Source organism: Lepisma saccharinum, chromosome 1 (genome assembly GCF_977018435.1).
Source record: "Lepisma saccharinum chromosome 1, izLepSacc3.1, whole genome shotgun sequence".
Taxonomy (NCBI): domain Eukaryota; kingdom Metazoa; phylum Arthropoda; class Insecta; order Zygentoma; family Lepismatidae; genus Lepisma; species Lepisma saccharinum.
In genome coordinates this window covers 190,367,127-190,511,305 of record NC_139229.1, presented here as the reverse complement: position 1 = coordinate 190,511,305, position 144,179 = coordinate 190,367,127, and the positions used below count along the sequence as shown (strand labels likewise).

Below are 144,179 nucleotides of genomic sequence, written 5' to 3'. Positions count from 1 at the left end.
TGAATTCAAATCATAGAGAATAGAGAAATTAAGTCAATTTCATAGAAGATAATATTGGTACTTAACAAAACCATACGTGGATCTGTGTGAGTTTATTATTTCTATTTGCAAAAAGATCGATTTAGTTAACTTTGTAATTGTCAGGGGAAAATGTAAATTTTGTCCTGGAAAACCTGGAAAAGTCAGGGAATTTCATTTCTGCTTGTTTGTAGCCACCCTGGTTTGACTAAACCTGAAATTTTGATAAAAATTGTCTCCTCAGAGAAGTACCACTTAAATCATGTAGTAAGAGGTGCATTGATTAGTATGAAATTTTGCATTTAAAAATTCATTAAGAATTCATTTTTTTAAAACTGAAAAGTGTAATTTTTCAAGTACTTTCTAACGTGCTCTATAGAAATATGAATTATTTATTGAGAATATTTTGTGTCCTACATTTTGACTTAATGTCCTACATTTTAGGAAAGCATGTCCTACATTTCCCTTACAGCGATCTGGTACCCCAAGCTAAATACCAATAGCAACTTATTATTGTAGATTTCTACATGACCAAGTTCAAAACATGACCCCATTTCCTAGAAGATTTAATGAACAGTTTCTACTGTAACTACTGACAATAATGATATATCAAGCTGATGTAGTTGGTACACAATGGACTTAAAATTATTTTTATTATTGCTTGCTTGATTGTTCAAAAACTTACATTTTCTGCACTACTGCAAAAACATTGATTCTTTTTCAGAATAAGAGTATCTTTCCATGACTTTAAAAAAAAAAAATGCATATTCGCTAACTTTTCCAGGTTTTCCAGACTGTTAGACACCATGACACTAATGTGGTCTGTCTCTAAATGAGGCAACTAATAATTCTAACTGAAGTATTTAATTGGGAATAATTCAAGCATGTAAGGATATTCACAAATCAACAAAGGAAATATGTTAAGTATGGAAAAAAGAAACGTTACAAAAAAATATTTTACTCACCTCTTAAAATGAAGAATTTACCAGGGCCAGCATGGTTCATCACAATAGCGTATCCACGCATCAAGCATGCCTTCATTAACCTGCATGAGTGCAGTGTATGCAGTCAACTGGAAAATATAATTTCAATGCATAATTATAGCATTATACACTCCTCACAAAAAGTTTGGAATATTGTTAAATTAGGCACAACAAGTTTGGAATATTATTATATTAGTCAATAGGTGATAGGCAAGGTGGCATATGTCGGCGAAAAGTCGAGAACGTCCACCAGACAGATACCATGTGTTGTTGCATTCCAAGGACGTGTCTATCACCTATTGTCTAACGTAACAATATTTCAAACATTTTGTGAGGAGTGTATTATACAGGGTAAGATAAACGTAACTTACCAAAGAAAAAAATAACAAAGAACAACAATTTCCTTATCCTTTATAGTACATTTCTTCATAAAGTTTGCTTGAAATGGAGACCATGATTCTCGATACACAAGGGCATCAATTCTCAGTTAGCAGAACCTCCAGTGTTATTGTGTGTCCCTGAGGACTGGTAGAAACATCTTGCATTTTGTGTGGCACAGAATGGGCAAACATATAGCACACCTTGTAGGATGCCAAATGTGAACTACAACTGTCAAAATATCCTCACCAAATAAAGTTGAAAATCTGGATGTAATTCCAAAATGGCGGCTTGCAAGATGGCTGCCATGATGCACACTGGTCTCATTTGGTGTGCTCCCACCCCCATTACCCACATCCAAAGTTTCATCGTCCTCCGTCAAGCCGTTTTTAAATTAAAAGAGTGGTGCTGTACTTTTGCCTCACCCTGTAGTTGTTCACAGGGAAAAAAAGCAAGACTTGATGAACTCCAATCTTGCCACAGAAGTTTCCAGGTTCAAGCCTTCGTCTTCACATTGGTATTTGTGAATGTCTCTTCAACAATTTAATTTAACCTTCATTCATCCTCATCACCAGAGAGTCAGAAAAGCATGTAAAATAAGGAATATACAAATACAAAATTACAGCTTATTTTTAATTTTACAAGACTCAAGGGAAGGGTGATCTGTTAATTTTAGACATCAAGTGGTGGAGACTGTTGAGTTTTGACATGAAAGAGGAAGAAAAATCAGCATTTACGAAATCATTAGTTCTAATATCTTGCAGAGGGCACGCCAGCACACCTCCAGCCTTCTCTTAACCTTTAGCGGTTGGACCTCTTGTGCACATGTAATCCATTTGAAGTCAGTGCAATTTCAAGTGAATTTCAAGTGCACGCTTTTTAAACTTGCCGAGAATTACAAAAAAAAATCATAACTTGAGAACTACTTGTCATAGACAGATGAAATTGTTTTTTTTTCTTTCTTTCTTAAAGACAGGGCTTTTAGCAGAGTAAAATTTATACATTGTACCTGCCAGTAATTAGTGTTATAGCTTTGTGCTATATAGCATACAATTGTTTGAGAGATCTTCCCTTTCATATGCCAATATGGTCATGCTTCCAAAGCAATTTTACACCTGCTTTGTGAAACCACTTATTGTGTTTATATTATGATCCACATGAATAAATGACTCCAATGAGTATTTACATGTCCAACCCAAATTATTTCATAGGCTGAATTAACATTTGTTCAATTTCCAATCTGAACAAGCGTCATTGCACAACAACAAATTCACTTGTCTGTGCTAGGTTGCAAAATTAAAATACATCAAAATCTGCATTGCGTGAACATTCAGTTGCACAGAAGCTACCTTTTATTCCACATGTTAATTATTTGTTCTCTAAAATAATCCATATATATCTTAAAAAACTTGTTTTGCGCAACAAGCACTTTCATAACACTCGGGAAGTATCGTTATTTTGATCAGAACATCGGAAATTCACTTTATTTTAAAGATAACAGCATCGCCCATTTTGTTCTTTCCCAAGCCCTTTCTGCAGCTTTACGTCTGCTGGCAACAACGAAAATTGCTCAAAATTCACTCAAGTTCCGTAACAAGTAGCTGTACTGAAATTGTAACTTACCGCTTTAGTCCAAGGTGCATTCAGGCAACCTTATCCCAGACAGAAAACTCTTACCTCCTAGGTAAGTTAATATGCGTGGCAACCAGAATCCCAGGTTCACCTTTTTCACTCTAGAACTCAGCAGTGAAGTCCTGCTTCCTTGATTCTCTGTAACCGATACCTCTCACTCGAAGTATCAGTCAGGTTGAATAATTATTTTTCACCGGACAAAGCAAAAGTTCCCGTAAGGGTGCAAAACTTGCATCTGCACTTCCCATCTCAAATCAGGCGTCCATTCACCTACTTCCGACTGATCTCGTTCTTTGTTCAAAGATCCATCCGCTGTCCTGCTCCTGAGACATCTAGCATTGTTTACGCGAAACTTTCACCCCTTACAGATAGCAGTCTGTATGCTAAGGACATCTACCGATGAGCACGCAAACTACCTGGACATGAAAGCTCGTGAAAGGTTTGTACAACCAAATGAACATAATACATACAATTTATGTTAACATCGTTATTTGATTTCACAAAAGGTATTATGGCGAAATATTGTCATAATATGCCGAATTTTCATTGCTAGAGAAGTTTCTTGGTATCCGCACCTGTGTGGGTCTGTTTACTGGCCTAGTGTTGAGTCGCTCACACCCTGTAGGCTTTCTATACTGAGTAAAGTTGATAAGGATGATCTCAGGTGGATATTTAAGAAGTTACAGTGTTTAAATCCGCAATTACCTGGTTTCTCCGTCTCGCGCTCCTATCTATCCCGATGTACACAAATTGACTTACCCTAATAAAACAAGATAAAACCTATATTCAGTGGTTCGAGTCGATCTTTCTGCTCACCTGAGATGGTTCCAATGCGGACCTTCGGAGTTCCCATGAAGCTGACTACAGGAGCTGAGGGAAATTAACTTTGTTTCTGCAACTGCGTCTGTCTGTTTACAGACACAGTGTCGAGCCACTCACACCCCACAATTGTGGGAACAGAAGAATAAGGAAATGCTCGATTGGTGTAAAAAGTATGACTAACGTCAAAAAGAAGATTGTGGGAACGTAACAGATCTTTCTAAGCTGTGTCGAAATGGGCAAATAAAACCTTGATTCAATAGATTCAGATAATGATGGTTAGGTACTGAGTGCAGCAGCGTTCAAATATAAGATCCAAGATAAGGATTTGAATATTGGATCCAGGATTCGAACACCCATCCAAAGTTATGTCATCTCGGTTTGTTTGCATGTGTAGTGATTTTTTTTCTTTCTTTTCTTTTCAGACTGGAGAGTGGAATTGGCTACTGGGTGTTCGCAGTGAAATGCATGTTGCCACTTTTGTGTGAAAACTCCCATAGCTTTCTAACAACATTTAGCATATCCAAAATAAGAAACTCACCTTGTTGAGAACAGGCCTGGTAGATAGAACATTGTACAAAGTTTCCAAAGGGTGTTCCCTTTTTAGTTGATTTAAGCAGTGTGTAGCTGGCATTCTACGATCATCATAAAATGGTGGAGACATCCAGTGGTCATAGTTTGTTTGCACTAAATACCAGGAACTCTTATTTGTATGCAACGAATCCTCAAGTCTCCATATATCAAAACCTTTCCTGTATCTCGTAATTATACTTGCCTAAAATGTAAAAGTACACACGTTTGTCAATGAAAGTTAATAACTGTTTAATATGAAAGTAACAATTTAACTCTATATTTCTTGAGACTCAAATAAATTTACAAGAATAACAGAATATCAATTTAAAAGCAGAACAAGAAATTCCTATGGATGACAATCTCCACATGCAACTAGAGTGGAGGCTCAATTTGAGATGTTTCAGGGGACCAAGCTGAAAAAACTCAAAATACAGGAAAATGCAAAATTCTGGAGAATTTTTTACAACATTTTGCTACGTTACGATCATCAAGATTGAATGTATAATGCAGGAAAATGAAAACCCCGAAATGTAAAATCGGGGTTCCACTGTATACCACTTCTGGACAGGCGCACATGTTTCATCAGTCAATGGGCAGCCATGATGTCTGGTACACCTCTCCTCTTTCTCTCGATTCTTTTGTACCTTGTCTCCTTACTTTTTAAGGAATAGGTTGTTGGCCTATTTTTTTGTGGAACAAAGCTTTCAGGTACATGTCTGTTATATTAAAAGTTTTTTTTTTTTATTATGTCAGTTTATACATGAGAGCACTAACAAGAGGTGGTAATGCTTTGTAATCAAGGGGTTATGGGTTTGATTTGCCTGGAAGTACATTGTACAGTAGTTGATATCACACTTTAAACTGCATGTTTGGTCCCAATTAGCCAATCTGAGCGTAAAGTGGACTTCAAGCAACTAGCACTAACAAAAGCTAGTATTCCAGAATGTAAATGTATCAGAGTTAAGAAATTCAAAATTAATGACAATGCCCTGGCTTCTGCACAAATTTATATTCAGTAGAAAAGAAAAGCAAAACAAAGATACACATATTCAGTGTTTCAATAAAATTACAAATTTATAAAATATTTTTGACTTTATCCAGTGGAAAGTGAACTTATAATTACAATAAAACACCAGTAGTAATTTAATTGAAACCATTTACATTTCATACACAATGGCCTTTTTTTGTGAATCTCCTTATGTATAATTTCCATGATATTTAGGTTGTGAGTGTCACAGAGCATTTTGTGACCTTGCAAGATACTTGGAATTTCAGGAATGCATTGGCTGATATTGGTAACTGAATTCAAGATACTTCTCAATTACCTTATTTGATGTTTTCTGAAGCAGACAGTACTTTTACTAATAACGTATTTGTTCAACTTTACAATAAAATAATGACATTTGAAGTTAATGCTTACCTGCCTTGATTTGTTTCCTCCCAAAATAAAATAAACAGGTGCAACTAAGGGTCTTTTGGCCAGCAACTTTTGGGCAGTGATGTAACCTGTAGTGTTCTCAAAAACTTCCCTTGTCAAAAATCCCAACCAATTCTGATGCCGGAGTCCAGCAATCCATTCCAAGATTCCTACATAACCTCCATTCGCCAGAAATCTCTCGTTTACTGTCAGTGTGAAATGGTGCTGCAATAAGAACATACTGTTAAGTGTGTGTTGTTTCACAGAAATACATTTATCATTTAAAATATTACTACAAGAGATATTAACACTGTATTTTTGCATTATAAAGCATGTTGATTTATTAACTTTATGTTAGGCATTTAAGATAGTTGTACCTGGCACTTACTGCTGATAAACCTCCTACCAAAATCATCTTGCAAGACTTTTTTATAAATCTGAAAAAGTACCACTAACACAGCAACTAACTACATGGCAGTTAGAAAACTTTTACAGTAATAATATAATAATATATCATAAATAAACATCATAATATCCATCTTTTTATCATTTTGACCATTGATTGGTAAAGGGGTGTAAAGGATGAGAGAGAGAGGAGATTGTTCGAGCTTCTCCACTATTAATTGCTGGCATAAGATGATGTTCATTTCAAAACTTAATTTATAGCTTTTTGCATATTATTTCTGCTCACCATGCAAAAGTGTGTCATTTTTTTCTTATTTGCACCACTGATATATACCACCAATATAATATTTTTTTACCACCCTTCTAAGTTTTTATTTACCATAAATTTGTGTCGCTAGTAATTATAAATATATATCATGGGTCAAAGATTTATAATGAAAAATATAAAAATTCTTGTTTCTTTTTTTTTTGTTTTATTAATCAAATTTAGGACTGTGTATTTTCCAACAGTTTAAATCCTATCAATAGTATACATATTGTAAACTTGCTGTAATTAGCAGCTGAGCATCAAATACATTAGCTGAATATAAATTAATGGAAAAAGATGCTGTGCACTCACTTTACGTTACCTTGGTTTTATATTGCATTCCATTTATTAGCATATTTGCTCAGATTTGTACACACAATTCTTAGCAACTTCACCTGTTTCCTGGTAAAATTACAGTTTGGATGTCATGAAATATAAAGGAAAGTAGAAAATGTGTTGCATCCTTTCCAGACAAGTGGTATTCATGTTAACATCATGATTACATTATGGTGTACACCCTGATAACAATTAACTTGAGCGAGACTCCCCTCACCCCAAGATTAATGTAGTCCCAATTTTTTTTTATGCATTTTCTTCCTGTAGTCAGATATACTCTGTCCAGCCATGGTTCGTAGTCCACCTATTGCGTCACTGTACTGTTAACTAATTCCTGTCAGCAGATTACAGTGTCTTACAATTTGAAAATAATCTGTCAGATTTTTAGAAATACATTTACAGTATATACATATTGTGCTCACCTGCTTTACCCCAGTAAGAATTCCAACATAACCTGCAAAATTTATTGACTGAAAAATGGTCTTGTTGTTCCTCACAAAATCAAGTTTTACAACCAATGGCTTGAGATTTTCAGTGGTTAGCCAAGTTTGATTTTTAGTGTCCCACCTAGTAGAAAAAGGTATATTTTTCATTAAACTGTAGTGTTGCTTATCTTTATAAATGCACGTAATAGGTACATGTACTTTGTTGTTAAATCCAAGGGAAAGAAAGGAAAATTATCACTTTCAGTAATACTTCCGAGGGGAAATGACAACTGATCTGTGAATACCAGCCTCCTACTGGTATTGGGAACAAGTTATTCCTTCTTAGACCATGGCATCGAACAAATAAGCAGAAGAATTAAAATTAAGTTATCTAGGATTCTGAAATGCCTGTTCTATAGCCAAACAAATAGATGTTGGCCAGAAAACCATTTCCAAATGCATTCATATTGAATTGTGTTGTTGTGCCTCTTGCTTATTTAACATTCCTTCTCAATCATTTACCAACCTCCATGGTGGAGTGGTTAGCACATCATGCTATGAAGCCAGAGAGGTTCCAGGTTCGAATCCCAGCTTGGTCATGGGTGTTCTTTGTGAGTGTTCGTTTGTCAATTTCATCATATATCACTCATTCTCATCATTGTATTTAGCCAAAAGTGGCAGAAAAGTGAAGTATAATAAACCAGATCAATCAACTTCTCTATCTTCTAGGTTAATTGCATTGATCCGATTCGATGAGTCTCTTTCGAGGACTTTGTATGGCACCGAAATATTTACCCAAACCAAATTTATTTTACTATGCAACTTTAAACATACCAAGCAGATATCTACCTGTAGAAAAAACTCAGAAAAACTGCGAAATCAACACAGCCTCCAACCTGACCATCTCCGATTCACATGAAATTTGGGGAGTTGAAACTATGCATGGAACTTAGTAACTATGAAAATTTTTAGTCTCGTGCGTCTTGTAATTGTTAAATTATTCAATGTCAAAGTTAGCAGAAATTGCCCTTTTTGAGCTTGCTTAGCTATACTAAATGTGCTGTAACTCCGCCACTATTTCACCTAGAAAGCTCAAATAAAGCTTATTGTACAGGGAATTGAACAAGCTTTCAAGTGATATATAACAAGCCCACCTTTCGATAAAAATATAATTTTGTCACGTGACCTTGACTTTTGACCTTGAATATCTCAAAACATGTCATCACCAAAAATTGTGAAAAAAATATATTTCGTCCCTCATGCCATACTCTAAAACATATCAAAAAATCATTCTGGGACTGCAATGGGATTAGAAGATACAAAATAATATGTTTAACTATGTGACTGATAAAAGCCTCATTACATGAACTATGACGAGTCAAATGTCCTTTAACACCCCCTACAAAATGTAAAGGGAGTTAGCCTGGTCATGAAAGAAATAGGTTAGGCACAGGGAGATCTCCAGCTGTGTGTGTCAAGCGCAGGTCCGGCATATTGTTGACCGCCATATTGAATTCAATGTAAACATTTCAAAGGAAAGTGGGTGATGTGAAATATCAAATCAGGCTAGAATTTCACGAGAAATGAAGGACCAAAGGTTTTTCCAACTTATTTTTAGGCAGCAAAACGTTATATGCATATCGTTCACTTACGATATATGCACATAATAGTGTTGTCAATATTCCTGTGAGCACACTCGTTGACGTCTCTCACACTCACATAGAACATTTGGCAATGTAGCATGTGCAACATCGCAAGCAGCAACTATGCCTTCTCTCAGATGGTCAATATCAGGGACTTTTAGTGCATGCACCATTCTCTTCAAATGTTTCTGAAGGTAAAAGTCCTCCTAAGATGTTAGATCTGGAGAATGTGCAAGCCTTTTAATAGATCCCCATCTGCCCATCAATCTACCTAGAAATTTACCATGAAGAATGTTCACATGGTGTGGTCACACACTGTCCTGTTTCAAAACTCTGGAAAAGTGCCATACCCCGTAAGCAAGGATGAAAAACATGTTCACTTAACATAACACATCCAAGAAGCCCTCACCATTTAAGGTTCCGTTGTTGAATATGGACCAACCCTTCCCGTTCTCCATACACTATACCACATCATTAGCTTACCAGCAACAACCATTCGGCTGGGATCTGTCTACTGTAGATTATCAAATCACAGGTATTGCGTATCATTTTTATTAACTTTACTGGGAACATAAAAATTAGCATCGTCACTGAAGAATTTTTCATTCCAAAGGAAGTGCCACGCAATTGTTTGAGATACTTTTCCCAATATTCATCAACTATTCAAGTATTTGGTGAATGTTGCTGATTAAAATCATATGCAATGGTGCGTATACTTCTTTCTGTCTCAAGATGTCAGCGTGATCTCGACGAGTTCCTAACACGTTAGGAGCATTCTTAATTCTTTGTTTCTAACACCTCATAAAGGAGAAAATTATTACAAGCATGCAGTAATAACGTTTTGCTGCCTAAAAATAAGTTGGAAAAACCTTTGGTCCTTCATTTCTCGTGAAATTCTAGCCTGATTTGATATTTCACATCACCCACTTTCCTTTGAAATGTTTACGTTGAATTCAATATGGCGGTCAACAATATGCCAGACCTGCGCTTGACACACACAGCTAGAGATCTCCCTGTGCCTAACCTATTTCTTTCATGACCAGGATAACTCCTTTACATTTTGTAGGGGGTGTTAAAGGACATTTGACTCGTCATAGTTCATGTAATGAGGCTTTTATCAGTCACATAGTTAAACATATTATTTTGTATCTTCTAATCCCAATGCAGTCCCAGAATGATTTTTTGATATGTTTTAGAGTATGGCATGAGGGACGAAATATATTTTTTTCACAATTTTTGGTGATGACATGTTTTGAGATATTCAAGGTCAAAAGTCAAGGTCACGTGACAAAATTATATTTTTATCGAAAGGTGGGCTTGTTATATATCACTGGAAAGCTTGTTCAATTCCCTGTACAATAAGCTTTATTTGAGCTTTCTAGGTGAAATAGTGGCGGAGTTACAGCACATTTAGTATAGCTAAGCAGGCTCAAAAAGGGCAATTTCTGCTAACTTTGACCTTGAATAATTTAACAATTACAAGACGCACGAGACTAAAAATTTTCATAGTTACTAAGTTCCATGCATAGTTTCAACTCCCCAAATTTCATGAAAATCGGAGATGGTCAGTATCTGTGTTGATTTGGCATATACTATTTTGTTTATAATAATTGCAAAGACAATCAATCCATTATGACACTTGTGAATCCTTGTTGCTTGATTCCATACATCATTTATGACAACTGTGAGAGCGATAGCTTCAGAATGATGACTGAACCTATCAGTGTTAAGATGGTTGAAGCTGAGCGTGAGCAAGTCATGAGCTCAACCATCATTGCATGTTGCGTTGTGAGGCAGCAGAACTGGATGTTCTCTTCACAGCTCTAACAGAATTAGTTCTGCTTCTTTCTGCATCATATATCCCAATGACCCTGTCATTTGCAGTAGCTGCTGATTGCATTCCTTGCTAGACGTAAACCATGTGGATGATTCTTGGTGCAGTTACCACACTGAAAGTGAGAACATTGTCTGGCATCGGTTGAGTTCTGAAGTTGATAGTCGCTGCTCTGTCTCGTTTGGCCCAAGTGTGAACTTGTCGAAGGGCCTGTGTGACGTTCTGGATTCTTCCATATCAAATTTGAGTTGGTAGCGAATTGTACGTATTCGAAAATAATTTCACTTCTAGCTCTAATAGCTCACAATGCGATGCAATTTCTTGACATTTAGCAAATGAAAGATCACTTTCAGACAATAATCTTTTTCGAATAGAATCTGAACATGTGCCAACGATGAATTGTTCAACAAGTGCCTCATCTAAATATTGGTCATACTTACATTTGACTGCTTGTAGTTAGATTCTTACCACGGATTGAGTTTGTTTGGGTCTGAAGTGCTGAAACATTTTATCGTGAATGATAACATATGATAGATTATAGGGCATTTCAGGAGCCGTAATATTGTGAAGTACTTGGAAAGTTTTAGGACCAATGACTGCTAATAGAACTGCGGCTTTTCTTTCACTTGCAACATTCTGGGTGAGACCAAGTTGATCAAAATGCATGAAATAATTCTTGATATCTTCATTTTCTTCAACAAATTCACTGAATGTTATGTTGAGAGTTATTCTGTTGAAACTTCAGATTACATTAACTGAAAGAAATCACTTGAATGTGTGAAAGTTACAATGTGTAACTGGAACTTGCTTTTGCAAGAAAATGAACAAACTTAATCGTTACTTGTAAGACACTCTCTTGTTGATTTGCTACATGAAATATTTTTTGACACTATTCTGTGCCAATAAGGTCATGTTGATGATATGATGAGAATCCTTCCAACCTGCTGTCTGCAGTGCCAAAATGATAGGTTCGAGTGAGGGACATGGTAATACAGGATACTATTAGCAGAATAAGATGATGATGATGATGATGATGATGATAACAGTCAATGAACAAACAAAATATTTAATTGAAAGCTGGATGAATGTCTGAAACATTCATGTACAATGAAGCACAGTACAGAAAGATATACACAGATTATATCTGTTTATGGTTGCTCTTCTTCTAGCCGTGAAGGCCAAACCTAGTAGCCATGTACTGGTCTGCATCAGAGAGTTTGTGTGGTGACACACCGTGGATATTGTTTATAATATGTTGATGGGGACAGATGGTAATTAGATCAAATACATACAAGAATGGATACAAAGGCCAGGACTTCAATCCGGGCCCTTGGAAGACAGATCCTACATCGAAGGAAAAAAACAAAACAAAAAACAACGTGCTTGGCCAGCAAGATACCAAAAAAGTCTGTTATAAGGCCATTCTATCAGTTAAGCTAATCACTACTGGACCTGTCTCCATTTACAGTTGAATCTGAACCACATGTGAGCCCTTGATTACTATGCAAGAGAGCCACTACACTATTGAGGACACTCCTTCCACATGTCAAGTGCAGTGCTCTTGTCTGTCTCCTTATATGTCCATGAGATTTCTTCCAAGCTCTCTTGCATGCACACATGCACTCTCTTTTAATTATGACAAGGATAAAGTAATATAAACGAGAATACAAACATGTATTCAGAACTTAAAACTCATTACATGATACCTTACCCTATGTTTCTAGTTACACCATATTCTCACCCTCTCCAGGTTAACTGACACAATGATAATGAAACATGAAGTGTGGAAATACGAAACACTCAATATGCTGACCAAGGCAGAAATTTATTTTATTATAAAACATAAACTAAACGTAACATTTCAACCTTCTAGCAAGGTCTTCATCAGACTCTGCACCAAGTACAAATGTAACAAGGTACAAAACAGGATGATATGTATACACAAACATTACTCCCCTCCAGACTATTAGAAATTTGTTCTGGAAAATTCTAGCAGGTGGCTTTCCCTTGTCAACTGTACTTTCACCTAAAAGAAAAAGGAAGTGAAATGTAAAGAATGTCAGAGTGTGTGTACATAGGAGAAACGAAAAAGAGGCTGAAAGACAGGTTGAAACAACATAGGGATGATGTATGACTTAAGAGAGAGAGAAATGCGATATTTAAACATACGAGAAAAACAGGACATGACATAGAGTGGGATGAGGCTAAGCAGATAGCAAGGGAAAAGAGAATACTAGTGAGAAAATGGAAGGAGGCCAAGGAAATAGAGAAGAAAGGTGAAGAAGACACAATGAACTGGAATGGGGGACTGAAGATAAACAAAGAATGGAAGAAGGTGTTAGAAAGAGTGGAAAGGACAAGAGAGAAAGATGAGAGAAGAATGAAGGATGGAAGAAAATATGTTTAGCCTTTTAGGTGAAAGTACAGTTGACAAGGGAAAGCCACTTGCTAGAATTTTCCAGAACAACTTTCTAATAGTCTGGAGGGGAGTAATGTTTGTGTATATATATCGTCCTGTTTTGTACCTTGATACATTTTTACTTGGTGCAGAGTCTGATGAAGACCTTGCTAGAAGGTTGAAATGTTACGTTTAGTTTATGTTTTATAATAAAATAAATTTCTGCCTTGGTCAGCATATTGAGTTTTTCATATCATGGAAACAAGGTTTAATGGTGTTATAAGTGGAAATACGCAGTAACAAACACACATCCATGCCTTAACCCATTTTTGAGCTTAAAATGCATGGTCTCGAATACGTTATGCCACAGAAGCCAACTAAGAGAGCATAGTATGAATACTGCCATGGAGAGTGTGAACACGAGATGTCAGTGGAATTAAGATGGTCGGAAAGCTGCTATTTAAACATAACAATGAATGGACTCTTGGAAATCAAGGTTACAATGTACTACTTCAGTGGAATATGGGATGACCTAATAAGTAATTTTGTCCACTCAAAGTAGGTTAGAGTTGGGTTTTTTTAAAGTTCACTTTATGCACAGTAAGGCTAATCGGGACTGGACCTACAGTTTAAAGTGGGATCCGAACTACTATTTGCCTCCACCAGGTATCGAACCTGGGATCCCTTGATTACAAGGTGACAATGCAACGACTGCAACATCCGAGAGGCCCTAAAAGTAGGTTAGAGATTAGTACATGAGAAGTATATCATAATTACACCCTGCGTGTTCTTACATACTAATTTTCCAAATACTCGCCCCATGAGACTCTAACATTACAATAATGACTGGCTTCCATATTGTATTCTTACTGGAGAAAACAACATATAACCACTTTGCTACTTACCCTAAGAAGAGACCAAAATCAAGATTTCTCCCATGATACAATCTGCCATCGGTTCCTTCAACAACTATAGATGTGCACAGACTAAAGAACTCATAGAAAACATTGAAAAGCAGCACTTCTCCTAGAGTAATATTTGTGGTATCTGAAATTCCCTTCATTTCATCAGCAAATGGATATGGTAGTGTTTTGGATAGATAGGGAAGAAATCTATCTATCAGTTTAAATACCACATCACCAAATAATCCGGCTGTGTACTCCTTAATGTTCACAAGTAATCTATTTATCTGAGAAAAAATAAAATAATAATTTAATTAACTTAGGTGTTAAGCTTCACAAATGGCAAACCAAATTATTGCACTTTAATAACTTTTTAACTGTGCACATAAATCTATATTACATGAAAAGTAAATTTTCATATCCAAATTTGGAATGGAATAAAATAGTATTTTTGTAAATTTGTAGGGATGGACTGATAAGAAATTGTAGCCAATACTGATAAAGTGCCGATATAAAATTTACTGATACTGATATTCTACCGATCCAATATAAGATTCCAAATGGCCCTTGAAGACCTGAATGATTCATTGACCTCCTTAATAAGTGTGTTTTGAGATGACTGCAATGCAAAAGAAGTTACATATTGACACATTTACTTCTTTAAAAAAGCAGGGCATGGAGATTATCCATAAAACTTATAACAAAATGGCAAAATTTTGCACTTAATTATAAGATATTTATAGATATATCGGATCGGTAAAATAATTCATAATTCTACCGACAAACCAATACACCGATATGCCTACAGCGGCCAATACCGATTAGTCTGCCCCGTCTCTATAAGTTTGTAATACAGACTAAATAATTTTAAAATGTGACAAATTTATGAACAATTCAGACATAAAAATGCTGAAGTTTAGTAGATGTGGGACATCATGAGGAGCAGTTCTGCTGTGCTTTACACTGTGCCATGAAGACACACAAAGGATTCACAGGTAGGGTTCCATACATTCTCGACCACTACCATAGAGGGATCACACTCTGACCACCTTCGTCACCTCCCTCCACTCAACACCTACCAATGAGAGCCTGGGTGTGTGCTATACCTTTTTGTGTAGATGTAAGACATTCATGTTCATATATTTACTTTCACGCGCAAAAAAAAAAAAATTGGTAACAAATATGATTTACTCACATCATCCTTCTTGTCCTGAACTACTTCATGCCATCTTATATTTGGAGGCAAATCGAGATTTATCTTGTATGTAGGAATCCTGTCCCTGTAAAAACAATAAGAAATATATTGTTTCCACACAGATTAGAATTGCCACAAATATTTCTTTCACATACAACACATAAATAGAACTTTTAAAAGTACTCTACTCTAACTGTAAGGAAAGTTGACGTAAATTTGCTCAAAACTTACATTGGATACCATACCCATACTCATAAACAGCCACGTACATATATTTCAGGGGGGGAGCACTCAAACCAAGTATATCAGGAATTATAATAATGTTTAAATTAAAATGATTATATTAAATTATAATATAATGCTCATTAAAATACATAAATCAATTAATATGGTATTATTAATACATGGACAGTTTAAAACACTGTGTAAGGATAGATATAATAGCACGAATTCATTATCTAGCTTACCTGTAGTTAATTTGCATAAAAACAAGTGCCCTGGCAAAGAAATTAATGTCAAATAGATGCAGAATTGATTATTTATTGAATAACAAAAAAGGATGTTAGATCCAGTCCACAAAAAGTAAAGTTTCCGATTAATATTTTATGCACATTACCATATTGTGCTAGCATAAATTGTTGGTACTGTCCTTCAAAGTTGTATGATCCCAATATAATCCTTGCCTCCCAATAAGTTCAGAAGAAATTAATAACCATCATTTTAGTACCTGGTAAGTCTTTCAGGGTGGGTGAAGTCTGGGCCTCCTGGACCCCCCCCCCCCTTCCCTAAATACATCCTTGCTCATAAATGAATGCAAATACTTCTACCTTCACATGACCTTCAAAAAACTCCAGCATTGAATGGTGGATCGAAACCTAGACTGTTGAGGTCAACCTTAGTTGGGAAAACCTTGTCTTTATATTCTTACGAAATTTGGACCCCCAAATAACATTTAAAAATACATTGTGTCCTGCCAATATCAGTACATATGAGAAAAATCTTACCTCAGGGGCCATTTTAAGGAACAAAGTCTGTCAATTTTTCCTCCCTGAATATAAGTAGCATGCCAGGAAAATTATAAAGCTGGGTGCCTATTAGCAGTCAGGTCATTATTTGGAAAATCTCAATGCATTTTACTTAAATTAAGAAGATAAGGTGGAATCAACTCCATCCTAAGCTTACTTTTAATTTTACATAGCATGTCATCTAATGTAGTGGTCCTTTAAAAGTATACATATATATGAATACACACCTTTTTTCTGGAGGGTAGGCATGCATTTCACATTCTCGAAACTGAAATTAGAAAAAAAAATAGAATAAATATATTTCTGACTGTATATACAAGATCTACAAGGAATATTAATATCAAAAGATGCAATTATGATAGTACATACATGCACCTAAGCTGCATTATTAATTTTGGATTTTTTTAATCTTTTTTTAAAATTTCTGTCTGCTATTTAAAGCACCATTACCTAGTACTACAGGTATTACTTAATATCACAATTATACAATAGGGTCATTCCAAGTGAAATCACCCAGAGCAGGTTGCATCGTAGTCATGGATTTGCTTCATTTTTTTTTTTTTAATAATAGATACTTGGTCCAAAATGACAAATATGTATTATTAGACTTGTCCAACAAATACGTCGAAAGTTACGAATTTTTGAAAAATTGAAGATTGTCAGAAATTGGGTGGATGAACGAACGCACCATGTGGCATAAAACATGTCTGAAACTATGTGGAGTATTGTGATGATTTAGGTATTGTTGGAGAGGAGGAGGACAGTCCTAACAGAAAATGACTATATTACCACTCTTACCTACTCAGAAATTAGAAAAATCTTTAAAGAAAGTAATTTGTTGTGATAAAAAAAAGACACTCAATTCAGGTAATGTTTGATAGGGAGTCCCAGGTTTTGCCACAATGAAAATTGTTACACAGCACAATCAATACATGTCCAACATAATATTAAAAAATCAGAGAGGTAACACTTTTCATAGTAAAAATATCACAGGTTTCAGTATAGAATGTATGATCCAATTTTCCACTGGCATACATTATTTTTTTTTTACAAATGGCCCTAAAACACTCACAAATTACCACTAATGTGAGTACACATAATATTGTTAGAAATGTTGAATAAGTCCCATACAGCACACAAAGTTTCAGACATATTTCAGAAATATTACAATATTTCATTAATGTTTCTAACATTCTGGTTTCGCGTTGACATTACAGAAAGCATGACATGAAGTCCCAGTTTTGTTTCTGAAACATTGGAATGTTATAATTTCATTGTCTAGTTTCTGCAACGTCTCATTTTTCTTACATCTCTGAGAAATGTTTCAGAGACATTTCCGCAACGTTGGATTCGGTCATCATGCATGCGTGGCGGCCATCAGGGACATTTTCTGCGGCGGCCATGTTGTTACCTTCAACGCTGACCGGGAGTCGTGCACATCTTATGAAGAATAATGTTGTTTATTGCGTGGTAAGTTGAATATTATTAATGCCAAAGTGTGTTTAATTGTGTTATACTTATGCACGCTATATATTTAATCCGTGTTGTATAACGTGTGTGAAAAAGTGAGTGGAAACAAGGCAGTTCAAGCCAGTGTTTAAATAAGTATTTTGTTTTGTTTGTTTAATTAAAATATGTGGACGTAAAGAAGCACTGAACTTCTCCACTTCATGAAACTATAATCGCGAGAAATAAGTTGTCTACGTTGTGTGTAGTGAAAAAGTGAATGGTCGAGACGCAAAGTATTTCCCTGCATGTTTTTACTGTTAAAAATAGCTATATAGTTCTCGTTTACGGTATATGACCCCACCCCCCGTAAATTTTGCACAAAGTTTGTCCTCTTTTTTTAAAAAAATGTTGTTTCTCACTTCCCTGTGCGTAGAATACCACGTAAGTTGTTACGTTCAGAGCCTCTATCTAATACAAATTACGAATCAACTGATTTGTTCTGTGACATCGTTACGTAATGTAAGTCTACGGCAGCACCACAGGCACGGTCATACTTGTTAGATCAGCTCTCGATTGGTTGCACAAGCTATCAAGAATAAAATTATCCTCTGAAAAAACCTTTAATAATACCTCAAATGAACATAGCAGTCATAATCAAAATTCTGTTTACAATGAAGTGCAATTATAAACAAAACAAACATGATGCTGGCTTAAAAAAAAAAACACAGCCCTCTGAAAGTGACAGTATGCCATGACTACTAGTAGTGTCACAGTGCCATGACTAGACAGTGTATATTATAAAAGAATGACAAGCTATGCCAGGCTATCAAGCTAGTGTTTATATAAGTATTTTGACCTGTCTCATTATCCACTATAATGTGAGAAATTCTTGTGATGAAATACATGTAAAATCAGAAGAGATTTTATTGTATACTTTCATCTTTTCATGCTCCTTATCAGGTCAGGTAGATAATATGCAAAGCTAGCTTTTCCTATATTTCCAGCCATCAATCACCACATGGGTAATTTTTGTGTGACAAAACTAAATTCCTAATTATATTTCTCTCTTAATCACTTGTTAGGTTACTCACTTATGTTAATAATCTCTCTCTTTCTCTCTCATGTAGTCTTGTATAGTTTTGTTTCTCATGAGGCTTGTCATGCCCTCCATATACTATATTCATAATTAGGTAGGTAGAATTATAGATTATTGACAAGAATAAAATAAAAGGTTAAAATGTAATTATGATGCTGCACGATTGCACAAGTTGCAGATGTTGTGTTTAACTTGACATGCTAAAAGAAAGATGAAACATGAATTTTTTTGTACGGAATGCCCAGGAATTTTTAAAAAAGTAGATGGAAACACTGATTTTCACTAATATTAACGATTTGGATGTTACATGACATATTGAGCATTCACTAAAACCTTTATGCTAGTTCTGAGCAAATAATATGAAGTAAAAGCAATTTTTCATGCCAAAATTCAATCTGTTTTACGGCATTCTCCGAGGTTACATTTATAAAAAAACTGATTGGTGCTGACATGAAGAATGTAAATTCTTGATGTTGCTTTGCAATTTTCTTCAAGGCTATGATGTTTATGACTCCCACAGTTAGTTTTTATGCAGATTTAGCAGTAATTGAGTATTTTATGGCTGATTTAAGATTAGTTTCTTTCGCAAGAATGATCATTTTTTGACAAAATTTGGATTTCAAGTTACAGTAATTCAAAACTATGAAACAATACAAGTTTAATATACTAGATTTGGGTCATTTGTGGCTCAATTGTTATTATTAAGTTTGAATAGGTAAAAAATTGGTAATATTTAGTTGTTTTTGTGCTAAAAATCTATTCAATCATCATTTCTTTGTAATTAGGTAGGTAGAATTATGGATTATTGACAGAAATGAAATAAAAGGTTAAAATCAAATTATGATACTGCACGATTGCACAAGTTGCAGATGTTGTATTTAACTTGGCATGTTAAAAGAAAGATGAAGCATGAAATTTTTTCTGCGGAATGCCGAGGAGTTTTCTAAAAAAGTAGATGGAAACACTGATTTTCACTCATATTAACGATTTGGATGTTACATGACATATTGAGCATTCACTAAAACCTTTATGCTAGTTCTGAGCAAATAATATGAAGTAAAAGCAATTTTTCATGCCAAAATTCAATCTGTTTTACGGCATTCTCCGAGGTTACATTTATAAAAAAACTGATTGGTGCTGACATGAAGAATGTAAATTCTTGATGTTGCTTTGCAATTTTCTTCAAGGCTATGATGTTTATGACTCCCACAGTTAGTTTTTATGCAGATTTAGCAGTAATTGAGTATTTTATGGCTGATTTAAGATTAGTTTCTTTCGCAAGAATGATCATTTTTTGACAAAATTTGGATTTCAAGTTACAGTAATTCAAAACTATGAAACAATACAAGTTTAATATACTAGATTTGGGTCATTTGTAGCTCAATTGTTATTATTAAGTTTGAATAGGTAAAAAATTGGTAATATTTAGTTGTTTTTATGCTAAAAATCCATTCAATCATCATTTCTTTGTAATTAGGTAGGTAGAATTATGGATTATTGACAGAAATAAAATAAAAGGTTAAAATCAAATTGTGATACTGCACGATTGCACAAGTTGCAGATGTTGTATTTAACTTGACATGTTAAAAGAAAGATGAAACATGATTTTTTTTCTGCGGAATACCGAGGAATTTTTAAAAAAGTAGATGGAAACACTGATTTTCACTAATATTAACGATTTGGATGTTACATGACATATTGAGCATTCACTAAAACCTTTATGCTAGTTCTGAGCAAATAATATGAAGTAAAAGCAATTTTTCATGCCAAAATTCAATCTGTTTTACGGCATTCTCCGAGGTTACATTTATAAAAAAACTGATTGGTGCTGACATGAAGAATGTAAATTCTTGATGTTGCTTTGCAATTTTCTTCAAGGCTATGATGTTTATGACTCCCACAGTTAGTTTTTATGCAGATTTAGCAGTAATTGAGTATTTTATGGCTGATTTAAGATTAGTTTCTTTCGCAAGAATGATCATTTTTTGACAAAATTTGGATTTCAAGTTACAGTAATTCAAAACTATGAAACAAAACAAGTTTAATATACTAGATTTGGGTCATTTGAGGTTCAATTGTTATTATTAAGTTTGAATAGGTAAAAAATTGGTAATATTTAGTTGTTTTTGTGCTAAAAATCCATTCAATCATCATTTCTTTGTAATTAGGTAGGTAGAATTATGGATTATTAACAGAAATAAAATAAAAGGTTAAAATCAAGTTATGATACTGCACGATTGCACAAGTTGCAGATGTTGTATTTAACTTGGCATGTTAAAAGAAAGATGAAGCATGAAATTTTTTCTGCGGAATGCCGAGGAGTTTTCTAAAAAAGTAGATGGAAACACTGATTTTCACTCATATTAACGATTTGGATGTTACATGACATATTGAGCATTCACTAAAAACCTTTATGCTAGTTCTGAGCAAATAATATGAAGTAAAAGCAATTTTTCTTGCCAAAATTCAATCTGTTTTACGGCATTCTCCGAGGTTACATTTATAAAAAAACTGATTGGTGCTGACATGAAGAATGTAAATTCTTGATGTTGCTTTGCAGTTTCCTTCAAGGCTAAGATGTGTATTTTACTTGTGCAAAATATTGTTTTTTGAAATGAAAATTCTGACCAGAATTGATATTATGACATTATTTCCTTTCAGGAAAAAATGAATGTTACTGCACTCCAACAAGAGGTTATAGCGGAGAACCTGCAATGAAATACTTCTTAACAGAACAGAAGCAATTGTATTTTGACAAATTTAGACAAATAAAGAATATATTTTATGAAAAAAAAAATATTTTTACGTATAATAATGTTTCTTTGATGTGATGCATGTCCAATTTTTAGAGTTCAATGGTGACATGGATAGTGTCTGATCACTCGCTGGTGTAAAAAAATGTATCAAAGAATGCTTATTTATATTTATTTGTTCTTTGAATTGATGCTTTAAGTCCACTTTATGCATAAATAGGGTAATCGGGACTGGACCTACAATTCAAAATGGGATCCGTATCACTGCAATGTGCCTCTACCAGAGTTTCGAACCAGAAATCCCTTCATTACAAGGAGCTTAATTCAATTTCTCAGTGTATTCTGAAACTGACCAACCCATCCTAACCACTATAACAACGTTGAAAGTCAAACATGGGTGAAATATAAATTATTAAAAAATAATAGAAATGAGAACGTATTATTATATCTTTGAAGTAATAATTCAATGGAAATTGCTCACAAGTAACATTAAGAGAATTAATTTCTCTAACTAGTAACCACAACCTCTGATAGACGCTGCACATTTAATATTATAGAGAATGTCAAAACTTTTCATTGATTTATAAATTTTTAGTTATTATTCAATTATATTATTCGTATTGTTACTGCTTAAAAATTGCTAAAGTTTAGCTTGTCTCCATTTTACACCTGTGAATTGATATTTATTTCCCAGTTGTGGTTACTGGTTCATTTACTGAATTTATTTTGTGGTCAAAGTGTATCTACATTTCTCCAATTATGTAAGTATATAGGATATTATTACATTCATTTTGAATTTTTATTTGAGATACGTAAAAGGTGAGAATGTCACATAGTAAATTTTAGTATCCGAAAGTTATATTTGAAGACATGTGCTCAATTTGTGATGTTTGAAATTAATTTGGAATATTGCTGTGTAATTCTGAAAGTTCGAACACCATATAGGTTGAAAACCATACATGTGGAGCATGTATTCTGTCCAGGAAAAATGTTTTTATTCATACAGACACATTAGAGTAGAATTTTCAGATGACCGTGACTCATAGAATCATGAATGGATTTCATACAACACTAAAATGCTTCCAGCTTCTCATCTATTAGTAGAGGGGACGGGAGCATTATGCTGATCACAGCACTCAAATCCCACCTTCTTTGTTGGTTGGTGCTTTTAAGTCTACTTTATGCACAGTAAGGCTAATCGGGACTGGACCTACAGTTTAAAGTGGGATCCGAACCACTTGTGCCTCCACCGGGTATCGAACCCGGGACCCCTTGATTACAAGGCAATGACGCTACCACTGCGCCATGGGAGAGGCCCGACCTTCTTTGTGACATGGTGCAACAAACCACGGAGAGCTTTTTATTACATGTAAAACTTTACACACATTTGAAGGTAGTTTAGGATTTGGTGGCGAATACGAGTATTTTTCTTTTCTTTTTTAGTTGTAACTGTTGTCTGGTTAGAATGAATGTGTATTTCGTAATTTTATGCACTTTTTCCCCCCTCGAGAATAATTGTAGCAATTGAGATACGTGGTCATTTGAGGAGAGGTAAAATAAATATAATTAAATATCATTCCTAATTAGGTATCAAACATTGTGAATTTTATTTTCAGGAAATGATTTACAAATAAATATTGAAATAAAGGGGCTTAACCCCAATAGGCCCCCTTAAATATTTCACTCGTGAATACAGTACTGATTCGATTCAATATAACCGTAATGTAAAATTATATCACTGTAATGTAGCTGAAATATCACAAAACCTTACGGAAATGTATTTGTAATGTTACACTGACATGTTTCTGCAATGTTACATTGACACGTTTCTGTAATGTTGCACTGATATGTTTCTGTAACATTACGAATGTTATGTTAGATTCGCGGACATTTTTACATTGCTGAAACATCACAGTAATGTTTCGCAATGTTGCTGCAATGTTACAATGTTTCACGAGTTACGTATCCGTAACATATCTGAAACCATGTTGTGCTGTATGGGGTGGGAGAAGCATTATTATGATGTTCATCTACTTTTAGTTCACAGAAATTGTACTAAGACCAGAGTTCTTGTCCAGAATGCATATGGGTCAGTCCATACCGAATGTTCAAAAACTGGTTGCTTGACCACTTTTAAAATTTTCAATATTTTTGTTGTTCTAACACCTCGCAGTCCTTATTTTTCTAAAACTTGACTTTCTATGTTTAAAAATGGTGGCCATTTTTTGTTTCATTTTTGGTCTTTGCAGACAGTTGTGAAAATTACGAACGAGGGTGGGCTGAAAAGTAATGCCTGCTATTTTTTTGTGACTGTGTAAATACATTTTGGATTTTGAGCAACCATGCATTGTACTCTTCAGACTTTCCCCCTTCTCCATTCCAAGTTTCAAACTTCTATCACGCTGAACTAGAGTGAGGAAAATGGCAGCATGTAACCATATTATGTCGGTCAACCTGAAACTGGGTGTGGTGACAGAGTTTCTAACTGCAGAAAGTGTGTCCCCCCCAAAATAGCAGGCATTACTTTTCAGCCCACCCTCGTATGATAATTTGGCTAAGAAAAATCATAGAAAGCTGTGTTAAACAACATAGTTTTCAGTACATTTCAAGCTTTATTTTATGTTCTGTGCCATTTTTCAAAATCTCTAATGTAAATGGCTGGAATTTAAGGTCAACATTGATATTCAATTTTGAACAAAAGTCAAAGTTTAAAATTTTCTTAAGTAGGGAGGTAGCATAATATCAGAGCTATATATTTTTAGATAAAACATATACATCCCAAGTTTTGGCAGAAAATATTTGCACTCTCCTACTGGATTCTTCTTCTAGTTAAAGCTCCTTGAAAATGCTAATTTTCATTTTTTTTTAAAAAATTTCAGACCCCTATATCTCTCATGGGGAAGTGTCTTTTTCATCACAACAAGTTACTTTCTTTGAAGATTTCTCTACTTTCTGAGTAAGTAAGAGTGGTAATATAGTCATTTTCTGTTAGGACTGTCCTCCTCTTCACCAATTCCTGAATCATCGCAATACACCATATAGTTTCAGAGATATAACACATTTTGTGTCACATGGTACATTCATTCGTTAACCAATTTCTGAAAATCTTCAAATTTTCAAAAATTTGTAACTTTCAAAATATTTGTTGGACAAGTCTAATATTACATATTTGTCATATTGTACCAAGTATCTATCAGTAAAAAAAATTGAAGCAAATCCATGACTATGAAGCAACTTTTTCTTTCAATTGGGTTATTTCACGTGGAATGACCCAATACGAATGTAACTACAGCATCTCTGTGGTCTATTTTGTAGCTTGCAAACCATAAATTGTCTATTTGTCTGCTTACCTGGAGATGAAATTTACTAATGTCCAATGAAAATGTATATAAATAGTATTTATAAAGTACAATTATTTTACTTTTATTAAAGAGTGAAAAAAAACCTAACTAACATAAAAATATCCATCAGCAGAATTTAATAGAAGTGTTTTGTTGATGCCCTACGCTCCACAAGGGACATAGGAATTCAGTCAATCAAGTTACAGAAAAAATTGACATTGAAAAATTGAATTTTCTCTACTTATAAAGATTACAAAGAATCAAAATTATACTAACTGGTGGGTATTCTGGAACAGATACAATCTTCTTAAGAAATTCTGTTTCCTTTGCTTGGGATGGTAGAAGGCAAAAAACTACCACGAGCAGAGATATGAGGACCTGTGTGGAAACAGTCATCACTCTTCTGTAAAAAAGATATAGGCATGATCAAAACAAAAGTAAATATTCAAAGATAAAGTCACAATATTTATCAGTGGTGTGGCACAGATTTCATACAAGTGTTACCGGTCAACGATATCAAAACTTGTCATTATTATCATCATAACAGCTTGTAGTATAGATGAATACAACACAGTACAGTTCAACCAATAATTGAGAACACTGGGACAATTTAATTTATTTATGTTATGACTCAATGGCTACTGTAATTTAAGGAAATGCCAGTTCCCATTTCAGAAGTGGGATTATAGTGTGTCAGCAATTTCTAATACGTCAACTCATAACTGAAACTTATTTAGATTAAAACTGTAATATTCAAAAATAGGAATTGTAGCTTTCCTGGCGACTTGATTCCAACATGTGTTCTCTGGTTACAAGCCAGGTTAAGTCGATGTTGGCTTACAACATTTCGAGAGGATACATTGCTCTCATCATCAGGGAATATTTCAAAATATGCGCTCGAAACGTTGGATGTAACATTCAATTCTCAAAGTAAAAGCATTCCACCCCTATGATAAAAATGTGTATGTAACCTCTCACATTCATCAATGTGAACAATTTCAATCACACAAACATCCTCCACCAAGAAATTTCCACTTCAAGTCCTAAAAGTCTGGTCTCAATGGAAAAGTCAGAACAATTGAAGTAATAATAATTTCTTGCAGGTAAACGAATATAGATGAAATGGATGCCAGGGATGGAACATACACTATGCAAGAGAAAGCCTGCATGCCTCAGGTCTCTCCCAACGGCAAACATACAATGAATTTCACCATTATCACCCAAACAAACTGAAACCTGGACAACTATCCATGGGAGCACCTAAAATCTGTTGTGTACAACACACGTCCAAGTTCAATTCATGATCTCAAAGAAAACATTCATGCTGCATGACATGCTATCACACCAACAATGTCACGGAATGTACAAAGAGCTTTCCATTCTCGTACCCATACCTGCAGGGCTCAAGAGGAGCATCAATTTGAACATTGGTTGCTGCCAGGGTGCGAAATCCGGGGGGGGATTTCCCCCACCAACAATCTTGGCCTCAAAAATCCCCCCACCACATATTACTGGGGGGGAGAGTTTTTGTTCCAACAAAGAAAAGATAAGCAATTATTTTTAATTTCAAGTATACTTTACTAAGAATAATATTGAAAACACACAAAGTAGTGTAGTTGCGAGTGTTCAATGCCATTTCTCTCTTAAGAGATCATTAACATATCTACATCAATACGCACAATAAAAGTAAAACAAGAATGGAAAACAATAATAACTGTGAAAACTAATTGATTTATATTAGCATAAAGCAAAAGGTAAATAAGAACTTAACATAATAAAACCACTTCAACTAGTATTTCACAATTTAGTAACATCTTTAACCAGTTACTAAGGGAATTAGTTTGCTACGTTATATCTGATATATGTCAAAGTAACAAATTATTTTCTTTGTGTAATTAATAATAATAATACTAATGTATTTTACATTTAGTAATTAATTTTTACTTTTAGTAACATTATAAATATGTATATCCTCTAATTTATATGTATGTTTGTGGGGAGGGGGTTTGTAGATTAAGATCTTTCTCCCCCCACTAGTCTTAAATGATTTCGCACCTTGGTTGCCATAATGATTTTCCTACCTGAAACAAAGACTATATTGGAATTGTACCTTTCCTGGTAACGTAATTCCAACAGGTGTTCTCGGGATTGGAGTTAGCTTCCAACGTTTTGAACACATACGTTGCTCTCATCATCAGGGAATATAGAAATGGTGACCAGTGTGGGGTTAAATATATGATAATTATGGTGCAGAATTTGGGTTCTGTCTTCTTATTGGCTCGCTCTGGATCCTGTTGTTCTTATGGGCTGCAGCATTGTTTTTACAAAGGAGCGAATTCCAGGCGTGACTGAGCTGGAGTCCCATCTCCCTGTTGAGATTGGTGCTTTCCCGTGATATGGCTATGGCTTCTTTTACTCATCCGGCCCAGTAGCCGGCACATTTGGCTATTATTTTTATGTCAGAAAATAAAACCCTGTGTCCCTCTGTGATGCTGTGTCCTGCAAGTCCTGACTTTTCAGGTTGGAATAATCTGATGTTACGCTGATGTTCATTGCGCCGTTGTTCAATGGTGCATCCTGTTTGGCCTATGTATGGTGTCCCACACTCGCAAGGAATACGGTATACTCCTGGAATCCGTAGCTCCAGGTTATCCTTGACCGAGCGGAGAAGAGCCTTGGTCTTGAGTGGTGGTCTATGGATGGTTCTCACTCCGTGTCTTGCGAGAATTCTACTTAATTTCCCAGAGGTGTGCCCAATAAATGGTAAAACTGTTGTAGTGGGACATTCTCCTGTGTTGCTGCTAGCAGGGGGGCTGTGTGGTGAAGGGACCACACCCTCATGCTTGGCTGGTCCGGGTGGTGAAGAATCGGCCCTTTTTAGGACCACACTGTTGTCCAAGGTTGGTTTCCGCTGAGATGTCACTGCCTTGTTGATGTCCCTGATGTTGTATCCATTCTGTTGTAGCGTGGTTCTAAGATGATTGAGTTCTGATTCTCTGTGGGCTAGTGTGTTGAGAACTGCAAGACGTTGAGCCTTGTGGTGGAAACTATGGGTATTAAGGTAGAGGTCGGTGTGCGTGGGGTTTCTGTATTAAACCATGCCCGAGTGTCCCATCTGGCTTGCGGCACATTAGGATGTCCAGGAAAGGGGGGCAGCCATTTTCTTTTATCTCCATAGTAAACTTGATGTTTGAATGGCGGTTGTTAAGGAATTCAAGGAAACTATGTAATGTCAGTCGTCCATGTGGCCAAACGACGAATGTGTCATCCACATATCTGTAGAAGCAGGATGGCGGATGCGGTGCGTCCTTCAGGGCTTCATGTTCAAAATGCTGCATGTAGAAATTCGCTATGGCCAGTGAAAGTGGTGAACCCATGGCCATTCCGTCGGTTTGTTCATAATATTTCCCGTTGTAAAGGAAATAAGTCGAAGTGAGCGTGTGGCGAAAGAGGTTTACTATGGGTGGTGGAAAGTGGCTTCCCAGAAGTTCTAATGTGTCTTTCACCGGAACTCTTGTGAACAAGGAAACAACATCGAAGCTGACGAGGATGTCATTTTCGGAAACCTTGACTTTCTTCAGTTCCTGGATGAATTCAGTTGAATTCTTGGCATGATGTCCACATTGTCATCCCAGATTACAGATAAATGAATGGCTACTTGCACACAAAGAATCATATAGGAGTATACGGAATGGAAAAATCGTTCTCCAGAAAACGTGCAGTCAGTAATCACTAAGACTATGAAGTATGTGTTAACAGACATAAATAGACATAAAAAAACATTGTGTGCCATCATTAGTTCAGTATTAAGTATTCATTGTCATCCAAGATGACAGATAAATGAATGGCTACTTGCAAACAAAGCATCATATAGGAGTATACGGAATGGAAAAATCGTTCTCCAGAAAACGTGCAGTCAGTAATCACTAAGACTATGAAGTATGTGTTAACAGACATAAATAGACATAAAAAAACATGTGTGTACCATGATTAGTTCAGTATTAAATAATTGTAATTTGGGCCACCTGAAGTTTGGAATGAATTTTTTGCACAATTGCTGCTTCCCGCAACTAAAAAACAAAATTTACACATTCTTCAAACTTCAAGCATTAATTCACACTCATTTCAAAACTTTAACAGGTAAGGATGTCGAATCGACCCTTCTTAATAGAAATATGTATGATACATCGTTGGAAAGGGAATGAATCAAGGATTCCAGAAATGTAAAATTTAAGGTGAGGAAACAATTCGAAGTGGGAAAAAGTAGTATTAATTGCCAGCCCCCCCCCCCCCTGATTCCAGGCTCTGCCCCTGGGGTAATTGACCTACCGCCCCCTACCACTACCGCTGCCCCGTCTCTGCTCCGCTATGCTCTGGCTACCTGCCTTTTTCTATAGAGTCTCTTTGAATGAAAACATGAAAAAATGATTTTAAGAAAGTTGAATCCTAGTGGAAATTCACATATATATTCACGTTGAAAACCAAAGTTCGACCTGGCAGTACTGTGTGTTTACAATATGGATTAGGTTCAAGGAAACCAGCTATGGCAAGTAATGTAGTAGTAATTTTTTTATTATTTCATAGAAATGTAACTTCAAATTGAGAAATGCACAGTGGCAATTCAAAAACGCACCATTAGCACACATTTTTTTTTACTTTCCAACGGTAAAAACAAGGGTCGATTGTGCAGTCTAGCCATTTAAAATTTATCTATGACAGTAACTAGTTTATTTTCTAAGGGTCATGAGACCCTCACCTGTTCATTACCAAGTACAGATCCATGGGTAATTGTTGAAGTGGATCCCAACTCCCAGGTTTTTGGATATATTATTATGCCTAATATTTTTGAAGACTCCAATTTTCTGTCTTTTATCACCAAGTTTAATAGGTTCGAGAAAATATTATTTATCGTTTGATTTAAGCCCACAATGGGAACTGGATTAACAGTTGAACCACCTGAACCACTGGGCAGGGGATTGTTCTAGAGGGCCCTTACGATTGACTGATTGAGTTAAAACTTTGGAGTGCTTTGCCATGTATGGCCATTTTGCACCCTTCTAAGTAGAGAAGGAAAAATCGGTAAATTTCTCGTATCGGAGAAATTACTTACCGAATGCAGTTTCTTTATAGTTGTGGAAGTTCGGGGAAGTGTTTTCTTGCATCGTTCATTGAATTTTGCTGGTTAATAATCTTTTTTTCGATATAAATGTGTGACTGTTGCACGAGAGCTCGTCCATCGATTTACTTCCAGGTGGATGTAGCCTGTGTGTGATGATGTAATCCGGGCCAGTGTTTTCAAACACACGTTTATGTAACTGGTCACACGTTTAAATACAGGTAGCCCCAAAAACCATTGACATTAGTCCAAAAATTCATGATAGCCCCACGGACCATCACGGGGACGAGGTATGCCTACTAGGTTAGGTTAGGCCTGTTAGGTTAGGTTCCATTAGCACTCCCAAACATCAACAACACTACAGAAAATGATTTGTGTAAGTACTTTCTCCTGTAAATTTGAAGAAATCAGTCTCCGGTAAATTTCCGACATTCCTCCTCACCGGTAAATAATGAGCAATTGTGCCGATCGCAGATCACTCAATTTCGCTTATCTTGCACTTTATACATGTGGTGGGGTGGAAACATTGCATATGGACTACGGTGGTGAAACTGTGATGGCCATTTCGCATGTTACGGAAGGGAAGAAACAACCAAGAAAACTTACTCGATATGTCACAAATATAGCTATTTTCGGTGAAATAAGCGAAGTGCCACCTTCAGCAATGTTTCTCAATGCAAAATACGTAAGTACGAATATTGAAATCAAAAGAAGTAGGACATTTCAGCTGTCTGTCCGATACGAGAAATTTACTGGAAAAATCCCCTTATCTATCTTATATAAAAAAGGGATGTAAGAACCCCTTGAGAAAGGTTAAAAGTGTAAGTTCATTAAAAGCTAGTCTAAACACTTCCTCGGAAACAGTGCAAAAGGCCCACTCTTCTCAAAAAGCTAAAAACATGTCATCATTATTTCCCACCATGGATGATACATCATTAATAATAATAACAGTAACACTTTACTATACCTGAGACAGATTTCTTCAAATTTACAGGAGAAAGTACTTACGCAAATCATTTTCTGTAGCGTTGTTGATGTTCGGGAATGTAATTTTGATTCATTTTAATGCGAATGCATGTGGTTTTGTACGAAAATCTATTTCCGACGCGCTATTGCTGCTGCCGCCATTTGCTTCCTGCATGAGAGCACAATACGCTCTCGTATTGTCCGTATATGATAAATTGAACGAAAGGAATGCTAATGGAACCAAACCTAACAGGCCTAACCTAACCTAGTAGGCATACCTCGTCCCTGTGATGGTTTGTGGGGCTATCGTGAATTTTTGGGCTAACGTCAATGGTTTTTCTGGCTCAAGGAACGATCAACGGTAAGCTATCGCCATGTTGTGTGTGGAAATAAACAAGAACAGTAAGTACTCGTAAATGTAAGAAATATACATTACTTTCCTAACAAATTCAATTATTTCACCTAAATAAGTGTTCCGGAATGCAGAATAGTACGTTAGCAATGTAAAATAGTGCGAAAGAAATGATTCCCAGGTGTCTCAGGTATAGTAAAGTAGTACCATAATAACCTGTGGTGTAATAATAGCCCATTGAGGACCCGGGCCTACTTACAGACTGCTGGCCTCACACCCTCCTGATTCTACTCTCACTCACCCGAGGTGAAAGATCATCCAACCAGTTACGGTGTGACGTGTGGTCAGCACGACGAACCCCCAGTCCTTGTTGTAGGTTTTCATGACCAGGTTACACTACACAGGCGGAAAATTTCAGGAGAAAAGTTGTTACGCTTCCCCCTGAAGACTCGAAGCTTAGTGCATCCCGTAACCATAGTCCAAAGCCTTTAGATGCAAGATATGATACATCATTGGGAAGGTTAAAACTCTGTTTACCTCTAGAACATGGAAGTCAGCTTGGTTAATTTTTACAGTATGATAAATGGAATATTGTTTATACAAAACAGTGCAAATGTACGTTCGAAATGATTCTCGGTGAGGTGAGGCACCCGACAGAAATTCAACCCTCCCAACTGTAACTTGTGGATCCGCCAATGTTAGTTATGCACATCAATCTACAATAGGGTAAGAGTCTATCGATTGTTTTCAATCTGGGAGGTGAAAGGACAATTTTAGGTGGTCCTAATAATCAGGATGTTATATGAAGGCAGGTGAGGGGAATTTCTCCCTCTGGTTTCAAATTTTTGGCCGCTGGATAGAAGGATAACATATAATATCCTCATGGTTCGAAGTTTGTGCAATAACCCCTTTCCACTGGAGCTTTTTTTATCCGTCACACCGGTATTAAAAAAATTAACAGCAAAATGGCCATAAATCAAGTCTGTTAAAAAATTAGGGTCTCACTGCAGAACATGGGCTGCTTTTTCCCTCTAAATAGACGAACGAAATTTATATCCCCTGAAAGTACGTACCTTCTACTTCCATTTTCTGGTGTTCCTTTTACGATTACTATTATATTATTACTTTATTATATTTATTATTATATTATTTTACTAAAAGCAATGCATTTCTCCATTTGTTCGCATCCATATTGTTTACGCACTCAAGTGTTGTGCGATAAGTGAGACCCTTTATTTCGCGGAATTCGAGTTGATTTGTCGCTCCGGATTCCACCCACAGACGCACAGTTTCTTTCATTATTTCAGACGAGGAATGCTTACAAGGTTAGGTTACGCCTGTTAGGTTGGGTTCCAATAGCATAAATACAATGAAAAATGTTTTTCCTGCTACTAAAAGCAATGCATTTCTCCATTCGTTCGTGTCCATATTGTTCACGCACAGTTCCTTTCATTATTTCTTCGAGGAATGCCTACAAGGTTAGGTTAGGCCTGTTAGGTTAGATTTCATTAGCATAAATACAATGACTAATTATTATTTAGGCTAAGTGAACTAAACCTAGCTACCTAACAACACAGGCATTTTTTCCTTTCACTAGATTTGTGCAGGAATATGCCTTTTCCTTCGCTGCTACGATTTCAATACCGCCCAACCTGGACACGTTTTTTTCTGTTGTTTTTTTTTAAAGAAAAAAAATTCCGCACTTTAAAACTTACTTTTCCCAATTACTAACTACAAAACGTTACCAAAAAATTATGAACCGCGTTCCTCCTAAGCAGCCCCTATTCTGCAGTCTTACCAAAATTAGGGATGGTTGTGATAATTTAATTCTGAGGGGATAAATTACTGATACAAGGTTATGATCCTAACGAGAAATATAACACTGCTGTTCGTTCAAGTTGACACTACGAAATTACTACAGCATACAGACATTCACGATTTTCTTTATAGAGTATGAGGTTAATATAACAAGAAGTTTACCGAATCACAGTTGCAAACGATTACCAGTACATAAGTTAAATTACGAAAATCAATTACATTTTTTTTCTCGTTAAAGATCACAATTTAAAACACTAGTATTGCTTCTTCCGTTTTGTTCTGTCACATCTAGCATTGTCTCTCTGGCATTGTGTTGTGTAAAGCACAGATCATATATGTGTAAACAGCTGACGGCAAATGTAATAATACGCGAATTGTCCATGATCATTTCTGTTTTTAATCCACTCTGTTTTCACCAATAGGAGGGGCATGAATTGAAATAAAAATTCCAACAAGAAGAGGAAAACATATTCAGCATAATCAGAATTTCATTCCTTAAAACAACACAGAATGTGGAGTTAAAAACTGAACAAAGATAACGACGTACAATTTGAGCCGTCGATTATACTACAGCGCTGTAATTATACCTTGTATTTTTCACGACACTGTGAAACTAATATATACATTACGATTTTCCACAGTAGGAAAGATAGCATTATAGTTCTTGTGCGACGTGTTGACTGTAGGAAAGGTAATTTGTTCTCTCCAGTTTTTAACCTTCCTTGTGTGACTAATAATTGGTACGTACAGAGAATATAAAAGTTATTGGTTTTGAGAAAATATATTTTTAACAATATCGGTTGATACACCACTTTATATAATTCGGCTGAACTTCCAAATACTGGATGTTTCCGTCAGTATGAGAGGCTTTTTGATGTTTTTAGTATGTGTACGTTTCGAACAGGTTATTTAAACTTGTGTCGATTTGTGGATTTAGGAATTTTGGATTATCTTTTGGGTACTTGTCTGATAAGGGCCGAACACCTCTCACTCGTTTATTTCCTTAATTTTACCATTGATACTTACATATTCTGCATTGCGGAAGATCCTTTAAGGTGAAGTTATGCCTTTTTCCATAAAATAGTGCCAACTTTTCATATTACAAGTCATTATTTGTCTTCCTTGTTATGCTTGGGTAACAGACAATATGGCGTGCAGTCGTGCTTGTGTTTTGTCGATTTGAAGTGGGTATGCAGTGTTTCAACCTTCTTAACCGAAAAATACCTACTTTCGTGTTTATTATGTCATCATAAACCATTGACGGATAGCCCCAAAAACCATCCATGATAGCCCCACGAACCATTGACAGATAGCCCCAAAAACCATTCACGATAGCCCCACGGACCATTTCCGGCAAGGTTAGGTTAGGTTTGGTTAGGTTAGGTAAGCATAGTTAAAAAAAATTCTCGTAAAAAAAAGGCACGTTTGGAAACACTGCAGAGATCGCGTGACTTTCGACGCTCGCACCATCTGCACGTACATAATGGAAACAACGGCCTAATGTTACAGAAGATGCAAGTTCCTTACATAACAACTGATTATTTATTGTTCTGCAGCATTCTATGGTGAAGTTTTTAGTTTCCGCGAAAGAAAATACCTCGAAGAACCTCGACAATGATACAGAAAGTGATTTCAGTAAGTAGTTTCTCCTGTAAATTTGAAGAAATCCGTTCGGGCGATATCAGACAGTTGCCATTTTTTGTAATTGTAAAGACTTTTCTTAACTTCCATTGTATTGTCTGCATCATTTTAAAAACAATTCAATTAGTTGCCACAAATGTAGTAATTTATAATTTATGCCAAGTTTGTAGGTGTTTAATTATGGGTAACTGTTACCTAATTATGTGCACGTAATTTATTTTTCCTGTCAATTAGCATAGCCATTGTTTAAATAAATCTGCAAATAGTGTTCTCTTCGTGTTCAAAATTTCGATTGGTTTATTAATGTGACTTTTTGAAACCTGAGCATTACAATGATTATAATTCATTAAATATTAAGTATCCCCGAAACGTCTGAAATTCCTTTATTTTCTTCTTTTTCACATTGGTACTTTCGTATTCTGCATTCCTAAGGATTGTTGAAGGTGCCATTTCATTTTTTTCACACAAATAATCTCAATTTTCGACATATCGAGTAATTCTTGTTTGTTCATTTTTGCTTGCGTTCACGCAATATGGCGGAGAGATCTTGACTAGCGTTGTCGATGATCAGTGGTTATAAAGTGTTGCAACCTTCATCCTCAAAAAATACCTACTTTCGTGTTACTGATTTGTATTTTTTTCCAGGTTCGAAAACCCCACGAACCATGCACAGATAGCTCCACAAACCATTCATAAATAGCCCCATGAACCATGCACGGCAAGGTTTGGTTAGGTTAGGCAAACATAGTTAAAATTGTCATCTTCAAAATTGTCATGTTCTTGGAGAACAACTGTGTGGTTGGAAACACCGACCGGGGGTTACATCATCGAGCACACGCAACATTTGATTCACGTAGTGGAAGGCCATAAGAGGCAAGAGCTTTTGTGCATTGGAGAGACCTTTATCTTAAAAAATACATGATTTACCGGCGAAATAAATTAAGCGATGGGAAAAAAGATTTCCACGACCTTTCAAAAGTGTACGGAAAGTTAGTTCGGTAAGTTCTTTCAGAACGAGTTTACAATGCCGGACGGACCACTCTCCAATTTCTATGAAATTTCACCTACTCACTAATTGTGAACTCCTAATCACGAATCTGCATGTATTAATTGGCGGTCGAGTATGGAAATCGAGAAAAAAACTAAATAAACTATGTTTTCTTAACGTAACTTAACCCTACCATAAGAACAGTAGCTCCACGGAACATGCCATTTTCCCCGAATCGGTGTCACTTATCACACAACACTTTAGCAACATAGTATTCTGACATCACAGAAGAGCGCTTTTTCATGTTAGGCAAGACAAAGTATAGTTCTCTTAGCCAAAATATTAATTTTTCTTTGTATTTATGCTAATGGAATCTAACCTAACCTCGTAGGCATTCCTCGTCTGACGTCAATATTCAAGATAGCAAGATTGTTGTGCGTAAAGGAAGACCATTAACGAATTGCGAAAGAAAGATGGTTCCGAATGGACAACGACCGTTGTAAATCGCAAGGTTATTTTACAAGTTCTTACGTAAATGTACAATTTTAACAAGTGACCGCCATATATGAACTACAGATACGTCATCAGGACACCGAAATTAGTAAGTAGGCGAAATTTTATAGAAATTGGAGAGTGGTCTGATTGATTGATATGTTGTTTTAAGTCCACTTTATGCACAGTAAGGCTAATTGGGACTGGACCTACAGTTTAAAGTGGGATCCGAACCACTTGTGCCTCCACCGGGTATCGAACCCGGGACCCCTTGATTACAAGACGACGACGCTGCCACTGCGCCATCGGGGAGGCCCGGAGAGTGGTCTGGTATTGTAAACTCATGCCGTTCTGTCTCCTGTAAAATTGAAGAATTATGTTTCGGGGATACTTTAATTTTACCCTGAAATTGCATGAACTCAATCATATACCCCAAGTCCTCTAAGTATCACCAGTTCGGCATCTTTGACAGAACCCCAGAGGAAGCAGACAGGAACCGTATCTGGTTTCGAGCCACCACCTGTTTTTCGGCAAAGCGCTGTTGTCGCTTTTGCGTGCAGTGTTTAGACATCCATTCATTCACTGCGACGTTTTACTCCCATGTTCTTTATATTGTATTAAAAATATTGCACAGTACAATAACACATCCTAGCAAAGATAAAGAATCGCAACCTCGTGTTCAAAAATCTCTAAAGAAACTGAATTAGCAACATCTCATTTAGTCCACGTGGAGTTGACGAGAGCTGTCATTTCTTGGACGGATGCTATTGGTGGAAAAGGTTTCAGGGGAGGATTTACTGGACTCCATGTGGACCTGATATATGGTTGTAAGGGGGAAAACTGATCTTTCGGAACTTTCTTTGAAGTAAAGTGAGGTTTCTTTGGGGACGAGCACTATAATCAATTGATTCTGTTGCATGAAATTTGTCTTTACAGGAAGGCTAGTAGACGTTTTGCAAATTAATCACACAGCGACCCAAGATATGATTGTTTAATTCTGATTTTTATCTTGGTGCACAGGCATTTTTTACACAGTTCGATTTCTGATTATGTCTGTTAACACAGTGATTTCTTACTGCATTTTCTCTTGAGAAACTCCTGTATGATTCTTTGCAATCAGCCATTCATTTACGGACTGTTGTATGTAATTAACATGCAGGGTGCGAAGGGGCAATTTGTCACTAAATGCTTTCGTTTTTAGGTTAGGCTGGTCAGGTTTAGGGCTGTTAACATTAAAATGGCACCGCTAAATGCGTTAAACACCTGATCAAGTAATATCTGGTCTGGGATGACCCATTCCCCTTCAAGTCTCGCATCATAAATATCCACGAAAACTCCTGTCGACCTGAAACCAAGGATGCCTGCTCGCATAAGCTATCGGTACTATCGGTACTATCAAATCATCATTTCTCCTGTAACTGATACTTAGTGAAACTCTGCTAATAAGTTTCTTCAAGCTTTGGAACTTACTCCAACAACTGTGTCCAGTATTCTAAAGCATTTCCTAGTACTGCTATAAAATTTGCTGAAAAACATTAAACATTCGGAAGTGATACCCACATAGCTTTTGTGAAATTGTGTGCACAAATTACTAACACTTTTTTGAAGACTTTCCCACCCCCTTTGCAGTGAGTCTATAGTACAAAACCTTAAATTGTGCATAAGTGCTGAAATTATGATGCACAATAGTTGTTACTACTTTGAATAAAATTCTTGCTTACAGGAAGTTAGATCTGGCTACTTTTATGCATTTATAATGGCATGCTTCAGTAGCGGCAATTAGGTGCAAAACTGGGGAGGCAAGCGGAGTGTACTTTCTCAGTAGACAAGGCTTAGCATTAAGATGCTCTAGTCCAGATGCTCTAGAACAAAAAAGGGGGGTTGCAACTGACTCCCATGCCCCTCCCTCCCAATCTCCACCACTGGCATGTGTTTTATATGAGTTTATGTGCAACTGATCACCCACTTATTTACTTCTTGTATTTGCACACTAAATTTTATGATAAATATTGTGGTGAGACCTGCATACATGGTATGCAAGTAAATTTTACCAAACCATGAATTCTTTCTGCAGATTTGTCTCAACAAATTTAGAATCATAAGGAGTTAAGGAGAGAGAGCACAAGGTGTAGCTAAAAGGAGGGGAGTAAATTATCCCCCAAAGCACTGCTTTAGTTTGAACAACAGTCTGTACCAATTTTACATGTAATTATCAGTCCCTTATAATAATTAAAACAGTTACAGTGACTGAAATAAAATTATATAGAATGTATAATTTTGGCTGGACATTCATTTTCCAAGGTTGCATGCCCTCCTCCTCTGAATGCCCATGTATGTGTTGTAACATCATGTCTTGGAAGAACTGCTGGAGATTATATGAACCAAAATGTATGCATCTGCCTGCAAACAGTGGCCAAGAAATACAATGTGAATCTCCACAGCAAGGATACACATTCAACAAGCAAGAAATACAGAGCAATCCATCGGTGTTTGCACTGTCGGCAAGTGGGTGTCTAAAAAGATGTATCAAAACCGTGTGTGCATCAAATGCAACTAGTTCGAACACCTCCTTTTATAAATCTGGTAAGTAAATTCCTTTTTAAAATAATTACGGAAACTGTTGTGCGCTTGCTTCATCGACACACTACGATGCCGACAGACAGCCACAAGTGCCTGGCTTGCTGATAGTGCAAGCAGTAGTGCAGCAATCTACACTTCAATGGATCACATTGTATAAACACAGGTGAAAAAAATATTCTGTGCTTTCCATTTCCAGTCCAAATGGGCTAAAAGGCTAAGAGGAAAATACAAAGACCTAATCTTGTATTATAGTTTGTGAAATCTTAAAAACAGAATAAGAACCTTTGAACATGTTTAATGAATCCTTTATCATCATATCCTGATGAGAGGGTTCAGCGTGGCCCATATGAGTCTTTGTGCTTACTGCAGGAGAAGAGAGGAAAAATTTCTGAAGTGATGTAAAGGTGCTTCACACCAGACATACCAAGACTTTATTAAAAGTATTTATATTATTTGGCATCACTTTTGGCTAATTATGATGATAATCAGATGAAAGAAATGAAGGTGTGTTTACAAAGTTGCCAGTCAGTGAATCCAACCCAGAATCTCCAGTGAGTCAACCACTCAGTATGCTTGGTCACCAAGATGACAAGTCGGGAAAAGTGTAGTGTTTGACACTTCGTTCATTACCTGTGATTTCTGTAATTCAGTCTCGGTGAGGGGGGGGGGCTTTCATTTTAAATATATATAAATATAAGATAAATGCCACATTTGGCCTCTCTACATATAAATCAAACTTTGTGAAATTTCACGTTTTTCAGATACTGATTTCTTCTGGCTCAGCAAATGATATCTGATGGCCACTAAAGCTGGAGATGATGTGGATCCTGTGCGTGATGAACGAGCAGGGAAAGTAAGAGAAGTTGGATCACAGGCTATATGGAGTCTGTCATCTTGTAAACCAGGTAATGATGTGTAAAATACTATTAATGCCATTTTCTTTAATTCATCCCCAAGAATCTTTTTAATTACCAAACCTGACTAGACATCTGACAGTACCTCTTGCTTCGTCACAAATCTTTGTAACACACTACTTATTGCATTATACTAAGGAAAACATTATGACGATTCTTTTTGGTCATGCAGAGATTGTGCGTAGGACGGAAGGGTGTTTGATTATGATAAACAGAAGTTAGGCGTAGGATGGAAGGGTGTTTGGTTTCAAAGAGTGTATCTGCATATTTAGTTTCGAGTGTTGAGCAATGCTCCTAGGAATAATGAAACCAAAACAACCAGAAGAATGGGTTTGGCATTCCATCGTGTCAAACCAGGAGTTGTTGCTAGGCTGTTGCCATTGGTGGACATACAGTGGTGTGATTTTTTAACTCCAATTACAGTCTTCTGGGTGCAATGGTGTTAGTAATGGAAAAGTACGTGGACAGTCCAGCTCCAGAGGCAGAAGCGTTACACTCGTATGATTTTCCTTGGTTGGCTATAGTTCGATCCGCCATCTCGACACAAAACGACAGTCAAAAGATGTGATACGGGGAAAAAAGACACATTACGAGCCAGTAAGACCATAGATATAAAACGCAAGTGGATGGGTAAGTACAAAGAACTTTACTCAACTTGGTTATTGGATGTGATTTCTGCCAACAAGGAATGTTGCGAAGGCCAGGGGGAAGGGATTAGCTTCATTTAAAGGCAATTTAATTTTGCATATTTCATACGATATTGCCTATATTATTTCATAAATTCCAGATATTGCCTATTTTAGGCATTTTCTTTAAAATTGGGACATGGCTGAACTCTGTGCATACAATTTCCTGTTCCCAGGATTAGTTTCCGATGCTTCCAAGAAATTAAAAAATGACAGTATACAGTAGAAAGCTGAATGGCCTGCTCAAGGTCAAGCTCCACCCTGATTCATTGGAAGAATGTCGCCAAGGGGGTGATTGGCCTCTCACCCTCCCACTTCCCTGGGCTGGCTATCTGAGTTGCATTCCACAGGTGCACATAGTCTGGAGAAAGCTCTTCAAAGGATTATTTTAGTTTTCTCTCCCGTGGTTTGTGGTGGAAATTTTGTGTGTATTTTTGACGACTCTCCTATATTACTTCTCTTTGATTCATAATGGTAATACCTGGTGGCCATTGCCTTGATTTTGTCTTCTTAAATAAATGACTTTTTAACAGACCGCTTTTCTAATTTTGTTTCACAATAACATCGGAGAGATTTCCAAAGTTAATTATATGATGAACTTAACTGTGTGTTCAATTCCCTTTTAATATTTAAATGTGATGCACAAAATAAATATTCTTCTTTTTCCTTTATTACAATTATTTGACATCTTTGCACTACATGTAAACATTTAGGCTTTCCAAGAAGAAAAAAATACATGGTGCAAACAGGTATTGTTAGTGTTACATAGATTTGTGTTCAATGTTAACAGTAATGTAGTTTTAATCTATTAAAAGATAGAATAACAAATGTCCTCTTGCAGGGTTTGGTGTGGATCAGTTGAGAGATGATTGTGTTGATACATATTGGCAGTCAGATGGACAGTTACCACACTTAGTAAATATACAATTCAGACGTAAAACCACTGTCCAGGACATATGCATTTACACAGACTACAAACAGGATGAAAGCTATACTCCTAGCAGGTATTTTCAATATCAACATTTTAATTAAATTCGCTGTGATGCTCTTCCAATTTTATTTTTGGTGGCCCAGGGTGTCTACCAGTCTGAAAATGTCAGGGAAATTTACTCTTTTCTAGAAAAAACTGAGTTTTTGTAGTAGTGCAGTAAAAATAAGTTTCTGAACAACAAAAATTGGACAAGCAAGAAGTTTTGAATTTGCTGTGGGATGACTACGCTAGATTGATGCACTGAATATTATCTGTAGTTGCAGTGGAAATTGTATATTATATATGTGTCTTGATGTTTGGTAGATTACTTAAAGTAATATGTTACTAAATTTGTACTATAATTACAAATTCTTTGTTAATCATTTAGTGCACTTCAAGTATCACAAAGAAGTCCACTCCTTATACTTCCTTCCCTCCTCCGTCATCTGCCAGTCAGTCAATTACTGTTCAGTTTCTCTTGACATTATTACCTTTACATGTAAAATTAATATTCTGAAACTTGGTTAAGTGCGATTCTAAGTGTAAGTGTTAAGCTTCTTCTAGACTGTTCGTGTGCACTAATTGCCCTAACGATTTGGTCTGGAAAATTCAGAGAATTTTGTTGTTATGAAACTGTAAACACCTGACAAACTTTCACAGCATATCAAGAGACAAACAAACATCGAGACCTTGTTTCTACATTATGATCCTTCAAAAAACTGGAATTTCCATCCTACATGTATCCTTCACTGCAGTAGAAATTCACAGTTGCCACTTTCAGTTTTCATGATAAAATAGTATACTAAGGACAGGCTGTATAACCAATCAGTGCAAGGGCCACCTTCCAGAGTGTGAATACCTCTCGACAAAACTTACAAAGCAACAACATGAAATAGATGTAAGTTCACCCTATTGGCATCTGCTGATGTAACACTGCCAGAACTTAGTCGCTTTTATTGTGTCTTCCATCAGAAAAAATAAATTGATGATGGCAACTGCAAGTCTGTGAAGCATGGCTACATACATAAAGGATAACATATGCCAATTTTCATGATCTCGCTTTGCCAAAATGAAATCTTGTCAAGCAAAATGTTGCAAGAAAAGTAATTTGTCTTGATGTCCTCTACATGCTGTAAAATCCTATTGGTGTTGTACATTGGCACTCTGTGTACAAACTGGATACCATCTGATGATATGTTCTGAGAAGGAGCAGTAAAAAAAATTGTTACCTCTAAAAGTATTGAGAGGCTACATAAAAACAAAACAAGAACAATGCACATAAACAGATATAAAGAATGCATTGTGCAGGCATGTCAGCAAATTTCTGTGACTGTGATCCATACAATGTTGCAGGAGGGGAGATTTCGTCTTCAAATGTGTATGTGATACAGTGTTCAAAGTGTTTGCTATTGTATTTCTACAGGTTTTCTCCTATGGGTCCAGATTTATGTATCATATTGATTTTGTACTCTTGCCTTACTTAGTAATATGGAAGTTTGTTTCTGTACGTATTGTACTTGCAAGAGATGCAATTTTCTATCCTTAAATTTACAAAACTAATGCTCTTGACTTCTAGTTGAGGTGTTTCAATCCCTGGAGGAGGTGCATTAAACTTGACAGTGTATTATTCTGTATAAATGACACCATGCTATTAAATGCATTGGCACTGTGCAGTCAGGCCCAAATCATGCACCGCCATGTTCAATTAATTTCTTTTGTGCAATATTTCATGCAAGAAGTGAAACAAAATCATCAACAGAATTGAGGGTATATTTTGCAAAAGTATCCTGTGCAACCATATAAATCAAAAAAACTGAAGCCCAATTTGCACCAATCTATCTTTGAACTTGACTGTACATGTAAATCAAAATTATTATCGATATATTGCTTTAACATGATACTAAGTTAATTGAACTTTATTCTGTGAAACATTTCTTTCAGGATATCCGTACGAGCAGGTACCAATTTTAATGACCTACAAGAGGTTGAAGTAGTGGATCTGAATGAACCCACAGGCTGGGTGCTTATTCCTATAAAGGACATTCATGAGAAACCCATTCGTACATTTATGATTCAGATTGCTGTGATAAGTAATCACCAAAATGGACGTGACACTCATATGCGACAGATAAAGATTCATTCCCCAATGGAGGACAGAGCTATAGCAATTGAGAATTTTGGTAATTTTGTTACTGTAGAGTGCAAAGAGTATAGTTGTATTAGATAAAGTTACAGGAGACAAGTACAAAAATTCCAGATAAAAAAATGTAAGATAATTTTTTGTGTGTGTGTGGATTGAAACAGTGTAAATTAATAATGTCCATATTCTGAAGTAATTTTGCACATTTTTAATAAAGTTTTTTTTTTTTTCCAAGAAAAAGTCTGATTATTATAGAATTATAGTTTTGATCATAAAGTCATTTGCACTTGATTTGAAAGCTGCACCACATTAACTTATATCCTTAATTACCTAACAATGGATTTATTTTGCAAAGATGTACTATGTAATATCAACCAAGTGAAATTTTCTCTAGAATACTAAAAATGGAGATTTTTTTTTATTGCTCCCAATTCTCTCCAAGTCATTGGTTTAAGATGCAAATGGAAAGTTTCCTCTTGCTACTATGTTGTTGCTATTATTTTGATGATCATGAATTGTTGTTTGAAATTAGCAATCACTAAATGTAAATTTCTGTATGGCACCTTACTGGAACTACTATCAGGTTTCTATGTCTGGAGACTATGGAATTGTGAGTCTTATTTTGTGACAGAAAATGTGTTTGCTATCTTGAATCTTTTTAATGAAAGGAACATGGTTTAATTGAAATTTACTTTTTAGGAAATTTAGCCATTGTCCAATATTAAGTCTTTGTCCAAATAATTTTGTACTTTGCTAGCTTCATAGCGGTGGCGTAGCACAATGTGGGGTGCTATGTTTTCTCTCTCTCTCTCTCTCTCCCTCCCTCCCTCCCCCTCCTCTGCTCCTGAAATTTTGTATAATCCCAGAAATTCAGCAGAAAGTGTCGCTTATTTAAAAAATGGATTTAAGAAACAGAAATTTGCTTCCCAGTAACATATCATATGACAACGTCTGCGATAATAAGCAGTGACATATTGTCTCAACCAGAAAGGCCCAGGCAACTTGACATCATGGGTCTCACCTTTGTAGCCATGTAGTTTTCATAAACTTAGTGTAGTACAGTTGTGTGAATCGGGTAGAAAGTTTCAGTTGTTCAACCGGTCGAGGCCTTATTGTTACACAATACCTAAATAAACAAACTTAATTCATGACCTTTTTTTTACCATTACCATTTAGTAATATTACATATTTAAAATGTAACTTCCCAAGAGGCCCCAAAGCCTCAGTATGAGATTGAGATAAGATACGAGATAAATTTCCCACATTGTTCACACCTGTTAAGATTTAACTTCAAAGGGGCCCAAAAACTCAGGTGGTGGAGCCCAGGGGCAATTATCCCTTTGCCCTAGGTCCAGTAGCCCCAACTTCACCACGCAGGGTATACAACGTATACAGTGCTCAAAGTACTCCAATCGGCATTTCATTGAGTGACAAATTTTCAGTGAATAAAGGTCAGTTGCTTAATTTTCTGTCTCTCAAGACTTGAGTCCACTGCTATATCTTCGAAGCAGATTACAATTGACCTTTTGATGTTAGGTCACCATCGACAATCTAAATGTCCAGTTCAACCCCCATTACTGAATTTATAAGTTTGCTTGAGTATATAACTCACCATTAGTATTAGAAGCGTAATGTGAGTAGCTCTTACGTTGAATCATGGCCTGGCATAGCCAGAGGATGGTATTTTTGGGCTGAAGGTGCATCCACCTCTAAGTCCAAAAAAGGAGTGTTTACTATCCTTTAAACAATTTTACCAAAAAGTATTTTTTTAAATACGAGGCTTGTCAGGAAAGTAAAGATACAAACGAAGAAAAAGATATACAAGAAATGTATTGCATGCAACTCAAGCTACACTGGTACAGAGGTTATTTCTCCACATAACTGCCAACATTGACCAAACATTTGTTCAAACGCGGAACAAGGTTTTGTATCCCCAAATCGTAAAAATCCGCCACCTGCATCTGGAACCCTGACCTCATCATTGTTGTCAAAGTGTTTTCCACCAAGATATTTCGTTAGGTACAGGAACAGATCGTAATCACTGGGTGCAAGGTCAGGGCTGTATGGTGGATGTTCAAGGACGTCCCACTGAAAATGTGCAAGCAGATCCTAGGTGACATTCACTGAATGGGGCCGGGCATTGCCATGAATAAAGCAGATTCCACGTAACGTGCCCCTCCATTTGTTTTGAATTGCACGTCGAAGATGTTTCAAAGTCAGTAGGATGCCGTAGCAATCCCAGAAAACGGTTGCCATCAGCTTGCGAGTTGAAAGTGAGGTTTTGAATTTTTTGGCTTTTGGAGAATGGGTATGGCACCACTGCAGTGACTGCTGCTTGGATTCAGGCGTATGGAGGAACACCCATGTCACACACCTGTCACTATGGAGCCAAGGAATGCATCTCCATCTTCTGCGTAGTGCATAATAAAGTCCAGTGTGTATCCCACTCGTTTGGTTTTGTGTTTATCAGTTAACTTTTTTGGGACCCAGCGTGCACACAACTTTCTGTATCCTAACCCACTCACAACTTCATGAATAGTAAGTAACCCACTCACAACTTCATGAATAGTGTTTCTTGAATGTCAGGAAACATCATACACAATTCTCTAATTGTCACCCACCTGTTCGCATGAACCTCTGCTTCAATGTGATTGTGAATGTCGTCAGTGATCACGGACGGCATCCCGCTCCTCTCTTCATCATGAATCACACAGAGCTTCTGCAAAGACACGGCATCACTTCGCCACATTTTGCCGATTCATTACGTTCCCATACATAGTCACTATTTCTCGATGGATCTCCGATGGATACTTTCCTTGTGCCTGCAAAAACCTGATGATGGCATGCACTTCACACCTGGCAGGATTCGGTACTGCCACTGCCATTTGCAACGCGTGTTTCTCACACAAGACTCAGCGCAGCAATGACGACTCACTCCCAATCCTCGTCGCATGGATCAGGGATGTGTTGCCAACTTTGGTACACATTTTTCCCCTAACGTGCAAATGTGTTTGTATCTTTACTTTCCTGAAAAGCCTCGTATATGTGTATTATGTGTAACCTACATCTTTAAAAAAAAGTTTCGAACAAAAAAATACAAAGGATCATGAACAAAATAGTTTGCTGTGTGAAGCCTCCACCCTCCTTAAAAAAATAATCCTGGCTGTGCCACCAGGTTGAAGTAAGAGAAAATATTTCTAATTTCTTCATCCAGTTATTTATCAGAGATTCAGACCACCCTATCACCTTATTCCTTGTTCTTTTGTGTAAATTGGCATAGGCATGAAGTAATTCTGATTGCCAAAAAGTGTACCTGAGGAAGAGACTAGTTGTGTCTCAAAACGTTGTGTTTTCTATAAAACATATACTCACGAACTGTAAGAAATCATTTTTATAGTACTTTTTTTAAGTACATATATTGTACTTAAATTTGCAATCTAATGGACAGTCGATATAATATATTGTATGTTTTATAAAAATAATTTGATTTAAAAATTGACTCATCATATTTAATGACATTATCTATGTATGTGTATGTATGTATATATATATATATATATATATCTGTGTGTGTGTGTAAGTAAAAAGTTGGTTTGCCGGCAGTAAATTAGGTAACTAACATGGGAGAATACCCCACTGATGTGAGTGGAAATTAATTATTAGGGGAAGTGTTTGTTCCAGCATTGAGATTAGGTGAATGGATTGTTTTAGGTATCTTTTCCTAGCTAGGGGAGATGGTGTTCTTCCACTTCATGCACTCGGTGCAGGCCAGTAAAAGCCAATGGAATTTACAGATTTAAGCCATTAAACATTATTCTTCTTCAATACAGTTTATGGACATAGTATTCGCATCTTGTTCAATCTAATACAGCACTAAAGTCATATTTCAAATCACAGGAAACATTCAATATGTTAAGATAGCAGGCTTTGATTTATTCTAAATGAAAGTGTATTTGATGATATACAGGGTGTCTCAAAAGTAATAGCACAAACTGACAGAAGTGAAAGTACATAAACTGCTCGCCATTAAAAATGCAACACCAAGAAGGAGTAATCGGAATCGGACGAAATGTGCACAGTGTGTAGAGGAGAGGTGCAGAAGGAAATTATTAGTTGTTCAAGGCCGTCATGTGTGCCTGCCACGCCCTCTGGTAAGTGGTACCTGTAGCAGGTCAGATAGGTGCAGACGAGCAGTGAAAGTGCATGGTCGTGAGTGTAGTGTGTTAAAATCGGTCCACAATGCCACGTCGTCAAATACAGCAGCGATTCCAGCAGGTTTCCCAGTTTGATCGCGGCCGAATTGTTGCATACCGTGAATGCGGATTATCCTACCGTGAGATCGGTGCCCGTGTAGGACGGAATGCATCCACAGTGATCCGTGTATGGAACCAGTGGGTCCAGGAAGGCACTGTAGAGCGACGTAGAGGTTCACAACGTCCGCGTCGGATGACTGAACGAGCGTACAGACGCCTGATACGCATGGCCCTTACAGACAGAACGGCCACGTCAACGAGGATTGCGCATGAAGTACGGGATGTTTTACAACGTCCAGTGTCCCCACGAACCGTGCTTCGTCGTTTGGCGAACCGGGGAATTTTTTCCCGGCGCCCACTGTTGTGGATTCCTCTGACACTAGAGCATAGGCGTTTGCGTCTCAGATGGTGCCAAGACCGTCGTGCATGGATGGCGGAGTGGAATGCTGTAGTGTTCTCTGATGAATCCCGCTTCTGTATACAACATCATGATGGACGTACATGTGTGTGGCGGCACTAGGCTTCATGACGCCTGCATCATGCATCATCACACAGGGCCTTCATTGGGTATCATGGTATGGGGTGCCATCGCCATAGATGTTCATTCGCGTCTCGTACGCATTCAAGGGACATTGAACAGCCAACGGTACATCACACAGGTTTCACCCCTGTTGCTGTCCCATTAATCCATGCACTGGATAATGCCACTTTTCAACAGGATAACGTGCGCCCCCATGTTGCAAAGAATGTCCTCGCATTTATGGAAGCTAACCACGTTCGCCGGATATGTTGCCAATTGAACATGTCTGGTCCATGGTGGGTCGCCAGCTGGCCCAACTCAGGTTTCCGGCACGTAATGTTGAAGACCTCTGGCACCGTGTGGAAGCCGCTTGGGACGCCATACCGCAAGCAGACATCGATAGACTCATTCTGTCCATGCCTCACCGTGTTGCAGCAGTTATTGCCACCCGTGGAGGCTGTACACGCTACTAGCTCCTTGGGGTTATGCAACCATGTTCTACGTGTCACATGTCACCACCGAGCTCTAACTGTAATCATTTTCTTATCTTATTATGAACTACATATTTGCCAAGTTTCGTGTTTCTATTTCATTTCCTTCTGGGTGTTGCAATTTTAATGGCGAGCAGTGTATAATAATAGAAGCAAAAAAGTCTCAGTAAACATGGGTTTGCATAAAGTAGAGATAATCGTGAATGTGTGATTACAAGATGCCACTGACTTCATTGTTTGTAAATGTCGCCCTACTTGGTAAAATGCTAATAATGTGTGTGAATGTGTGGGTACAAGCCATCACTGACTTCAGTGTTTGTAAACGTCATCCTAGTTGGTAAAATACCAATAATACAGTATGAAAAATCAGGAGATCTCATTGCTTTTATTGAATATTCTACTTACTTTAACAAGGAATACAGCACTACTTTACTAGTACGTATGTTCTACGTGACAATTACTGTACACTTGTACCTGTTAAAGGAGGTGTTCAAAGTGTCGTCCTTCCATCTGGATGCAATACTGTACATGATTTCACATTGAGTTTCGAATTCTTTCAAACACCCCCGGGTCATTTCGGAATTGGTCACAAGCATGTACGATTCTCTGTTCCAGTTCTTCAACCGTGTCAACGGGAGTGTTGTACACTATGCTTTTGAGCTGACCCCAGACACAAAAATCCAAAGGATTTAGATCCGGTGACCTTGGAGGCCATGGTACAGGCCCACCTCGACCTATCCATCTTTGATGATATCTGTGTGTTAAATGTAGTCTCACAGCAGCAGCAAAATGTGCCGGTGCTCCATCATGCATGTACCACATACTCTGACGTGTATCAAGGGGAACATCCTCGAGCAATCCTGGAAGATCATTTCGCAAAAACCGAAGGTACCTCGGTCCATTGAGTCATCTTGGAAGAATGTTGTGGTCCAATCAGACGATCACGACCTAGTACCCCTAAGGACACATTCAATGAGAAACGTTGCTGATGTGGTGCCTCATGAACAGCATGTGGGTTTCTTACACTCCAAGCATGAGAATTATGAAAATTAAAAATACCATCGCGTGTGAACCCCACTTCATCTGTAAATAAAATGTTACTTCCAAATGAGGGTTGAGTACAACCTGTTGTTGCATCCACTGACAAAACGTCACTCTAGGAACACAATCCGTATCACTGAGACACTGAACTAGTTGGAAGTGGTAAGGGTAGAGAATTGCGATGTAAAATTCTCCATACACTACTGCGGCTTACTGGCACTTGTGCAGCAATTCTCCTCGTCGAGGTTCCTGGAGTGTTTACTGCTTCCAACACCATATCCTCAACTTCAGGTGTAATGTATGCAGGTCTACCTGCTCTCCTACCATGTTTGAAGATCCCATGTTCTTTGAGGCGCTGATGTACCCTAGTAAATGTGTGACTCTCGGAGTGCGTTCAAGCAGGGTATTTTTCTTGGTACAAACGTGCAGCCTCCCTTGCATTGCCGTTAGCCAAACCATACAAAATGCATATCCGCATACTCTTTGTTGCTGTAAGGTTCCATTTTCACTATGCAGTCCAGCACAACTGACGTGACTCCCACAGTACGATTAGACTGTGTACTGATTGTATCCATACGTCACCTCTCGGAAATGTTCTGTTTGATTGCAACGACACCTCTCGGAAATGTTCTGTTTGATTACAACGACACCTCTCGGAAATGTTCTGTTTGATTACAACACCACCTCTCAAAAATGTTCGGTTTGATTACAATTCCACCTCTCAGAAATGTTCTGTTTTGTAAACAAACAGCAAGGAGTAAAGCACTCGGTGTTTTCAAAATGCAATCAATGACGGCTTGTAACCACACATTCGCATACATTATTAGCATTTTACCAACTAGGACGACGTTTACAAACAATGAAGTCAGTTGCGGCTTGTAATCAAACATTCGCGATTATCTCAAATGGCTCATTTGCAGACCCATGTTTACTGAGACTTTTGTGCTTCTATTATCGTGTACCTTCACCTATGTCAGTTTGCACTCTTATGAGACACCCTGTATTTATATAAAAGATACAAATAAGAAATACATTAGTATAAGTGCGTCCTTTCCCTAAAGGTTTAGGGTTAGGGTGACCATAATATTTGACCCAAAAATGGGACATTCCAAGGTCAGTTTTCAACCCTCCCCCATTTCCTGAAAAATCGATTAGGCTTAATTATAAAATTAAGCTAACTTAAACAGTAAACTGTTGGGTGCTCGAATGTTCTCGCCGATAATGGAACATTTTGATTGTTATGTAGAGTAAAACACAGTCCAAATTACATCAACATTTTTTTTTAGCATGAAATGTCTCTCAAATTTGGACTTGGTTTTCAAGATAAATCCCAGCTAGATTGGATTGGATTGATTTGTTGTTTTAAGTCCACTTTATGCACAGTAAGGCTAATCGGGACTGGACCTACAGTTTAAAGTGGGATCAGAACCACTATGTGCCTCCACTGGGAATCGAACCCGGGACCCCTTGATTACAAGGCAACGACGCTACCACTGTGCCATCAAGGAGGCCAAATCCTAGCTAGACTTTTATAAAATGGGACAAATAGTGAGTTTTTAATAATATCGACGGGATGACCGGTACATGCCTCTGAAACGGGACTGTCCCAGTCAAACAGGATGTATGGTCACCCTACTTAGGGTTGCTATGGTGACATAAAGATAATTATATTAAATTAATCATCATAAAATTCTCTTATGATCATGCATTCTTGTATATGTATTTGTTTTTCTCATCTATAGAAAAAAATTTCCAGTATGGCATACCATTGTGTACTGCCAGAAAAAAAGCACTTGCTATAATCAAGAACTTATTGCTACAAGAAAAATAGAAGAAAGTCAATCTGATGCAGCATACTCGCGTGCTTTTGATATAACCTTTTGCCACGTCTTGTGTGCTCACTCAATGCTCCTAATGTCTTTCAAAATATTAGCATTTATTGTTGGAGGAAGGGGAACGAATAAGTAGGTTCACTTAAATTTGAAAAGTTTAGAATGTAACATTGTGTGTGTAGACTCAAATATTGAAAATGTTAGTTTATTTTCTTAATAATAAACTGGGCAAATAGTTAGATGTTTTATATTAACTACTTCAATAGGGACACCAAATTGGAAAAGCAACATTCACTTCTTTTGTATTTTTTACATTTTTAAACATAATTTAAAAATAATTGTTTTCCTTCATTTCTTGCAAATTCCTACCTTGCCTCTGTAACAAATTATGATGTGCATATTTGGAAATATATGAATATTCAAGTATAACTCACTGTAGTTTTTGGGGTGATAGTCAATGAGCATGTTACAGAAAATGTTATCACTTATTGAATTTTTTTATTATTGTCTTTGAGGTAGAAATGTTACTAAGGACACTTTACAGTAAATCTTAGATATATTACACTGCTACACATCAAAAAAGTTCATACAAAAGTAGAACTACTTCCATAAAATATAACTACCACATACATAATATGTATAAAATTAAAAAAATATCTAAAGATTATTACACAAGATTTTCAAATAACAATGACATGAGTTCATGTAACTTTTGGTACTGTACTAACTTAAATTAAGAATTTATTATTAGTATATCAAGCCAATTTCATTTTGATGATGGGATTCTTTTAAGCATTTAACTAGAATCCAAGTATTTTTTTTTTCTGGGATGTCCAGTAGTTGAGATATTAATACAGTAACACATGGATAAGGGGAGAAATCAGAATCAATCATGTTGGTAGTCACAAAAATCTGACTTACCTGTAAAGTTAAGGTCATTATGGTAGCATGATCCTACTTTCCTTTAGTATTTTAACATTCTAAATTCATGGAAGGCTGAACCAAAAAATATTCCAACATGTTGGAAGATCTGGAATTCAACCACTTCTAAGTACATTTTTTTTTTCTTGGACATGTTTTATTTTGTTTGCATATCTTTACACACAGTTCTGAAAATGCTAGTCCTTACAATATATCAACTGGCCCCACCATAATTGCACACTGCATTCTTAATATGGACAGAGACGGAATATTTGTCACGAAAATACTTGCCACACATTCCACACTTAAAAGAACGTATCTTTTCATGTCTTCTAATATGCTTGGTAAGTTCTTGCTTCCTGAAGAACAATCTTCCACAAATATCGCACTTGAATTGACGTCCTGACACATGTGAATTCAAATGTTTCTGAAGGTCATATTTTTCACTGTAAGATCTTTCACAAAATTCACAATAGAAGCGTTCTCCAGTATGTGTCTTGATATGGTCCCTCAATCTCTTTGCTCCATTAAAAGGCTCTCCACAATATTCGCAAATATGTTTTTGAGTTACAAGGCCTGGAACTGCTTCACAATAATTTTCCTTGTGAACTCTCATGTGGCTGGTAAGGCCACTTCTCGAGGTGAACGAACTAATGCAAATACTGCAAGTGAATTGTCTGTCATTAGTGTGTAGCCTCATGTGTGCAATGAGTGACCCCTTGCGAGGAAATAATTTCCCACAGATGTCGCACGGTCTGTGCCGTTCTCTGGTGTGTAAAGCCAGATGTCTTTTCAGATTGCCTTGCATTGTGAAGAATTTTCCACAATGTTCGCAACTGAATGGGTATCCACTTTTGAGAATGCCACTATCCTTAGCTGGAATTCGAGACGATGACTTCTGGTTGGTTCTCTCATGTTGACGGCATGTTTTAATGTGTGTTGATAGGGTATTTTTTCTAAAGTATATTTTCCCACAAAATGTGCAAGAACCTTGGAACTTAGTGTTGTGTGTTCTCAAGTGTCTACCTAGATCGGATTTTCTGAGGAAGGACTGTCCACAATAATCACAACAAAATTCACTCTTTGTAATGATTTTTCTTCCACATAGTGATGCATTATCTGTTTGGAGTCTTGAAAGTTCATGGTGTTGGAGAGAGTCTCTATCAGGAATTACATTGTTTACTCTGCAAGGAAAGAAATTTGAATTATATATATTAAAAAAAAAGTATTATTGATTACAACATAAATTCAATCAGTCCGAAATTTTTGTATTTTTCCAGTTACATGGATTGGATATCTCAAAATACAGTGTAGTGAAAACTGCAGTAACAAGTGCAATTCAAAGAAAAAAGCAAAGTACGCATTATCTACTTAGTTACTGGCAAAAATAACCAAACTCTGGATACACCCTTGCATAATGATATAACTAATAATGAAACACAACTGCAAAAAAAAATATCAACACTATGTTACGAAGTTTGAATGCAACAATAGCACCAACTAATTTGCTGCACTTTTTGACTCTCTCTGCCCTCGCGTGTCTAGTTGGTTGCATAGTGCAAACAGGCCCGTAACCAGGAATTCTTTGTAGGGGGGCGAAGTCAATCCTAGAGGTGGCAAATTTTTAATATATTGTGTCGCATTGACAGAGATAGCAGGGTACACAGAGGCACTTTTTGCTCTTCCCAAAAAGATATAAGTGTCAGAAAAGGGACGATATCTTGAAACTGCAACGAACAAAAAAAACCTTCCAGCAACATCAAATAGCAATAATTCGATGATGACCTTTCCAGATTGCTAAACAATATAGAGTTTAACATAAATAGGCTAATAGGGACTGTATCTACTTGATATTTACAGGTCGATAATGTTAATAGGCGAATTAATATGTACTACCAACAGCTTTGGGCCTCTCTGCAACTGATTAAGGGAGCCCTTTATAAATCGTGCTTCATAATGTTTCCCTCTAGTTTCCAGTATGCAAGATTTTTATGCACAAAGGAATCGAACGAGAATCCAACAACACCATTGTGTTGTGTTACGTAACAAAAATCAAATTAATTAAATAATAATGGGTACATATTATCTACACTTTCATGAATTGTGTAAAAATTTGTAGTACTTTTTTTGTACTTGCTAAAACATTAAAACATGGGTCCTTAGTCCACCACGGACTCCATTTCCTTCAAAGGAGAGACTCTTGCATCACTACAGACAATGTTTGCCTACTGGTTATGTTAACCATTTTGCAAAATAGTGTGTAAATTGTATTATACTATAGTTGAAATACATGTTTTGACACCTGACAAACAAATAGGAATCCTTTGATTGATCAATGACTTCTTGGATTACAGTGTCATCATTAATATTTCATATTAAGTTTCATAGAAATAAATTGTTTTAATAGGGCACAATAATTTACGGAGCACCGTGGTATTCTGTTTAACATTTTTTTTCATATAGATCGTTTGGCTCCCAGGGCCGACTCCTGCCGCCCCATATCTTTGGCTCTGAACTTGGACTATAAGAATAGCAGACATTGCGAGCGAAACGAGGAAGAAAATTTTACGAAATGTATTTTTATTTGTATAAATTTTGAAATCGATAGGGGGCAATTGACCCTCTGTGCCCCTTGCAAGTGCCCTTGACCATCTGGAAGAAAAATGCAAGGAACACGTAAAAACTAATTCCATCATGGATATCCAGTTGTCCTGCTATTCTTAGATTCTCCTAGTCTTGTTTTTTTTTTTACTTCAATGTTTGCTTCCCCTAGAATGAACTTCCGTCCAAGGTCGCAAGGGGGGGGGGGGACAATGCCATCTGCACACCTGTGGTTGCGGCACTGTTTATGAATGTTTCTTTATCAATTTCACGTCATTACTCATTGTTGCAATTAGCTAGAAGTGGCAGAAAAGCAACGCTAAGTAACAGAAATCAAATATCCACTCCCTCTCTCTCTACCACATGAATCACCAAAAGATAGACTTGGGAAACAAAACTTTAAGCAGTTCCAAGTTCATAGCAACACATCGAAGAAAAACATCCGAACACATTAGGCACCTTTAATACAAAAATACTCAAAATGCCACAACTGTTCTAGATACTGAAAATTGCAAAATCATTTACCGAAGTCTGATTCTGGAAGGGAATCCCCCCCCAGATAAGACATTATACGAAATCCCATACACCCTAATAAATCCCAAAATCTTTGTTATGTTGCTAGAGTAACACATAATATAATTGTAAAGATTAGTGAGAATTCCAGGTAGGAATGTGTTCTGTATTTTTCACAGGGGGGACAGTTGCCCCCCCCCCCCTCTAGCTACGGGCCAGGGTTCAACACAGATTCGTCTACTTCGTTGATTTGGTGTCTGCACTACATTCTGGAGCAGTGTAGTATGTGGTGTATGGTCATATGGTGAGTGCTAACGAAGCAGCAGACAAGCATTTGATGAATCTTCTGAATTTGAACACTGCTATGCTATCCATCTACTTGGTTGAATTTCATTTCCTTGCATCAGCCTGACACCAGGATACACCTTTACTACGTCTAGTGCCAAAAAGTGCAGCAAACTATACTGATCGCAGACTCAACTGGCAGCTGACCTACTTTTTGCCTCGATGAGTGTCAACAAACTCATTTGCAAAGTAAAAGCTGTTGGGGCAACATCGCTCTCCCATTACACTGTTGCCAAGTGTATGTCTGTTTTTGTCAGTTGTTTTTATTGGTTTATTGTACAGTGTTTTGTGTACTAATTTGCCATGCTCTATGCACTATTGTACAACATTCATCCAGGAACGGGGCTGAGCAAAACAAACAAACAAACAAAGAAACACACACCGACACACACTCACTCACTCACTCACTCTCACTCTCACTCTCTCTCTGATATATATATGTATATGTTTTACAGTACATTTGGCAACTTCTGTGTCCCGCTAGCAGCATTTGGTACATTGTGACACAAAAATGCCCGATGTCAGTAGAACAGAATTCAACTGATCGCTGATTCGTTGTTTCCCAGCCAGAATTGCGAGCGGTATAGATTGGGCTAATACTACAACTACATACTTGAAAATATAATTTACACTGAAATGACTGCAGACTTAAATAAGAGTTAAATTCATGTAAGCTATTATAAGATTAAATCTGTGTTCAAGATGTATAATGACCGGAGAGACAATATGAAATATGACAATTAATAAAAATGGATGGACTCTGGAGAACTGAGTGTTTAGAAAGGTCTCTATTTGAGCAATCATCATCATAACAAAAACTAAAAGGGAAATAATCATAATAGTACATATAAACTTTGTTTAATAATCTTCACTGCTTAACCAGGTGCAATGGAAAAATAACCTCTTAAATATTAATATTATCTGAAAATAAAATCCTTCCCATGGTATAGTTGTAATGTCACCTTGTAATCAAGGGGTCGGGTTCATTACCCAGTGGTTTAGATCCTACCTTAAATTGTAGGTCCAATTCTGATCAAGACAAAATTCTACATACACTTATCTTTCATTTTATGTTAAGTATTATTCTGGCATACAAGATTAAAAACTTCTTGCAATGAACATACCTTTCACTTGATGCATCCAGTTCATCTACATCATATTTCATTTGTGTGTGGGCACATTCCTCAATTACAAAGTCATTTAAAATAGTGTTGTACAACTGAACATTAGCCTCCTCAGAGCTGGACAATTCATTTAACCCTAATTTTATTTCACTCACAATATTGCAGTGAGATTTATCTTCAAATTTTTCATCACTTGATTTCTCAACAAGTGGTTCTACAGAATCTACATCCTTTAACATTCCTGTATTCTCTGCATCCCATCTCAAATTTTTAAAGTTTTCATGATAATTCATATTTTTGAAAGCATCCTCATCCATTTTAGAAACTACATCTTTGATAATGTTATAATTCTCTGATTTACACATAGGATTTATAGTTGGTAAATTATCATGGTTGACTATTCTAATATTCTCTTCTTTCTTAATTGGAATTTCATCATGCTCTTCCTCAGTTAAATTGAGTATCGGGTGAAATTCTTGCTTCACATCCATTTTTTTAAAATTTCAGAAAATACTCTTGCCTATCTGATCCTCATTATGAATAATTTATATTAGTAAATTATGAATAGAGCTTTATTTTCAAACACTTTATTTTTGTTATTCAATGTTTATAATGTTCTCTTAGCAAACCATGTTGATATGTATATTGGTGAATGTCTGAAATAAATGTTAAAAACTCAATGAGATATTTCATGCAAAATGATAGCAAGCAATTTCAAAACAGAAAAAATAAAAATGTATAATTTACTGATACAAGAAAATAACTAATTAGAACACTTAATTTTTGCTGTTAAAAAAAGTTTTAATTATAATAACAATAAGTCACTCCTTCAAATAACAAAACAAAAAATAATACTTAATTTGTTAAAAAAATAATAGAACTAAATAATAACTAACCTACACGTGGTATAGTGTCAAACTATTAACAGCCATTTCTATAGTCATATTCCAACATTCGAACAAATACTGTAGTAAACTCTGTCTTTATATTGCTTAATGACTATCTTCATATTAAAATGAGAATTAATTCAAATAGGTCAACAGACTGTACCAAGATGTTTATGTGCACTGATTAATATGACACTATTTATTATTCACTAATAAATGTGTACATCCAGTACTCGAAAAATTTTCTTCAAAGCTAGGCGCCAGCTCTGAAAATCAGGCGCCAGGAAACTACCTACTAGCAATTGTGCATACTACAGTGTGTTTAAAAAGTTGCACAATCCAAACTTTGAAAATGTATATCATGAAAATCGTAAGACGTATTTACACCAGGTTTTCTGCACTAAACTAATCATGTAGGCTATCACTGAGTAAATAAATTTATGTTAGCATGTATCCAAATAAAAACAATTACATAATTTTAAAAAATATTGTTAATTTGCTGAACACATCTGGGAATTGATTTTCAACAATATATACCAACGCAGAAATTTTCAATGAAATATTCAGGCTCGACCAGGACTACAACACAGGTCTGTGATATACCGTGCCATTGCTCTAACCACTGAGCTACTGAGCCGGCCTAGCCTCGCCTGTTCATTATTGAAGATTAGGCACACACAGGAAATGTAGCTACTACGTAGAAATTTTCACCAAAAAATGCATTAACATCTCTACGCTGGAAGGAACCAGGCAATGTCAAAGTCTACTGTGTTTCAAAGTCAAGAGATCCCGTTGAGGTAGCACTGGCAGAGACGATTCCACACAGGTAAAACAGCGACAGCGAGAAATCAGGTGAGGCCAGGTTGGCTCAGTAGCTGAGTGGTTAGAGAAATCGCATGGTATGCCAGAGACCCAGGTTCGAGTCCTACATAGTACATCTCCTGTGTGCGCCTAATCTTCAATAATAATACCAACTTAACAATTTGTGAGATAATTTGTTGGTGTTTGACTAGTTGTAAAACAGTTGCTTTGTGAGGTACAGCAGCAGCAGGGGATTTTCTTGGAAAACCTCTTGCACATGAGAGTAAGAATGAGTAGTAAAATACTCTTCAGCAATGCACATGTACTGCTCCAAAGAATATGTCATGCTGAATCAATTAAAAGAACAGGCATAGTAGCGTTGAAAGTGAGCAAAGAGAATTCAGTGTAACCAGGGGCAGACTAGGATTCTCTCAAGAGTCCAATTTCGGCACAAAATCTTGGTTCATGATTTTTCACGTAAATGTATAGCCAATACTTAGGCACATGTGTCGTGCGTCTGTTGACTATATTTCGACCTGCTAGCATTGCCACATATGTCCCAAAAATGGCCCTTCACTCAACCCATAAAATCGCCAATAATAAATTCATCAAATGTTGCACATGACCAATATTGGTCGTAAATGACAGATTCCCGACATGACCCATATTGGTAGCAAATGGCAGATTGACGACATGACCAATATTGGTCGCAAATGACAGATTGACGTGACATCAGACATCTAATTATGACCCTTCAATAATTTCTTACATATTTTTCTCATTCAAAAGTGCATTTCTGGAAAAAAATTTATGCTGCCTTCCGCCAGTTATTAATCTATCTAAATTTTCTGTATGGAGAAAACTGATAATTTTAAGCATTGAAAAATATCTCAATTGATGAGGCTTTATAATGCAGAAAACCCGGTGTAAATATCTCTTACGGTTTTCATGATATACATTTTCAAAGTTTGGGTTGTGCAACTTTTGAAACACACTGTATGAGAAGCTGAGCATCACAATATTCAAAACATCGCTAAATCATTCTAGAAAACAGGAAATGGGGTGTTGGGGGGACAAAGAGTAAGACATTATTACTGACTCTCTGGAATGTTCACACAACGTTGAAAAAAAAATCATTTGCTAACTTACGCTGTACTGCAATTTGAACTTAGAATCATCAAAATTTCGTACATATTACAGCATAAGATCACAGTCGCCAGGCTGAAATTTTTATTTGCCATGGCGACCTGGCGACCGGGATTTTTCGAGCCCTGTGTACATCAGAGACCTTCCTAAATAAAATCCACAAACTAAAACATTAACCCATATAGAAGAAATATCCCAGGAATATCCACAATGTCCAGATCAGATCCATGGATATCCCATCCTGAATATGCAGAGGATATCCAATTCTGTATATTCATGGGATGTACGGTATTGTGTCCACGTGTTATTTAAAAATTGACATACGAGTAAGTGTTCTATTTTCTGTGAAAAGATTCATTGATAGTGTGTAGTCTAAAGTTAGTTATGTTAGGACCCAAACTCTGTGATCCAGTATTAATTCATAACTCACAAACACCACACGAAGTTGTCTCCCTCACCAGCAAGGTAGTATTGAGGAGGTACCAGGTAACCAAGAAAGTTCATGCGGTTTTAGTGCAAAGAGGAAAAGGTCCAAAACAAATGTGTTTACCTTATATTTATTCTTCAAAATATCCACCATCCGCTTCTACAACCTTCTCCCATCTTTGTACAAGCCTGTAGATGCCATGATTGAAAAAGTATTTGTGTAAGGCCGCAAAAAACTGCACCACCGCGTTTTCAACCTCCTCGCGAGTTTGGAAATGTCGATTGCGCATATGGTTGTCCATAGACAAAAAAAGATGGTAGTCTGATGGAGCGATGTCGGGTGAATACGCTGGATGTGGCAGAAGTTCCCAGCCGAGAGAAGAAATCACCTCCAGGGTCATCTTTGCTGTATGCGGTTTAGCGTTGTCTTGGTGGAAAAGAACACGCTTCCTATTCACTAATGCAGGTTGTTTTTTTGCAAGCTGTTCGGCCAATCTTTGCAATTGCGCGGAGTACACCTCTTTGTTGATGGTTTTACCACTTTCCAAGAACTCATAATGCACAATCCCAGTCGTAGTCCACCAGACACACAGCAGCACCTTCCGCTGATGAAGAGCAGGTTTTGCAGTTAAAGGTGTGGTGTCATTTGACGATAGCCAATGGTATGAGCGTTTCTTGTTATCGTACATTACCCACTTTTCATCACACTTCAAAATGCGGTCCAAAATTGGACAGTTGTTGTTCCTAGTGAGCAAGGATGCGCAAATGTTCAGTCGTTGGAGACGGTTCGCAGCAGTCAGCTCGTGCGGGACCCACTCACTCAGTTTCCATGATTTGCCAAGCTCATGCAAGTGCACACGAATTGTTTCAGCACTTACCGCAAATCGTTGAGCGAGTTCCTGACACGTTTGACTTGAATCCTCTTCAATTGCTGCCTTCAGTTGGTCCACATCGAGAGATTTCGGTCTGCCCGATCGAGGTTTGTCTGCCAGTGTCTCATCGCCACTCGAGAAGGTCTGAAACCACTTTTGCGCTGTCCGTTCACTAATTGTACCTTCTCCAAACGCTGCACATATTTTTCTTGCTGCTTCCGCTCCTTTTATGCCCAACTTGTACTCATACAGTAAACACGCCCTGATCACTGCATTCGACACAGACATGGTTCACTGCGAATACTTGCTCCCGAACTATCGACTGCGACCTGTTATCTACGTTAGCCGACGTGCCAAGGAATGAGCTTTCCGCCAATCACACATACATGTACCCCTGGCGGCTGAACTGCGTACTACCCCACGAAAACTACGGGCAGTTGTAAAAACTGCATGAACTTTCTTGGTTACCTGGTAGTTACAGTGTGCGTGCCTGTGATAGTGAATAATAAGCTCAAATTCTGTGCATACTCTGCTTATCATGGATACACATGTGAATACAAAGCATTTTTTGAATGTGTAGATGTATAACGTCCTGATCACATGGATCAAGTCATACTGACATCTGAAGCATGTCCAAAAGTCATCTATAGAATGTCCAAAACACGTCCAAAAGTCATCCATAGAATGTCCAAAATATGCTTAAAAATGATCCACAGAATCCCTGGATATCCAGAATTTTGAAAAATATCCAGAAGATATCCATTAGATTAGATATTACCTGGATATGTGTGTGCTGTATGGGAAGCATGAAAAAGGATTAGGAATTGTTAAAAGTAGAAATACGTAAGTTTGCATAAATTATGCCATCTGCTTTCTCTGCAGATCGTGCAGCAAAAACAGTAGACTATATCTGGTTTCAGTGTACCTTCCGTACTTTATTTCTTCTATCCTCCCATTTAAATCTTCCAGTAAATAAATATCACTCTACTATTTTTAGGTATTGGGAAGTGGCAGAATTTTTCACTGGAGGTGGGGAGAGTATTTGCACATGTTTTCAATAAATTCCACCTATTTTTGTCTTTCTTTAACATGTTCTGTACAGAATGTGAAATACTAAAAAAGATCAATGAAAATTAAGCATGTTTCAACCATTGGAAGCAAAGGAGCACATCCAGTGATGAAATATTTTGCTGCAGTACTTTTAACACCAATCCAACAACAGAGGATTTTATTTTTTCACGTTAGAAAATATATGGACATACACACACACATAAATTAGAAGGAAAAGCACAAATATTAACACAAACTGGATAAAGAAAAAATCATTCAACAACAATGACATAGTAAGTAATCACGTGCATATACAAATGTTGTTCAGAAAGTAATGCCCCTCTTATTTCTCTCACTCCCTAGAAGTAAGATATAAATGGAGGAATTTGTATCCAGCAGGTTAGACAACTTGCATATACTTGTGTGTAATTTATGACTGTCTTGACAGATCAGATCAGTCAATGAAAATGGCAAAAGTGAGAGATACCAGTTAAAAACGGGGAGCATTGCATTTTTAGTGAAGGAAAGCAAAAGTGTACGAAACATTCTCAACATTGAGTTCTGTCTACGGAAGTGCTCCACTTGATAGGAGTACAGTAGGATGCTGGGCCAAGCAAATCAAAATGGGAAGAGGCGGTGCTGGATGATTTGCCATAATCGGCATCCACCCACAACTACTAACCAAGACATTATATCCTTGTGGATGTGCTGCCACAAGGTGCAACAGTTTACTTTGACGCTTACATCAGCACCCTCCATAAACTCCAGAAGCAACTCCGGCGAGTGCAGACTAACAGGTATCCCAGAGAGATGTTGCTCATACATCTCAATGCCCACCTGTACGCAAGCCTGAGGCAATCCCGTACATCCCTGATATTGCTCCATCAGATTTTTGTGTGTTTGGCCCAATGAAGGACACAATGATTGGATTGGATTGATTTGGTGTTTTAAGTCCACTTTATGCACAGTAAGGCTAATTGGGACTGGACCTACAGCTTCAAGTGGGATCCGAACCACTATGTGCCTCCACCGGGTATCAAACCTGGGACCCCTTGATTACAAGGCGAGGACGCTACCACTGCGCCATCGGGGAGGCCTGAAGGACACAATGAGTGGAACAAGGTTTTGAAGACAAAAGTGTTATTGGGCCTGTCAAGAGATTGCTACAGAAATGAGATATGACCTGTTACATGGATGACATTTGAGCCTGTCAAGAGATTGCTACGGGAACGATATATGATCTGTTACAGGGATGGCATACATGCCCTCCTTCCATTATGGTGCAAAGCCATCCCACTTTAAACTGTAGGTCCGGTCGCGATTAGTCTATTTGTCCATAAAGTTGACGCATAGAACCAAACAGGGACTTGCATTATTGTTGAATGATCAGTTCTCAAGAAAAAAAAAAATGTGTGGGGCATTTTGTGTAAAGCATTCAAATTATGTAAAGTAGGCACATTCATAATAATGACATAGCACTCAGCAACTAGAAGTAAAACTGAATAATTCTGCTTTATTTGGAATAACTCTGTATGTGCATGCATGCATGCCCAAGGTGTTTATAGTCAGTGGTGTTCATTCTTCGGTAACTTGCTTATATCTACTATAAAAACATGTTAGTGTGCATCATGGAAAAGGAAAAGTTACAGACATATATATCTACAATATGGTGGTGGGGGTTCAGATGGAGGGGAGGGTCAAACTGGTCTGTTGACCGACCACCACTCTAGAAATTTCCATCCTTCAAAAAAAAAAAAAAAAAAATAGTATTCAAACAGAATAATGAAGCAAAAATCAATTGAATGAAAAATTTTAGCGTCAAATACATATAATGTTTCATCATTTAAACCAAAGAATAAACGGTTAACCCTCCATTGGTATACGTGTACCAGAGTAACGCAGTTGATATATGGTGAGCGTGGTTTCATTGTTTGTCATTTTTTCTAATATTTTTTTATATTCCATCATTTCAATCATATTAAGATAATTTATAAATACTTATGTGAAATATGTATCACTTTTTGGAACTGAAAATTATTTTTTTAATTATGTAACAAATACTTTCTTGTATTGTGATATTACTCATTACATATTATGAGATACAAGCCATACTTGGATCTGTTTTTCATTCTTGCCAAATATCTCATTTCAAAGTTTATTTAGAGGGAAATATTAGCAGTAAAAAGTAAATGGAGACAAACAACAATATAATTACCAATGAATATCAACAGAAAACAGTGAAAAACACAAATTTGATGGCAAAAGTGATTGAAAAAATTGGCTACACGGTCGGTATACGTGTTAGCATGGCATTCACAAAACAGGGACTCAAAATGGCATGTCTACTCAGAATGAGAGCAGTGCTTTGGCCTACAGCTGATATTGTCTGGCCAAAGACATTACAAAAGACAGCTACACAAGACCACAGAGTAATACCATGATCTCCGCCTGAAAAACTTACGATTGTATCCTAGGGTGAGGATCACACTTAGTTCCCTTAGCATTTTAATAATAACCCTAAATGCTTTCACTGTTAGCTTAGGCAGGCGAGGTTTAGTTTGCTTAGCATTTTAATAATAATCCTAGTCATTTTTTGGTTAGGTTAGGTGGGTCAGGTTTAGTTCTCTTAGCATTAAAATAAGATCCCTAAATGCGTTTCTACTATTGATCACAGCCAAAATGTTTGAAGATTGAACACTACATCCTTTCGTTGCTAAGTTAGGTGGGTTTGGTTTAGTTCTCCTAGTATTTTAATAACAACCCTAAATGATTTCGTTGTTAGGTTAGGTGCAGTGGCGACTCGTGGAATTTTTGGGGTGTAGGAAGTTATGGTAACCAGACTGAGGGAAGTTTCGAAAATTCGTTCAATTACACAGTGACATGTATCGCCTGTACCTTGGATTAGCCATTGGATTTGTAATGTTAGCTGCAGGCCCTCCCTGCCTGTCATTTATGGATTAAGAACAGCTTTGCCAATACCAAACTCCTGATAAGAAAAGGTGTGGTAACAATTCCGTATATCGGAAACACATTTCTTCATTTTTACAGAAGAAACTACTTACGGAAATGAGTAAGGTTTCAAACGTTTGTGGAGGTATTTTCTTTCATCATGGAATCTATTTGACCGGGATATCATGTATTTTTCAAGAGAAATATCTCACCGACGCACAAGTGCTATTGCTTTCGCTAGGTGAACCAGATGCTACATACGTTTGATGATGCAATGCCCTGTCAGTGTTTCCAACCCCTTTTTTCTTAAACTAAACTTGCCCAACCTTATCGGAAATGGTCAGCTACCCATGCATAATGTACAATTTGCACACGTGACAAACACAATAGTAGGTATTTTTTGGTGAAGAAGGTTGGAAACACTGCATACCCACTACAGTAGTCAAGATGTTTGTCATATTGTGTGTTAAGGAAGCGAAAGAAGGAATAAGAAAAATTACTCTCTATGTGAAATATTGTGTTTGTTTTTATGTAAAAAGCATAATGGCACCTTGAACTATGTTCCGCAATACACAATTGGTAAGTACGAACCATGCAAAACACAAAATATCTGATTTTAATGTGTTTCCGATATACGGAACTGGTACCAAAGATGCTGTTTCAACTCATAAATTATGCTAAATGTGATAAAATTATGCTAGGGTTTTTTATTACTATTATTATTATACAATTATTGTTAATTTATTATCATTTTCTGATGACTGTAGTAGTTTTAAGTTCAATTTTATTTTGCTATTTTGGAGTTGTGAACTGCGTTATTGATTATTTATTGTAGTTAAGCAACATTAGGAATTTCGACCATTCAATAAAATGGGTTTAGCATAGTGCTTGGAAAAAGTTGAAGAAAATTCCATGACTGGTAATGGCGTTCGTTTGTTTTATTTGTGACCTCCAACTCTTTCTACCGATTTCCTTTTATGAAATGTTCCTCCCTTGTTAAATTGGGGAGGATAGAGTAAAGATGAAAACAAGAGGATGGATCTGAGCCTGTAAAAGCTTGTCCCTTGGTCGGCATACTTCCTTTTGTTCTCACGGGACCTTCCTCGCGGACAGTATACTGGGCAACCCCCCACCCTCCCTAGCACTGCCCCCCACCCATCTGAGGTAACAGTTTGATATAGGGAAAACGCATTTCTTCAATTTTACGGGAGAAACTACATACGGAAATGAATTACTGTGGCATTTTCAAAGTTCGTGGAGGAATTTTCTTTCATCGTTGAATCTATTGGACCAGGAATTCATGTATTTTCGAAGAGAAATATATCTCCGACGCACAATTGCCATTCTTCCTCTACATGGACCGGATGTTCCATATGTTTGATGACGTAACCCCCTGTCAGTGTTTCCAACCATGCCGTTGTTTTGCAAAAAGGTGATTTTTTTTTAAAGTTGTATCGCACTGTTTTATGAACAAAATTTTAACTATGCTTGCCTAACCTTGCCGGAAATGGATCGTGAGGCTCTCCGTAAATGGTTTTTGGGGCTATGCGTGAATGGTTTGGTTTTTCATTTTGGTATATTTGCCTAACCTAACTGAACCTAACCTAACCTTCCGTGAATGGTTTGTGGGGCATTTTTTGGTTAAGAAGGTTGGAAACACTGCATACCCACTGATGATCCACGACGCGCCAAGCTGTGCCCGCCATATTGTGCCTTAAAAAAGCGAAAAAAGGAAGAACACTAAATACTCGTAATGTGAAAAATTGAAATTATTTTTGTGAGAAAAGCAAAATCCCACCTTAAAGAATGGTTAGCAATAGCCAATAGGTAAGTACAAATGTCAAACAAGACGAAATGACCGAGTGAAAGGTGTTTTCCGCATACCAAAATGGTGCAATGAAACTGAAACTGCGATGAAATAGTAAGTGTTGTTTTCCATCACCATTTTCATTGTCTGTCTTCCACTATGTGATCGTCATGAATTGAAATAAAAACGCCAATAAGTAGAGCCTCCTTGTTAGTCTGTGGTAGACGATAACATGTACTAAACATCAACAGAATGCCATTCCTTAACACAAAGCATCATGTGCAATAAAAAAAAATGAAAAGACCGATCTAGAATTTGCCTATTACCTTTGCGCGCTCGATGTACGAAAAAAAAGAAAAATACAATTGGTTGTTTGGATCTTACAATTCGTCCCACGTCGCACAATAAACAACAGATATGCTTACAATGCAAGTTTGGTTTCTCGTTATACTTAAGTACATGTTATGTTATGTGCGATGTCACAAAGTAAATGTTTATCTTCTCCAACAAGAAATGTTATATTTTTCTATCTTTTGCGCACAGCATGGGATAATTGGGACGATGGGTTTTTAGCCTAGGTTCTGTGGCCTGGTTGCCATAACAACGTAGATGCTTCTGTGCGAAAATAGTGCAATCGTTTTAAAACTGTACTTAAAATACAATTTTTAGCTGAATGTGGTATGTAACACTTAACTATCTTTGTTGTTGTTGTTCGATATGTTAAAACAATATGGTTAGATGAATCTAAAAGCAGAAAATACTTTCCCGTAATCCCAGTCAACATTCACTCGTATATTTTTATTTAAAAAAATTAAATCAACTAATTTATTCAGATGCAAAGTGTATTTCCTCTATCGGTAAGACTCTAGTTTACGTCCTTTTCCTAAGGAATACGTGTCATATATCGTTGGAAAGCTTATTTTATAAGGAATTGAACAACGTAAATCCCAAAGCGAGGAAAAATTTCCTGGCGGAGTAAATCGAGAAAAACCGATGTTGTCCGGATATGCGTAATTGAACGTACTGAGGAATTTTTTCGATGATGAAGCACATATTTAGGGGTGAAATGAGTGCTAATGGAACCTAACCTAACCTCGTAGGCATACCTCGTCCCCGTGAATGGTTAGTGGGGCTATCATGAACAGAAAGTGTAAAAAGAAAAAGGTACTTACCCAAAGAGATGCCGGCTGCCGCACCATGAACGTGCACCGCGAACGCAAAGAAGCAATCACCATGCAGATAAGGACGTAAAGTAGAGTCTAGCCCTTATTTATGTAATTTGCCTATTACTCCAGAAATTATGTGAAGATATGATTGCAAGATAAGCTTCAGAAATATGTTAAGATAAGGCTGCAAATGACACTAATTCAAAAGTGTTCTTAGCACAACTTTCTATGACAACAGGGGCCCCGGGTTTGAATCCCAGCCTGGGCATGGGTGTTCATTGTGATTGTCCCTTCATCAATTTCAAGGTACTACTTTACTATACCAGAGACACCTATCAATTATTTATTTCGCAATTTTTTACATTGCTAACGTACTATTCTGCATTGCGGAACATTTCTTTAGGTGAAATAATGAATTTCTAACGAAAATAATGAATTTCTAACGAAAATAATGTCTATTTCTTACATAAACGAGTACTTACTGTTGTTCCTTATTTCCCACATAGCGTTGTTGATGTTCGGGAATGTAATTTTGATTCATTTTAATGCGAATGCATGTGGTTTTGTACGAAAATCTATTTCTGACGCGCTATTGCTGCTGCCGCCATTTGCTTCCTGCATGAGAGCACACAATACGCTCTCGTATTGTCCGTATATGCTAAATTGAACGAAAGGAGTGCTAATGGAACCAAACCTAACAGGCCTAACCTAACATAGTAGGCATACCTCGTCCCCGTGATGTTTTGTGGGGCTATCGTGAATTTTTGGGCTAACGTCAATGGTTTTTCTGGCTCAAGGAACGATCAACGGTAAGCTATCGCCATGTTGTGTGTGGAAATAAACAAGAACAGTAAGTACTCGGAAATGTAAGAAATATACATTACTTTCCTAACAAATTCAATTATTTTACCTAAATAAGTGTTCCGGAATGCAGAATAGTACGTTAGCAATGTAAAAAAGTGATTCCCAGGTGTCTCAGGTATAGTAAAGTAGTACCTTTTTTTCGAAACCAATTTTTAACTATTGTGACCCTACCTAACCCAACCTTACCGGAAATGGTTCGTGGGGCTATGTATGAATGGTTCGTGGGCCTATGCGTCAATGGTTGAATTTCCGCTATGAAACATTCCCACATCACACAAAACACCTTCCAGATGTTAGACAATACTACAGGAACTTATTACGGTAAGTAGTTTCTTCTGTAGAAATGAAGAAATTTGTCCGAAGGATAGTAAACTATACCGCGTTTGTTACAACCTGTCCCCTTTCCCGCGCTAGGAAGCGCTCGACAGTTTCGGTGCCAATTAGAAACGAGGAAAAAATCGTCTGCTGGGCAGCGAGGAGCGAATGGAAGCCAGAAGAGAGGCGCTTACGTAGATGCTGTTGCGACGTTGCGTATTTTAATTGGCTGCCTGGCTTTGACTTTCCCCAGCACCGAGAAAAGCCAGGGAGCAACTAGCGCGGGAACCGGGACAGGTTGTAACAAACGCGGTATAGTACCGGTATGCCTACTAGGTTAGGTTAGGCCTGTTAGGTTAGGTTCCATTAGCACTCCTTTCGTTCAATTTAGCATATACGGACAACATCGGCTTGTAGCAGCAGCAATAGCGCGTATTGTGCTCTCGTGCGAAAAGCAAATGGCGGCAGCAGCAATAGCATGTCGGAAATAGATTTTCGTAGAAAACCACATGCATTCGCATTAAAATGGATCAAAACTACATTCCCGAACATCATCAATGCTACAGAAAATGATTTGCGTAAGTACTTTCTCCTGTAAATTTGAAGAAATCCGTCTCCGGTATAGTAAAGTGTTACCATGATTGCAAGATAAGCTTCAGAAATATGTGAAGATAAGGCTGCAAATTACACTAATTCAAGAGTTTTTTTAGCACAACTTTCTATGACAACAGGGGCCCCGGGTTTGAATCCCAGCCTGGGCATGGGTGTTCATTGCGATTGTCCCTTCATCAATTTCAACATATATCCTCATCTTCATGATTAGCCAAAAGTAGCAGAACAGTAAAGTAAAATAAATCAAATCAATCAAACAATAAATTCAAGAGTTTGTACAAAATGTTCTAGTCGCAAGTGTGGTGACGTATCAATGAGGTACTTTATATTGATTTTGGATAATAGACAAATGTCTCCCGAAGAAGACTTTATTGCTCAATGTTCATAGTGCTGTCTTCAAAATATTTTCCATAAGTTTTTCATTTTTAGTATTATTAGCAGTATATTAAAGTTATTAAGAGTATACAAACTGACAATTAACAAATCAGTATCCAAAAGATAATAAAATACAATAATGTGCTGTATTCTAGCCTTTATGTTTAAATGCAATCATTAAACTATGAGTTTCATGTTTTTTATTTAAAAAATAGTCCAATATGTATGTTGTAATATTCCTTTTATGCCAACTATATCTTCAGTATTCTACCATCAATGGCAATTTTTGTAGAAGTAAATGATTTCATCCATATATTTAATGGAAACATGGTCTCCATTCAGCATTTCAAGAAACAGAACGACTTAAGATGACCGGATCCCTCTCCGATTTTCTTCATATTTGGCATACTCACTAATTGAGGCCTACTAATCACGAATCTGAAGTTAAAAGTTGTCGGAAACGTTTAGAAATTGCAAAATAAGCTCAAATAAGGCGTTAGTTTTCGGAATGGAAACCGTCGATTTTCGTGAAATTTTTTGTTTCACACGGAAATATATATATTCCTGATACTACCATGACACCAAATTTTAATTATGTTTGCCTAACCTAACTGAAACTAACCTAACCAGACATCAATGGTTTGTGCGGTAGCGCCAATGGTTCGTGGGTCTAGCATCAATGGTTCGCAATTATTTTGCAATTTCTAGATGTTTCCGACAAATTTTAACTTCAGATTCGTCATTAGCAGGCCTCAATTAGTAAGTATGTCAAATATGAAGACAATCGGAGAGGGGTCCGGTCATCTTAAGTCATACCCAAGAAACTTGGCATATGCCTTCTGAGAATTTTGGGACTACAGCACTGGTGAGATTGGTTGTGATTGGACATTTCCCTGTGGTATTTCCCCCATCACTCATATGATGGTAGAGGCAGGCAGATGCTGTACCCGCAGTTAAGAATATTTACATAAAGCATGATGGTAAATAGTGACGTACATGTTTTACCCAAAACAGCTGGTGTTTTTCTTTCCTACAGCGAGTATAACTTCAGAAATGAGGAAGGTACCCATTCTGTAAATGGGCTCTTCGTACAAAAAGGCGAATTGAGTGGTGAGCCATCTGATGATGCAATTATCCCCGTTTTATCTGGAATGATCGATGGGGAAAAGGTGATAGGTACCATCGAAAAGATGGATGATTGGCTTAAAAACAAAAGGGGAAATCATAGTAAATCCCACTCTTCAAATAAGTCTTATACGCAAAAAATTATGTTAACCAACAGAAGACGTGGATGAAAGACTTATAAAAAAGTCTATATTTTATAATCTCTTCAGAGGTCTTTTTTCTAAAATCTCTGCACTTATAAACTTTAATTCGATACATCATAAAGAATCGCTCTTCCTCGATCGCTACTACGGGCTGCCTTTTGATGAAGATCCATAGGGTAATTTCCAAGAAGTAAAGGAAAAAATAGAAGCTCGCTTTACGCAGACAGCTAAAGAATCGGGAACCGTTGAGATTCCTACGAGTCTTCCCCCTTACTTAGAATTGGTAGAAGAGGTGTCTATAGAGAAAGAGGCGTTAATGAGAATAAATGCTGAAGAAGTAGAAATAGACGGGGCAAAAGAAGCTGTAGCGATGACAGAGAAGCTCTTGGCTTTAACGGGTGCTGACGAAAATATTGAAAAGCTTCTTACACAGATGAAAGAAACAGTAAAAATCTGGGAACAAACAAGTCTTGATTATAAAGAAGGATTGACTTCTTCTGATTTTCTTTTCATCTCGGCTGATACTTTTAAAATCGACATAGGACATCAGCTCACTAAAGTGAGAAGTTGGCTAACAGAGATGGCACTTGACGAAACACATGGCATGCAGAATGAAATAAATCAATCCCTAAAAAATCAAGTTGCTACAGTTGAAAAAGCTGCAGAAATGAGGGAAAAAGCACAAGAAGCAAGAGAAGGAAAGGACGTAGAAGATCCCGATCTAGACGAATCTGAAGTTGAACCAGAAGAGCCGGGTTTTGTTGAGTAAAAGAAAATCAACAAATAAGAAATTTAAAGAAACAGCATGAAGAAAACAAACGTTTTAAGTGAAGAGCCTTATCAAGAAGATATTACGAACAATACTTCAGTAGAAATAGGGGTATTCAATTCTTTTTATGGAGACAAGGGCTCAGCTCAGTCAGTCTATCAAAATACACTGACTCTTCTGAAGACGGTAGATGGGAAAGAGACGATTCAAAAAGGAGAGGAGAAAAAAGTCTTCCTGCCAGGGGATGATGTGTACTACACGTTGCTCGCTGTGTCACCAGAAGACCTGTACCCTATCGATTGCAGAACAATCGATGACGTAATAGAGGATTTTCCTCCTGTAGTGATTCCTAAAGAAAGCGTTGACCAACACAACTCAGCGATAAAATTCGTCACCCGCATTTTCACCTTTCCCACATCAACACTTGCTAAAGAGTACGTGGAAAAGCTGCAAGAGTTTAACGATGCTAAAGAACCAGATAACATAGTCATCGACGACTGGTTAAAAACGACCGAGATGTTTAAGGATCTGACCTTTGATAAAATACTCATCGCAACCTCTTATCTCGCTACGTATCCCGTCACTTTTTTAGGAAGCAAAGATCAGGTGACTTTTTACATGTATCGATGTTTTACCGATCGCCCTTCGGAGTACATAGGAGATATCGTCATCGAGAAAAACAGCAAAAGCTCTTTTCCTGAGACCGATTCCGATCAACTCTTTACTATCTCGTACACACCTACAGGAGGAACCTCTGTTTTTCTTTCCTACAGCGAGTATAACTTCAGAAATGAGGAAGGTACCCATTCTGTAAATGGGCTCTTCGTACAAAAAGGCGAATTGAGTGGTGAGCCATCTGATGACGCAATTATCCCCGTTTTATCTGGAATGATCGATGGGGAAAAGGTGATAGGTACCATCGAAAAGATGGATGATTGGTTCGCAAGTGAAGAGGGTAGTTCTGTAATTACTTGGAACACTTTTAATACGATTTTTTTGATCGTTAGCGTAGTTGCTTGTATCGCTGCGATTATTGCACTTTTTTTTGTTTTTTACTTCAGGAACAAGCTCAGTTACCAAGTTCAAGTTGCTCAACAAGAGAGATTTAATCAGGATATGGCCCAAAGGAGGCACACTATGTAAAATAGATATGCAGAAAGCACAGGGATAAATACCGATCTGCCTGAATCTCAAGCTAAACAGAATACATTTAGGGAAAGAATAAGAATCAATAAAATTCTAGCATATGAAGCTATGGCCATGCGAAAAAACTTGAAAGAGATAGAGGCTGTTAAAGAACAGACATTAAAAATTATGGAAGAGCTGGGAGCCGATCAAGATGTTCTAGATGCCTACAAAAGTCTAGCAGATGGGATAAAAGGGGTCAAAGGCGCTAAGGTCCAATATTCCGAAGATAAGATAAGTGCAGAGGAATACTACAACAAAGTACAATCTTTTGTTGAAACAAAAGCGGAATTATTGCCAACAATAGAGATTTGGAACAGCTCATCTTCAGAATGTGACAGCAGAAACAGTTAGTAAAATAGAACAATTACGACAAGAACAGGAAAGGATCGCTAAAGAAACACAAGAGATAAGGGAAGAAGAAGAAAAAATAAGAGAAGGAAAGGAGAACGCAGAAGATTCTGATTTAGACGACTAACGTTGAACCAGAAAAGCCGGGCTTTATAGAGTAAAAAACTAATAGGGAGAAAAAATGCAGAAAAAAGAGAGAACAACTGGAGAACCTTATCCAGAGGATATCACGAATGACACCAAAGTAGAAATAGGGGTGTTCAGTAGTTTTCACGAAAAAACGGATACCTCTCAATCTATCTATCAAAATACGCTGACCCTACTGAAGACGGTAGATGGGAAAGAGACGATTCAAGCCGGCAAGAAAGATCAAGTCCTTCTACCGTTGAATGATGAGGGTGAGCTGTCTGTTATGTACTCGTTGCTCTCTATATCTGCAACAACTCTTTACCCTATCGATAGCACTGTGATCGACAATGTATTTACTGACGATTTCCCTCCTGTAGTGATCCCTGAAGAAAATGCCGATCTGTACCAATTGGCGATAAAATTCATGAATCGAATTCTCACTTTTCCCTCATCAACACTTGCCACAGAGTACATGGCAAAGCTCCAAGAGGTCAACGATGATGAGAAGCACGATACCACAATCATCGACGATTGGTTACAAACGACTGATATATTTAAGGATCTGACTTTTGATAAAATCTTTATAGCTAACTCTTATCTTTCGACTTATCCAGTCTCCTTTCTAGGAGGGGAGGATCAGGTGACTTTTTACATGTATCAATCCAATGAATCTACAGGCGTCGATTACATAGGAGATGTCGTCATTGAGAAAAACAGCAAAAGCTCTCTTTCCGTGATTGATTGCGATCAACGCTTTGTTTTTTAATCCTATGACTTTATCCTTTTAACTATTTTTACTCTTCTTTGATCACATCACCCCCATTCACGACCGGGATCAAGAAAGTGTGGGGCGTTACCCCCACACCCCCTATACGCCTTCATGGCGTGGTGCTATGCACAGGGGAGCACTTTACCTTTTTTTTATCCTTTCTTTGGACTACTATGAGGAAGGATTCAAAGTTAATAAAATTGGATCAATCAATAAAGGTTTTGTTATTTTAATGCTTTACAAAATTATAATATGAACTTAAGACAATTTTGCCTCTATATATTTTTTGTGCAGCTTGCATACTTATGTTATGGCAAAGAGCACTCGTCTTACTGTCTTTTTTCCTCTTCTTTATCCATTGTGTAATACAATAAATAGTTCAAACACAATAAAATGACATAGATTTTCAGCGAAAAATGAAGGCTCGACTAGGACTCAAACCCGGGTCTCTGGCATACTCTGTCATGAGTTACCGAGCCGGCCTGATTTTTCGCTGGCGCTGTTTTACCTGTGTGGAATCGTCTCTGCAAGTGCTACTGCAACGGGATCTGTTGCCTTTGAAACACTATAGACGTCGACGTTGCCTGGTTCCTCCCAGCATACTTAAGATATTCCAGAACAAACAGCAATCTCCTGGCTGAACTAGGGACAAGCATTCTGTTGTATTTTCTTATGCTGCATCCACCTGCTCTTTAGCCTGTTAGGCATTCTCACTATATTTCATATAAGCAATACTCTTCGAATTGGAAAATTGAAAATGTCAAACAGGGGTTGGCTTACACCAAATTCTACTTTTTTACTTTTTTCATAACAATCATTGTAATCTGAGAGACAAATTCTGCATGCTAAGTGGCATTTGCTCTCGTCCACAAAGACCCCCTTGTCCTCATAAAATCAGTTCTGATCAACTTTCTCAGTTACCCATATCTGATACTTTTATAGGATTCCAGTTGTCGGTGGAAATTCCTTCTCACAGACGTGGAATTTTCCATTGCAATGGCTCTTTTTTTTTTCTTTAAGGAGAGCTCTCAACTGGATAGCTTGGCATAGGGAATCAGCAAAGCATAATCAAATAAGAACATATTTGCATTCACACATAACAAAATGCATCAATTAACCCTTACACCTAAATTTAATTGGCCAGCTGTTAATTACATACATAAAACAGAAAGAATCAATCCTGATCTTAACAAGTTCCACGTACATCATTCCTATTGTTCATTCCCAAACATAGCAGCCCCCATAAATGCCTGCTTTTTTCTCTGAAACTGTCTCCTCCCTCAGGCCAATTATCCACTTCAACTTAACACAATTCTTGAGGTATCTGTGATGTTAATTTTTCGTGACTTACAGGAGTTCTCAAATAAACGAGTCATCTAGTCCTTGCCACTCCTCTTCCCTGACGAAACTGTGGTGAGTTGGAGTCTGGTTCTTGAAATGCAGTGAGACAATTTCAGCAAACAGAGAACTATCTTCACACGTTGATTAGGCAACACGAAAAAATAAAATCTTTTACTCAAAGGCATATTGAGCTCTTTGCTTCCTTGTGGTTCTTTTGGCATAACTTGAAGACAATTAAGTGACTCGTTGAATGATAAAATCGCTCAGAAGGATGACAAAATCCACACTGCTCTATTCTGGCCCATCTCTGCAAGAACTCTCTAGGGGATACTGATTCATGTGAAGCAGTCCATTTCCTCGAAATCTTCACCAGGTATGTGTAGTGTAGATGAAGCTTTCACTTTGTCACAGAGATCTAGGAGGGGTGGAAATTAGGAGTCTTTTGAAGAAAAGCTCAGAAGTGTAAGGAATACATCACCGGAGTTGAGAATCCGTGAGACACACTACAAGTGGACTCAAACTGGTGTAAGCAGTAGTAGAACAAACACAGTATTCTGCAACTCAGTTCATGCCATATGTTGGGCATAACCAACATTATAGAGCATACCATGCCTCAACTGGCACATTCCCATATTCTGCACACTCTGTACCTTTATAACACCATTAAGCCTTGTTTCCATGATTATGAAAAACTAAATATGCTGACCAAGGCAGTAATTTATTTTATTAAAAACATAAACTAAACGTAATGTTTCAACCTTCTAGCAAGGTCTTCTTCAGACTCTGTATCAAGTACAAATGTAACAAGATACAATAACAGGGCATTATATACACAAACATTACTCCCTCCAGACTATTAGAAAGTTGTTCTGGAACTTTCTAGCAGGTTTCCCTTGTCATCTGTACTTTCACCTAAAAGGCTAATCATATTTACTTCCATATAGAATGTGGTTGGACTTTTTATCTCACTCTCTTTTTCCTTCATTTTTCTTCCTTCTCCTCTCCTGTTTCTCTCTTGTCCTTTCCACTCTTTCTAACACCTTCTTCCATTTTTTGTTTAACTTCAGTCCCCCATTCCAGTTCATTGTGTCTTCTTCACCTTTCTTCTCTATTTCCTTGGCCTCCTTCCATTTTCTCACTAGCATTCTCTTTTTCCTTCCTATCTGCTTAGCCTCATCCCACTCTGTCATGTCCTGTTTCTCTTGTGTGTTTAAATATCACATTCCTGTCTCTCTTAAGTCGTACATCATCCCTATGTTGTTTCAACCTGTCTTTCAGCTTCTTTTTAGTTTCTCCTATGTACACATTCTGACATTCTTTACATCTTACAAGTAGTAGACTTCACAAAAGGAATTAAGTTAAATGAGATGAAGACAACAATGTTTTGTTTCAGCATTGGCTGAATTGGTTATGAATGAATGGGAAAAGAAAGTGATAGAAAAAGGAGGTGACAAAATAATTCTGTTTTGCAGATATGTGGACGATTGTTTTGGCATATGGAAGGGAACGAAGAGGCAGCTCGACATTTTTGCCAAAGAAATACAAGATGAAGAAAGAGGGATATTATTGGAATTTGAAATAGAAGAAGAAGACAAGTTAAGTTACCTAGATATATTGATGAAATGGAAGAGAGGACAAAAAATTGAAACCGCTTGTCATCAGAAGAAGTGTGCAGCAGGGGTATTCTGCCACAAAAGAAGTGAGGTGACAAAAATAAATTTTATAAAAAATATGGAGGACAGAATAAAGAAAATATGCACGAAAGAATGAGAAAAAGAAGGCAAAATAAATAGCCTATGGAAAGAGCTGGAAAATAATGGCTATGAGAAGCAGGATAGACTGGACATAAACAGAAGAAGGAAGAAAAGGGGCAGGGGAGAATTGGAAGAGAAAGAGGAAGAGAAAGAGAAAGAAAAAGAGAAGGTTTGGAATAATGAGTATGGGGAAGACCACAGAAAAGGTATGCAAAGTGCTTAGGAAAGAGGGCATTAAAACTTACTGGAAGGGAGGGAATAGCGAAGAATGCAAACAAGAAAAAGGAAAACAGAGGAAGAGGAAGGGATTATCTACGAAGTAAGATATAAAGAATGTCAGAGTGTGTACATAGGAGAAACGAAAAAGAGGCTGAAAGACAGGTTGAAACAACATAGGGATGATGTAGGACTTAAGAGAGAGAGGAATGCGATATTTAAACACACGAGAGAAACAGAACATGACATAGAGTGGGATGAGGCTATGCAGATAGGAAGGGAGAAGAGAATACTAGTGAGAAAATGGAAGGAGGCCAAGGAAATAGAGAAGAAAGGTGAAGAAGACACAATGAACTGGAATGGGGGACTGAAGTTAAACAAAGAATGGAAGAAGGTGTTAGAAAGAGTGGAAAGGACAAGAGAGAAAGAGGAGAGGAGAAAGAAGAAAAATGAAGGAAAAAGAGAGTGAGATAAAAAGTCCAACCACATTCTATATGGAAGTAAATATGATTAGCCTTTTAGGTGAAAGTACAGTTGACAAGGGAAACCTGCTAGAAAGTTCCAGAACAACTTTATAATTGTCTTTAGGGAGTAATGTTTGTGTATATAATGCCCTGTTATTGTATCTTGTTACATTTGTACTTGATACAGAGCCTGAAGAAGACCTTGCTAGAAGGTTGAAACGTTACGTTTAGTTTATGTTTTTAATAAAATAAATTACTGCCTTGGTCAGCATATTTAGTTTTTCACTCTACCTATGCATGTGCTAAACTATTAATTATACAATGAGATTGACTACTCAGAGTGAATTAAGACATATTAATTGATTGATTTATTGATTTGTTGTTTTAAGTCCACTTTATGCACAGGAAGGCTAATTGGGACTGGACCACAGTTTAAAGTGGGATCCGAACCACTGTGCCATGTGCCTCCACCGGGTATCGAACCCAGGATGCCTTGAAGACATATTAATGTTAATCATTTGATAAATATTACAACACATGAATTATTGAATATTTGGTTATTAACACATTCAAATGTGTGAAATTACATACACATGACTATGTCCTACAGTGCCATTTGTGGTTTTTCTATGTGCAAGCAGTATTGTTGATGAAATGAATGTGTATGGAACATCATGCATGTGGTGCAGAAGCAAACATTTAATGTAGACGCCATGTGAATAGAAATGCACACACACCAGAATAACAGATTTCTAGCTAAAAATGTGCACAAAATCGAAATTATTCTTATCAATCATCAGTCGGAAATACCACAGGAGTGCTATCTATCACCATTTGTGGTGGCAGTCCATATATGAAACAATACATCATTAGAAAATAAAAATTGAATATAATACTAAACAATTTAATAAAGTTTATCATTTCTGGATCATAGCATTGCCTTTTACCTTAAACCGTGCCTGAAGCACATCAGCCCAATTACTTTCTTAAAACTTGAAATTCAAGGATATTGCTGAAACCAACTATGGATAAAACCTACAAAACTCAGATAATTCAATAATAGGTATATTGTGATACAAGTTGTATAAAATGATTACTTAGTTAATTTATTTATATCAATGCCTTTCTGACAGATTACACTAATTTCTGTAGTACTTATTTTTTCTCCCTAGATTAAAATTGCCACAAGCAGTATCATTGCATGTGATAGAAAGATGAAACTCAATTATGATCTAAAAATGTACAAAATATTATCATTCAGATATTCATCTGTTGGATAAGAGCTATTCTGTGTACCAGAAAGATGTTCTTTGATGTCCATATGAAACCTTTTAAACAATAAAAATGGAGCTGAACCTTTCAAGAGTGGACTACACCCTAGTGGGTCTAACATGCCATCAGGCTATGAAACTGTTGCCAGGGTCAGGCCCAAAACAACCTCAAAAGGTACGTATTCTTATGTACTTGCTTTACAGAAATGTATGTAAGCCTCCTCTGCTATACTGTGTGGTTTTTAACATCTGTGAAATTGCCTAACTGGAAATTCAAAGTTGTTTTCCTCCAATTGCTTTCTGTCTTTCAGCTCAACAAAAGTTCCTTCTTCCCAGAAGGGTGTGGGTTAAGCCAGTTGTCACAGAGATATATATATATATATATATATATATATATATATATATATATATATATATATAATATATATATATATATATATATATATATATATATATATATATATGTATGTATGTTTCAGACTTGAAAGAAAAGTGTAGTTCAGCATACAATTGTAGAGGGCTGAGTCGTTAGTTTTGTTTATGAGATCTAGGTGTAGGAACTCCTGCATGATAAACTGTATGAGCAGTATGCCGGTAGCCAGGGTTGGCAAGGTAATGTACTCATTACGTTTATTGCGTAACCTACGCGTAATTTACTAGTAATTTACTTCACGTAGAAAACAATTTTTTTATGCAGATGAAAAGAAAAATCATTTTCATCATTTTGTTTTATGTGGATTTTCATTATGTATATCTACAGTGCGTCCATTTCGATCTTCAGCCGAGAGATCGGGAGAAGCGTGGCGGGCGGCGCTGGCGGAGATGCCGACATTTGCGGCCTGTAATGCCCGCTTATGTTTATGGACATATGCAGACAATGATATAAATATTGCAAAACGAGCACTAACCTGTGTTATAATTTACCATCTGTAATTCATCCAAGTTCTGCCCTTATATACACAAAAAAAAATACGCTTTAGAAATGATGTTAAGAGCCACAGATAATTAAACATTTTAATCATAGTTTTGGCCAGTAACATCCTGCTTAAGTTCATATCCTTGAAAGAGTTTTGTGCCGATGAAGATCGTTTGGAGGTTTCGAATGTGCAACACTGTATCAAGATTACGCTGTAGACAAAACCGTTAAAAGTCAATGGTGTTTGTGAGCTTCCTTGCAATCCGAAATCTTCGAGCTCGAGTTTTTTGTTCCTTCGCGACAGAGCTGTGAATATAGTGGCGAGCAGGTGTAAACCAAGAGCGTGTTAATTTCGTACTGTGCGCAAGAGTGTTATTCTTGGTTACTTGCCGTTACTTGTTTGTGTTATTGCAGTGTGTATGTGTGTTGTGTCAGTGAGAGGATTTTAATGCCAGCTGCAAGGTTCACGTTACGAGGGGGCTGATAAGTTCTCGGCCCGACCCAGCTACAGGCACGAAAATTTCAGGCTATTCAACGTATTCTCCCTGAAAGTCTACACACTTGGCACTTGGTGGATATCAGTTTGAACAACTCTTATAACACAGGTTAGTGCTCGTCTTGCAATATTTATATAAATGTCTGCATATGTCCATAAAAATAAGCGGACATTACAGGCCGCAAATGTCGGCATCACCGTCAGCGCCACCCGCCACGCTTCTCCCGATCTCTCGGCTGAAGATCGAAATGGACGCACGGTAGTTATTGTGCCACAATCTGGTGAATATACTTCAAAATGTAGTGTATGTGTGGATTTTTAAAGAAAATGTTTTGTGCTTGTAGTAAATTGTTTATTCTTGTGTTAATGTTCACTTGTATAATAACGAACGTAGTTACATTATAAATATATCTCAAAGCAAATATTTGAATGTAAATATTTCTATGTTGTAAAAATAATAAATACTCTCCATTTTTTCATTGTAGATGTTTCTTATTTACACACATACTCTGAAATATGTTTGTTAATTAATCTTTCATTGTTTTCTGAAATATGTTTGTTAATTAATCTTTCATTGTTTTCTAATATAAAACAAAAGAGTTCAGTTACTAAACACTGCTGCATCTGTACCTCATCCCATCCCTCCTGCTGAGAAGAAGTTATCTTAACTCGGTTTTGAATTGGACACAGCCATCTCACACATTGTCATTTCCTGCAAGAGCTGGACCCTCTGCTGTGCCGTACCTGTAGCATTGTTATAAGCATTCGGCACATTCTTCTCGAACATGCTGATTTTAATTTCCTCAGACAGATTTTTAACCTTCCCAATGATTTATCATCCATGTTGGGAGATGATGGCAAGGTTTTTACCAAATGTTTTCAGTTTTTGAAGCCTTGTACACTGTTTCTGAGGAAGTCTTTAGACTATCTTTACCTTTTTTAACCCTTCGTGGGTCACTCAAGAAAAATTACGTCGATGGTCGCGCACGGTGTCAGAGACCGGGTTCGTAAAATATGTTAAATTCATAGTCTAAAATGCCAAATCATGAATTATAATTAGATCTTTTCTTGCAACAATTGAGATTATATAAGACTATACAAATTGAAATTCTATAAAAAAGAAACCCTTCGTTAGACACGGAACAGCAGACCGGATTTTCAGTAAAAACTAGGTACGCCTATAGTCCTGCATAGACACAGACAGCAAGGGATTTCAACAAACCAAAAACAAAATTGTGGTGTAAAAGTGAAAGGTTAGAAACTCAAGACAGAGGGATGGTGTTGACAAAACAATAATTGATAAATGGCAACGTTAAAACCACACACCCAGAACTAGAGACCATGCACGACCAATGCAGGGTTAATGTGTTGTGTTTGTCCTGTGCAGGTCCCTTTACAACTTGCATTCTAACCTTTCTCAAGGGGCTCTTTACACTTTATTTTATTTTTTTAAAAAAAATATGTAATTTAAGGGTTTTAGATAAGGGGATCTTTCCCCATTTACTCAGAAGGGTGCATAATGGCCATACATGCTGAAGCACCCAAAAATTTCAAATTAATCAATCAGTCTGTAATTAATTCTCAGGTTGCTGTGGGAGATCATGATGGAATTTTGCAGCTATTTTCATTAAAAAAGGGTGACATCCAGATTGCATTCAAGACATTGCCTAGTTCAAAAATAACACGCCTGGAGTTAGGAGGAGCTCTTGGTAAGACTTGTGATGATTGTTACGAATGTAGAGTATTTTTGTATGTTTGTTTCAGTATTGCCATCCAAGGAAAAACTATTCATTAATAATTCATCATATGCACTAGTTACCAGCAGAGAATGGTACAATTTACGATTAATATTAGCAAAATCTTGTCACGTGAAAATGTCAAGATGAAACTCAATATTTCAATTCAGAGTAAAGTTATATAACCATAAGTAAAAGAAATACTCAGAATATGTAAGTAATTATATGTATGTTAATAGTGCATTAAAAAGTAAAAAAGGAAAAGTGTTCCCCTGTGCAGAGCACCACGCCATGAAGGCGTATAGGGGGTGTGGGGGTAACGCCCCACACTTTCTTGATCCGGTCGTGAGTGGGGGTGATGTGATCAGCATCACGCCCCTGACCGCCTTTACCCCCCAGGGTTTCCCCCAGGTACCCATGTTGTTCGACGCTGGGTGGGCGCCGGGGCTGCTTCCACCGTTAGAAAAGTTCCCGGATTTGAACCGGCCGGGGATCGAACCCGGGACCTTGAGCATGGGTTAATAGTGCATTAAACTAGTAATAATGTGCTGGAACTCATCCATAGATTAGCCTATATGTGCATAAAGTGAACTTAAAGAAAAACTCAAGTATGGAAATAATATTAAAATCATTACTCATTACATTTGTGATTGATTTGCTTTATTTTACTTCGCTTTTTTGTGCCACTTTTGGCTAATTTGCAAAGATAGGGATGAGTGATGACATGATGAAATTGATGTTATGAATGGACACTAACAAACATCCATGTCCAGGCCGGGATTCGAACTCGGGACCCCTGGCATCATAGGGCGATGTGCTAACCACTCTGCCATGGGGACCGGCTTCCTCATTACATAAAGGACATTGTTATCTGTGTCTTGTGATGTATTATTTGAAATGCATGTGTCAGTTGTCTCACTTATACTAAATATAAAATGTTTGTAATTTGTGGTCATATGTACTCCTATTTTTATGTGTATATTTGATGTAACTGTCTATGTCTACATATATTCTGAAGAATTTTTAACTGATAATTTGAGCATTGGTATCATATGTAAGTAACAGTTCCGAAATTGGGATCTCTTCGGTTTGAAATAGTGTGACAGGAACATATAAATGGGAGTCAAGTAGAACTAGCCGAGGATAGAGAAAATCAAATATACAGTAAGCCTAAAAATGCATAAACTCAATAATGATGTACGTTTTGCTTCATTTAGGTTAATACGTACAATGCTATGAAAGAAAACACTGAATTTTTACTTTGTAAAAATGCTTCAGTTTGCACAGTTCTTTTTATGTTGCAGGTACAGTGAAGGATAAAATATTTGTCTCTTCAGAAAATGAAGTCAAAGGTTACACAAAGAAAGGAAAACTTTTTTTGGACTTTGACACTAACCTGACTGAGGAAATAAAATCAATGTAAGTGTGCATTTTCAACCATTTTCATTTGAACTTTTTTAATTTCTTTTTTTAAATTGCTTAATTAAAATGTATACTAGATGATGATTGTTTTCTAATTAAATTTGCCTCCCCGAGGGCGCAGTTGTAGCATCATCGCCTTGTAATCAATGTATTCGATACCCAGTGGAGGCTTATAATGGTTCGAATCCCACTTTAAACTGTAGGTCCAGTCCCGATAAAGTGGACTTGAACAACAATTCGATTTGATTCAAATTAGATTTGATTCTAATTAAATATGCTATGCAGTGCTACTAAAATCAAAACCTGATTTTCTAGACCTGATGCTGCTACTTCTTCTTCTCAAGTGGCCCCAATTGTTCACACAATGTTGGAGCAACACTCATATGATATTTTGGGTCTCCCACTGTAGGATCAAACCTAGACCACATTCATCAAAGACAAATGAGGATGATTCCTGCTGGTATAAATAATGACAATGGAGTGGATAAAATAACTCATAAATAAATGTCTCACCTGAGATTTTAACCGAGAACCACTGAATTCACACAGTGCACCATAGTAGGATGATATTTGTATGTCGACAGTAAATTGCAGACACTCCTATTACTTGTACATATGTCCCCATGTCTTTATTCCTCTTCTATGTTGTTAAGACTGCATTGGGAAAATTTCCAGTCATTGCACTTGAATGTAATTAATGTGTGTCAGCAGTTGAAGTAGTGTTGTTGTATTGTAATTCTAATTCTTGAAATTGTATTTCTTAATTGTATTTTCAAGAATATTTACGAAACAGTAATTTTGAAGTTAATTGATGAAGTAAATATAGAGAACAAGGGTTTTGATTATTAAATAAAATATACGTATTTCTTGCCTGGAAGTGAAAATTCAGCTTAATGAAATAAAAGGGGTCTCCCCTGGTGGAGTGGTTAACACATTGCCATTCATCAATATCATCACTAGTGAATGGATTTCTAGGACCATACCTTTCTTTTTTTTTTGCTACATCCTAGATGCATGCTATTCAGATATATCTGTGTTTCATGTACACAGCACCCCTCTACTGAAATTCTATGGGACCTAAAAATGCCTAAATGAACTATAAATTCCTACAAATGCCTAAAAGCTCAATTTTGACTTGTAAAATGCCTTTTAAACCTTTCGCTTAACTTCAAAACTATATTTTATCAAGAACGACCGTTAATTTCCACCAGAAAGGTTTGAGACCCTTGAATCTTGAGACCTTGAATGAATCCTAGCAGCAAAAGAAGCAAAGCAACAGCATGGGGTGTCAACGCCTGGGCAAATTTCAGCCATCTTCCAGTCTGCATCATGAAATTGGAAAAATGTGGAGCGAACTGATTGGATGAGGCATTCTCTGTTGTTATATGCTGTATTTCCCAGGCAATTACAGGGACTGTACATGTAGCATACCAAACAAACATGCAGGCTGTTTTGTTTGAAATCCTAGTTTAAAAAAATCATCCAGTTAAAACAGGGCCAACATTATTCACTGTCTCCAACAGTGTAACAGCGTGGGAAGATTCCAAGAATACTTCTGTCTGATTGGCTTTTTCGAGTGCCTGCTGTGGCAAGTAGGAAAGGCAACCCTGCAAGTGACCAATCACGTCATCTATTTTCCCCTTTGACACAACAGTTAGGTGAAAGGGGGGGGGGGGTTGCACCAGCAGGAACTACAACTGCCCTAGTATAGACGCTGTTCATCAAGGAGAGAAGACCACTGCGAACTTGCTTGAGGTTTGGGTTTTGAGGTTAAGTTTTTTAGTACACTTTATGCACAGATAGACTAATCGGGACTTGACCTACAGTTTAAAGTGGGATCCGAAACACTATGTGCCTAAAACAGATATCGAAACTGTGACCTCTTTGTTACAAGGCAACGACGTTACCACTTCACCTCAGGGAGCCCAAAACCTGCCTTGGGAATCGGCAGCAGTTGCGTTTATGAAGTTTCCATCAATATCTTCCTGCGGCGTGGAGAGCAGGTTCTTCACGGACATTCTGGGTTGTAACAATCACATAGAAAGTTAATGAGATTGTTACAACCCGGAAGTGTCCGTGACTGTACAAGAGCCCACTCACGGATGATTGGAAAAACTTCACCATGGAGAACATTGAAAAGCATATGGTGGTGAGGTATTTCAAAATACGACAAAGTTTTTACAAATTGTATATTTTTTATAATCAAAGAATAGTATTAATTACCCTAAAAATAGTAACATTTGTATACAAATTGCATCTAAAACTGGTTATTTCATAAAATTATTATTAATTAATGATCATGCCTATTAATTTATTATAAGCACCTAAAAGTCGTAATGTGGAGTTTATAAAGTCTTAAATCCTTCTTTTTTAGCACCTAAAAATCCATTCCCTAATCATCACTAATTCCCATCTTTGCAATTAGCCAAAAGTGGCAGAAAAGCAAAGTAAAATATACCAAATCATGAATATATATGCACTCCTGGTTGATAGCCTGAGACAATCTTTTCATCAAACCAAATAAATCAATCAAAATAAAAGTTTTTAACACGTTCCCTACCAGGCTATTTTCACCATTCCTTCCTCCTGCACCAAAGTGATTAATGGACTCTATTTCGCAAATTCGCAAATTTTGCTTTTTTTTACCTGTAAAAAATAGAACCGCCAAAATAGTTTTATGTGCACTTGATTCCCGTGCCTTGTCGGTCATGCCTTATGTGCATCATTGTTATATTTGTGATCAACGGTAAGCTAGGGAAACAAGGTGCAAGCCACAAGGTCATAATGACCAACATGGTGTGATTGGTGTGTGCCAGTTTCGGTCGTTAAAACCAATGTGGTGAAATCTACAACAAACCAAGCATCCTTATTTTGATAGTGTGAGTAAAGAAACACTCGTTTACAATGAAGCAAAATACTATCTTTTTCCACAGAACTAACTTGGCCTCTTTCATTCCCCGAACATGGAGTGTATGCTTGTTATTGGGGAGGAACATTTAATTTTGAAGTGACAGCTGCAAATTCTTTACTTTTTATCTGGTTTTATTTTTTGTTACAGGCATGTCAGTGGAAGTGATTTACTTGTTTGTGGAGATTATGTATATAACCATTACAACGATTGCCAGGACACAAACTACTACCTGTGCAGTGATGTAGTAAAAGATGTTATTGCCCTTCCTGCTGAAAAAGTAAGCATGTAAGAAAGTGCCTGACTTTAAGGACTATTTTGTCACATAGTAGGAAGTTACAAATGGAAACTAATTGAAGTAGTATGTGTGTGGCTGTTAAAAATTTATTTGGATATCACATTATTGTTATTATTATTATTTAGGCATATTGATATATATCCATGCACCCCAACACCCCCATATTTTTACAAAATACATGATTTATGGTCATTTTGCAACTATATTTTGCCATTATAACACCTAAATCCATATTTATCCCCACCCTTGAAATTGAGGATTGTGGATAACCCCTGTTTATACACACATGCATATATATAATTTGGGAAATAAGAATCCATGCTGAGTATAAATCCCAACCTTTTGGATATATAGAATCATAAGAAAGAAAATGTATTATTTTTAGAGGTTCCATGTATAAAACTGAAATCCAATTATGGTAGCAATGCAGTGTTTGAAGTGGAAGGGGCGTCTCCCCGCTGCTAGGAAAATTTTCACAAAGCATTCCCCAACTGCCTCACTGTCACGATGTTAAACCATAGGAGCATCTTTTCTGCTAGCCCTAAGAATCTACGGCATCGACCAAACATCCCCAATTTCTACTTTAAGTGCTGTAACAATGAAATACGTAATTGCAAAACACCAAAGGAACTTATATAAATAATGAGTTTTCAGTGCATGGATCATGTAATTTAAATATCAGTTTCAGAAATAAATGTGATCTTTTCTTGATATAACTTTATCTTGCATGTGCATGTTTTAAAAAGTTCAGAGGTTGTTCTGTACTTTTTTCAAGCATTATCATCATCATTTGGTATTTTTCAAAACATTCTTCATACAGATGCTGCAGATGAGAAATCACACTGAGCTTCTCACAATTTAACATTTAGCATATTTGAATTTTTGTATTACATTTCTATCGTGTTTCCTGCTATAGGGTATTCTCCAACTACCCACCTCCCTCCTGACCATCCATTAAACCATGGAACTCAATAAAAAAAATAATTTAAAATGTGAGTGTTAGTAAAAGTACATGTTGATTTGTACTCATCATGTTTCTCTCACTCTTTCCACCAGACCCGCTCATTAGTACCAGTTTTAGCATGCGAGGATAGAATGCTTCGTGTTCTCAAAGGATCTGATGTCTTGCATAACATAGAAGTACCAAGTGCTCCAAGTGTGTTGCATCTTTTCTACAATGACGGAGGTGAGAGCGGAGAAGATATTCTTTATGGAACTGCTGATGGAAAGATTGGCCTAGTACAAATAGGAAGGTAGGATTAGAGTTTTCTCTGGTAATGGTAATTTTACTCTGTTAAGTAGAGTTTAATGATCTAGTGAATTCTGCCAAAACGAACAGTATTCATCAGATCAGTATCAACAAAAATGGACAAGGTATTAGCCCATACTGTATTTGACTCTTTGCAACATAGAGCCTGATGAAAATAAACTACTACTGCTGTTATGTTAGGAATGTTCATACATGTGATACTGATAGACTACCTATATATAATGTACATGCTATTTTCCACTCTTTAACCACAAGGTATGATTTTGCAACAAACTATAAAAAACATGTATTATGTTAGATGTGCATTATTTTGTGCTCTTAGATGCATTGTTAAACATATGTAAATACTTTTTGTAACATACATTTCTTGGTATTATCACACTTGCCAAAAAAAAGTAGGGGGATTCTGTAGATTGGGAAAATTGTTGACCGATACAATAAAGTACTAAATCATCAGCCCCTCCTGTAGTTATGCATCCAGTGTGTAAATATTTAACCCTTAAACACATAGCATTACCATATGGTAATGCTCAACATTTGCACACTTTCGTGCTAGAAGCTTGTCTATTGAGTGTTTAGGCAAACCTAGTGCCAGAAGTCGCTGTATGAAGCATAAAGCTTGTGTTTGAGACCATTAGTTTCGGTCCAGGTAACGGCATTGTTGTGAGAGGATGTATTTGTTTTGACCTTCGATTTTTTTTATTCAAAATGTCATTCATACGCTGGAAAGTAAATATAGTGTTTTTATCTGATTGTCTTTCATTATGGAGTTCTGAATGTTTTCAGCATTTAGTAAACATATGTAATTTAAAACTTATGATGTTTTCTGTTGAAGAATAAAATAAGATTTGGTTACAAAGCCTGCCTGGTGCTTGCAAAGCTTCCTTGGGTACCTCTTTTGTTTTGCTATCTATCAAGGCAAGAGTATAAGATGATTCCACTGACAATTAAGACAAATTTAGAAAGAGTGCAGCCCCTCTTATCCATATGCTACATGAATTTCCGAGTCAAGAATTCTCTCAGCTTGAATTTGGATGGAAATCGGGCAAAACTATATGACATCATTTCATATTGCACCTAAGGGAGCTTGGCAGCCCATTACAAGACAATGGAAGGTTTTGAAAGATGTGGTGTATGCTGGTGGTCCACCAGCATTGTTCGCATTGGACATGTCAGATATGTGGTTGGACTTTGCGTTCCATGTTTCATACGTTTCCATGATAGGCGCCTCCTCGATGGATCCCACTTTAAATTGTAGGCCCAGTCCCGATTAGCTATTCTGTGCCTAAGGTGGACTTAAAACTTCAATTCAACTCAACTCAAAGTTTCTATGACAAGTGAATATTCAAGAGTGGTAAAACAATATGTGAATATAGAGTAATCATTATGTACTAAATAGTGTATCATGCCGTAGGCATGACTCAAACCCAGGATGTCATAAATAAATAAGCTAATCATGTTATGAAAAGGAGTCCCGCTGAAGCGTTGGAAACGAGCTTCTTAAAAGCAAATCACCCCAACGACCTTCAGCGTAGTTGGAAAAACATAAACTCCACTGACATGGCATTAGGCTGGCAGAATATGAAAATCAGTAAATCAGCGTTTATGTTCGGAAATTGCCATTGGCAAGGGACGCTCAAAGCCTGCGAATCTACTGATCAAAAAGTTCGAATTTCATTTAAATAGCTCGAGAGAATATTTCTCCTCCCAGTTGTTATCTGAAATTTATCACATGCACAATCGTGCCTCGGAGTTATACTAGCAGTTGTATGAAGAAAGTTATGGCATGAATAGTTGTTGCCTCTGACTTAAAGTTGGATTACCGAACGATACAACAAGAGTTACAGCGAGGAGTAGTGCACTATCAAAAGGGAGTGTTTCATCAGTGTTCATCTACGAATCAGCGAATCGATCTTCACATCGAGTTCTACAGGTAACGAACGTTCCTATATCCTTGTCTATCATTCTCTCACACCCCTGCCAGACCAGTCAACTGAAGTGTTTAAATCTAATCGTAAGTGTTGTTCTTATTTCACGGGGCAAGCCCCTTGCTTGGTTGAGTGTTGACGTTGCTCTTCAGAGCTGTACCCCCGTCCTCCCTCTTACAATACACCTCTCGCAGCATATAATCTTCGAATATCAGGCTCTCACATAGCCTATCTACGATCCCCTAAATCTAAACAACAGGGTGTTTAGATGTGGTGGAGATGCAGGGTACTTTTCTTTCATCCATTCCCCTCGCGAAATGCATGACCAATTTTTCGTGGTTATTTTTTTTCCCCTGAATTATGCTTAACACTTTCCGGTCGGGAATCGTATGTGATGCAAGCAGAGTAAAACACCCATTCCGGTCGCCAATCAGCTAGGATACGATCGCTATATTTTCATTGCGTTTACATTTATTTGCCTGAATGGCAAGGAGAAAGACAAGATGGAATTCCATGTTCTCGAGGTTCTTACCCCCACCGCACAGCAGATGTTTGACAGGCCAGTGAAAATGATTTAAAACGGCCACTAACGACTGGGGGAACCGACGTGCCAATACCCCCAGTTGTTAAATGTCTCTCCGTTCAGACATTCCCAAATGCAGAGTTGATCTATATTAACATATTGCAGGCAGGTAAACCCTATAAATTCATCCTTGATACTGGTTCTATGATTTCTGCCATTGGTTCCAAGGATGTTCCGTCAGTGCAAAACGTTTTCAGATTGACACTCTTATACAGGGTGTGACGAAAACACCCCTTGCAGTTAAGGAGATCGCTCTGTTAACCTTTTCTATAGATGGATTTACATTCCGCCATCCCTTTAGGGTTCTTCCAAATTTTGAACAGGGCGCTATTCTGGGAAACTATTTTTTAACTAATCTGAGGGCTAACTTGGACTTCAATACAAATCGTCTCACTTTATATCGCTTTGGATTTCCTGTGAAATCTAATCTTAAAGTTACTACCCTTAGAGCTTTTGACGTGTCTGCAAAAATGGTGCACATGATACAGGCTAATCTGTCTCCCGAATTTGTCGTGGCATGGATGATAAGGGTGAAACCTCATTCTCACCTTTGCATTCCCGTTCAATTGGTGAACGAGATCATCGACACCCACACGTTATTGGAACCGGACTTGACTTTTCAAAATCAAACTGGTTTGTTGATTCCGCGAGCCACTTTAAATGGACAGACAAACCTACTCTGGATTTGCAATCCATTGACGCATAAAATTACAATTCCCAAAGGACAGAGTTTTGGCTCTGCTGAAGCATGGGTAAGCCTGGCCACAGCCGACCAGACCGAGGAATGTACACGTGACATCGCTGGGGTATCTTCCGCCCCAGCTCATGTAAACATCACGAAAGAAACCGAAGATGCAAGTCCGGCATGACCGGTCGATCGACATAAGTCCAGACCTAGTGCCCGTTCAGAAACAACAATTATTGCAGCTCTTAAATAAATATTCCCACGTTTTTTCTTGGTCCGAGACTGACGTCGGTCGCACTACAAATTACATACACCGGATCCGTCTAAAGGACGATATTGTTTTCCAGTCACTGCCATATCCGGTGCCCATTCATTTAAGGACAGAAATGAATGAACAAATTGATTCCCTTTTGAGGCAAGGGATCATCCGGGAATCTACATCCCCTTACAACTCGCCTGTGATTCTCGTGCGTAAAAATAACGGGAAATACTGCATTGTTCAGGATCTTAGGGTAGAGAACTCAAACACTGTCTTTGACGCAATTGTGATGAATGATTTCAATTAAACGCTTTATCAAATGGGCAGTAAACTCTTCTATTGTAATCTTAATTTACACCAGTCTTACTTTCAGTTGCCACTTTCAGAAGAAAGCAAGCCGTATACGGCATTCGTGCCCGGTAAAGAGCTCCTTTTGCTCAGAAAATGTGAGATTGTACATTGGATCTATAATATTTGTATTATTTAAAGAATAACCAAATTTTGAAAGTAATTTTTAGATTAATTAAAAAATTTCCAAGTTTTCAAAAATAAATCAATTTGTGGGAGTGAACGCATAGCGTTACCATATGGTAACGGCATATTTCGAAACAGGAGAATGCATTTCTCAAAAAATGATTTAAAATTGCTTATTAGTACATAACAACAGATATTAGACTAAAATCAAGAAAAAAAATGACAAAAAATAATTCATGCATTTAAGTGTTAATTGCAATGTGGCACATTATTTCATAGTTCTATAAGACAATTATAAAGAACATAAAGAAAATTTCAACATTATGTAAGTAACAGAATATATATTTTTCTGTTACCATCCAGAACTGGTCCTACTCACAAGTGGTTACTGGAAAGTGGAAAACACCATGGAGGAGTTCTTTGTCTCGACAATTATGATATCACTGGAGATGGAATAAGAGACCTTCTGGTTGGAAGAGATGATGGATCCATAGAAGTTTACACCTATGATGATGGAGAAGATGGACAACCAACATTAAGATTCAACTATGTGAGTGCTGTGTCTAGGTTAGATGGTAATAAAACATCAAAGTTATAAACGTGTACAAATAAAATCGCAGATAACAAGATGGCAGAATTTAGCATAAAATTACAGGCTATTTATAAATACATCAAATCAGTAATTTTACCAATAAACCGACACTCCTACATTTGGTATTTACAGTGGAACCTCATTTTCATGCCTTTTTCAGGGAACAGAGGTGAAAAAAAATTAAAAGTGAGAAAATGGAAACTCCTTGAAAATTTTATAACAATTTTGTAACATTTGAAGATTGAATGTATACTATGGGAAAATCAGTGGAGTGCGGTGACCATTTAGATAGCCGAAGCACTGAATATATAATTTTTAAGTAAATAATAGTAAATCAAGGGGCAGGCTTGCCTCGATAAAAATCACAGCTAGTAATAGTTTAAATCAAAAGAATAAATATCAGATAAAAATCACAACTGATAATAGATTAAATTAAAAGAATAGATATTGAAATAATTAGATATAATATCAATTTTACTATAAGCAAAATTCTGTAGAAAATAACTAGTTTCTGGCTTTCAATTCACCCTTGACACTTCGGCAGATCACCTCTGCAAGATTAACGGAATTGAAATTCCATCCTTCTCCCCTGGGAAGCAAATTTGTTAACCACCCCCTCAAAGAACTGTTCCTTCTTTCTGAGTTCTCCTAGTAGGCGAGCTTCAATTGAAATAATTCCAAGATGAGACAGTCTCTCTTCTCCAGTAGAATTTCGAGAGTAACTTCTGATTCTCTTCAGCGCTGAAAACGACCTTTCTACTGAAGACGTACTCACAGGAATTGTACACAGTAATGACACTAACATATTAAACTGCTGAAAACTTTTGCTTAGCATTGAATTAGTGCTCAGTAGTTTTGTAAAACGCATGGTTTTATTTCTAAACTCTTCAGTACTGTACCCTACAGTCAGCTCATTTTTCAATCGAATGGCATCGAAGAACTTTCCATATGCCTCTAAGAGACTTTGAAAGCTGCTTTCGGGGAACTGGTTAGAATATTGTCCATAGTTTTCATGTGACAACAAATTTAAGAACATAAGTTTAGAATAATCTTGAAACCTCAAATCCAAGTTGTTATCAATGTTATCAAACACTTCGCAATAGATGTGTTTATAGTTTATATTTTTCCTCTTCGAAGGCTCTCCTACTTGAGACACCCATTCACAGTCGTCACGTAATGCAGCTCTAGAGTGCATACTAACTCCCTGTCCGATGCTAGCTTAATTTGTAGCAGAAATACACTGATGCTTCGGCTCAACCTCAGTGCAGGCCTACAGGAGCTGGTATTTGTTCTGGGTGTAGCGAAATAATGGATCGGTTTTATCTAGATATTATTGAATAATTGTGTGATTATAATGACATAATATATTGTTACGTTATTTCATTCCGAAGCAATGCTTTCGTAGCTTACATTGTATGCACGTCACTGGGGAAAATGTAAAATGCAGGAGCATGAAATCAGGCTTCCACTCTATTCATTTGATAGAATTTATTCTTAGAATAAAATTGCTTTACTTTTTAATGACTGCATATAATTTCAAACTTATTAATTTACTATTGATGGTAAGTATTGTTGATACTCACATGTTCCAGTGGTTCGAACTTATTATTTTAAATTTGTACATTTGTACAAGGTGTACAACTTTGCTTTCGCCGTTTTTCCCCAAGAATATGACGCTCTAATGAAAAACATTGCTTACCCAGGCATTATTCAAAGTATTGTCCATCGCTGGCCACTACTTTCTCCCATCTTTTGGGCAGCGTACGAATGTCGCATCTAAAAAATTGTTCATCGTTGGAGGCGATCCACGAATCGATCCACTTTTTTACTTCTTCATAAGATCGGAAATGTTGGTCAGCCAGTTCATGAACCATTGATCTAAACAGGTGATAATCAGAGGGAGCGATGTCTGGAGAATAAGGCGGGTGGGGTAGGACGTCCCATCTTAATGTTTCCAAGTACGTTTTCACCACTTTGGCAATATGGGGTCGTGCGTTGTCATGCTGCAAAATCACTTTGTTGTGCCTCTCGCTGTATTGCGGCCATTTGTCCTTCAATGCTCGGCTCAAACACATTAATTGCGTTCGATAACGAGCACCTGTGATTGTTTCACTTGGTTTTAACAGCTCAGTACACAACGCCGAGCTGGTCCCACCAAATGCAGAGCATGATCTTGGAGCCATGAATATTCGGTTTGGCCGTCGACGTGGAAGCATGGCCGGGATATCCCCATGATTTTTTGCATTTTGGAGAGCATTTGATGAGCCTCAGCCACAGTTTTCTTCATATTGAAACAAAACAGTAGATCCTCCCGCAAATGGCGAGAATTTGGCTCGTACCCTGACATTTTCAATCGCGAACAACTTCACGATGCACACACTACTCGACTAATGTTTGAATGGGGTTATCTTGACAGAGGTCCAAGCTAACTGTGTGACGTCTGCGATCTGCTTCTTTCGACCGCTACTTCCTGTTGTTGCCACCTGGCGGAAAACGGCGGAAGCAAAGTTGTACACCTTGTATGTGTATGTTAATTTAAATATTTTGCATCACATTCATATTTGTAATATTGAAAATATCAGTATATGATGACTAAAACACAAATCTCTCAAATCAATATGTAGTAAATTAACAATTCCTTCTGCTTATTATAATATTTTAATATGCAGTATGCGACTGCCAAGCCTGGGTTATTCAGTAGAAACCTTTTTTTTAAAAAAATCCCCTTACATTGTATTTTCACAGAAGTTGAATTATTTCCCACAAGGTTATGAACCAAGTTGGCATTTCATATACCTGACAAAATATTCTGACTCTAGAAAGGTATTGTACGATGTAGATATTAGCATTTGAATTCAGTGATTCCAATACATCAAAATCTGTATTTATTGAGAATGAATTAATTGTTTTATTTTATTGTTTATAAGATCAAAGATGTCCAATTGCAAGTTGTTTACTTTTTAAAATTTCATTTTTGAATGTTTATTTGTTGAATAATGAAAATGCGATTGAAAGATTAATCATGAAAAAGGCAACGGGTGGGGAGTAACATCCAAAACTAAAATAGATAATGTGGAAGAAAAGAATTCATCATCCTCAGAATTTAGTTTTCTCAACATACTGCCTCTTATTGTCACTATGACATTCACTCATATAAATTTCTCAGAAATCGGAAACCACTTGTCTTGTTTTCTTTTACTGAATTTCAGGTGTGTAATGAAAGTATTACTTCAATTCAAGGAGGAGTTGTTGGAAATGCTGGTTATGATGAAATTGTTGCTACAACATACACTGGTGAGTGTTCTTCTGTAGTTATATTCATAATTGGTGTGTATTACTCACAGTTGACAAATATTAAAAAAAAACATTTCTATTATGCAAACACAATAAAAATATCAAATAAAAGGTCACTACTTCTTCAGGCCATTTTAGTCATGTGTCACTACCATGTGTTCATAAGAGCAAACATTATTGTTTTATTTATTATTATTATTACCTTTTATTTGATATTTTTATTTTGTTTTCATAATAGAATTTTTATTTAATATTCTTCTGTAGTTGATTTTTCTTTATTTATGACAGTTTAGTTTGTTCGTTTGTCATTTTTGAGTATGAAAAGCATGATATTACTAGGATTTCCAATGATTTGGAAATCCTTTAAGTATCAGGCAAGTCAATCCTTGGAAAATTCAAATACTTTCATAAAAATGTTCAAATAACTGCAGTCAAATACTATTAGATTTCATTGTTAGACATGTGGTGAATATGATATATATATATATATATATATATATATATATATATATATATATATATATATATATCAATATTATTATTATAACTATTATTATTATTACTATTGATTTACTTTGTTTCACTTTGCTTCTTGTGCCACTTTGGCTAATTTGCGAAGATTGGGATAATGAAATTGATGAATGGACACTCACAAACCAAACATCCAACCCCAAGCTGGGATTCGAAGCTGGGACCAACATTATTATTATTATTATTAGTAGTAGTAGTAGTATTAGTGGTAATGGCAGTAACAAAGATGTTATTACCCTTGTAAATTATGCAAAAAAGGGGGTAGAAGTTGGTGCTAAAGTATTTGTGTTTGAACAAAAGATTTGAATTATTTTTTCAACACGTTCAATTTGACATTAATAATGGAAAACAAGCACACAAACTATTTTTGATAGAAAGAAAGTGTTTGATAAATGCATTGTAAATATAATTCTTTTTTTGCATTAACATGTATAACTTTCATGCACGATATATGTTTCACATATATGCAACATGGAGTGACGCGGACACTAAATTGGCACGTATTCAAAGTTTCTTTAATACATATTTTATACAATATATATTATTTAAATACATTACACAACCAATTAATCCATCTCACAATAAACCAATAGCAAAAATTACATAAATTGTATCTCAAATGTGCACACTCCCTTTCCTCAAAAGAATTGTTCATGCATTTAAAATAAGATCAATTGAGACAAGTCTTATTTCTCTGTCTGGGAATTTACAATGCAATACAGAGAAGAATGACACATTGCGAGCGAAGCTAGCAAGAAAATGTTTGGACCCAATTTTTTTGCAGGCTGAAATCAATATTGATTTAATAGGGTGCAAATAATTTCACGTGACGCCAATGCATTCTCTCGTTTACAACTATTGTGCCTCCCCGATGGTTTAGTGGTAACATCGTCACCTTGTGATCAAGGGGTCCCGGGTTCGATACCCGGTGGAGGCACAGTGGTTCGGATCCCACTTTAAACTGTAGGTCCGGTTCCGATAGCCTTTCTTGTGTAAAGTGGACTTAAAACCACAAATCAATCAGTCAATTTTAAAACTTATTTTCATTTAGATCGTTCATTTACCAGGCCTGACTTCCACTGCCCCTACCTATGGTTCTGAACTTGATAAGACCAAGAAAAGTAGGCATTGCAAGCGAAGCAAGCAAGAAAATCTTACGAAAAGTATTTTTATTTGCATAAAATTTGAAGTTGTGGGTGGTAATTGCCCCCTGCAAGTACATTTGGCCATCAATGTTTGCCCCCCCCCCTGTAGTTGAGCCACTGACCACAAAACAACATTGGAACTACCCTCACCTAGTCTTTGCCCTTTTCTTGGGTACATGCCTGACATTGTCATGTGTGAATGGATATTTAATTAATCTGAAGGAGTCTTGCAGGTGCTTTTGAGCAACACATCAATGTGAAGAAATTGTTACGAGTCTCTACATACATACACACACACACACACACACACTTGTTTTTACACACACACACTTTTTTTTTTTAAATTGACAAATTTGGCACTCTTCAGCACAGAAGTGATTCCTCATTTCAGCACAAATAGCAATAATAAATTGTATCCACAACTGCAAGCATATAACACAATGTTCTTGTGATCGGAACGTCAAGGCACAGAGCTGCAATGGATGTAGCACATGAAGTTCTTGGTCAAACTGGGAAAACCCAAATATTTTTCCTTAAGATGCTAATGGAATGTTGTGATATTACAAAATATTTTAGTGTGTTCTTTCTATAAGTTAAATCTCAATATGCATTTCATTCAGATTGCATGTTAGTTTTCAAAGTAGAATGTGAGTAAAGTTATCCCAATTGTTATTCAAGTAAGATGTTTAGTAGTAGCCAAAACACAAGAATTTATCAAAATCTTGAAATTTCTTTCATGAAAATGTGGACACCAGTGTAAGCCTTTGATGGTAAACTGATTAATAAGCCTATAGAAGTTCGACTTGATATCTGATTTTTCTATTTTGTCTGTTAAATAGGGTGGTTTTTTGGCATGACAACTGAAGTGATTGATAAACAAGTTGGTATGGAGTCAGGAATGAGTACAATTTCACAAGAAGCAAGGCAGAAGATTTTTCGATTGAGGTAAGCATATTGCTGCCCCAGTAGCGAAGCGTAGTCTTACGAAGGAGGCAAGCAATGTTTCAGTACAACAAAACATGTAGTACAACGACATGCCGAGGGGAAAGATTCAAGGTTTATAGCCTCATTTACCCAGTCGCCGGATTTGTCAAAATATCGTAATAAAGTGACTGTACTAAAAATAAACCATATGATCCGCAAACGTCACATTTACTTTTTAAAAAAATCCAGGTAACGTTATTCATATGATATTAAACATTTTGCATATGCGAACTTTCCGCATACGACTAAAGGGAGACGGAATTTCTTACTTACTTATTAGTACCTTTATTTGTTCATTATTATTTAATATGGTCAAACGGTGACCAAACCGATTTAGATAAAAAAAAATGGGAATCATTTGTTTATTTTACGCTGCATGATGTAATTTAGTATTTTTGGGCACCCTAAAAACCGCATTGGAGTAACTTAAACACTAAATAAAAAGTTAAACAGAAACAATAAAAAATTCATTTCAAAGCAAAGAAACACATGCATAGACGATGTACTCACCACAATAAATTTCAAACTCTTGGTGTTGGTAGACCCCCTTCCACGATTTTCATTTTAACACTTATCTCTCTCGAGCTAAACGAAGCAATTTTCAATTGCTCAATAATACACCCGCACTTCACATCAACCGTTCCTAAATACGCGTTCATTCCGATAAATTCACAGCACAAAACACGAAGCAACAAACACTCACACTATCCCACGCGCTTTCCACAACTGCAAATGCAAGCATCCACACAAGATCACTTTGAAAATCTCTGAAACAACAGAAAGTGATACCAACCTATTTCCTTAATTTTATCCGTCACAAAGGAAAGATATATCAGTTTGGAGATAAAAATTACGCGGAGGAATCAGAATCATTTCAGCAGAACGAGTATGTACATTAATATTTAAGTAATAAAGTGTCATTCAATGGCGTGCCCGGGGCGAAGGGGGGGGGGGTGGATGGTAGACATAACCCCCTTTTGGCCCAGTATATCTAAGAAGAAACGTGAAAGGAAGGAAAAGATGACAAAATGGGGACCATAAAAAGACCCTGGGAACACCACTTGCGTCATAATAATAGAACTTAAAACATATTCGGGCCTCCCCGATGGCGCAGTGGTAGTGTCGTCACCTTGTAATCAAGGGGTTCCGGGTTCGATACCCGGTGGAGGCACAAGTGTTTCAGATCCCATTTTAAACTGTAGTTCCAGTCCCGATTAGCCTTACTGTGCATAAAGTGGACTTAAAACAACAAATCAATCAATCAATCATTAAAACATATTCTTGTGCTCATAATATGCAGAATGTATACGATTTACTTCTATGCCATGTACAAATATCAGTAGATAGTTCTTTCTCAGATAGCTTTATTTTCACCCCAAGTTTTATTCAAAAGCAGTCAATTTATTGATTGTAAAATTTGTGAAAGAGCTCACTTGAATTACTGCGTAAATAATTTGGCAGTTGCAAACACTGGTAGCGGTCAACACTTCTGGCGTAATTTGAGCTGGACCGACCAGGAAGTAGGGTGCAGGACCAAGGTCCGTCCAATCTTCCCTCCCTCCCTGAGAAAACTCTTCACGGGGGTGCAGAAATTCCACTGCCCCAACTCCCAATGTCAACTTTTTTTACGCGTTTTACATTTCGCGAAATCTAAAATAATTTGTAATATAATATGATATATATGGAATTTAGAACAGTGATAATAACTTCTTTTAGTTATTTTATGACTAACAATTATTATTATATTTGCGATCTTGTTTACGTGTTCATGAAGACAAATATTCGTTACTAGTTTTTGCTGGCAACGTACCCATAGATGAATCCTTCTGCTTTCGGTTGAACTCGGCTATTTTCGGGAATCACGCAAGCTCGGAAAGCACAGCTTTTTGTAGAAGCTTTGTGGACGGGTTCCACCAGAATTTCACGCTTCGCCATGTGACTCCTTCGGAGGCCTTATTTTCCCGCAGAACGGCTGCAAGCATTGAGGCTGGTGCTTGCTACAGAGCTGCTGGGGGAGTTTGCGGCCGCATTTTTTCGCGAAATCGAGTGCGATGGAAACTAAATACGGTTAGAACATTAAGTACATTAAATGATATTCGAATTATGCAAGCAGTGCTTGCATTGCTTGTACTATATCTTCGCCTCTGTGCTGCCCTGTATAGAAGAAACTATGTTTGTGGTACTTTTGCATGTAAGTTAATATTGCTATTGACCAAGAGCAGAAAGGTTCTTGGTAGAGCATACATAAAATACCAAACAGCAGTCCACCCCATGCTCAGTTCTTCACGCAGAAGCAGTGATGTGCACTGAGAAGTAGTGAGACCAGCAGTGATAGATCAATTCATCTCACAACCCTTCTTATTTTCTGATCGCAATATTGTCAATCTTTTCAAAGCTAGAGTTCATATGGGACACTCTTTTTCACGTGCTTCTGATTCCTGGCTGCAATCTGACAGTCTGGAAGGAGCTGCTCCTCCAGTTACCTTCTTAAGCACTTGTCTGGTTTCAGGCAAAGAATGCCACAGAAAGGAAAAAGGATAATTTATATTTCCACTTCCCATTCCCTCACCTCCAACCCACCAGTTGCTGCTGTAGCTGTGGTTTCAGGTAGTCCAATCTATCACTGATAGGGGGTTAGTTTTTCTCAATTCCCTTTCATTTTATCATAGGATCTCGCGGGAGTAATTGCAATAATTTTACCACAAATTTTGCACAATATACCATATTTGCCACACTTTTTACCTTTAAAAATAGGTCTGAAAAGCAAGGTGCATCTTATACGCCGATACTTTTAATTACCTTCATTTCTGGAAAAAATTTCTTTTCTGATGATTAGATGTGTGACGAAGATGATTAAAATGTTTTCTTTACTAGTTAGATTAAGTAAGTTATTTGCTGAAAGTACAGTTTAGATACTATAAATTAATTTTAAATTCAGTTAAAGAATCTTTTTCCTAAAAAATATGTACTAAAAAGAGGCAATTGATTGGGAGACAAATCTATGGTAAATAAAAACTGAGGAGAGCGGTAAATAAAATGTTAGATAGTATATACCAGCGGTGGAAAAAAAAATTGGCACACACTTTTTTATATGAGAGGAAACAGCATACAAAAGAGCTATAAATTGATAAACTACTTCATTTTTATATACTGTACACATACACAAGTACTTAGCTGTCCAACCAAAAAGAAAACATCAACACAAAATCACTTCATTTCTAAATTGCATATTCGGGGGAAGAAAGGAATGCAGCTTGACAGGAAGCGAAGATTTTGAACTGAGATTATGTTCATGAGAAATCCCAATTTGCAGCATCTTCCTGATTTGATCGAAGATAAAACGTTCTTCTGCTGCAAGTGGTAGGAAACTTTAGGCAAACGTTTCGTTACAAATCGACAGTTTGCGTGCACAACCTCGATTGCCGGTTTTTGCATGTTTTCTAATTAATTTGATGATATTTCACGGTTATTTCGCAAAAAAGCGTTCATTTCGTGGAAAAGCACACATTTCACATTACTTTGCGAATAAAACTCATGCATATTTCATCATTGGGAGTGTAGTTACGTGCAGAATGTTCAAAATAGCATCTTTTTTTACACATTTCGCGATTTCGCGCCTTGCGAAAATTCAATGTCCCTAGCAATTGATAAGCTTGGATTTGAAACAAACTCTGGTTGCATTAGTGTATGTTTTGTTGGCTGGGATGGAGGCAGTATCATGTCACTGCATTGTTTACATGGGACTTTTTCCATGCAATACAAGTTGTTTTTTCCTTAATGTGTGTGTATTCATCATTTTGAAATCGGTGAGAATAATTATCACATTGCAACACTGAAGCATGTAAATTTATTAGTTTTTGTCTAAGATCCTTAGAAATTATGTATGGCACTTCTTACATCATAGCATATCCAGAGATGAGATTGGCAACCACTAGAGTTTGCATACTCTACTGGGTACTCAACTCAACGATGATATACAGTGGAACCACGATTTTACGTTCCCGGATTTTATATTTTCCTGCATTATAGATTCAATCTTGTTGGTTCTAACATAGCAGAATGTTGTAAACTTTTCCTGTTTTACATTTTCCCATGTTTTAAGTTTTTCCATCTTGGTCAGAAAAACGTAAAATCGAGGTTCTGCTGTATGGCTGTTGCCTCGGCCCTACTATGTATTATTTTTTGTGAAATTAATTACTGCAATATTTGTTTGTAAAAATTGAAATTACGTATATTCTTTATTTCCAGAGGTGAAATTGATGAACTGGAACAGAAAGTCACCAAAGAGAGAGAAAGGTACCAAGCATCCACACAAGGAAGATCAGATGGGTTCTCAGCCATTCCATTCCTCTCAATCAATGATAAAGTATGTGGTGTTAATGTTTAATCTTTGTAACTTGTATAGTCTGTGCATTTTCCAATGTATATTTAGGGATGGGACAGATTAACCTATTTGAATCAGGCAATAGAAACATATCAGTAAAGATAGCAATAATTTTGCCTATCCAATATTTCTATAAATAGTCTCTAATTACAGTCGGGACGTGCTAGCAAGCGGCGTGGAACCACTCACTCTGGTAGTGACGCACTGTTGCTGGATTGACCTACTTCAGGATTTTCGCGAGCCCACAGAAACATGAGGAAGGCTGAACTACTGCAGCTCCTTATGTTACACAAACCCCAGTTCCCCATATATCGAATAGACAAGCTTGCAGAAGAAGCGGGACATACAGTATTCTGTCTCCCGCCTTATCATTGTATGTACAATGCAATCGAACTTATTTGGGCACAGGTCAAAGGGCTGGTAGCACAGAGGAACACTTTGCCACCTTTTACACCGTCTAAAATTTTGCAATTGACAGAACAAGCAGTGGCGTAGCGGCCACACCCGTAATGCAGGGAGGGGACCTTCCGAAGTGTAGGGCCCCCGCAATGTTCTCTCTCTCTGTGCTCCTGAAATTGTACATAATCCCAGAAATTCAACAGATAGTGTCGCTTATTTAATAATGGATTTACGAAACAGAAATCTGGTTTCCAGTAACATGTATGACAACGGCTGTGATAATAAGCATATTGTCTCACCCACAGGGGTCTTGACGTGTGGGTCTCCTCCGAAATGCAGAATGAACTTACTTGCTCACAGATGGCAGAAAGTATCACTAATCTCATACCTTTATAGTTACTCAGTTTTGTCGTAAACGTAGTAAAGAGTAGTGTAGTGGAGTGTAGTTCGGTTGTGAATCCAGTAGAATGATTCAATTGCTCAACCAGTCGATGCCTTATCGATCAAACTCAATAATGCACGACCTTTTACCAGTAATATTATTTTTACACGTGATATTTAAAGTGTAACTTCACACCAAATATTTTCAAGTCGGCCCCAAGCCTCAATATGAAAATCAAATAAGATCTGATAATTTTCCCACATTGTTCACAGCCGTTACTTCAAAGGGACCCAAAAATTCAGCAGGAAGTGTATTATTCGAGACAGTAGCCCCTCTTCTGCCATGTTTGAGTTAAATGTCACCGTTATTTGGGAGGATTTTGTGAAGTTCATTTTTCTTACATATTGAAATTTTGTGGACATTTCAGTCGAATCAGTTCTTTTCCAGTGTGTTACGATTTTGTGATCTACAGTGCTGAAAGTGAAAATTCCTAGCTGCGAATTTCCTTGTTCGAGTGTAGGGATAGAAGGAAGGGTCCTTGTATGGATAGACTTCAAGACAATGCAGTAGTTGGAGGAGGATACTTATGCAAATTTTCCTAGCTTTATGGTTTTTTTCTTAGCTCGGGGGGGGGGGGGGCAGGGTAGCATCCCTTTTGGCCCCCCATACACATAGTTCGAGCACTGATGATCTATTAATAAAACTGTTCTTCTTTCATGAAAAAGTCCTTAAGAAATTTCAGTGGTCCATCTTATAAAAATGGCATCGTTGAAATTGTGAATAATAATATTGAGGTCCACTTACACCGTGTCCTTGTGGCAACAACCTCTTGGGGGTCCAGTCCTTCCAATCGGTATTTCATTGAGTGACAAATTTTCAGTGAATAGAGAGAGTTCCATCACCACTTTATTATCTGTCTCTCAAGACTGAATTCCACTACCATTCCCTCGTAGCAGACAATCTAGAGGTCCAGTTCAACCCCCATAACTGAAATGATAAGTTTGCTTGAGTATATTACTTACTACAAAGCCTACAATGTGAGCGACTCTTACGTTGAATCTTGGCCTGTCGCAGCCAGAGGATGGATTTTGGGGCTGAAGGTGCATCCACCTCAAAGTCCGAAAAAGGAGTGTTTACTATCCATTAAACAATTCCCCCAAAACAGTATATTTTAAAAATATCTGTGCATTATATGTAACCTATTTTTTACAAAATGTTTCAAGCAAAAAATACAAGGGATCACGAACAAAATATTCGGCTGTGTGCCGCTGCGCTGAAGTAAGAGAAAATGTTTCAGATATTTATCAGAGATTCAGACCATCCCGACTTAGTTTCGAGAAGCTACCAAACTGATACATAAATCGATAAGAAAAAATGGGAAGGCAGACTATTTAGGGTAAAAGTTAATTTATATTATGAACAGATTTGCACATTCTTTATACCATGTATACCATTAATACACCAGAGTATGTTCTCTGAATTGTCAATTTCAGCAGGTATGCAGTGCATAATGACCACATAGTGACCACCATGGTTGGCATGACAACAAGAAATGCTGCCAGAACATTAATATGAATAATATCAGTGTGAATAACACATGACTGATGTAAAAATACAAACAGAAGGCAATTATTTACATAAATTCCAGTTTTGGCATGAACTACCCACTGACGTTGTTGTTTTTTCTGGCTTCATGTTGTCATTTGAGGAGCTCAACGGCTGAGGAGGCAGAAGAACCAAGAGAAGTAAGACCTCTTAAAAAAACCTTGGTCATCTGGCTACGGATGGTAGCACCTTGTAAGGACCCCTAGCCAGGGTTACGGCGAAGACCTCAACGGCATCTGTGGCAGAGATGGCGGAAGAGGCAACCCACCCTCTTGGGAGAAGAGGAAAACCACTGCCTTGTGGAGAGGGGAGGGATCCCAAAGGCTAGGAGAAAGAAATCTCTGAAGTAAAACCAGGGGCAGGATGGGCTCTGGAGCTGTAGTTAAAGCAACCAACCTAGGGGATGGAAACCCCAAAATCAAATAACCTGGCCCTCCAGGTTGGGGGTTGGGTGTCAGGCTAAGAACCCCACCCTGTAAAAGATCACTATTGTTGAGAAGCCAAGAGATAAGCACCAAATTGATTTAAATGTTATATGACAAGGCAAGAAAATGGACAAGGATTTGGTGGTGGCAACGTGGAATGTGAGAAGTTTACATAGGGCAGGGAAGTTAAAACAACTAAAAATTGAAATGGAGAATTACAAAGTGAATGTAGTGGCAATTCAAGAAATATGCTGGAACGGAAAAAGGGTTATGGATACCAGTAGCTTCACACTATTCTATAGTGGACACACAAGCAATACCTTTGATACAGGTTTCTTAGTAAACAAAAAATATAAACAGCCAGTAATAAATTTTGAAGCTGTGGATGAAAGATTGTGTGTATTAAGGGTTAAAGGGAAATTCAACAATATGACAGTAGTGTGTGTTCATGCCCCTACAGAAGATAAAGAGGAAAATGTGAAGGACACCTTCTACGACAAGCTGAATCAAGTATATACAGATACCTGCACATGATGCAAAGATTATAATTGGAGACTTTAATGCTAAGATAGGGAAAGAAGAAAACTATGGACCAACCATAGGAAAACATAGCCTGCATGAAGTATCCAATGAAAATGGAATAAGAGCAGTTGACTTTGCTACAAGTAATGACTTAGTAATCAAAAGTGAGTCACCAGATGGATGCATGAAAAATCAAATTGATCACATAATGGTGGATAAAAGACATGCCACAAGTGTCACAGATGTGAGAAGTTCTAGGGGAGCAGACTGTGACACAGATTATTACCTGGTTCAATATCAACACAGAATACCAAGATATAGAAATATGCAGGGAATAAAACAAAAGAAGTACTGTGTAACGAAACTGAAGGAGAGGGAAATAAATAACATATATAAACAAGAACTTCAAAGATGTTACACAGAAATGGAGGAAAGACAATTGGAACAAATGGACGGAACTGAGGATGGAATTGAGGATAAATGGAAAAACATTAAAGATATACAGTACTTGGAAAGTCAGCAGAGAAGGTATTAGGATATGAAGGAAAAAGGGAAAGAAATGAGTGGTTTGATGAGGAATGTGTCCAAAAAATAGAAGAGAAAAATGAAGCTAGATCAAAAATGATGGAAAGGAGTACATGGAGGACAGTAGAAGAATACAAAAACAAACGAAGATAAGCTAAGAATTTATGCAAAAAGAAGAAGAAATCTTATGAACGGAAAAAGTTAGAGGATATAGAAGAAGCAAATAGTCAGAATGAGATAAGAAAAATGTACACAATAACTAGAGAACTGCAAGGAGGTTTCCAATCAAAAACCTTGATGTGCAGAGGTAACGACAATGTTTTAATAGGAAATGAAACTCAGATTAAGGAAAAATGGAACAGTATTTGAGGAACCCTTAAATAGTAGTAATAACGAGCAGAGAGAAGAAGAAGAAATTAATTACCAAGGGCCAGAGTTACAATGTGATCTCCCAACAAATAATGAGATACAAATAAGCATTGACAGATTAAAGAAAAATAAATCACCAGGTGAAGATAGGATAAGTGCGGAATTGATAAAAAATGGAGACATGAAATTGAGAGAGGAAATATAAAAACTGATACAAGCCATATGGAAATCAGAGAGAATGCCAAAGGATTGGAATGCATCAATTATTATCTGCCCAATTCATAAAATAAGGAGATAAGCTGCAATGTTGTAATTATAGGTGAATATCGCTGTTAAATATATATGCTATAAAATATTTACAAATATATTGTATGGAAGACTGGTGCCATATGCAGAATGGGGCCTCCCCGATGGCGCAGTGGTAGCGTCGTCACCTTGTAATCAAGGGGTCCCGGGTTCGATACCCGGTGGAGGCACAAGTGGTTCGGATCCCACTTTAAACTGTAGGTCCAGTCCCAATTAGCCTTACTGTGCATAAAGTGGACTTAAAACAACAAATCAACCAATCAACCATATGCAGAAGAAATTTTACAGGACTACCAATGTGGTTTTAGAACAGGACGATCCACAACGGACAGCATTTTTATGTTAATATAATATGTGAAAAATTTGATGAATTTATCCTTGACCTGAACTTACTATTTGTAGATTTTAAACAAGCCTATGACTCAGTGGATAGAAAAGTTTTATATAAAACCTTAAAGGAGTTTAGCATTCCTAACAAATTAGTGAATTTGATTAAAATGACGTTAGACAATTCCACTAGCAAAGTAAAAATACAGGGACAAATGTCTGAAGCATTTCAGGTCAAAAAAGGTTTAAAGCAAGGGGATGCCTTATCAACTATTCTGTTAAATTTTGTTGTGGAAAAAGAATAAGAAACATAGAAACAAATCCTAATGGAACTATATTAAATAGAACAAGACAGTATCTAGCTGATGCTTATGATGTTGTGATACTCGGACGGTCAGTGAAAGCAATTGAAGAAGTAACCAGACAAATACAAGAAGCAGCGCAAACAGCGGGACTACTGATAAATCAACAAAGGACTAAATACATGAGAGTTGTAAGAAGTATCCCCAGGAGACGGATATTAAACGTAATTAATATGCAGTTTTAAGAGGTTAACAGCTTCAAATACCTGGGCTTCTAGATAACAGCAAAAAATTAAATAAAATAAGAAATCAAGACAAGACTCGTAGCAGGCAATAGATGCTACTATAGTCTAAGGCACATTTTAATGTCTAGAGCAATCAGCAAAAAAGTTAAACTAAAAATATATAAGACTATGATAAAGCCGATATGGGAGTGAGACATGGTCCCTAACGGCAAGTAACATAATGATTTTAAATATGTGGGAAAGGATATTACGATGAGTATATGGACCAGTGGTAGTGAGAGAATAAGAAAGAATCAGGAACTGTATGATTTATACAAAGACTTGGACATAGTAGCAGATATTAGACGAAGAAGACTACAATGGTTAGGGCATGTTATAAGGATTGATGAAGACAGATTGTTAAAACGAGTGTTGGATGGTAGACCTGGAGGAAGGAGAAAAGTAGGAAGACCTAGGCTGAGATGTCTGGGGGATGTAGAGAGGGATTTGAATAAGCTGAAAGTTAGAAACTGGAGGAGGAGAGGAGCTGATAGAGAAGAATGGGCGAAGATCCTGAAGGAGGCCAAGGCTCTCAGAGGGCCGTAGAGCCAAGGAGTAAGTAAGTATATAATAAATATATAAAATATATAAGAATTGTTGCGGTAAACCAGGCCAAATATTCAGAATAAGCCTCTGCATTTGAAAGTTGTTTATAAAGTTATTTTTACTCATGTTCTTGTGTTTATTTAATCCACACAGATGGTGCTTAACAAAGAAGATGCTTCCTACTTATTAACATTAGAGGTTCAGACAGCAATTGACAATGTTCTTGTGCAAAGTAATGTTCCAGTGGATTTGCTGGATGTCGAAAGAAATTCAGCTGTTGTGAGCTATAGTTCTTGTGATCCAGAAGTAAGTGTCCACTAACACCAGATTGTATTCATTATTTTAATTACTTTTATGTGCGCATTAAGAATTGAGACCTACATTTAAAATATTTTTAGTGAATTTAATAATATACCAGTCAATATACAAGATATTGCTGTAAAGTTAGAAACTATTGTTTGGAATTGGCTACAAAGCATATTTTTAAGTTACCTTTCAGTAAATTAAGTGGAATTTTATTTTTGTGGGATTTTAAATGCACACGTCAACACTTTTCCTTTTAAACAAGAAATGTTAAATTATGTACACAGTATATAATGTAATTGGTATATAATTGAGTCATATAAAATTTACAAAATGTGCTAGTTTATTCCACGAATTAACTCCCTGCTAAGTCAAAACCAAACACCATGTAAATGTTATTTCATAATTTTGAATATTTTTAAATTCAAATAATTTTTCTAAGCTTAAGTAACAGAATAAATTAATGGAGAGAGATAAGAAAGTAATCCAAAGTAACTAATATGTATACAGACATAAATACCTCAGTCACGAACTTGCATAAAATTGAAGACAATTGCTGGTATTAAATAAAAATTTGTGCATTTATGTTGTTTCACATATTTTTCAACATCTTAAGCAGAAAAATCAAGGGAAATAGAATAAAACTCTTATAAATATTAAATATATCATATTTAATGCCTTTATGATTGTGAATAAATAATGTAAGGTGAGATAACAAGGATGCTAAATCTGGTGTTTGACTGAGCATATTGGCTCGTGATTATTCTTCTGTTTATTTTATTTGCTCCTGATTTTTTCTTACAATTTTCTTCTTCTTCCTATTGAGTGCATCGAACCTGGAATCCTTTGATTACAAGGCACCGATACTACCACTGTGCCATCGGAAAGGCCACTTTTTCACATTGTATTCATTTATACGTAATATCTTGATTGTAATAGTGGAATTCAATTATATGTTTTGTAACCAAGGTGGAAAATTTTAAAATACAGGAAAATACATTTTCCAGGAAAATTTTACAGCATTTTGCGCTATTGGAACCATGAAGATTGAATGTATAATGTGATAAAATGTAAAATCAGGATGTGGATGTGTTTAAATTTCTTGTACCAATCAAGCCCGTACCCAGGATTTTTTTAGGAAGGGGCCAGATCAGAAAATGTGCTTATATATATATATATAAGCTTTTGTTCCAAGTTTGTCTAATCGCAATGATGAGAGAAACAATCTGAAGAAATTGATGAAGATGAACATAAAGAACACGTATGCTAAGGCTGGGATTTGAACCCGGAACCCCTGGCATCATAGAACATGTCTAAATGAGAGTTGATAAAAAAAGAGACATTTTCACATCACGACTAGTTGAAAAAAGTCGGGTCAGGGATTAAAAGAAATGGACTGGCCTGACTAAATCGGTAATTGGTAGCCTTGCATCAATGGTTATAAAACTAAAACTAACCAATATTGCAGACTGCAGACTTCTGGAGCCTGCCTCTTTACACAACAAACACATCCATTTATGTTAGGACAAAATTTTTATTTTTACAAATTAAAATCTTTGATGTTATTCTTGTAGCTTTTCATAGGTTTACATTTAAATATTTCATATGTCGAGGGGGATGGGGGCATGGCCCCCATGGCCCTTTCCCTGGGTATAGGCCTGGTACCAATAACAACACCTGGATATAAAATGTTCCAATTCCAGATTCAAGTATTGAAATGGTGCATTTGTTACCTGTAACTTTTTCTATGAATTATTGACTTTGTGAATGCAATGGTCCTGCATGTTTGTTTAGGTTATGTTTTGTTAATAAAATGTTGAATTATGTTCACTTCTATGTTTCTCTTTTTCACTATTTATAAATTTACATTGTTTCTCAATCCATGATCTTCTATTTAATGTTGAGATATTCCTGTTTTTTTTGTTTACTTTTTTTACCCTTTAACATCACATCATTCCTTTAATATTGCACTCAAGTTATTACATTTAAGGTACAGTCACAGACACTTCTGGGTTGTAAGAATTCCATAGAAAGTTAATGAGAGTGTTACAACCCAGATGTGCCCATGACTGTGCAAATCAATTTGCAAAGAGAATAAATCAGAAATGGAAAATAAAAAGCAAAAGAATGTAAACCAGTATGCACCCCATCCACTGTCAGACTTGTTATCGACTCAGCATCTTTGTTATATCACCTGATGAAGACTGAAAAAGATGAAATATTGAATAAAAACCAGAAATACCAAATAAAAGTGAGTGTAAAAATCACGTATGTTAATCATTTGTGTACTTTTTTTGTGTTGAACTATATTTTCAGACTGGAAATTACCTTCTAGCAACATATCGATGCCAAGTTAACACAACAAGGCTGGAAATCAAAATACGTACAATAGAGGGCCAATATGGTATGTTGCAGACATACATTACACCATGGCTTCAGCCAAAATGTTGTCAAGTACGACAGTATAAAGTCAAACCACTATCTTTACATATGCGCTGCCATGCATATGATGCCAACAGGTAATATGATCCAATAATAGCCAGATCACAAATAAAATATTCAAAACTCTTCAGCTGTGGGTAAAGTTGAAAGAATATCATTTTAAGACAGTTATGCTAGTTTTATGTGTAATTAGAATATACATTTTAGATGATAGTAATTCTGTTCGTTAAAAATAGTTATTTATTATCGTGGATTAGTTACTAATACAATGGGACACTAATTTGAAGTTTCCAGATTTCCTCACATAATATAAACAAAATGTTAATTTTCCCCAGATTTTGCATCTTATTACATTGTGAGTTATTCAGCCTCAATGCCCTTAAAACCTGCAATCAGTGCTTGAAGTGAGGGAGGATGCGATGCGGACGGATGGCTGAATGCAAAGAGATGGTGGAACAGGTACACTGCGACACTACTCTAAGGTTCTTCGCTTTGAAGAATGGCGCCGGCGCCAGTTAAGATCTTGGTTCATTCTCCTCCTCAAGTGCTAGTGAACCAGGAGAAGGGGAGAAGTGTAGCAGCAGTGTCGAGTACTGTCCTTCTTTTTTTTTAAAAAAATGATGAAGACAGTGTTGGAGACAAACCCGAGTCTGAACCGAAAAAATGCAAGATTTCAACCGATTTAGCCACTACTTTCAGATTGGTTTCTGCAATGAATATATGTTCTTTGACTCTTTAATAACCTTCTGCATACCTTTCAGCTTAAGTTTTTTCAAAAAATTATAATAATAAAGTGATCAGATCCTTTGAGGGTTGTAGAGAACATTCGGCAGGTATGCCTACATTCTAGGCATGTTATTCTTATGGAAAAAATGAAAGCACGTGGAGCACAGCCGACAAATATCTCTCCGGTACCTAACTTCGTGTGGAATTTTTTAGGACTAGGTCGGAAGAGTGGGGTGTGGGGGAGACTTTCTGTACCCTAAAAGAAACCGGGAATTTTTGCAAATTTTAGACCAGGCTATGCATCCTCCCAGCTAACAATTTTCACTTAGAGTACTGCCTGTAATCAAGGGTCGGTTGTAATTTTAGGAAAATCTAAAGGAAGTTTAAATTGTATAGATTAGGGCTGAGCTGATACTGATGTATCAGAATCGGCCGATACCATTGGTATCGGTAAGTATCAGTTAAAATTTATTCACCAATACCATGCAATACCATTCTTTTTGAGTCCCTAGACCTGCGACTAAGAGCAACATTTGTACTTTTCAAAAATTCCTTCACCCTTCCTTGTGGTAGATTCGTAGGCCAGCACAAGAAGTTCCGCATGGAGTTTTTCCAAGAAATACTTAACAAACCCCACCCTACCATGAGACAGATGATTGACAAGATAAAAGGCAAGGGCTAAGTGAAAGATGGGACCAAACTTCTCGAAGATATGTAAGTACCTGGTAAAGGTTGTGTGTAGATAAAAGAACTAATTTATTTCCAAACTCGTGGGGGAAAGAAAGATGGACATCTTTAAAACCAGCTTTACCATCATGTTGGGCTGTTTCTGGGTCAGAAGATGGGAGTTCTTGAAAAGGATGGGTGAAGGTCACAATACACTTTTTTTTTATCTACAGGGTGGCTCAATAAGTCACTTAACACCCCCAGTACAAGGCCACTGAGGCATGGAACGTGGAAATGGTGATGACCAATCGTTGCCAGGCCAAGGGGGAACCACATTGACGCCACCTGCGTAGTCGGCGGCCATCTTGATGTCCGCCATCTTGAATTCAACTTCAGAATTTTAAATAGGAAGGGGGTGATATGATATATCAAATCAGGCTAGAATTTCACGAGAAATGCAATGGTGAAGGTTTTTCAACGTATCTTTAACCAGTAAAAAGTTATGACTGAATTCTTGTACAAATTTGCTCCTTTTCGAGGTGCTAGAAAAAATGCCTTAAAATTTGTTTAGCACATCGGTAATGCATCAAGATCAAAGTGATGTCTAGGGAGAGAAGTTCGCATGCCATTGCACAAGATTTTAATCGGATACATCCGTGAAGAGCTGCGCATTATGAGTGGTTGTCGCGAAGAATTTACAGTCTGACGCTTCCATTGAATTAAAAGTCTTTCACAGTGACAAGGCTAATGTTTATGTTCATAAGGAAGTTCATAAACAGAATATTCAATGCTTTTTATCTGATAACCCATTTTTGACAGATCAAAGCTGAATGGTTAGTGCTGGTAAGTTAATGGTGTGGCATGCTGTGTGGAACACGATTGATTAGTCAATTTTTCATCGATGGAACCTTAAATGCTTAGGGCTACTTGGATTTGTTAAATAAACAGGTTTTTTCATCCTTGCTTATGGAAGAAGGTACTTTTTACAGAGTTTTTTTCAATATGGAGGAACACCATGGGAACGTTGTGAAGGAGTTTCTGTCCAAAGTTAGTTATCAGATGACAAGGGTCGCATATTCTGTTTATGAACTTCCTTATGAACATAAACATTAGCCTTGTCACTGTGAAAGACTTTTAATTCAATGGAAGCGTCAGACTGTAAATTCTTCGCGACAAGCACTCATAATGCGCAGCTCTTCTTGGATGTATCCGATTAAAATCGTGTGCAATGGCATGCGAACTTCTCTCCCTAGACATCACTTTGATCTCGATGCATTACCGATCTGCTAAATAAATTTTAAGGCATTTTTCTAGCACCTCGAAAAGGAGCAAATTGGTACAAGAATTTAGTTATAACTTTTTACTGGTTAAAGATACGTCGCAAAAAACTTCACCATTGCATTTCTCGTGAAATTCTAGCTTGATTTGATATATCATATCACCCACTTCCCATTTAAAATTCTGAAGTTGAATTCAAGATGGCGGACATCAAGATGGCTGCCGACCACGCGGGTGGCGTCAATGTGGTTCCCTCTTGGCCTGGCAACTATTGGTCATCACCATTTCCACATTGCACTCTGCAGTGGCCTTGTACCGAGGGTGTTAAGTGACTTTTTGAGCCATAACTTTGTGGTATTGTTAACTCTGCAACAATTAAAGTTAGGTGAAAACAAATGTCACAGTTGTTTTCCTGGTGAAATTCTAGCCCATTTTGATATGTCGTACGACCCTCTTCCCATTTAAATTTCTGAAGTTGATTTCAAGATGGCGGACATCAAGATGGCTGCCGACCATACGAGTGACGTCAATGTGGTTCCCCCTTGGTCAGGCAACTATTGGTCATAGCCATTTTCACGTTCCATGCCGCAGTGGCCTTGTACTGGGGGTGTTAAGTGACTTATTGAGCCACCCTGTACATTCAAGCAGGGAGGAAGTGTTGTGGATTCAACAATTTCTTCTTGTACTCTTCCCTTCTGTGTAAGGGAGTGGAATTCCTCAGAGAAGTCTGCTTGATGCAGATTCTGAGGCAGAGGCAACTTTTGACGGAGCCATGCGGAATGCCGGGAGAGAGGGAAGATGGGCCTTCATTAGCTATGATAAATTAATAGTTGATGGTCAAGTGTATGTCACAAAGGATGATTGCCCCCACATCATCTGCATTGGACAACATCGGCGAGGACATGGAGGATGGATATCTTGCAATCAGGTGGACAAAGGTGAACCCTGCGGCAGCAGGATGGACGGACCACGAGAGGTTAACGACCAGGAAAGGGTTGTTTCCCAGAAGAAAATTGTCAAGGGGGGGGGGTCATTGTGCGCACCACAGGGGAGCTTCGAATTAGAGGCCACAATTGTCTAGCCAGGACAGGACACACCTGGAAATAACAGATACCTGCGGCTCAGAAGAGGCACAGAACGACCCTTGAACTCTGCAGACGAGGGGGAAAGGACCCGACATATCAACAGGTGCATGCCAGCAATTCGGATTTAATTTGTGCCAATGTGTGTGATGTTTTCTGGTCGCAGACGTCCAAGGGTGATGGACAAGGAGAGGCCTTCGGAGCTGCAACTGGAATCAGGAATATGTAGGTTACTTCCCAGAATCAATAGGTGGCCATGGAGGGTGGGGGTGATGAATTTGAATTCAAAATTTTGGGTGCATCAGCACTTAGGCTATTTTGCACCCGTCACATTATATGAGCTCCTAGCCCCTTACCATAACTTAAATAGCATAATTTCAGTGTCATGTTACTAAAATATTAAAATTTTCTGACTTTCGTTAAAAGCTGAGGCTGTAAAGGGGCATTCAGCACACACAAGAACAAAAAAAAAACAGGACAACAAAAAAAAAAATTATACTGGCCATAGTGCCAGTCGCCAGAGCCTCATTCGTCTTGCAAAATGCAGTCCAGGGTGTACTATGTGGAAGTGAGGTTGATGGTGGAAAGTTGAGGGGTTGAAGAGAAAGTTGCACCAAGAGGAGATTAGAGAATACATGAAGTCCTTCGATACTGTCGTTCTTCAGGAAAGTTGGGATGCCTCGAGGACATTCCTGAGAATCTGAAATTTATGGGTTTTACTAAATGTGTAGGGAGGATGGCAAAATGGAGGGGGGGTTATCACTCTTCTTTTTTAATTTTTTACAATATACTTCTCGTGATGGTACTTTTCAAAGCAGAGTGGGAGGGAGGGCAAAGCAACGTTTCTGGACTCTCTTTTCACTGGAGTTTCGTCTCGTGAAGTTTCTTATGTGACTGCTGGTATCGGAAAAACTCAACTATTGCACATGACAAGAGAATGATGGGCAGCAAAGCATAATGAGATCCAGCCATATAAGTGTTATATTAATAGCTGTATTTGCATATATTTTACATCGCTTTTCTCCCACTCCAGGTTAACCCAAACGAAAAGAATAAATTGTGTTTACATTAAATTCAGACACAATCCACAGATTTTTTGGTATAACTGCAACATTTCAAAAGCCTCTTGCCTTTCATTGCATAAAAGAAATACCAAATGTCACAAGACATTTTAAAGTGTTTTAATGCTACGTGAGAATAATTAGGGTGTTATTTATTGTCATTAGTGAAATGTGATGTGATGAGTTAGTATGACTAGGTAACTAGCCTTTGTTATTTTACAAGTATCGGTATCGGTGGGTATCGGTGAGAGTATTGGCATCGGTATTGGTTCAAAATGGTATCAGCTCAGCCCTAGTATAGATAAATTATTGTCTCTTTGCATTTGAATTTAACAGTTTCTTTCTTTTTTAGGAAGATCATAGATTCATTTCTGTGATCATTTTGTAGGAATCTTCGTGTTCATATCTTCCTTCCTTGTTCCTCGAATTAAAAGATTGATAGTAAAATCTGAGTTTAATCACAATTAACCAAAGAGGAAGAAAAGCAATACAAAACAAACAAGATAGATCTTAAAAGTTAGTACATAATGAAAGATTTATTCTAGATCTTTTATGTTTTTATTTATTTTTTAAACTGAAGGCCATACAACATTCTCACTCTCCAAGGACCATTTAGCCAAGCCGAGATGCACTCATGGGTGGCATTTTGTCTGCCAGAGATACCAGAAAAACCTCCAGCCATGGATGAAATCTCTTTCACTTTTGTATCTACCTTCTTGGAGACAATGCTGCATTGCAGTTATTCGTAAGTATTTCTTTCAAAATATAGAATTTGTTTACGAATGTTTTGAAAGTTTATGAAAGAAAGGAAAACTTTTTTTCTTCAGTACATTTGGTTAAAATATCCATTGTACACAAATACAGATTGTTTCATTTTTACAGCACAAAAAAGTTGAATAATTTAATTTTTCATCTTTCGACAATTGGATCTATTTTTGACCCTTCTTCAGGAAGTACCAGAAATTGAAATATTTTAGAAAAATGAAAATGGTTTAAAACATTAAAAAGTTGAACACATTTTCAGGTTGAGACATCAATTATTCTGAAGTATCCTCCATGGTTCGAATCCCAGCCTGGTCATGGGTGTTCTTTGCAAGTGTCCCTTCATCAATTTCATCATATAATCACTCATCCTCACCTTCGCAATTAGCCAAAAGTGGCAGAAATGAGAAGTAAAATAAACAAAAACAATTAATCAATTCTGAAGTATCCCATTTAATTTTTATTAACAACCCTAATTTTTTAAAAAAGTAAAAAGTAAAGTAAAGTGCTCCCCTGTGCATAGCACCATGCCATGAAGGCGTATAGAGAGTGTGGGGGTAACGCCCCACACTTTCTTGATCCGGTCATGAGTGGGGGGTGATGTGATCAGCACCACGCCCCTGACCACCTTTACCCCCCAGGGTTTCCCCCAGGTACCCATGTTATTCGACGCTGGGTGGGTGCCGGGGCCGCTTCCATCGTTAGAAAAGTTCCCGGATTTGAACCGGCCGGGGATCGAACCCGGGACCTTGAGCATGGTAGTCAGACGCGTTACCGACTGAGCCACCCTAATTTTTAAAAAGTTCCAGAACTTTCTAGAGAATAGCATGAAATCTGTTTAAAATATTGAAAGTAGAGAGAATTAAAGAAATCGCTGGTAAACACTTTATATCATATCTCTATCCGTGCCCAGCTGCCCCTCCCCCCTCTCCCCCTAATATATTGCTCAATTTTCCTTACCTACACAAGTAAAAACAAAAATCTAGATCTTTTTACTAGGCTGCAGAAACACTTGAATGTACCAGTTTCATTGTCAAAGATAGTGTCTATGCAATTCTGAAGAGGAGGCTAATGCAAAAATGTATCTATCTCTTGTTTCTTTGTAGAAAAGGGAAAGCTGAATTTAAATCGGACAACATTTCTACCATTTCAATTTTGAAAGATGTCCTGACAAAAGAAGCAACAAAGAAGAAGATTAAGCTTGATATATCTTGTGGTAAGATTCCTATTTAATTTTATTTATAAATGTGTTTTATTACTACATGATACTAGGGATAGGACAGATTAATCAGTACTCTATCATTATCAGCCAATACTGGCATATTGATATATCTCCTAAAATTTAGTGCATTTTTTCATTTTGTTGTTTTTATTTTTATGAATATATATGTAATTTGTATGTAAGGTAAATGTCTTAATGCACAAGTTCTTTTTCTAAGGCAATACTCATTGCAGCTACCTGATTATGTATTTGGTCTAGGAATTAATTCGTGCGGTTGTTACACACACATTGAAGCTGTAGTTCAAACACAAAATACATAAATACCTTAAGAAAAATATTGTCCATCGCGAGCCATCACTTTCGCCCATCTGTCAGGCAAGTTACGGATTCCGTGGTGAAAGAAGTCCTCATCCTTTGAAGCGATACAGTCAGAGACCCATTTTTCGATATCTTCTGAAGAAGTGAACCGCTGTCCAATCAAATCGTTATTCATGCAATCGAACAAGTAGTAGTCCGAAGGAACAACATCTGGTGAATACGGCGGGTGGGGTAAAACTTCCCATCCGACATTTTCTAAATAGGTTTTGACCAGTTTTGCGACATGTGGGCGAGCGTTATCATGTTGAAAAATAAGTTTATCATGTCTGTTCTCCCATTCTGGTCATTTACTGGCCAGAGCTTGCTTCAAACGCATTAATTGTCGTCGATAACGTTCTCCATTAATAGTGCTTGCAGCAGCTCATAGTACACCACACCTTTCATATCCCACCATATGCACAGCATAACCTTTGCACAGTGAATATCTCGTTTCGGTTGTGATGGACCTGGTTCACCTGGCTTCACCCAGGCCTTTTTTTGTTTTGGGTTCTCGTAATGGATCCATTTCTCATCGCCAGTAACAATGCGATGCAAAAACCCCTTTCTTTTCTGTCTTTGAAGCAGCAATTCGCAAATGGTTTTTCGTCTTTCCAACGTCTCTGTCTTTCAATTCATGTGGAACCCAATGTGACATCTTTTGAATCATTCCCATGGCTTTGAGGCGTTTGGAAACTGTTGTTTGATCAACGCCTAGTGCTTCTGCAAGTTCTTCCTGCGTTTGACACGAATCCTGATCGAGCAATGCTCTCAATCCTTCGTCTTCAAATTCTTTTGGCTGTCCAGGTCGCTCTTGGTCTTCCAGGCCGAAATCACCACTTCTAAACCGTACAAACCACTTCTGACACGTTCGCTCAGCTAGCGCATGGTCACCATACACTTCCAACAAATACGATGACTTTCGGTAGCACTTTTCTGCATGTTAAAGTAATGAAGCAGAACACCCCGCAAAAACACTTTATCTGGCACGAACTGCGCCATGTTCAGTTGACTACAAAATGCTGTTGTTGACGCATCAATCAACTGCCCTATACTACGAACGATGCGCGCTGACGGGAGTTTTCAACACATGTGTGGATACACGGAACTGTGGGACGATATGCTCGTTACGCCATCTCTTGTCCAGGCGCACGAATTAATTCCTAGACCAAATATATTAATTAAGGAGACTAATGTATGTTCATTTTCTTCAAGAATTATTCACAATTTCATACCAGTTAATTATATAGTGGTACTTTATCAGTATTGCCAAAATGCATATAAACCCATCACTCCTAAATATACTGCATCAAACGGTCAAAATAATTGGATTATAATTCATACTCCCAATTTGTTTTTATATATTTTTATTATGTATTAAGTTCAGTATCCAAACATAAAATTCTATTATAAATGTCTCATACATTTTTTAGCAACAAATGTGTATTTTCCTTGGTAATAATACATAAAAGATCATAGTGCATTGAATAGAGAAGTGTGTGAATACAAAAATATATACATGAGGTATTTATCCCCCTTCATCACTAAAACCTGTAATGATTCATAGGCAAATGTAACCTTTCCTATCTATCTTGGATCTTTTTTTTAACTACTTACCTATTTTACTTCATCATCTTTACATGTTTTGCTTTTTGTAGTCATTTACAATAACTTTTATTGATTCAAAACATAATATGAAAACTATTTAAGTAGAGGGGGAAAATACATACTCTTTTAATGTGTAATATTTACTGAGGCATCTCGGTCAATAGCCAAATACTCAAGACTAGCTGAGCCGATACCACCATTTGCCAATACCAATGCCAATACCAATACTATGACCGATACCGATACTTGTATAATTCCAGTACAAAATAACAAGGGCTAGTTACCGAGTCATACTAACTCATCACATCACTAGGCACTTATTTAGAAATATATAATTTTGGGAGCCAGTCTGATCCAAGCGTCTCAGAAATATAAGAATAAAATTGTTTCTATTTAATACGTTAATATAATTATTTGTAATTATATGAAAATTAATTAATTAGTACTTAATTTCTCTAATGTGTATGGAGTATTGTATATAGCCACAGACTAAGAAACGGAGGAAAGACAACATTAATACTTGTTTTGTTCTTTCTATCTTGACTAAAAAATATTGTTATTACATAAATAGTAAAAAGACACTATAAAGTCGGAGATAAACCAGCAAATATCCATCATCTAGCTTACGTGCAGTTAAGACTGCTAAAATTTGTGTAAAAACAACAGTCATGGCAAGGAAATTTATGTCAAAGAAGTAAAAAAAATTGAATATTTATTGAATAATGGTATGTCCATTTGATGAAAAGTAAAGTTCCTGATAAATATTTTATGTACATTATTGTAAGTAGTGGTGTACATCAATCTTTAGAGGGGCTCTCCGATGGTGTCGCCGTCACCTTGTAATCAATAGATTGTGACACCATTATAACACCATTAAGCCTTGTTTCCATGATTATGAAAAACTAAATATGCTGACCAGGGCAGTAATTTATTTTATTAAAAAACATAAACTAAACGTAACGTTTCAACCTTCTAGCAAGGTCTTCTTCAGTTTGTATTTGATGCAGAGTCTGAATAAGACCTTGCTAGAAGGTTGAAACGTTACTTTTAGTTTATGTTTTTTAATAAAATAAATTACTGCCTTGGTCAGCATATTTAGTTTTTCATTTTTTAATAGATTGTGGTTTGATACTCAGTGGAGGCACATAGTGGTTTGAGTCCCACTTTAAAATGTAGGTCCAGTCCCGATTAGTTTATCTTTCTTAGTACTGTCATTCAAAGCCGTATGTTCCCAATCTAATCTCGGCGGAAATTGATTGATTTTCTTTATTTTACTTTGCTTTTTGTGCCACTTTTAGCTAATTTGTGAAGATGGGGATGAGTGATGATGTGATGAAACCAGGCCGGGATTTGAATCCTGGCATCATAGCACGATGTGCTAACCACTCTGCCACAGGGGGCAGCTTTTGGTGGAAATAAATAACCATCATTGGCCGATACCGCCAGTCACACGAAAGACAGAAGTGAAGAGGATAAGTATAAATTGCTAATTCCCCTTCCCGCTTGAATGTACGTAGATAAAAACAAAGCTAATTTCACAAGGACCTTCATCCCTCTTTTTCAAGAACTCCGCTACTACCTGATCCAGCATTAGTGCGTCTGTGGGTTAAAAACATCCACCTATCGTACCACCACGAGCTTCAAGCAAGAATTGGCAATGAATGGTTTATTTCTGACAGTGTTAACTAAGCAGTTACATGCCTTCATAGTCACGCTTTCACTTGCCCATGCCTTTGATCTTGCCATCTGCTTCCCAGGAGAGTGGGGGTTTATGATCCAGTGTTTCTAGGAAAATCTATGGAACTTCTTGTCCTGGACTTCCAATCTGTCACAAGGAAGGGTGAACGAAATTTTAGAAGGGACAAATGTTGAGACGAACTGTTGCCTTTGCCCACTTTTCTAGCCACTGAAAATCTTTGGTATGAGATGGTATCGGTAAAAGAAAATCAATCAACTCACCGATGCCGATACCGATACACAACCTCAGCCCTACTCAAGAGTGACTGACATTTCTCAACCTTTTCTCTGATATCATCTTGATAAGCTGTTGACAGACACAGATTCTGTTTAGTCTTCCTAATTTAGTTAGCAGTGACAAATAACAATTTTAGCATACAGAAATATTTTATCATCCTTTTGTTATGTATACATCAACTCGAAAGTGGAAATTATTGGGGGTTGCTCCTGTGAATTTAACATGCTGATAAGAATTCTGATGGGGTATATTGTGTACACATTCCTCTCTGGTTCGAGCACTGGTATACACATACTAACACTAATCATTTACACATGTACGTTTACGTTGGATTTCAAACAACATTAATGCTGATTAGCTCTTGTTACAGCTTCCATGTTAGACAACTTCCATCTTAAAACGTAGCAAAATATTTGTGATATTCAACATCACATCAGAATTCACTCAACACTTTTGGTCCATTGTTTTTTATTACCAACTATTTGTTGTGTGTTGATTGGGTGTGTGTATAGTCGAAAGTGGAAATTATGTTAGATAGCATGTTTTAGACAATAGTGGAAATGCAGAAATTTCAGCAAAAAATGCAGGCCTGACCAGGACAGACCCAAGTCTCTGGCATACTGTGCCATTGCTTATACCAACTGAATTACCAAGCCCGTCTGGCTTTGCATGATTTTTCGCTGCCACTGTTTTACCTCTGTGAAATTATCTCTGCCAGTGCTACCGCAATGGAGATAATTCCACACAGGTAAAGCAGCGGCAGCGAAAAATCAGACTGGCTTGGTAGTTCAGTTGGTAGAGAAATGGCATAGTATGCCAGAGACCTGGGTTCGAGTCATGGTCGAACCTGCATTTCTCACTAAAATTTCTACGTAGTGCATCTCCTGTGTGTGCCAAATCTTATGTAATAATGGAGATGTTTTTTGTGTCTGAATTGCAGAAGTGAATGATGAAAGTGTCATACATACTCTTCACCTTTTGCATCCAAAACTCGATGCACAGCTTCTTTTGGCAAAGCAAGTTGCTATTCTGGAAGCCCTGCGAGAACTTCAAACACATGAATCAGACACGAGTTTCTTGTCTCCTGAATATCTTCACATACTTGAAAACGAGAAGCAGCTGCAGGCAGAATACAAGCGGCAGCCTTCACACTTGGAGAGATTGTATGGTAAGAGCAGATAGTTTATACCAATCTAATATTGTCTTAAAGTCACAGTAATAATTTAAATTTCCTGCACATTTAAACATGAGAACCTCCCCTACTGAAGATTGGTAGTGTTGTCACCTTGTAATCAAGGGGTCCAGGGTTTAATGCTCAGCAGAGGCACAGATAAGTTTGGATCCCAGTTTAAACTGAAGGTTTAGTGCCAATTAGCCTTTCTGTGAACTAAAAATCAAACTCAAGAAAAAAATGTAAACAAGACTGAAGATTTTTGTTCATGGTATTAAAAGTATATATTAATCTCCTACATATGTAAGTTGTAGTTCACGTGATTGAGCAACACGTTAATATATATCAATTGTGTGACAGGCTCTAAAATTACTTTCCTATTTTTTAACATGGTGCATATGTTTTTATCAGGAAAATAATTACATAATTCTGATATATGTTAAGGATTGTCACATTTTTAAGTGAAACAGTGAATTACCCAAGCAGACTTAAGCAATTCCCTGTTTTGCTGGGATCGTCGACTTGTCACTCTACTCTACCTAGCTTATCCATACACGGAGTTCACGGGAAGGGTAGGACAAATAGGACAAATGGCCTTATCTTCCTTAGAGCATAATTTAGTAACATCAGAATTAGAATTAAGAGTGAAAGGTTTCTAAGTGAGAGGTGTACAAAATACAAAGGGAGATGTAAGTGTTTGTGTATAAAATACTTACATTAAGCTATCCAGTTGTCTTTTAATACTCGCACTGCATTGCTGTCTCACTTGGTTACATCTTCTAACGTTCTTAGTAACTAATCTTAAGTTAAAATCTTTAGTCTATTACCATAATAACATAACAGTCATAGTAGACTTATGTTGTGCATATGTTTTATGGAAATTAAAGATTAAACATACGCTCAGATTAATTATTCAATAAGCAATATATGTATATGAGCAAACAACAACAAAAAAGAGATTATACAAGGTTAGAATTTAGGACATAATAGTGACTGACATTGAACCTTCGGGTTCTATCATATAAACAATAAAATACAGGCTTGCATAAATGCCTTCTTTGCCTGGCCTCCAGAGCATTTCATTGTTAATCGTAGCTAATGTGTGTTTCAGTATTTGTGTTAATGTGTATATTCATATTATATGTGTGTGACCTCCTCGATGGCACAGTGGTAGCATCGTTGCCTTGTAATCAAGGGGTCCCAGGTTCGATACCCGATGGAGGCATATAGTGGTTCGGATCCCACTTTAAACTGTAGGTCCAGTTCCGATTAGCCTTACTGTGCATAAATTGGACTTAAAACACCAAATCAACCAACCATCATATTATATGTGGTATAGGTTGGTTACAATAAAAGAGTATGAAATTACATATTTACATAATTTGCCAAAGGAACTGTTACCATGGACGAATCTCTGCTGTTGACAAGGAGGGTAACAGTATTCATGCAAGACTTTAGAAATCAAGCTATTGCAAAAAAAAGTGGGAGGTTTCCTGTTCTCTGCAGTTTCCACCCGAAGGCAAAAGGAGGGAGGATTATGGCGTGAGGATATAGGGGGGGGACAAAGGGGGAAAAGTTATTTGTGCATTTGGTTATGAAACATCATGTGGATTGTAAATAATGCTCTTTTGTGTCCTTGTGTGCCTTCCCAATTAAGAGGCTTATCACTTGGCAATTGGTCAAAGGAAGCCAGGGGTTATCCAGTCTTGTCATATTTGCATGTTTTGGAGCTGTTAGACAGCAACTAACATTTTATACATTGTAAGAGAGACACTAGAAAATAAAATTTATGTTCAAAGTTCTTTTTAACACATATGCACTGTCAGTAATCAATTACAAAGTTCTTGTGTGTTGATCATTGGACACTTGAATATAAGTTTCAGTATTAATGTCATCAGTGGAATATAAATAAAAGAAAGGTGGGTACATACAGGGTGTTCACTACCATAAAAAACTCCGAATATAATTTTGAAAATGGTGAAAGGGTGTCAACATTTTTTGGAGGTGGCGGAATTCAAGGTCAATGCTACTGGGGAGTTACCAATAGCAACTTCACCTTTCTTAGTGGCACTAATATTGTCATCAAAAGATCCTGGGTTCGATCTATAGCCAAACTTTGTTTTAAGCCCACCTTCATGCTCATGTAGTCTAGTGGGGACTGGAACTACAGTTTTAAGTGAGATCTAAACCTTGTACCTCCACCAGGGACCAAACCTGAGACCCCTTGATTACAAGGTGACAGAGATACCATTAAACAATCAAGGAGCTCCTTGATCCCTGGATCAGGCACAAAGTATTAGGTGCATTCAAATGAAAAGGTCCATTTCCTTGCAGAAACTTTATTACAGTAGTTGGCTACACATATTCACCGTATGAGGTAAGACACTGTTTCCACTTTGAAACAAGGTTATGAATTCCTTGGTAGAAGAAGTCCTTGTGCTGGGAATGAAATCATTCCCTGACAGCTTCCTGCAGCTCAGGACTCGAGGCAAAGCGTCGTCCTCTGAGGTGTTTCTTCATAGGTCCGAAAATGTGATAATCACATGGACTCAAGTCAGGACTGTAGGCAGGGTGGTCTAGCACTTCCCAATGGAATGATTGCAACATATCCTGTGTCTGTCTGGCTGTATGAGGACGAGCATTGTCCTGGAGTAAAATGATGCCTTTGCTGAGTTTTCCTCGACGCTTATTCTTGATTGATGTCCGTAGACGATGCAGTGTTTCACAGTACGTGTTTGCGTTAATTGTGTCCCCCACCGGAAGGAACTCCACTAGCAGTGGCCCTTGGTCATCGAAAAATACTGTCATCATAAGTTTTCCGACTTTAGGTTGTGACTTGCTTTTCTTTGGTTTTGGTGATCCTGTATGCTTCCATTCCATACTGTCCCTCCTTGATTCTGGCTGGTAATACAGGCAGATGGATTCATCTCCAGCAATGATTTTGCCGATAAAGTCCTCACCTTCATTCCTGTATCGCATCAAATGAGCCAATGACATTCCCATTCTGCACATTTTTTGTTCCTCTGACAAATACTTTGGCACTCATTGTGCGCACACTTTCCTGTAACCCAGTCTGTGCCTCACAATGTCATGCACACTACCCATTGACACGTTCACTTGTTCGCTAATGGCTGCCAGGGATATTTGTCTGTCTTCTTGAATAAGGTTGTCAAAAGCAGCCACTGTCCAATCAGGAATGCGATTTTTCAACTGTCCCGGCCGAGCATCGTCCTTCAATGTGTTTCGTCCACCACGAAAACGCCTACAACATTTTCTCGCTGTTTTGTCCGATACACATTTTTCATACACAACTTTCATTCTCCTATGAATGCCCGTTGGATGTACTCCTTCGGCATGAAGAAACCGAATGACACCCCGCTGTTCTTACTTGGACACGTCCCTTAATGGCAGCTCCATTGTTCAGCAAAGCGTTCCACCGGGGGGGAAGAAAGTGAAGGTGATTAGATAACGGACACGTGCTACCTGGACACACTTGCGCATGCGCAGATGCCTCATTACTAAAACGTCACATATACCTGTGGGTATACAAAACACATGAAATTACTGTCTTGGATAAAACACTTTTTCAGAAACAATAAAATGGACCTTTTCATTTGAATGAACTAAGTACAATGGTTTAGGTACCTTTTTAAACTGCAGATCCAGTCTCAATTAGCATATTAGAGCATAAAGTTGATATTCCAAATCGACCCGCAAAATGCATCTACAGTGTAACCCTAATTTTATTTTCCCTGATTTTAGATTTTCCTGCATTATACATTCAATCTTGATGATCCCAACATAGTAAAATGTTAAAAAAAAATCCTCCATTTTATATTTTCCTGCATTTTAAGTTTTTCACTTTGGTCCCCTGAAAAACGTAAAATCGAGGTTCCACTGTTCATAGAATTCCTTCTAGATCATTCAAGTGAATTTTCATGTGATTTTCTTTCACTGTTGTCTAGATATCTGTGATAGTTTCATGGCATGTAAGCATATATTTTATCACAATTACCTAGATGACAGTTTCACTTCAATGCTCTAGAAGGAATTCTAAACAAATATCATTTTTCAAAATTTGGAATATCTTGGTGGTTTTTCGAAAGAGGAGGGATTTTCAAAAATAGTCTTTACTGTCACAGGCCAAATGTTCAGCACTACCCCCAAGACAACATACTCTTGCTGTTTATGGACTATTTGTTGCCATTCACATGATTTTCATAACCTGTTAGTTTCTATTTTGCAGCTATGAAGTAGATCCAAAATATGTTACATGTAACAATAAGGCCATATGTATAACAGCATGTATGATTATTACATATACTAAAACCTCATTTACCACATCCACCATGAAATGAGCATGTATGATGTACGTATTTTCATATATTTTTTATTTCACAAACATTCCTCTTGTATCCCTCTTATACTTCTGTAAATGCTGTGCTATGCAATAGAACAATATGTTACTTTATTAACTAAAATAACTTTATTTTTTTCACTCACAGGTATGATTACAGATCTATATATTGACAGACATAAATTTAAAGGAATTAATGTGAAAAGTCGGATTCCAAAACTATTGGAGATATTAGACAAGTATGATTTAGAGAAACTTATTAATTTCTTTCAGCAAGGTACCTAATGATATTTGTGTAATGCAACTAGTCAGAACACTGTAGCTATTAATGCACATAGTTTGCAACACTGGTGTATAAGCACAAAGTCACAACACTAGACAGGCAAGGAGATGAATGATTGCTTGTATGCAGAAGTGTTTTACAAGTATGGCAGCAAGAGAAGTCTCCATGAAAGCATTTCTTGAGCGTTTCTGGGATAGCGGAAATATGACTTTTCTCAGTTGACTTTCTTCTTTGGGTCTGCTGAAAATGTATTAACATGAAGCCTGTGCTATCATCTAGTGGAAGGGCAAGAGAAAGTGAGGACATCTTAACTGTGTGGAAAAGGAGTTATGGGTTGAATACACTGGAATTTGTTAATATGTGACTGAAGCAATGTGATTTGAATTTGCAATTAAAATAAGCTCATTTGTAAAATTAAGTGGGTGCTACTTGAGTTACAAAAGAGGAGGCCTTCAGTTATGCAAAAAGAGAAGACAAGAGTAGGATGAGCAGTGTCATACAGAAAGAATATGACAGAAGATATGGTGATAACATGAAAGTCTTTGCAACACATATTTTAAATAATCCTCCAGTCTTCATCCTTGGAACCCCTACCTACCCCTTTCATCTTCAGTTTTCAAAAAATGTTACTTTTTCATTGTCTCTACCAAGCATTACTTACATCTTTCTCCACAATACCCTTTGTCCCCAGAAAATACCATTGTACTTTGTGTGTGTGTGTTTTTCTATATATGTAATAACTTGTTTTCATCAGCATTTGATAAAGAATCCGTCCATTAGCAGGGATCACATACATGTCATTGTGTTATGGCAGTCTAATAAGAAACACTAAGAAGTAGATATTACCTGTAATCATCAAAGTTATTGTCGACATTTTCCTTTGTCATATTTATAACTTTTATTAATGTGGCATGGTAATCATGTCAGCACCAAATTTATTAAAGAACACATTTCTTCTTTAGAATAAAAAAGGTATACGTAATTTTAATGTGATAATGTTAATGGGTAATTGTGTTCATGGTACTGAGCAAATTATAATGCTGCAAGGCATTTAAAAGCGCAACCTACATAGCTAATGGATTAGTAAAAATTTAAATTTTCTAAATTTATATGTAACGAAACTTCGATTTTTCCTAATTTTACTACAACTGTATTTTTATGTGTAGATACATATGGGACTCTAAAATTAAGTGCACTAAACTGGAAAACTATAAGTATTATGATGCTTTCCGATCTTAAGAAATGTCTACTGAAGAAGTGAATTAAGGAAACGAAGAATTATGGACTATTACAAAATTGAGAACCTCGCAAGTTACTGAATTATCGCAAAAGGTGCGCTCTTCTTGGTCTCTATGTAGTATCATGAGAATTATCTAATTTCGTTGTGCAGTACTGCAGTTTCTCTTTCCTTAATTATTTGATGCATATGTCACATGCGTTTGGGGGGATGGCTTACCTCATCCAGTCCCTACCTAACTACACCTATGGTCAGCACGGCATTGTGACTGCCATGCTATGGGTGATCTCTAGTGCAATTGTTTGCATAGTAATGTCGTCACCTTGTAATCAATGGATACCACGCTTAGGGTTACCAGACGTCCGGTTTTTCCCGGACATGTCCTACATTTTAGCCTTATGTTCGGTGTCCGGGAGGAATTTGAAAAATGTCATAAATGTCCTACATTTTGAGCATCACATAATATTAATTAGGACAATACGTGTTTCAGTTGAACAAAAAGAAGTCATGGAATTTACAAGTCCATGGACTGCGCTCCCAAACTCAATAGTGAAATATATTTTGATTCAGTCATTGCCCCCGAAAAAAAAAAAAATAAATAAAAGTTTGACCTGCTAGAGGACAAAAGGGAAAACGAAAGCAATTAATGAACAAAGTTTTGAGGCCACATATTGATGATGTCACTGTTCAATGCATGAGGGTAATTTCTTGCCTTGGGATCGATACTGATGGAACAAGATGTTTCCCATTCTTATTCATTATTTGGATTGTAAAGCAGGGATAAAGAGAACAAAGTTATTTAGGGTGTTTGCCAGTCAAGGAAGTCATGAAAGTCAAGAAAGAGTAAATAAATCAACAAGTAGGTCAAGAAGTAAATAAATTGTCAATAAATTTTACTTGTGGTCAAGAATTTTTGCTATCACAATGACTGATTAGTTGATTTAGTATATTTTACTTAACTTTTCTGCACCTTTGGCTAATTGTGAAGATGAGGGTGGATGGTGGTAAGATAAGATGGATGAAGGGACAATCACAAATATATAGGGATGAAAACACGAGCTCCACATAAGATTATACTGGCTGCGAGTCCAGATGCCAGAGCCTCGCTAGTCTGCCAAATGCAGTCTAGTGCATATTAATAGATAAAATAGGTCTAAATCTCTTACGCGGCTTCAGTTTTGATTTTAACTGGCCGTTTGGTGTTTTTTTTTCATTAAATAGATTTTTTTTAATTGCTATTTCCAACTTTACCTAAGTAGGGGTCGAATAAATAAAGATTAAGAAAAACGAAAAAGTAAAGGAAAAGACCTGAAAAAATGAAGAATATTTGTTATTCAACTAAAAGCTACGCAAGATGAAACTTCTGAAACCATTTCAATTACGGCAATTGCTGAATATTTGTTTGCCATTACAGGACATAGTGCAAATGTTGAGACACTACTTTCATTACCATCAGCACAACGTACTTACAAGAGAAATATTTTTTTCATAAATTCTGTAAAACGTTTGGTACTGGTCCACATAATTTCAAAGAGTTTGGGAGTCCAATCTCTCATAAATATATTTTGACTCAACCTGAAATTTTGAGAAGTGCATTGTTTAGTATGATTACAAGTTTGGAAGTTTTGCAGTAAAGAATTCATTAAGAAATTTTTTTTATACTGAAAAGTGTCAATTTTAAATTACTCTCTAACGTGTTTTATAGAATATGTATTATTTATTGCGAATGTTTTGTGTCCTACATTTTGACATAATGTCCTACATTTTGGGACATTATGTCCTACATTTCTCTTATAGCGATCTGGTAACCCTAACCACGCTCGATACATTATGGAGGCTACGTGCCTCAGATCTCACTTTAAACTACAGGTGCAGTCCCCATTAATTAGCCTATCTGTGCATAAAGTGGGCAAGACTTCAAACCAACCTGGTCAGAACTTCATGCTAATCCCATCAATTCTACTATGATCGAGATTCACATCCCATATGTGTTTTCATGGCACAGTTCAGTCTAGAGTAATTCGTTGATGTTTTGAAATTATTCCTATAACTTAAACATTATCCTGGAAAAAAAGAACACCTTGCATCGTGTACAGAAGATATTGCATCTTGATTTTTACATTTAATTGGCTTGTCTACCAAACAAGGAATATAAAATATAGGAATTTTAGGGTATGATTTATGATTATAGAGTAGCAGTCATTTTCCCTTAAGTCTGCAACACTCGGTGGTCTAATTTTACCTTTAATGCCATTTGTTTGTGTGCCATATAGGAATTATATATATTGAAAGAATCACTCTTCACCCAAAATTAATATGAAATCAGGCACAACTCCACATGTGCCTTTCTTTTTTTTTCATAATAAAAACATAATTTGTAAAATGATCATTTGGTGGATACTATTTATTTTTAGGGCCTCCCGGATGGCGCAGTGGTAGCCTTGTAATCAAGGGGTCCCGGGTTCGATACCCGGTGGAGGCACAAGTGGTTCAGATCCCACTTTAAAATGTAGGTCCAGTCTCGATTAGCCTCACTGTGCATAAAGTGGACTTAAAACACCAAATCAATCAATCAATCAACTATTTATTTTTATATGTTTGTTTTTGTGAAATACCATTCTCTATTTTATAATGGGCCTCCCCAATGGTGCAGTGGTAGCATCGTCGCCTTGTAATCAAGGCGTCCCGGGTTTGATACCCAGTGGAGGCACATAGTGTTTCGGATCTCACTTTAAACTGTAGGTCCAGTCACGATTAGCCTTACAGTGCATAAAGTGGACTTAAAACACCAACTCAATCAATCAAACACTCTATTTTATAATGGTAAGTACAATTACATGATTGCATCAAGTTGTTGAATATTTTTATAAACCACAAAAGAGTTGTAAACCTAGTATTACATGCTTTATATAGGAGCAACTGATAAAAATTTATCAACTTCTCACCTAACTGTGATAAAAAAAAACAAGGTATTATCAATCGGAGGGTGCCAGAAATATTGTTATATAAATATTTGCCTACTCTAATGCATAAGTTAATTGGGGGCTTTATTTTCCATCAATTTAAATAGAACTTACCTTATTCTCGTCATCTACTTTCATCTTCCTTATTTTCCTCAAGTGCAATATTAGCAATTTCTTATGCCTATCTATTATATGTATAATATTTATTACCTTTTTTAAGATCCTATAAAGTATTTTCCTTTTACTGTCTACCATGAATTGATTAAATTGAATCGAATTCTATGTAGTTCTTTTAACATTCGGCATAACTATTGTTACAAAATGAGACAGAGTAGTTGTATTTAAGAAATAAAGACAACTCTTAATTCTGAACTGTAGTATTTATTTTGGAATTAATGTATGCCCTTTTTTTAATTCCACGTGTGTTTATTTTCTATACATGCACACTTTCTTCACTTCTGTAATTCATCTGCTCAAAGTGGCTGTATTTGAAATTTTGAAAAATTAAATTTTGTACAAATAAGAATAACACATTATAAATGCGTCAGAAGAAATACATAGACATATTACAAATCTGTGTTGATTTGAAAAATACTGTATTTTTTCTTAGAAAAGAACATGGTCTTATTCTATCTTGTCATACTTTTCTTTGTGTTAATATGTTATATTATTTTACTAAGGGTTGCCAATGAACTAAAGTTCAAAACTTGGGTGAGACATCAATGTTCATTTTTGCATCGTCTATTCCATCGATTATCATTCGTCCTCATCATCATAATTAATCTAATGAAGCAGAAAAGTGACAAAATAACCAAACTAGAAATATGGACTTTGGATAAAATTGACAAGAGGACACTCGGAAAGGACCATGAATGCCTATGGTGAGATTGTGGGCTCAATGTGCTTGGGCACAAGTGTGTTGTTAGACTCAGATTCTTGATTTAGAAGAGTTTTTTCAAGTGACTCTTTATTTTGCTCTGGAAGTGAATGTCTGGCTTTTGACAAAGAAGATTAAAATGTATTCCTTCCTAGTTAGATTACGTAAGTTATTTGTTGAAAGTATATCCAGTGGTCGAAAGTAGCGCGCTACTTGTAGCGGCGCTACTGTAGCTAGCTACAAAATTTGTAGCTGTAGCTGTAGCGGCTCTACATTTTTAAAATTGTAGTTGTAGCGGTAGCGAAGCTACAAAATTCCTGTAGTTGTAGCGATTTCGCTACAGCTACATTTCTTCTCAGCATTTTGAGGTAAATTTTGAATGTGGCAACAGCATTAAAAAAATCGACAATAATGCTTACTTTTGCAGGAGGTTCATAAAGACAAAGTCTATTACATGGAAATACGGATAATGTAGATTATAAATATCTTGATATCGCGGTATAGGTATCCGCGTAATTTATTTCATTAGTATCTTAATAATTCTAATATCCAGATAACTTACTGACATAGGTATATGAATATATATAAGCTAACAGCTACTTTTGTTGAGATTTTGTGGAAATGCCTCATTTGTGGCACCCCTGGAAAAAAAAATTCCTCGTTTGCGTCAGCCCGGAACATATATTCCGGATATCCCTAGTATAAGAGGCAGCAAAATGTCATTAATTATGTGTAAAACACAACTTGCAGTGCAAAAAGGAGCGATCCATTTTCCACTAGAATGATAGCAATAGTGCCAGCAATCAATGGCTCAGTATGTTAACAGAACTCTCGGATTTACACATCAGTTTTCTCAATATATTTCCCTTTAGATTTTCTGATACTTTTGCTAATCATGACAATGAAGATCAATGTTTTATTTAGTAATTATCTTATCTACAGACAAGGGGTCCCGGGTTCGATACCCGGTGGAGACACATAGTGGTTCGGATCCCACTTTAAACTGTAGGTCCAGTCCCGATTAGCCTTACTGTGCATAAAGTGAACTTAAAACAAGAAGTCAATCAATCATATCTAGAGTCGCTTTCTGCCACTTTTGGCTAATGTAAGAATGAGGAAGAATGATGAAAGACGATGAGCAACGTGGGGAATGGAGGAGCAGGAGGATCCCATCCTCCAGGCATCTTTCCTAGTTTTTATTTGGAGTCCACTTTATGCACAGATAAGCAAATCGAGACTGGTTTCGAACCTCTATGTGACTTAACTGAATATTTATTCTCAAGGATAATATGTTGATATATAAGTGTAAATAATTCTACCAAATTTTATTTGTGTATGGTTGTAATCATTAATTTTGTGTCACCGTAATTGCACTACTCATATATCAAATTTGAATTGATCTGCCGCTTACATAGGTACGTCCACGCTATAACACAGGTGACGGAGGAACAGTGTGGGAGGGAGACCAGCAGTCGGTAGGTAAGCCAAGGCCCTTCAAAGGGCTGTAGCGCTGTGGGTTATTATAGGTACGTTATTCTGAAACACTATATTGAAAATAAGCAACTGAAGTAACACTGCTATCAAAATTACCGAATGACGGGAATCATGATAATAAATAACAGAATCTATTTTCCAGTAAGTACAACTATCATACTAGGGTCTTCTTTGGAATATACATGTGGTTGTTAATTTCTTTTATGCAAAAGTAGCGGAAAAGTAGCGAACAGGAGTAGCGTAGCGAGCTACTTCTTGGAAAATGTAGTTGTAGCTGTAGCGAAGCTACATTTTGGAAGAGTAGCTGTAGCTGTAGCGAAGCTACTTTTAAAATGTAGCATTCTGATCACTGAGTATATCTACATATTACTTTATATTTGAAATACTGGAAATTAGTTATAATTTTCAGTGTTTCTTCAAAAATGTGTACAAAAAAAGGGGGTGCATCTAAAAAAAAACAGGAAAATACAGTATTCTATGAATATATTAATCACAATTGATATATGCATATGTAGTGACAAGTCATTGCAAGATTAGGCACACACAGGAGATGTACTATGTAGAACTTTTCAGCGACAAATGCAGGCTCGCCCAGGACTCAAACCCAAGTCTCTGGCATACCGTGCCATTGCTCTACCACTGAGCTACCAAGCGGCCTGGCCTCGCCTGTTCTTCGCTGTCGCTGTTTTACCTGCATGCCATCGTCTCTGTGAGTGCGGTAGCAACGGGATCTCGTGCCAGTGCAATCTGCAATCGTCTGCCCTCTTGGTGTTTATAGTGATGGAAACTTTAGCCTGGTCATTTTATCCTGTGTACTTTGAAACATATAGCAATGAGACATTGAAGATTCTAATAGGTTTGAAAAAATCTTGTTCAGTTTCTTGACATTAGCCAATTGCAAGTTCAGGCAAGAGACAACGTAGGTCAGGAGGGGCATTCCTTTTGGGTAATCTTAGAATATATTCTGCATTCTTTCACATAGATCACAACAGCCAACGAATCGTCTGGGACTATTCAGGAACAGAGCAAAAGCAGTTTCTAATGAAGGGTTCATTGGCAAATCCCAAAGAATTTAGAGCAAATCCTGTCCACTTACTTCAATCTTTGAGGAAACCATCTGTCTTTAAGGAACCCCCATGGCAAGAAAGTACACCTGCCTTAGACATAGTACATAGTGATGTACCCAAGGGTAAAGTGGTTGTTATACCTCCCTCCCCTTTGCCCAGTATTCCTAAAAGAAGTGAACGTCAAAGGCAGGAAAAGATGGTAAAAATGGTCCTACCCCCCTCCCACCTTTCGAAAATCGTGGCACACCACTGGTAGTACATAGCATATTCCTGAAAATTCAAGTTCCTTCTCCCTTTCCCTTCCCAAATACAGAATTGGTCAAGCGACACACCTATTGTTCAAAGTAAAATAGCTACGAGGACTATTTTTCTTTCAACCTCCGATAGGACATGAAATCAAAACCACAGTGACTAGTAAATTGGGTTTATTGACAAAAGTTATGTAGAGGTATCATCTATGTTTCAACGTAATCACCAAGAAGATTCAGACATTTATCGTACCGAAGCACCAGCTTTCCAATGCCCTCGGCAAATACCCTGTCTGTTGAGACAGGTCTGCACTGTGTCCCGAAGCTTCCCGAAACTCCTCCTCATTGGTATGGAAATGCCGTCCTCCCAACCACTTCTTCATCGCCGGGAAAAGGCGGAAGTCACTCAGTGCCAGCACTGGATTTTAGGGAGGGTGATAAAACACTTCCCAGTGGAATCGTTGAAGAAGGTCTTGGGTTGATAGCATGCCTCTCCGTTTGTTCTGGATGGCTCTGCGTAGTCTGAGCAATGTCTCACAGTATGCAGCTGCACTGATTGTGGTCCCGGGCTCCATAAAGTCAACCAGTAACACACCTCGCACTTGGCGGGAGAGTCGATTGTAGCAGACATTTCTACGTGCCCGTCACTCAGCTTCAACTGAACCGTTGGCCTTGGCAGTGGTGGTGGTAGTGGCAGGGGAATGCCAATCACGCTGCGAGACGCCCCGCTTCCTAGCGCTTCACGGGCCACCTGGTGGTGCCATCGGAGGTTAAAAAAAAATAGCCCTCGTACATTTGGAACAGGTATGTTGGTATCAGGGAACGCAAGGGAATCATTTTTGCAGGACAGCTGATGACAGTTACTTTCTGGAAAGTGTAGTGATGAGTTTGTATTTACTTCCTTACCAAGGGATATGACTGTGCATACATTTAATTTTCATTCTAGTTTTTTGGACTTTTAAAGAATTTAATTTTCAATATACAGGGTGGCTTAAAAAGTCACTTAACACCCCAGTACAAGGCCACTGCAGCGCGCAACATAGAAATGGTGTTGACCAATCGTTATCAGGCCAAGGGGGAACCACATTGACACCACCTGCATGGTCGGCGGCCATCTTGAATTCAACTTCAGAATTTTAAATGGGAAGGGGGTCATATGATATATCATATCAGGCTAGAATTTCATGAGAAATGCAATGGTGAAGGTTTTTTCGACGTATCTTTAACCAGTAAAAAGTTATGACTGAATTCTTGTACCAATTTGCTCCTTTTCGAGGTGTTAGAAAAATGCCTTAAAATTTGTTTAGCACATCGGTAATTCATCGGGATTAAAGTGATGTCTAGGGAGAGAAGTTCGCATGCCATTGCACACGATTTTAATCGGATACATCCACGAAGAGCTGCATATTATGAATGGTTGTCGCGAACAATTTACATTGTGATGCTTCCATTGAATTAAAAGTCCTTCACAGTGACAAGGCTAATGTTTATGTTCATAAGGAAGTTCATAAACAGAATATGCGACCCTTGTCATCTGATAACTAACTTTGGACAGAAACTGCTTCACAACGTTCCCATAGTGTTCTGGTGTTCCTCCCTATTGAAAAAAAACTCCGTAAAAAGTACCTTCTTCCATAAGCAAGGATGAAAAACCTGTTTATTTAACAAATCCAAGTAGCCCTAAGCATTTAAGGTTCCGTTGATGGAAAATTGAGTAACCAATCGTGTTTCACACATCACGCCACACAATTAACTTACCAGCACTAACCATTCAGCTTTGATCTGTCAAAAATGGGTTATCAGATAAAAAGCATCGAATATTCTGATTATGAACTTCCTTATGAACATAAACATTAGCCTTGTCACTGTGAGGGACTTTTCATGTAATGGAAGCGTCACACTGTAATTGTTCGCGACAACCATTCATAATGCGCAGCTCTTCATGGATGTATCCGATTAAAATCTTGTGCAATGGCATGTGAACTTCTCTCCCGAGACGTCACTTTGATCTCGATACGTTACCGATGCGCTAAACAAATTTTAAGGCATTTTCTAACACCTCGAAAAGGAGCAAATTGGTACAATAATTCAGTCATAATTTTTTACTGGTTAAAGATACATAAAAAAAAACCTTTACCATTGCATTTCTCGTAAAATTCTAGCCTGATTTGATATATCACCCCCTTCCTATTTAAAATTCTGAAGTTGAATTCATAATGGCCGCCGACCATGCGGGTGGCGTCAATGTGGTTCCCCCTTGACCTGGCAAGGATTGGTCATCACCATTTCCATGTTGCGCGCTGCAGTTACTTTTTGAGCCACCCTGTATATCATTTGCCGAAAGTATATATCAAAGGCAATGCCACGTCAGAAGATCGCTATACTGAAGGCAATAGCCTGATATAGAAGCAATAGTTTTAATTCTCCCCTTACGTTTTATTGAGTAATTTGTTTTCTCTCTGTCGAAGAACAGATAAGAACGAGACGAGACTCTATCCGATATACCATCCGTACTTTGCCACCTTGGTTTTTAATGCTGCAAACTGTAGAGTGTATAGGGTAAGTCAAAATTATGTTCCTGATTTCATTTTTTTAAAGAACTCATATTTTATGCAGTAGTACTTGAAAGGGAAAATTCAAAAAGTCGATTTTAGCAAAATTACAGGATACAGCATTAGTAGAATAGTTACAGAACAGACGCGTACTAGGCTAGCTAGGTTATCTCTGAAGCCCAGACTAAATACAGGAAATAATCGACTAGCAAATGTGACTGATGCTTCACTCTCAAATAACGACCGGGGGGGGGAGGAAACGATAGTTTATGGGCGCCTTCACTTTAAGCTATCAGCAGGCTCCTGCTTTTAGGTTCTTCCCCGACCAGCGCTGGAGGCGACCCGTGCCTGACGTATTTTGGTGGTTTCTAGCCCAAGCGCTGTGCAGGGAAGTCTTCATTTTACCACGGAGATCAAACCTTACAGCAATCCCAATTCGCTAACCAGCATGGGATTTTTCCCAGAAAAGGGAAATTTTGAAACTAAACTACAATCACAGGAATTGGAAAATGGTGGCATGTGACAGGGAAATTTCCTCTGCGCCAAGAACAGCACTGTCCCATTGAACACATGCAGAAGCGAGAGGCCGCTAACCTTCAACCAACCGCGCAATTTTGATCCCCTCGGCTGCTTTATTCGCGACTGGGGATGACAAAGCCGAGGTCCGTTCGCGAGTGGGAAATCGCGTTGAATTACGTTCCTTACTGTGCGGATTTTATTTAGTGTATTGAGCGAGTGAATTGCATATCTTTTTTGATCTGTGCTGTTTTGTGTAGTGAACGAAAATGAGTGACAAAATTAACGAACTATTGACGAAACAATTTACTCGGCTTTTGTGTGAGGATAAACTTCAAATCGTGAAGATATGCAGGGCTCTGGCATCCCAAAGAAGAGAAGAATGGATTTGCTTTAGTTTTGTTATTTTACTTCGCTTTTTGTGCCACTTTTGGCTAATTTGCGAAGATGGGGATGAGTGATGAAATTGATGAATAGACACTCACAAATATCCATGCCCATGCTGGGATTCGATCCCGGGACCCCTGGCGTACGCTGTATTAATAACCAATTTTATCACAGAGGTCGGTAAGAGAAGAATGGAGTAAAAGGTAAAGTGCTCCCCCGTGCTTAGCACCACGCCATGAAGGCGTATAGGGGGTGTGGGGGTAACGCCCCACACGTTCTTGATCCGGTCGTGAGAGGGGGTGATGTGATCAGCATCACGCCCCTGACCGCCTTTACCCCCCAGGGTTTCCCCCAGGTACCAATGTTATTCGACGCTGGGTGGGCGCCGGGGCCGCTTCAAACGTTAGAAAAGTTCCCGGATTTGAACCGGCCGGGGATCGAACCCGGGACCTTTACCATGTTTAAATTAAATATTCAAGGTAAGAAGTTTATTATGTATTTTATTCCCGCACGTAGGCCTACATAAATATTTTACACAATGTCGCATCACTTCAAAATCCCAGAAAAAGCGCTTCCCATTCGAACATTATATATGAAGAGAGAGCCCAGGTTTTGAACCCAGCATACGCCACTGGTACAGAAGCACAAACCCTAGGATTTTTGAGTGTGTGCTACATATGTAACACGGCACTAGCAGGGAAACAAATTCCTCCAGAACTGCTTTATAGCATGTCTGAGTTGATTTCTGCTACACTCGCAATGTCAGCGTTTCACTTGTTTCTTCATTTTCCAACATATAGCAATGAGAAATTGATAAATGTGATATGAAAAAATAATCTTGTCGTTCAGTTTTTTTACATTGTGTACCGTGGCGGAGTAACCAGCTTTTCTCGGACTTTTTATTTATTTATTTATTCATTTTTAGTTCTCGCCTGCTAGGTTCGTTGAAAGTTTGCTGTTAGATTTAGACGTCGTGTCCGGGGCTGTCTGATCCTTTAGTTTCATACGTCGAATAGACGTAATTTAATCTTATGTTCACCTGTCATTTATTATTATTTCGGGAGAACTGGTCGCTTAATTTCAGAGGTCGAGGAGGGCGTGATCTCCCTTTTGGACATCTCGGAGGGCAGCGATCGCCCCCTCCGCCTTTCATCTTAGCGTCTCATGAAATATTTCTCTAAAATCTCAAACATCTGAGCGAAGAGTCATTGCCCCTTCTCAAGTCCTGTAACGTTGAGAAGGGTGAAAAAACCACCTCCCGGTGCACCATAATTTCACACCAAACTTTGTTTTTCATAACTAAAATTGCCGGCTCCCGTGGCGGAGTGGTTAGCACATCGCGCTACGACGCAAGGGGTCTCGGGTTCGGTCTGGGCATGGATGTTTGTTGTGTGTGTCCATTCATCAATTCCATCATGTCATCACTCATCCCCATCTTCGCAAATTAGCCAAAAGTGGCACAAGAAGCGAAGTAAAATAAAATCAATCATAAGTAAAATTCTCTTCAAACGATATTCTATATTATTTTGTGTACATAAGTTGAGAAAAGGGTGTAAATACATGTCCTACAATAAGGAGAACGAAATGTGTTTGGGAATGATGCATATTGTAGTAAAGTTTCTACCAAAGATATCTATGTAGATGAAAATGTCCTGCTGGCGAGTAATTTCATTTTTTTATATTTAGATCGTTATGATGTCACCTTCACGACGAAGACGGATTCTTTAGGTCATATATTACTTAATCAATTTACGTCTATAGTAGGCTATTAGCACCGTATGTGAAAGCAGGCCACATTCATACTCTGCAACCAAAGCAGATGCCATAAAAAATACTGAATGGCGGTCTGGACAGAGATTTGAAAATATCAGCACAAAGTATATTTATTGCTCACTCTCAACAGAGAAATAAATTGTTTTTAGTCCATTGTCTTTTTAACCATGTTACCGATTGCATGTCGCATGTGATTAAAAAGGCTAGTGGCTTTATCAACTCCAGCTTAAAATCTCCAAATGTGCTGCATTTACCGTTTTAACCAAGTTTGTGACGTCTCCATTTCATCCCTCGCCCTTCCTAAACTACGTACTATATTAGATATCGCAAAGTTCTCATTAAAAACTTGTAGCTCGAGTGATGCCATAAAATTGCTGAAATTTTAGTTTCGTATTCTACTAAAATGTATTTTAATCAAATATGAGCAGAATTTGAAACTGATCAGATGGAGAAAATCGTGGTTTCGTCTACTGTCTTGTGGCTCAATAAATTCCAGTATATTACTGAGTTGTGTGCCTAACATAGTGAAAATTGTTTTATGCTCGCCACTTTGATGCACGTCGTCCGATCTCACTCAAATGCTCCGGCCCTCCAAAGCATCTTATTGCAGGAGCAATTTTATCGAAACGATTAAATCTGTGCCAGATGCGGTCGTCACATAATTGTGACGAAGAAACTAAGAAACATTTTTTTCTCTACTGCCGGCACACCCAAATCTGCCCATGAAAAGGTACGAACAACATGGAAACTTTCGTGACACAATAGCCTACGAAAGGAGAAATTTATTTATCATTCCTTCACCTCCCTCGTCAAACTTTAACTAAAAGTAATAATAAACGACATTAAAGAAATCAACAGAGCATCAATTAATGGGTTAATTTATTTATCGCCGTTTGTCGGAAATTATTATCTGATGAATATACAAAAATATAATATACCTATACGTATCTGAGAAAAGGAGATTGTGAAAATAGGTTTGTTGATTTAAAACAGCCCCACTCCAGAATAAGTTTCGAGATAACTGAATATTGCGGTTCAAGTTTATGAACATTTTATTTTCAAAATTGAGAGCTGTGTGGCCTGTTCTAAAAATAAATAATGGCGCGCGCGCACACACACACACACACACACACACGCACACACACACACACACACACACACACACACTAGGGATGGCCAAACGGATCCGGATCCGAAAAATCCGGATCCATTCGGATCCGGATCCAAAAGTTACGGATCTGGATCCGGATCCGAAAATTCCGGATCCGGATCCGGGTCTGAAAGTTTCGGATCTGGATCCGGATCCGAAAGTTTCGGATCTGGATCCGGATCCGAAAGTTTCGGATCTGGATCCGGATCCGAGAGTTCCGGATCCGAAAGTTTCGGATCTGGATCCGAATCCGGATCCGAGAGTTTCGTATCTCAATCCCATTATAATATTACCACACCTTAAAAGGTATTATGATCTTCGATTACAAAGACATTTTTCGTTAATCCTACAAGAATTTTTTTTCAAGTGTTGTTCCTAAAATACTTTGCTACGCATCGGCTAACACACTCGTGCACAAATGTCCGAGGTGATTTTGTAAATGCCATTGAAACGAATATGTATTCATTCGAATGTATTGGAAATGAAAACACACATAAATGTGAGACATTCCATTCCAGGATGAAACCTTTAACACATATAACAAGATAGAAATGTTATACAAAAATTATACAATTCTTCTACAGTTACAGTTTTACAAATTAAAATAAAACATTATAATATATGCAGTGTTAAATAATTACAAAGTGTAAGACTAACAAGGGAGGTTATCTAAGTGTCCCCCTCCGATTTCCATGAAACTTGGCAGTA

At 37.2% G+C, this 144,179-nt stretch overlaps 4 protein-coding genes and 1 pseudogene across 6 annotated transcripts in view; 2 read left to right on the top strand and 3 right to left on the bottom strand.

Moving 5' to 3' along the window:
• The window catches only part of LOC145977814 (acid ceramidase-like), a 42,640-nt gene extending 8,937 nt beyond the window's left edge, over positions 1 to 33,703 (bottom strand). The window contains exons 1-9 of one of the 2 annotated variants that reach the window (XM_083110137.1): positions 33,401 to 33,703; positions 25,206 to 25,332; positions 16,518 to 16,558; positions 15,266 to 15,350; positions 14,074 to 14,357; positions 7,291 to 7,435; positions 5,824 to 6,045; positions 4,372 to 4,605; positions 984 to 1,090 (exon numbers count right to left, since the gene is read on the bottom strand). In XM_083110137.1, the coding sequence (XP_082966263.1) occupies positions 1,001 to 1,090; positions 4,372 to 4,605; positions 5,824 to 6,045; positions 7,291 to 7,435; positions 14,074 to 14,357; positions 15,266 to 15,350; positions 16,518 to 16,558; positions 25,206 to 25,325 (1,221 nt within the window). In that variant the 5' untranslated portion in view covers positions 25,326 to 25,332; positions 33,401 to 33,703 and the 3' untranslated portion in view covers positions 984 to 1,000. Of the gene's footprint in view, positions 1 to 983; positions 1,091 to 4,371; positions 4,606 to 5,823; positions 6,046 to 7,290; positions 7,436 to 14,073; positions 14,358 to 15,265; positions 15,351 to 16,517; positions 16,559 to 25,205; positions 25,333 to 31,664; positions 31,840 to 33,400 lie in introns of those variants that run through there. The other variant, XM_083110132.1, reaches the window with a different exon arrangement.
• Positions 33,704 to 33,783: 80 nt separating this feature from the next.
• Positions 33,784 to 43,918, top strand: APC10 (anaphase-promoting complex subunit 10). Of its 2 annotated transcripts, none has more exons than XM_083110143.1 (4): positions 33,784 to 33,872; positions 39,644 to 39,787; positions 41,324 to 41,486; positions 43,394 to 43,917. In XM_083110143.1, the coding sequence occupies exons 2-4, from the start codon at positions 39,679 to 39,681 to the stop codon at positions 43,677 to 43,679; spliced, it is 558 nt and encodes a 185-aa protein (XP_082966269.1). In that variant the 5' UTR covers positions 33,784 to 33,872; positions 39,644 to 39,678; the 3' UTR covers positions 43,680 to 43,917. The 2 variants fall into 2 exon arrangements, with proteins under 2 accessions (XP_082966269.1, XP_082966273.1); XM_083110147.1 differs by having other exon boundaries at positions 33,798 to 33,921; positions 43,394 to 43,918.
• An 8,867-nt stretch (positions 43,919 to 52,785) lies between these two features.
• On the bottom strand, positions 52,786 to 57,892 carry LOC145977810 (uncharacterized). Its single transcript, XM_083110119.1, has 2 exons — positions 57,234 to 57,892; positions 52,786 to 53,834 (listed from the first exon to the last, which is right to left on the bottom strand). Exons 1-2 carry the CDS (start codon positions 57,722 to 57,724, stop codon positions 52,865 to 52,867), a joined length of 1,461 nt encoding a protein of 486 aa, XP_082966245.1. The 5' UTR covers positions 57,725 to 57,892; the 3' UTR covers positions 52,786 to 52,864.
• Positions 57,893 to 60,624: 2,732 nt separating this feature from the next.
• LOC145987734 (histone-lysine N-methyltransferase SETMAR pseudogene) lies at positions 60,625 to 61,653 on the bottom strand (annotated as a pseudogene).
• Positions 61,654 to 67,769: 6,116 nt separating this feature from the next.
• Positions 67,770 to 130,033, top strand: LOC145977804 (BBSome complex member BBS7-like). The gene is made up of 16 exons (XM_083110105.1): positions 67,770 to 67,849; positions 80,011 to 80,195; positions 83,018 to 83,141; positions 84,473 to 84,587; positions 87,649 to 87,778; positions 88,853 to 89,049; positions 93,359 to 93,545; positions 96,797 to 96,881; positions 99,397 to 99,502; positions 103,790 to 103,907; positions 110,071 to 110,223; positions 112,537 to 112,739; positions 118,056 to 118,220; positions 119,344 to 119,453; positions 124,337 to 124,564; positions 129,073 to 130,033. The coding sequence occupies exons 2-16, from the start codon at positions 80,094 to 80,096 to the stop codon at positions 129,207 to 129,209; spliced, it is 2,160 nt and encodes a 719-aa protein (XP_082966231.1). The 5' UTR covers positions 67,770 to 67,849; positions 80,011 to 80,093; the 3' UTR covers positions 129,210 to 130,033.
• The last annotated feature ends 14,146 nt before the right edge of the window (positions 130,034 to 144,179 follow it).

Bases quoted from the DNA above. Each gene is read 5' to 3' on its own strand.
- APC10 (XM_083110147.1), top strand. From the start codon at position 39,679: ATGGCCACTAAAGCTGGAGATGATGTGGATCCTGTGCGTGATGAACGA. The intron at 39,788-41,323 runs GTAATGATGTGT...GTCCTCTTGCAG, and splicing joins TCTGTCATCTTGTAAACCAG to GGTTTGGTGTGGATCAGTTG. The intron at 41,487-43,393 runs GTATTTTCAATA...CATTTCTTTCAG, and splicing joins GAAAGCTATACTCCTAGCAG to GATATCCGTACGAGCAGGTA.
- LOC145977810 (XM_083110119.1), bottom strand. From the start codon at position 57,724: ATGGATGTGAAGCAAGAATTTCACCCGATACTCAATTTAACTGAGGAA. The intron at 53,835-57,233 runs GTATGTTCATTG...CTTTCCTTGCAG, and splicing joins CTGGATGCATCAAGTGAAAG to AGTAAACAATGTAATTCCTG.
- LOC145977804 (XM_083110105.1), top strand. From the start codon at position 80,094: ATGGAGCTGAACCTTTCAAGAGTGGACTACACCCTAGTGGGTCTAACA. The intron at 83,142-84,472 runs GTAAGACTTGTG...TTTATGTTGCAG, and splicing joins GGAGTTAGGAGGAGCTCTTG to GTACAGTGAAGGATAAAATA. The intron at 99,503-103,789 runs GTAAGCATATTG...CTTTATTTCCAG, and splicing joins CAGAAGATTTTTCGATTGAG to AGGTGAAATTGATGAACTGG.